Source organism: Daphnia carinata, chromosome 7 (assembly GCF_022539665.2).
Source record: "Daphnia carinata strain CSIRO-1 chromosome 7, CSIRO_AGI_Dcar_HiC_V3, whole genome shotgun sequence".
Lineage (NCBI taxonomy): Eukaryota > Metazoa > Arthropoda > Branchiopoda > Diplostraca > Daphniidae > Daphnia > Daphnia carinata.
Window position 1 is genome coordinate 9,487,023 of NC_081337.1, and position 140,259 is coordinate 9,627,281.

At 41.4% G+C, this 140,259-nt stretch overlaps 9 protein-coding genes and 2 long non-coding RNA genes across 15 annotated transcripts; 5 read left to right on the top strand and 6 right to left on the bottom strand.

The window, feature by feature from the left end:
• Positions 1 to 10,207: 10,207 nt before the first annotated feature.
• Positions 10,208 to 17,017, bottom strand: LOC130690252 (uncharacterized). Its single transcript, XM_057513258.2, has 4 exons — positions 16,900 to 17,017; positions 15,555 to 16,840; positions 15,090 to 15,483; positions 10,208 to 10,614 (listed from the first exon to the last, which is right to left on the bottom strand). The coding sequence occupies exons 2-4, from the start codon at positions 15,678 to 15,680 to the stop codon at positions 10,520 to 10,522; spliced, it is 615 nt and encodes a 204-aa protein (XP_057369241.1). The 5' UTR covers positions 15,681 to 16,840; positions 16,900 to 17,017; the 3' UTR covers positions 10,208 to 10,519.
• Positions 17,018 to 17,508: 491 nt separating this feature from the next.
• On the bottom strand, positions 17,509 to 20,581 carry LOC130689897 (mitochondrial Rho GTPase-like). The gene is made up of 11 exons (XM_057512839.2): positions 20,359 to 20,581; positions 20,082 to 20,145; positions 19,793 to 20,021; positions 19,632 to 19,733; positions 19,341 to 19,548; positions 19,154 to 19,274; positions 18,871 to 19,063; positions 18,529 to 18,795; positions 18,242 to 18,457; positions 17,970 to 18,166; positions 17,509 to 17,890 (listed from the first exon to the last, which is right to left on the bottom strand). Exons 1-11 carry the CDS (start codon positions 20,546 to 20,548, stop codon positions 17,761 to 17,763), a joined length of 1,917 nt encoding a protein of 638 aa, XP_057368822.1. The 5' UTR covers positions 20,549 to 20,581; the 3' UTR covers positions 17,509 to 17,760.
• Positions 20,582 to 20,641: 60 nt separating this feature from the next.
• Positions 20,642 to 22,987, top strand: LOC130690012 (3-phosphoinositide-dependent protein kinase 1-like). Its single transcript, XM_057512970.2, has 9 exons — positions 20,642 to 20,907; positions 20,974 to 21,016; positions 21,082 to 21,237; positions 21,315 to 21,560; positions 21,638 to 21,806; positions 21,888 to 21,984; positions 22,041 to 22,520; positions 22,579 to 22,731; positions 22,794 to 22,987. The coding sequence occupies exons 1-9, from the start codon at positions 20,812 to 20,814 to the stop codon at positions 22,884 to 22,886; spliced, it is 1,533 nt and encodes a 510-aa protein (XP_057368953.1). The 5' UTR covers positions 20,642 to 20,811; the 3' UTR covers positions 22,887 to 22,987.
• A 1-nt stretch (position 22,988) lies between these two features.
• Positions 22,989 to 25,418, bottom strand: LOC130690003 (eukaryotic translation initiation factor 3 subunit L-like). The gene is made up of 11 exons (XM_057512959.2): positions 25,285 to 25,418; positions 25,027 to 25,226; positions 24,752 to 24,963; positions 24,566 to 24,685; positions 24,398 to 24,507; positions 24,163 to 24,333; positions 23,932 to 24,102; positions 23,725 to 23,871; positions 23,498 to 23,661; positions 23,273 to 23,441; positions 22,989 to 23,211 (listed from the first exon to the last, which is right to left on the bottom strand). Exons 1-11 carry the CDS (start codon positions 25,306 to 25,308, stop codon positions 23,077 to 23,079), a joined length of 1,623 nt encoding a protein of 540 aa, XP_057368942.1. The 5' UTR covers positions 25,309 to 25,418; the 3' UTR covers positions 22,989 to 23,076.
• A 1,425-nt stretch (positions 25,419 to 26,843) lies between these two features.
• On the top strand, positions 26,844 to 29,444 carry LOC130690040 (tubulin beta chain). Its single transcript, XM_057513006.2, has 3 exons — positions 26,844 to 26,983; positions 27,705 to 28,040; positions 28,118 to 29,444. Exons 1-3 carry the CDS (start codon positions 26,927 to 26,929, stop codon positions 29,069 to 29,071), a joined length of 1,347 nt encoding a protein of 448 aa, XP_057368989.1. The 5' UTR covers positions 26,844 to 26,926; the 3' UTR covers positions 29,072 to 29,444.
• A 295-nt stretch (positions 29,445 to 29,739) lies between these two features.
• LOC130689682 (E3 ubiquitin-protein ligase lubel-like) lies at positions 29,740 to 41,156 on the bottom strand. 3 transcript variants are annotated; one of them, XM_057512622.2, is made up of 25 exons: positions 40,869 to 41,156; positions 40,532 to 40,703; positions 40,303 to 40,463; positions 40,093 to 40,239; positions 39,961 to 40,032; positions 39,773 to 39,890; positions 38,833 to 39,119; positions 38,495 to 38,767; positions 37,130 to 38,429; positions 35,855 to 36,513; positions 35,590 to 35,793; positions 34,884 to 35,525; positions 34,579 to 34,821; positions 34,248 to 34,511; positions 34,020 to 34,188; positions 32,703 to 33,958; positions 32,441 to 32,638; positions 32,103 to 32,381; positions 31,951 to 32,040; positions 31,798 to 31,880; positions 31,619 to 31,728; positions 31,393 to 31,547; positions 31,152 to 31,300; positions 30,866 to 31,040; positions 29,740 to 30,068 (listed from the first exon to the last, which is right to left on the bottom strand). In XM_057512622.2, exons 1-25 carry the CDS (start codon positions 40,872 to 40,874, stop codon positions 30,039 to 30,041), a joined length of 7,242 nt encoding a protein of 2,413 aa, XP_057368605.1. In that variant the 5' UTR covers positions 40,875 to 41,156; the 3' UTR covers positions 29,740 to 30,038. The 3 variants fall into 3 exon arrangements, with proteins under 3 accessions (XP_057368605.1, XP_057368613.2, XP_059352380.1); XM_057512630.2 differs by having other exon boundaries at positions 39,773 to 39,887; positions 40,869 to 41,155; XM_059496397.1 differs by lacking the exon at positions 30,866 to 31,040 and adding an exon at positions 30,562 to 30,730 and having other exon boundaries at positions 40,869 to 41,153.
• An 833-nt stretch (positions 41,157 to 41,989) lies between these two features.
• On the bottom strand, positions 41,990 to 56,577 carry LOC130690304 (laminin subunit alpha-like). Of its 2 annotated transcripts, XM_057513315.2 has the most exons (32): positions 56,366 to 56,577; positions 56,156 to 56,262; positions 55,863 to 56,009; positions 54,761 to 54,845; positions 54,653 to 54,695; positions 54,473 to 54,581; positions 54,100 to 54,270; positions 53,816 to 54,029; positions 53,542 to 53,751; positions 53,204 to 53,476; positions 52,999 to 53,136; positions 52,661 to 52,933; positions 52,459 to 52,593; positions 52,240 to 52,404; positions 52,019 to 52,177; positions 51,702 to 51,958; positions 51,143 to 51,631; positions 49,859 to 51,077; positions 49,691 to 49,797; positions 49,553 to 49,633; positions 48,602 to 49,487; positions 48,043 to 48,532; positions 47,628 to 47,977; positions 44,901 to 47,563; positions 44,351 to 44,836; positions 43,802 to 44,270; positions 43,638 to 43,742; positions 43,357 to 43,562; positions 43,038 to 43,283; positions 42,827 to 42,980; positions 42,534 to 42,761; positions 41,990 to 42,465 (listed from the first exon to the last, which is right to left on the bottom strand). In XM_057513315.2, the coding sequence occupies exons 1-32, from the start codon at positions 56,529 to 56,531 to the stop codon at positions 42,200 to 42,202; spliced, it is 11,097 nt and encodes a 3,698-aa protein (XP_057369298.1). In that variant the 5' UTR covers positions 56,532 to 56,577; the 3' UTR covers positions 41,990 to 42,199. The 2 variants fall into 2 exon arrangements, with proteins under 2 accessions (XP_057369298.1, XP_059352379.1); XM_059496396.1 differs by lacking the exons at positions 52,459 to 52,593; positions 52,661 to 52,933.
• A 301-nt stretch (positions 56,578 to 56,878) lies between these two features.
• On the top strand, positions 56,879 to 58,705 carry LOC130690123 (D-aspartate oxidase-like). Of its 2 annotated transcripts, none has more exons than XM_057513115.2 (7): positions 56,879 to 57,059; positions 57,126 to 57,329; positions 57,432 to 57,555; positions 57,613 to 57,758; positions 57,850 to 58,003; positions 58,083 to 58,364; positions 58,424 to 58,705. In XM_057513115.2, exons 2-7 carry the CDS (start codon positions 57,127 to 57,129, stop codon positions 58,547 to 58,549), a joined length of 1,035 nt encoding a protein of 344 aa, XP_057369098.1. In that variant the 5' UTR covers positions 56,879 to 57,059; position 57,126; the 3' UTR covers positions 58,550 to 58,705. The 2 variants fall into 2 exon arrangements, with proteins under 2 accessions (XP_057369098.1, XP_057369090.1); XM_057513107.2 differs by having other exon boundaries at positions 56,880 to 57,070.
• A 265-nt stretch (positions 58,706 to 58,970) lies between these two features.
• On the top strand, positions 58,971 to 62,822 carry LOC130690388 (zinc finger TRAF-type-containing protein 1 homolog). The gene is made up of 9 exons (XM_057513402.2): positions 58,971 to 59,258; positions 59,637 to 59,699; positions 59,768 to 59,901; positions 59,970 to 60,011; positions 60,073 to 60,136; positions 60,199 to 60,346; positions 60,976 to 61,136; positions 61,861 to 62,063; positions 62,160 to 62,822. Exons 1-9 carry the CDS (start codon positions 59,040 to 59,042, stop codon positions 62,185 to 62,187), a joined length of 1,062 nt encoding a protein of 353 aa, XP_057369385.1. The 5' UTR covers positions 58,971 to 59,039; the 3' UTR covers positions 62,188 to 62,822.
• Positions 62,823 to 68,687: 5,865 nt separating this feature from the next.
• LOC130690493 (uncharacterized) lies at positions 68,688 to 69,026 on the bottom strand. Its single transcript, XR_009001021.2, has 2 exons — positions 68,905 to 69,026; positions 68,688 to 68,813 (listed from the first exon to the last, which is right to left on the bottom strand). It is a non-coding gene; the product is annotated as an uncharacterized LOC130690493 (long non-coding RNA).
• A 12,435-nt stretch (positions 69,027 to 81,461) lies between these two features.
• On the top strand, positions 81,462 to 107,585 carry LOC132088188 (uncharacterized). The gene is made up of 2 exons (XR_009421495.1): positions 81,462 to 81,967; positions 107,497 to 107,585. It is a non-coding gene; the product is annotated as an uncharacterized LOC132088188 (long non-coding RNA).
• The last annotated feature ends 32,674 nt before the right edge of the window (positions 107,586 to 140,259 follow it).

Consider the following 140,259-nt stretch of genomic DNA (forward strand, 5'->3'; position numbering starts at 1 on the left):
CGTACTTGAAATCGGAACCGGAATAAATTGTAAAGACAAACAAATAAACAAAAAAAAAATCAAATATTTTTTGTAATGGATGAGCGATTCGAAAAAGATTTTCTTCCTTTATTTTCATGTTTTTCCTATTGTCCGTCTCCCCCCCCCCTCCTCTCCATCCTAGATTTTGGTTTTTAACGTATAATATACAGAGTGGCGTCTGTGTGTTGAAAAATTCGAGAACAGATGAGAGATTCAAAGATATTGTGAAAAACAGTGGGGCGGAATGCTCAATCGGACTACAACTAGAAAAGAACAAAACAAACAAGTCGAGAAGAATGACCTTAATTGGAAAACTGTCAAACTGCGATGAGGCTATTTCCCTTACGTGTCCCCCCACGTTTGAGGCGCTGCTGGACCTGACTGGCCGTCGGTGCCGATATTTTGTCAGTCAGAACCGTCAGCGGATCTTTTTTTTTTTTTTTTTTTTTGAATTTCTCGGTCGAATGCTGCATAACGCGGGGCCCCCTAGCGCAATCTGATGTGTCATTCGAGAGAGAAATAATTTTATTCTTTAAAAAAAAAAAAAAAAAAAAACTAAATGACGACACCCTCGGACATGTTTCCCCCCGCTTTTTTCATATTTTCTGTCAAAGAAGTTGCTGAAGAAATGGAAGAAAAAAAAAAACGTGCGCTAAGAAACGTAAGATGAGGGGGAGACTTCATCTCGCAGCATGCGATAGAAAAAAAAAAGAAGAAGAAGAGAAATAACTCTTTGAAGAAGAAGAAAAAGTCTCAAATAAAATTATATACGACATTTGAGCCGATCGGGCACTAGGCGACGTGCTGTGTGTCGCATTGAAGTGCCAATGGCCCTGAATAGAGACGGATTAGCCGGACCATTTTTGGATGCCAACAAATATTTTTTTTTTTTTTTTTTTTTCTCCTTTTCGTGTTCTTCATATTCATTTTTTTCTATTTCATTTCAACTGGAGCCCATAGACTATCTTTTCATTCGTCCCTTTTTTTTTTTTTTTTCCACTGTAAACTTATACGACGGAGACATATAGACACCGAGGTACGGGCGACAAGAGACACGCACATACGGGGTCTGGAATTTCAACTTGAATATCAAGCTGAATCCCGCCAGTAAATGGAAGAAAATACTCGTTTTGCTCCTTTTAAAACCTCCCACCCGCTTCGTTTATTTTTTTTTTCTCTGTCTCTTTAAAAGCGAACAAGAAGCTAAAGGAAATAGGATTCGTCATCAAATCAAAATGTTTCAACAACAACAAAGACACGCTCGTTTCTCTCACTGTCGCTGGACGTCATTCAAAGTCTCATAAAAACTCTTTCGTCAACTGCACGTCGTTTCGTTTTCGCCTATCAATTCTTTCAATTTTCTTTGGTTTTTACATTGTCCTTTCGAAAGAAAGAAAAAGTCAAAGTGATGAGGATAACAATGGGGGAAAAAAAAAACATTTTTTCGTAGCCATAGGCTGAGAATATGCAGGAAGAGTCATTAGGTAAAATGATGTGCACGGATTGCTAGTGGTATTTGAAAAATGTCAACGGGTCACTGGCCGCTGTCAATGGCCGGGAACGGCTGATGATGTGATCAGATATGACGAAAGCTGCCAGATGAAGCCAACCAAAGCCTCGCACATCGTTAGCACAAAAACCCTAAGAATTGTTGCATGTTGATGCTCTCTGTTCTTTCGATTGTGAATAGTTGCACGCAAGTCTGGCGAAATCATTGGGCCAAAGTAAAAAAAAGGAAAGACAGCCCATCCTTCTTTCTTCTTTTTGTTTCCCTGTTCCCCCATCTTTGAAAAACACGGCAAACTCAGCGCTGTGTAGGGAAAAAAATGTCCTTTGGTTTTCGACTTTTAATAAGAAATTTCTGAATAGAAATGAAACAAAAAAGCGAAAGAAGAGAGGACTCTATTGATGCCCAATTCGTTTCCATTGTCTACAAAACTACCAGTTGGTCACAACGACAGATAGAACAACAACAACAAGAGGACGAGAGAGAAGCTTTAGGAATAGACGGATCGAGGCGACGGGGCGGACGGACCCGAATGGATGGACTGTGATTGATTTCAATCGTGTATAGAAAACACAAGAGAAACCGGTGGGGAAAAGAAAAAAGAAGCATCCTGCAGACGCGCGCGGACATGGAGATGGAAATCTATTGCCCCCTCCGACTGACGAAGACGAAGAGGATGGCCCCTCGGTTCACAAGAAACTTTTTTTTTTTTTTCAAAGTGGAGAGCGCGCATAGATCCCCGACCTCAAGCAAGCAGTTTCGTCGTTTGAAACCATTCTTCCGATCATTTTCTCAGCGGAGAAAATAAAAAAAAAAAAAAGACAAAACGGAAAGGTAAAAACAGAGTGGGGGGAATGCAAATGAGTCAATAAAAACGTCATTACAACTCGAGTTCACCAAAACAGAGGGGGAGAAGAAAACAAATAAAAGAAACGAAACACACAAGCACACACCCAAAATTCTCTCCCTGCCCCCCCCCCCCCCCCCCCCTGAATACAACAAAACAAGCGATTGCATCCTGAGAAATCAGTTTCGGATCGACTTTTTTTTTTCTCAAGAGCAAACAGAAAATGTGTTGAACGGTCGTCGGCACTGTAAGGGCGGCGATATCAACGAGCCGCTTTTCTTGCCCCGTTTTCTTTTCGTCTTGTTATCTTTTAGTGGATATCTTTTTCCCCCCTTTATTCAACTGTAATGACCGGTGCTGGTAGTGCGGTTAGAAGAACACCACGACTAGTGGGACGAGTGACAAAACGGAGAAGAACCTCAGATTGGAAAGTGAAACCGCCGAATAATGATGCTATTATAATTCTTGATCCCCCTCCTTATTTTTTTGGGAGCGGGATTTCGGATCGCACCAAATAGGAAATGGAAAACTCGAAAAATAAGAAAGAGTGACGAACAAGCGTCATCAATCTTATCAGTGTTCTGATTTTTTGTTTCATTTTCTTCCTCCACCTTGTTTTATAATCCGAATATATCAAATGGCTTTTTCACGCGGGACGTGAAACGAGAAAGCCCGAAAAAGGGGCCGTCAAGAGCAGCCATCGTGACAAATTAACCGGATCACGACGACTTTTTCTTCTTCTTTTGCCCCTATATATATCCACTTGTAAAGTCAAACACGCATCTCTCACACTCTTTGACTCTTTTCTCTCTTTCTCTCTCTCCCCCTTGTTCCAGATAGCGTCATTTGGGGCGAGACTCGGTCACGACAAAACCATCAAGGCACTCGATGTGGAGAACCAAACAAAACAACAACACGAATTTGAAAAAATAGGGAAGAATAAAAACGAATCCCGTTCCAAAGAGGAAAAGTGATGGACGGGTATAAATTCTTATAAATATATAAAACGCAGATAAGGGTTAAAAAAAAAAAAAAAAAAAAGAACAAACCGGTGTGTTTGTTAGATAACCTTGATGTATATTCGTTTTAGGGGCCTTCTTCCATTTCCAAACAGTTCGTGTATCATGTCGTTCCACCGTCGCACCACAAATCCTTCCGCCCTATTCTTTCTTCACACCTTGTGCGGAGGAGTTAATGGTCCATTCTACTAGCCTTCCCCCTCCCCCCGACATTTCTAAGAGCAAAAATGGTGAAAGGAATAAAACGACGAATAGTCGGATGGCTGTCGTGATCTGCTCTATGCTACTCACACTCACGCTCTGTTCCGGTCCTTTGTGCGCGTACAGGCCGATATGGCCGCGTCATGTCCACACGATTAGGTGAGAGAAAAAGGAGAGAAGGGTCTAGGGGGAGGAGGGTAGATATCGAGCTTGACAGCAAGAAGATGCAATGGGAATCAAGTAATCAGTCTCCCTTGTCAATCGTTAGGTGATTGTAAATGCTTCTCTTCCTCAGACTTGTCAGTTTCTCTAAAGCTGATGGCTTTTCATCAACAGGTCTAAGAGAGGGAGTTTTAGAAAAAGCTTAAACCAGAGGCTTGAGCCTCCTTTTCTTCCCATAAGTCCATCCATCGACCCCTCGGCTCTTTCCGTTTCACGCGCAATAGTATTAACCTAACTGAAAGTTATAACTTGTCATCATAAGCAACGCATGAAAAAGCGAATGGCTGGACTATGAATGATGAATACATTTCCTGCCCCCGTCACGTAATCATTTGCAAAAAAAAAAAAAGGGAATTCAAAAGAAATAGGTGACAGATAACGTTACATAAAAAAAAAAAGCTTCATCATCAATAAGGTCCGACTTTTTATATCATCGCTGTTCAGCAAAAACTATACGACGTGAGAGCGGGCGCGCGCTGGGTTGTTAAAAACAAAAAAAAAAAAAAATTTCAATTAGTGGCAGATTTTGAAAAGCAAACTAATGGCGTTGAGATGGTCGATAAGTGCGGTAACGGTTTTTTTTTTTTGCATCGCTTTCAACCAGACGAAAATGAAAGAGATGAGAGGCCGGGCAGGCCGGCAAGCTTCTATCGCTTGTTGTTTGATGACGGAGAAGGCGGACCCCTGGCGGTGAGTGTGCGGTCTGTGTGTGTGTGTGCGCGCGCGTCGTTAAAAATAATATACAGCAGCAGAGAGTACGTGCGTGCCGTTCGTCTCGTAAAAATAAGACAAAAAAAAGCGAGAATAAATTCAAACGTAAACATAAAAAAAAAAAAAGAGAGAAGCGAAGATTGAGAGGGGGAAAAAAATGGGGCGTCGGGCGACATATGTTTGCGAGTTTTTTTAATTTCGGGAGCGGGAATTTGGGCACGTGAAAGCCCTCAAGCACTTAACAAGAATATCGCGGTGACTCTACCACCTACAATTTCACGCTTCAGAGATATCAAGAAAGGCGATGCTGTGTAGATCAAAGTTGGATGAGAATAAAAACAGAACGAGAAAAAAAGGTGACAGCCACCAGTTGAACGAGCTCAAAAAAAAAAAAAAATTCGAAAATATTATTTAAGAGGTCATTCGCTTTAAAGAAAATAACGTTTCCATGACAGCGGCAGGATTTCCCGATAAAGTAAGAAAAGACGGCGCCGACCCTTATTTTATTTTTTTTCTTCTTGGCTATAGACTCGAGGTATATTAGTTTGAAATTTCTCTCTTTCTCTATACACACTAATAAAGCAGCATATATTGCTATGTTGCGCAGTTATTACCGATGGGCTAAGCTAAAAAGGCTCGGACTCGTATTCACAAACGGCCATCGCAAAACGGGAAATCGACAAGAAATAAAAGCTGAAAAAGAAAAAAAAATTCCTCAATCGGCTCAATCTGAGTTGGCAGCAACAGGGACGGCACCGTTTCCAACCACGATGTCCTTATTGGTAGAAAAAAAAATATATATTGGGAATTTTTTTTATTTTTTTATTTTCTCGTGTTGCCTTAAGAGTGGAATCTCTTAATGATCCTACTGGAAGAAAGAAGAGATTTACACGGCCGGACATTATCGCTTAATTAAGAGGAGATTGTTAGCGCTGTCTCGGAGAGAATCGGAAAGGACAACACGAAAAGGAAAAAAAAAAAAAAAAAAAAAAAAAAAGGCGATAGAGATAGACATAACGAAAAGCACCTTAAGGCAGCTATGATTATAAGAGTCCGCCGCCCAATCAGTACACCCCATACCGTGCAAGTTTGAACAACAACATCAACAACAACAAAATATTCTCCACTTGGGTGTTGGTGGTATATACCCGAACAAGCAAAAGGAAGAAAGAAAACATTAAATTTTTTTTTTCCCCTCTAGACCCAAGAAGAAGTCAACGCCGTTTCATTAATCTTCAACTGACAGATGGGCATTTGTTTTCGTTAGCGCTTGCCCTTTCGATCTATCGACTGGGAGTCTCTCTTTTTTTGAAACCATCTTTCTTGTGCGCGTGGTGTTTATTTATTTGCTAGCCTCAAATAACGCGTCGTGCCTACATGATACGAACAAGACGAAAAAAAAAATTGGATAGCTACGTCTAGGGCGACCCGAGATGTACAATAATTTCTCCCGATTCTGGTGCCACACGACATACCCAGAGATAAATGCTGAAGGTGACTAACAGCCCTCGGGAGGTGGTGGACTGCTAGTTCACTCTCATTTCTCTACACTTCTGCCTCAACGGCGAACGAAAAAAAAAGGGGGGAATTCAAATGTTCGTTTACATATTCAGTACATAGAGAAATGTAACACGACATCGACGACGACGCGGGACATTGCGTGACTCGAAAAGACCCTACCCAAAAAATCACAGTTTTCATTTTTATTTTGTTTCCTTTTTTTCAAGAGCTTCCAAAACCATCCAAGTGGGTCGCGCCAGGGAGGGCCGGCATAGGCTTTTAAATATCGGTCATTTTGATTACCATCGAGAAAAATATGAAGAGACTATAAGCAAGAAGAGGGGAAAACAAAATAAAAAGGGAAAAAACACACCCTGCAGTCCTATAAAGGCCTAACAGCAGCTGCCCCTTGGATGTCGAGTGGAACGTGATGATTGTTCATGATAACACGTGGGTCCTTCTGCGTGTAAGTTGCTGCTGACCAGTTGCTTACACACATACCTTAAGTCTTTTTGGTGTTGTCTGAATATAGTCAGACCCAAATGGCGGAAAGGGAATAAAGAAAAACAAAAATCCCCTTTTCGGGAGAACACAAAAATAAAGTAAAAAGAAGAAACGGACATGTGTGACCGAGCCTAAATTCGAGACATTTTCAGCTCACAAAAACATGATTTCCCCTCCTTTTTTTTTTTTTTTTTTTGGTCGAATAAAAAGGAAGAAAAAAACTGGAAGGAGGGCTAACTAATACGAGGTTTCTTTTGACACGTGGTTGTCAATTTGATTCAATCTGTTACACAGAGGCCGCATTTTCAAGGGAACAGTTCAAAGGAATGCCTTTTTTTTCTCTCTCTTTCTCTCTCACTGACGTTTTCTTTCTCTTCCTGGATTATTTTTTTTTCTGTCCTGCCCACACAGACATTTTCTCTCCCAGCTCTACAAGTTTCATTTCATTTAACAGACACGAGGGGTTACATCGCGTGTGACCAGACCACCACATCACCGTCTCGACACACTGCTACAAAAAAATTCCCTACGTGTTTTGCCCAACTCGGAGACCCGAATCAATTTCACCTCAAAAATCTTCTTTAATTCGGACAAAAAAAAAAGGGGAGGGAGATTTAGGGCGTCTTCATTTGCAAGGATAATTCAACCAAATAGAGTAGTACTGAAATGTATACATCTATAAATGTACAACAACAAAAAAAAAAGAGAGAATGTGCCACGCGCGCGTTATTATTATTTTTTTTTTTTTTGCCTCCCCTTTCCATCGCCCACTCTTTTAATACCCTCAATTGATGCAATCGTAATAATAATACATCACTAGTGGCAACAAGCATCGGTGAAGGTTGTACGAGAGTCAAAGAATGTAGCAGAGAGAGAGAGAGAGAAAAAGAAAACAAAAATCTATGGAGGTCTTTCGCTCTTTCCTACCCGACGCTTAAGCCCGCGCACTCCGTTATTAGCGTTCCAGGACGACGTCTAGTAGAAATCGCCCATCCTGGAGGGCGAAGCAATACCCAAAAAAAAAAAAAAAACCTTTCAATTTTTTGTGCGTGTTGTTCTTCGTCGCTTTAAGAAAAAAAAAATTTTGTTTTCAAAGAAAAAAAAATCTGAGAGAAAGACATGGAACAAAAAAAAAAAATTCAAAATGTTTCGTATACACTTAATTCTTGATGGATTTACATTCCCCGAAAAAAAACGACCAAAAATGAGGGGGAATAATTTTGCGGCTTTTCTTCAGTTTTTGAGCATCTAAAAGCAGAAAATGTTGCCAGAAAAGGAAAAAATGCTTGACACCGACGGATGGTCAATTTGCACCGTCTGTATTTGGACAAAAAAAAAAGGAAAAAGGGAGGAAAAGATGCTTCTTCTTCTTCGGTGTCTTGTATGTGCGTGTGTGTGCATTAAATCTGTTACTGCGAATTTATATGGCCGTGCTAGAAGGTGGCGGCCAAATGAAGAGAAGCCAATCTCTCTTTTCCTATCTGTCTTGTATATTAAAAAGCCCATTCGAGAACGATATGATAATGGTTCGTAAAAAAACATAAAACTAAAGAAAAAAAAAATCAAGAAAAGAATCTGCACGCCAAGTTGACTCATCACCAACATCGCGCACATAAGACAACAAAACAAAGCACGAAAGCAAACGCCGATTTCGCTATACAACATCGTTCATATTCAAATGAGATTCTTTTTTGTTTTCAAAGAGGTGCGGATTAAGTCACTCGCGCCGCTTGCAGTGCCACATAACTAAAAAAAAAAAAAATACACACCTGACAACGAGGCAATCGAGGAGGAGTTGTGGTTTTTAACGACGGACGGGATTTCGATTGGGCGCCGCCAGACATCCTTTCGAATTTTTTCGATCTCAGATTACCGTACGCCTCAGCAAAAGAGAGGGGAAAAAAAAATGCGACGTAGGAGAATGTTTGGGTGGGGTCACGTAAACGTCGGTTGCGCGCGTGCGCAGCGGCATTGTTACATTTGGCATAGCGCAAAGGCATCTACCATTTTTCACGGCGAATATCAAAAACAGTAAACGAATTGTTGAAAAAACAAAAGATAAGAACAATAACAGATGTGAAAAAAAGGGAAATAAAATCGGGACGGCCATCAACCTGTCGATCGAGCTTGAAAAATCGACAAGAAAAAAGAAAAAAAACGAACGACGGGCCGTAAAACAACTAGCGAGTCTCTCCGCTTTGCTTTATTGGCAACGTGATACAGATACAGTCCAATGGCCTGTTTGTCTTCGTGTCCGTACCGTTTTGTTTTATTGACTCTCAATGTTTTTCTTTCGTCTCCCTTTCTTTACCTTCCTCAAACATCAACGCATTCTCTCCCTCCGGTTTGTCAGCGGTCGTGAATCTGTTTTTCACGATCGCTCCGTCGTTCCCGTCGAGTGGACGGCCGAGTACGATAGTCCCGTAAAACATGTGCACGCCCATCCACATATGGGCTGTAACAAAGATACATTTATTTCCTCGGGTTTGTTTTTTTTTCTTGAAAACTAACAAAAAGGGTCAACGTCGTGTGGCAGTTTTCAAAAGATACGAGAATGGAAGGAAAGAGACAACACGGCTATATGGCCTGCCAAAGAAGTTGTGTGTTCTAATTCAGCGCTAGGACTCTTGACAGACCTCACAAGATGCAAAAGGCAGTTGAAATGACTAGCACAAGACATAGCCCCAAAAGATGCAAATGTTCAAAATGCCTATGTTTTCCCTTTCTGTTCCAGGTGAGCTAAGCTCATAACACATTTTTGAGGGGAGGGGGTGAGAACGAAAAGGAAAAAAAAAAAAAAAGACGGGCACTAGTCGGACATGAACGGAGTAACCCTCAAGCTAAAGGCTATAGATAACATTCAACAGAGAGGGTTAAATAACAAAACAAGTCAAAAAAAGAATCATAAAACTTCTTGACAAGCCCTTCACCCCTTTTCTTCTTCTCGTTTGCCTGGCACGTTGAGACATCCCGCTCTCTTTTACCTCCTCATCTCGTCAAGGAATTAGTCTGGCAGTGAACCAACAACTCCACCAATCTCACAAACAGACAAATGGGTGACGTGTTTCCTTCTTTCTCTCTGAGAGACTTATTCAGTGGACCCGTCATTAGACCAAGTAAGGAGAGGAGACGAATAGTTGGGGGAAAAGAAACATTTTTTGTTTCTTTCAAGGAGAAACAAAAAAAAAGTTTTGGGGGGGAGTGGATGCTGAAAGCTTAACAATAATTTCACGTCACGTCTATACCGTCTTAGTCGTCATCTCTGAGATCGTACTCCATTTCTCTAAAGCAAAGGGCACGTTATAACTCACGAAGTCACAACGTCCATTGTTTGTTTTCTCTCTAGTGATTTCTACGGTAGGCCAACGAGTGTGGAGAAAAAAGCCGATGGAACGGGGTCATCTGATCAAAAAAAAAAAACGACCTCCCTGATCTGATGTTAAGATTAAGACCTTGGTGGGTAACACAGTAAGAACGTACATACAACGTTTCGTCTACACTGCATTTTTGGTCGAATGCCCAATTCTCAGTAAACTGTATGGCCAAATTGGGTGGGAAAAAAATAAGCACAGACGGTAGCAAAACGAGAGACAAAGATGTCGGCCATGCGGGTTGCCATTACATTTAGGTCTGTACGACAGAAAGAATTGAAAACCAGATTGGCCACTTACCATTTGGTGGTGTCTCGAGATCGCCAGATTTGGGATGTTCGACGGCAGTTCTTGTTTCCCTGGAATCAATCCAGTCTGCTGCACGTTGACTCACTAACGAACGACGGACATGGCATCACACCTTTCTCGGGTGATAACAGATCAACAAGTTTCTTTTCCAAAAGGAAACGAGACACAGTCGTGTAAGGTTTTTTTTAGTTTAATTAATTCATCTCAAACACCACTGCAGATTGCCAAGCACGCATCTGATGGATGACGATTCGAATGTTGCCAATACATCATTTCACGAAGCCAAATTAAGAATAACTAATCGTTTCTAAAGTATCTCGTCGCGTGTCGTCTTGCGGTATTGCCAATTCATCATATTTCGTAAGAGACACCCACCGCTGCCAGTTGCCAAATGGTCGACAGCTACTCGTCGTGAAATTTACATTCAAATTTAGATAGACGGTGGAAATGCAGTTACAGGTTATATTCACAGCTGTAAAAACGGGCTGTTGGTTTTATTAGTTCACGTCAGCGCTGCATATTACTAGACTCGTTTGTTTTTATGTGCCACATTCCAAGCGATTCCAACGAGGTTCTCGGTTCCTACTTAACGTCGCTCCCGCCTTCTGTTGGAATGTCGAATGATCGATGCCCAATACTCGGTAAATCAGTGGTTCTGGCTGCTTTGGGTGCCTATGAAGAATCACACACAAGGCAGGCAGAGAAACAGGGAAAAAGAAAAATAATTTTTCTTTTTTTCTTTCTGACTAGGAAAAAAGAAAAGAAAATAGAGTGTCCCACCCCCTGTTAAGTTGTGTTGGCCATTGGGGTTTTGCTTTGGGTGTGTAGTGTACCACCATGCAAGAAACTAAAAAAAATTTTTTGTTTTCTTTCTTTCTTTTTTTTTTTGGTCTCTCTTTCCTACGGCTCTTACCTCTTTTAAAAAATTTATTTTTTTTTTTTAGATGATTGATCAAGGATGTAATATTGGAGGAGGGATGATGATTTGCCCTGATTGTCCAGGGCGTCCCATCATCTAAAGACCTGATTACCATTGATCGAGAACAACGATGGTCCGTTTCGTCTTTGGAAAAAAAAAAAAAATAGGAAAGATTCCGGTTGTAAAACGAAAAAGATGTTTATGACACCACTACCAAAAATGAAATCGCCCATATCCCAAAACGTTCAGGTTGTAAAATGAAAGCGATTGAACGTGACTTTTTCCCCCCTCGGAGGAAATAGCTAACAAAACTATAGGAGACCTGATGCCGTAGAAGGTGTTCACATCAATTCAGTCTGAAGAAGAATAAGTAGACCAAGGTACTTTGATTCAAGGTAGCCTTGGCTTTGTCGATAGCACTCATCTTAATAGAGACCTATCGACAGCTTAATGAGACAGATGAATGAAGCGATTCAATCAGAAAGAAACGTCAGTCTGGAAAGGCATAGCAAGAAGAAGGTTTTTTTTTAAAAACACCCGTGTGTAAGAGAGAGATAAAAAAAAGGGAAAAAACTCCACCCTTTACGATGAGAAACAGGACGAAAAGAGGCTTATAGTAAAAAAAAAAAAACGGAAATTTCTTGTTGGAGCCAATGTTTTGTGACGCCATGCGTAAGCACATTGTTCTATCTCACACGTGGGAAAAAGAAAAGAACCTCAGTCCTTCATTAAATTCCCTGACACTCACTGACGAAGCCGTTTGGAATTGAAAAAAAAAAGCCCAACATCAGGGGACGAGTTCATCTTGGCCAGCGTGTTATGTACGAGCCCTTCTTCGATTGTATAGGCGGCTTTTTTTCGATAGTGAAGACGCAACCCCTCCTTGAGACTAATGAGTCCCGATGGAGCTCGTTGATTGAAAAGGAATAAAAAAAAAAAAAAAAGAAAACTTTTCGCTCTGCGTGAGAGAAATGATCTCCGATAAACAAAAAAACCTTTTTCTTTTTGAACGAACTGAGGGAAACAGCGACGGGTGGTTGAACGATTTCGTGGCCCGATATGGGTTTATTGTTTGTTGTCAGTCGAGTCGGGACTTTGTTGCTTCTACGATATTAAAAGACCCTTTTTTTCAGAATTTTTTGGGGAAAATTTCTGATAGAATTCCTAATAAAGGTGGCTGATTAGCCGAGAGTTAATTCCCTTTACTGGGATACAATGAACGATAGAATTACATGGCTGCATTGCGTTGGTAACAAAATTCTTGGTGACAGCGGTAAAACGAGATATTTGTCAAGGTATGGTTGCCGCAAAGTCTTACAAACAAGGGGCGAAACCCAAATTCGCCTCTTCTCTGTAAGCTTCAACTGAGCCATCAGTGCCAAGTCGACAGGTGATGCCTGTCATCATGGAAATCATCGTCACGGACGATCAGCTGCTTGGCAGGATATTTTGTCGGTTGGGATTGGGGAAAAAGAAGACCCATAGAAAAACAACTCCGGTTGCTGGAAAAAAATCCCAATCGAATTTGAGAGGCACAACAAGGCGAGAGAAATAAAAACAACAACACGACACGCATTTTGGGGTTGTGTGTTTTCAAAACGGCCACGTTTCGATGGTGGTAAGCGATAAAGTAGCGACCGGCGTACTCCAGTCGATCACTCGGATGAATAAGTTCAACCTCATCCGTTATAAGAAGAAAGACAATCACCAACAATAGCCGACTGGGTCTGTCGACGGTGGATTTTGATTACGATCTCTCCAGCTCAATAGCAAAATAGCACCGAAAATGAATAGAAGACCTGATTGGGATCGTCGGATATTTTTTTCAAAGGCACGATCAGCCGGCAAACCCAAGAATGCATATTTATTTGAAAATAAATTTCAAAGAAGGACGACAATTTCCCACAAACTAGTCAGCCTAGGTTATAGTAAACAAAATTGTGACACGAGGCTATTTTTATCAAGGAAATGGTGAAGCACATAAGGGAAAATGAACAGTCGCTGAGAGGTCAAATAGTCTCTTACTCGTTATTCAGTCGCCCGCAGGCTCAATTTTTAATTACTTTCAGTCGGAATAGGTGTCGGTTGCTTGGATTTATTTATTTATTCAGGTTCCCTTTTCTCCCTGTTTTATTGGCTTCTTCGAATTCTTTTTTTTTCCCTTCTCAAAAGGATTTCTCCTGATGCATGGCCTGCTAGAAAACATACGCCCGAAATATACACGCACGCTATACGTGTTGTGACCGCGTCTGTGTATTTACTGGCGTAGGACGACGGCGCGGTGCGCGGCGGTCGCCGTGATCCGCCGTGATTCCGATCATAAAAGACGATTTACGGATAGAGCACCTGGGTGGGGTGAGCGCAACAGGCAACGAGCCGTCGTTTGAATATATCGTGCGGGATAGAAAAGCAAAGAAACGCAAAGAAGAAAAAACAAAATATACACTGCGACCTTTCACGTCCGGAGCGCATTATTTTCTTCCCCGCCAGTTGCTAAGTATTTGAATTACGACGGGAGCTTACACGATGGGACAATGGCAAGCTAACCGATTCCCGTTTCAATAAACAGGAATTTTCGAGGCAAAAAGAAAAGAGCTCTATACGGATTTATTATTTTTTTTTATTAGAATACCGTTTCTCATTTTTTGTTCAAAAAAAAAAAAAACGTTTGGGAAATAGTTTTACACCTGAGAAGGTTGCAGCTGATATGTCGGAGCTGTCAAGCCTCTTTTTCTTACTCGTGTGTGTGTGCCTCTATATAGAACGTATGGGAAGTCGTAAAAATGATCGGAGACCGTAACTCTCTGCCTCGTTTTCTCGGCCAAGGCGTTCGCAAACCAACGATCCGACCTTTTCGACTTAAGTGGCGAGAGAGATATACAGACGGGTTAGGAATATTCGTCACTCGGCCAGGTACTTGCCGCGATATCCTCGCCATAAAATAGAAGAAAGGTGTCTCTGATTGTGTTCGACAACACAACAAAAGAATAATGGCCAAAGAATTGGACGCACAGCTGAATTGAGAAATCGTACTCGCAGAAATACCAACTTTGCGCCGTGGAACAATACGCATTGCGCCTCTCGTTGCAAAAGAAAGCGTCATAAAAGACGTTCAAAAAAAAAAAGGAAAGAAAGAGATCTAGAAAATAATAAAGTAGAGGGCGATCAAAGGGAGAACGACAAGAAAAGAAATAGTCGTTCCTCTTTTTTTCACTTCGTTTTTTTTTTTTACGATATTCCCGTCTACCGCTGAATGCCACTTATTCGTGCAGGGTTATTCCATTTCTCGAACTTTAAGTTCATTCCTATCCCCTTATTCGAGAACCCCGCAGTGTAAGGTGAAATATATTGAGACATTCGATATATAAATAAAACCCTCTTTTCTTCGTGTAAAAAGAAAAAAAAAAAGGGGGCCCACAAAAATTGAAATAAATTCGTTCAAACGGCGGCTGAGGAAAAAAAGAGGGACCACCCGTAACGTGTCACGAACCATTTTTTTGGCATAAAGAAAAAGAAACGACGTAAGGTAAAGAAGGAACTACAAAAAAGGAATGAACATAGAGTAAGCGGTTGAAAGAGGACGAATAAGGTCTGATGTAGCCGCCAAATGAAACGCGGTTAATTGAAGCCCTGGAACAAATCACAGGTATCTTGGCGTTGGCAACGCATGTAAATGGAATCCCGCTGCTGTTATTCGATGTCGTGGCGATAGACCCCGGTAAATGGGAGTGCCAATATAAAAATTATCCGAAAAATTTCAGTCACGGAACATAGCCATGTAGAGACAAGAATAAGGCGCAAATTTAACCCCGAATCGTGACTAGACAGGTTCTCGATTGCATAATTTGATTAGGATGCATAACTCTTGGAATGGGAGAGCCGAGCAAGAGGAGCGATTTCTAACACATATTCAATTAACAAAATAAAATTAAAAAATAGGTGGATGGGGGGCACTTACTCAGCGTTAAAATCCGAAGTTTCATCAAGATGAATTTGGTGAGCTGGATGTGAGTTTGAAGAAGGACGGAAAAACCGTAGACTCGGGCGAAAAAGACCCGCGAATCCCGTTGCCTCAATTCGGTAGGTCCGTATGCAAAGCAGCCGACTTGAGAACGTTGAGGCAGCAGCCAGCGGGTGGTATCCTTTTTCGTATCCGACAGCGGGATGAAAGACAACGATGACGATTCAAACGGCTGATTGGCCAATAAAGTGATATCGGGATTCTTCCATACGCCTTTGAATAGCGATTTGATTCGGATAACGATGAATCGTCCATCGTCGGTTACATTTCCAACCGTTCCGCTGAAAATGAAGTCGTTGTCATTCAACAACTCGTTCAAATGCCGTTCGTACTGTCGTTGAAAAAAAACAAACAGATTAATTTATGGAGAAAATAGAAAATAAATAAATTTGTATAACTGACCTGTTCACCATTAGGACAGAAGAAACCTGTTGCGTGACCGTAGCTAATTAGCAAGAAAAGAACTAACCACACTAACCCGAATATCTGTGAATAACCTGTAGCTATCTTCCTCGGCATTGCCGTCATTTTTATTTACTTATTCCCGAGCGTTCTTTTTTTTTTAATCACTAACGAACCAGTTGATTAAAAATCGTTGTCGATAATAAAGCAGACGCAATTAATCACTTTTTACTTTCGAGGACTGGCCAATCAAGTCTCCCGCCGACGTTCATGGCCGATGATCGACTGAAGCCATCGAGCAGTCTTTCAAAGTTCTCAATATCACACAACTCATTTTATATGAGAATAGAGAGAAGATAAAGTAGATAAAGGGGAAAATAAAAAAAAAATAAGGCGGAGTAGGGCGGCGGCATAGTTTTGTTTTCCCTCGTTCGTCCAGTTCAGGTATACTATGCACTCAGCAGACACTCAAGCCTTTACAGCCGTGGACAACGAACCGGGCGATTTAGTTCTCTCTTTTTTCTTTCTCCACTCAAGTCTTTTGATTTTTTTTTTCTTCTGGCATGTTAGGCTATGAGAGACGACGACGGCGGAGAGAGTTTTTGGATGGGCGCGAGAGACATGGGGCGGCATCGAAGCACTTCGGGGGGAAAACAAATGACCGACGTTGGCGCTATGTTAGGGTGGAGTCCATCCCATCATTCTCGCGCCGGCTGAAGGAATGGGATTTTAGCACCTGGTTTCTTTTTCTTACGGCCATCTACCTATTTGTTTATTCGAAGAGTTATCTGAGTCGTGCCCGCTCCCTCCGAAATTCTTCTGTAGTGACGGTCTATTGCACAAGTCGTGGAGTCGATATTGGATGGATAGTACCACTTCTCCAACAGAGAAATCCGGGTAGGTCTGTTATCGGTGAGTGTGCAGTATCGGTTTTATTCTGCAGCTCGTATTCCCATATCCTGGTCGAATGGGAAATCACGCGTCAAAGATGTGTGAAACCTGTTAAGACGCATTTCTCCATCTCTCGGGAATCAAGTGGATCTTTCGCGGTCGGAGGCACATCCGAGGTCGACCTTATACACACAAAAGCTCAATCTGATAACAGGTTTTTTGAAACTACAAAAAGTGTGGAAAATAAAAAGAAGCTGCCAGCCAAACCATTTAAAACATACAAGGCCATCGCCATAACACGGAATGGAATGGGGACCGTTCGATTTACATTCGCGAGATTGGATTTCCGATTCATCGGTCACGGACCAAATCTGCCTTTCCATGCGTTATGGCCTCTGCGAGAAACAGCCGTAAAAACACGAAATCCATTCGACGTCTTCACGATGTTTTGCACTTGTACGACGTCCCTGATCGGTTGTTGGAGATGAACACTACACGGCGTCACAGATCGGATCAAAACAAACACACTACACCATCGCATCAAGATCAAAAAGACTTATGCTTATTGGCTCCGTGGCTGCGACGGAATTTAAACGGTTAAAAAAAATAAAAGCAATAAATAAACTTACAGCGGATTTCGAATTGCGTACGTTTCTTCCCTTTCTCAAATGAACTAGAATGCTGCATCTTGCGTCGTTTTCGTGTGTTAGGTTATGGCATGACACATCCATAAGTAAAGTATGGCTGGCCTGCCAATGAGCTCATCTTCATTGGAAAAAGGTATTTTCTATACGAGTTTTCTCGAACGACATAAAATATGGAGGGATAAATAAGGCAATCTGGCAAGTTACCATTAGAAGTGATTTCCTATAGGAATTTGGGAGGGACAATTTAAACTTACAACTGTTTCGATTGCCAATAAACAATATTACCATCCGGGTTAGTTAAGCGTGCGTTTAATATTACTCCAATGGAGAGTGCATCAAAATAACCCTGTAATGGAACCGTTTCGACGGGACAAATCTGGGGCGCGTAAGAAAATAATTAGGGTTTTTAAATGTGCTCACCTTTGTCGAATTCTAATTCTTATTTAATGACTTTTCCCAATAAGATTTGCCATCTAGTGGCCAACAACACGGACTTTCTACTGCTACACAACACTGGAACGCTGCGCATCAGTCATAGAATAATGTTATTAATTTCTTATGTGAATTTCTTTTTGTAGATCTAATCTTCATCTGAAAACTTGTCACTGCAGCTTCATTATGAACGGTAAATTCTTCTTAAGGTTCATTTGAGAGAAGACACTTGTCTATCAACCAATGTTGAGACGGCGAATGGTTCGCGCCACAAGGAGACCCAGGGCCGTGGCGGCTGCTAATCCCACGACAGCTCGGATCCAAACAGCGCTGGAATTTCCACTCAACATCGAAGGTCTCCATGATCTAAAATCCCGCATGACAAACGATCCGCTGCAATTGTATCCACAACCGTTTTTCCTCATTTAAATTGAAAAAAACTTACGGAAAAGACGACATGGTAGCCAACTTGATGTAAACATCGCTTTGCAGGCGACCTGCTTTAGCACTGAAACCGTGTGGCGGCGGTAATCGATGCTTGCGGCAAAACGTCTCCGGTTGTTGGAGATATTGCTGACGTACAGGGCCGGATTCCCACTTAGAAGCCACGATAAGCACAGGGATCGAGGTTTCGGCAAAATACTGTTTTTGCAAACAAAACGAACGACATTATGCTACAGTTGCACCATCCCAAAATCCTATGCTCATCACTCTCACCTTCAGATACAATCTTGCGACATGTTCAAAGCTGTGCTCGTCTGTGGCGTCGTAAACTAGACATGCTACATCGCAAGCTACTTGTTGTGGGGAGAGTGAATCAGCTCCCAGGGCATCAACGTCGTGAAGAAGAAGAATCTTGCTCTGGCCATAGACGCTCAGTTGCCGGGCGACGTAACGAGGCAGCTCACACCACAAGTTGGAAGTGTCAATTTCCTGAAAATCAAATGTGTAAATATATTAATGAACGTTTTTCAGTAATGTTAATATAAATTTTTCTCACTTACGTCGACGGTTCGTCCAAGCAATCCTTGGCAAAAGGTGGTTTTTCCCACGCCAGGAGGCCCAATGACATGACCCATAAAAACGGTACGTGTATTGCGTTTCTTACTGCCACCAGAACGTTGCGCTTTTGTGACGGTGATGGCTGAGAGTTGATTGTCTGTGCCAGCAGTGTGATATCCAAGGTACGCAAGCAACTCGCACGTCCTCCGGACGTCCAAGTACGTCATCAAGCTCCACTGAGCCATGTAACCTTTTAAAGTTGGCCAACCCTGCAAGAGGACGATGCCAACATAAGAAATTTATTAAATAAGGTTTTTTAAGAACTGGATTGTGGTTTTTATTACTTGGCCATTGGTAGGTACTGAATACTTTAAATTTTGCCCCCATGGCATTATTGAGCAAGGAGAAAAAAGTGATGCGAGTTCGTCCGTGTTCAAAGCTCCATCCTTGTCCTTGTCGTGTTGCTCAAACAGCTGTACAAGAAATGCCCAGCCTGATGCAGAAAATTCCGTGTTGCATCCCGGAGGAACCCGCAACCTGTTTGCATCGTAAACGTAATAAAAAAAAAGGAAAAAGGCATGAAATGTTATACTATCGGATTAGACAAACATGGCGAAGCTCACTCACGGGGGATGCAAGTAATCCCGACTCAGGTTCAAATTATCATCGTATCCAAATTTCCTTAGCACCGTCCACGTGGTCTCGTGTCGTCCACGTTGAATGAATAGACGGTGTAGGAAAAGGAATCCTTTCAAAAGCCGAAATTTCCACTAGGATATGCATTTTTTACCTCACGAAAAGAACTAAAAATTACCAGAAAGCGTCAAGCCGTTGGACCCGACGCCGTCATTGGTGTGGCGACGAACAACATTCCGTACATCTTCGAGAGCTCGATTCTGTAGTGATGTTCCAAAACATCGTTGCTGAAAAGCATTAAGCTCATTGTCACTTAACGACCCATCGCCGTCGCGATCACAGATGGCAAATATTCGACGGAGAGCCCGCTTACATTTTTCAGTTAGCTAAAGCAACAAATAACAATATGTACAATATGTTGTGCAGGTTGAACTATAAAGAACCTACACACAACTAGATTAAAACTCACCTCTCGATCTTCAGCGATATAGAGCGGCGCCGTTGGATGAAGTACAGCTTTTTGGGCATAGTAGAACATCTCCGAAATGTTACGAAGGGTCCTTGCAGAGCACTAAAAAAAGGAAATAAAAAATAAGATAATAGTTTACTAGGTGTCTTTTCAAAATTTACCTCAACACAGGTTTCAATTTCTGCATAGTGGTTCATGATTGGTAACACTGCCTCCATATTTCCTTGCTCAAGCAAATCAGACTTGTTCCCAACCAAGATGATTGGAACTGCTGACACAACTTCTCCACTTTGGTTGTCATCTTCTTTGGAAGCTGGTCTCAGTGATTGTAGCAATGGAAGCCACCTTTCAGTGATTTGTTGCAAAGAATGATTGTCATCAACAGCGTATCTGCAATGAAAATCTCAAGGATTATGATTTGTTTGAAAGTAGAAAAATGACAGTACTTACACTAGACAAACTACGTCAGCACGCTGGACTTCCCGGGTAAGATCTTGTTCAGTTTGTTCACTTTCTGTTCATCAAAGTAGTGCAAAATAAAGCAACAAAAAATAAAGAAAATAAAATCACATTTCTTGCAGCTCCTCTTATTAAAAAAATAGTACAATCTTGACTGCCAATGTCGGTTACATGTGGATGGCAAAAACTGAAGTGAAAGCATGCTATGCTATATGGTTCATTCGAGGTAAAGCTGGATAAATAGTTTTAAAAGAATTCGTGAACACACCTGAGAAGTCGACGATATGTGTTGGAACTTGTTCTGGAGTCACATCGGCGGGGATTGTTATCTCTTCGGCACGTGGGGGAACGATATCTGGGAATTCTTCACTGACTAAGGACAAGATAAGTGAAGTTTTCCCAACTCCTCTTTCTCCTAATAACAAGATTCGAACATCCTGCCTGCCGACCGGGCCCATCTTTTTTCTTATGTTGGAAACCGCTTAACAAGCAGTCTGCTTGAGCTTGATTCATAATCATAATAGGCCACCTAGCGGTACAATCTACAAGTCGTCAACGTTGGTGTTATTTGACAGGAAAGATTTAAGGCTTTTTTAGGCCTAGGCTTCCGAGTTGTCTCTAATATTTATAATACCGTTTGTTTACAAAAACTGTGAGTTATGTGAATGTAATTGGACAATCCGAATACGTTGCGAATCAAATCCCTTGCTGCATCAAAAATATGGAAAGTGAAGCAAACAATCAATCTACAGTTCCTAAAAAAGGTCCAAATGATTTCATTTTTGGACGAGTTCTTGGAGATGGAAGCTTTTCAACCGTCAGTACTTTTCGCCCTAGTTTTCTCACCATAAATTTTGCATAATATACGTTTGGATTTCCTTAGGTTTATTTGGCGAAAGACATACAATCAGGCAAAGAATTTGCAAGTAAGGAATTTGTTTATGTTGAACTTTCAGAAATTTACATTTGAAATTCATTTGTGTTTTTTTAGTTAAAGTGTGTGAGAAACGTCACATTCTAAGGGAAAAGAAACAGCAATATGTTAAGAGAGAAAAGGAAGTATTAATGCTTTTGAGTAAGCATGCTAAAACTTCAGCACCTTTTTTTGTGAGGCTATTTTGTACATTTCAGGATCATAATTCACTGTGTAAGTACTTTCTATTTCTTTTTTATTCCCCTTCTCTGTCTCTTTTGTAGTTTTTCTAATTTTATTTTCAAATCTAGATTTTGTGCTTACACGTGCTACAAATGGTGACTTGTTGACTTACCTTCAAAAAGCAGAAAAATTTGAAGAAGAAGTTGCACAGTTCTATACAGCAGAACTAGTTCATGCAGTTGAGCATATGCACATGTTGGGAGTCATTCACCGAGATCTAAAACCTGAGAACATTTTGCTAACAAATGAGAGGCATATTCTCATAACAGATTTTGGTTCAGCAAAGATCATACCTCAACCACCATTTTTACCAGGTGGTTATCTTTAATCAGTAAGGAGTGCATTGTTGAGGAGAGCATTATGTAATTGATTCTTTTTTTTTTCAACATAGAAACCGAGAACTCTGACGGCACTGCTCGGCGTAGCAGTTTTGTTGGAACTGCTCAATATGTATCACCCGAAATTCTAACTGACAAGCGGTCGTCTCCAGCATCGGATTTGTGGGCGATTGGCTGCATTTTGTATCAAATGTTAGAGGGTAATCCACCGTTTCAGGCAAGGTCTGTGTGATTCCTTTTTTTTTCAGTTGAAACGGAAACAATGCTACTATAATATTTTCTCGCCCTTTTTTTTGTCATAAGGAGTGAATATGCCATCTTCCAGAAAATTCTTAAGCTCGAATTCGAATACCCTCCTCTCTTCCCGTCCGTTGCCCAAGATTTTATTTCAAAGTTGCTGGTTGGTTGGTTGTACTATTTAACTTAGTATTTAAAATAAGTTTTACTCTTCATTAGGTGATAGATTCAAAAGAAAGGCTTGGAGCGCAAGATTTTGGTGGCTACCCTTCAATCAAAAGCCATAAATTTTTCGAGTCCGTAGATTTTGACACACTTTATCTGAAAACACCTCCTTGGCCAACTAAATGCAGAGATGTAGCAGAATTGGCTTCTGAAACAAGTGATCCGTCCGAGTTCCTAGGTGCAGAACCAGGCCTCAGTGGACAACAATTGAGTAAATTGCTAGGTCTTCAGCTCAACGATGAGACTAAAGAGCAAAGCCGAAATTCCGCACCAGCGCCTTCTAAAGACGTGTTAACCTCAACCAGCAGCGTTAATGTGCTTTCTCAACCGATAAAGAAAGGCTTGATTAATTTTCCAGCAAACGAACAACAACTTCAAGCCAGACTACTTCAGCAACAAGAAACGCAACCGCAGTGGCACAATCTGGTCGACAAAAAGCTCATTCTGAAACAAGGATTGATTGACAAGCGAAAGGTAAATATGCCGGTATTGTGCCAACAAAGTAAGTTATTGTTCTAACAACTTCTTTTAGGGTCTTTTTTCTCGTCGAAGAATGTTTTTACTGACAACTGGACCAAATCTGTACTATGTCGACCCATCTAATATGGTACTAAAAGGACAAGTTCCCTTTGGTTTGACTCTGAAGGCCGAGCCTAAAAATTTCAAAAACTTCCACATTCATACGGTAAATGCATTTTACCTTTAACGATTCCAACCGTCAAACAATTTTTGATGTCTACTCCATAGCCCGGAAGGACATACTACCTTGAAGATCCTGAAGGTTTTGCATTAGAATGGTGTAAAGCACTAGAAGAAGTTCGAAAACATTACTACGATTGAAAATAAACGGAATGGTAAAAGATTAATCTTGTAAAGATAAAAAAATATATGTTGAAAATTACTAATGTTCCTGTGTGTTCGAATACAATCCAACAATCACACTTCCTCCTTTAGTTTATGTATTCCGCCTTTGAAAACCATTAGATGTAAAACGTAAATATTCAAAGGAATGGATATCCCCGATACTTGTTTAAAGTTTCTGTGTTTTTAATACGCGGTTAATTTCTTCAAATTTGTGGATCTGCCTAATAAAGTAGTCACCGTAGCGGCGAGCTACTTTTGTATCGGCAATGTGGATCATTCCTCCGTCAATATAGAAATCCACCTAACATAGATGATACGAAAACGTAAAATCTAAATCATATAAACATAGAATTTTCGTTAACCTCAGAACCCGATTGCAGTTCACCGTCCAATCCCGAAGTGCCCTTGGTCCATACGACGTTTTTCATCTTATGTTTAAAGCATAACAGATGAGTGCGGAATTCCGTCTCTGGCATTTCCAAGAAAGCCGCCATTTTGGCCACAGGCATAGTAGTGTACAAACGCAGATAACTAGATGGAAACAACCTTTTAATTTTCGCATGTACTATCAATATGAAATGACGTACCTTCGAATTGTGGGCAAGGTGAGTTGCTGTTGCACTTCATCCATGAAAACTTTGGCTAGCTGTTGAAATGGTTCACGGCGATGATCAGCAGGTGGTGCCTCCACGGGTGGAGGAACGGGAGACAAGAACTTGGGTGAAGCGAACGCGAAAGCGTTTTCGAATTCCTATCCCATGGAAAAAACTCTGTTAGTTGCTATTTTTTTTTTTATAGTTTAGTTAGCACATACTTGAAGTTCTCCCTTTTGCATTCGCACAATGCGTTCGGCATGAGGCTTCTCTCTTAGCACTGCCTGGAGGGACTCGTCAATTCGCTGGGGATGAAGAACGAGGCAAACTGATAACAAAACATACATTTTCTCGGTTTGTTTGTTAATCTATATATAGAAAATGGACATGAAACGCTGGTTTACTTCTCTTCCGGAAAATTCATTAACCTGATCGTTTTGGTACGTTTTAGCCTGGTATAGCGGCTTGGTGCGCTGGACGTAAAGCAAGATATGTGAAAACGTACGAATGGCATCGGCATACCGCCTCATCATCAGGTAAGCAAAACCAACATAGTAGTAGGTCGAGATTTGGCATGCAGGTACCCGAGAGTATAGAGTCTATAGGCAGATAATTTAACAATCATCAAATTATTGTTGCAAAATTTGCTCAGGACTTACTTTTTTGTTGAGCTCCATGTTTTCAAGAACCTTGACAGCTTGGTAGAAATCTCCTAATAATGAGTGGAGTCTCAACAAACCGACAAGACTGAAATAACCCAACATTTTGTAAAGGGGTCGGCGACCAAATTCTCCTGCTACGGTGTCGGGATCTTCACCTTTAGCGTAGGCCTGAAAATCGAACGGTTTTGTCACAACACGTGATTTCGACAACTGGTGTTTTGTTAGTTCTTACCTCTAACTGTTGGTTGATGTTAGACTTATCAACCAATGAATACAACACATTCAACACAGAATGAATGTTCCATAGTGTTGGGTTAATTCTAATAAATTCTAGTTCTTCGGCTGCAAAACAAAAAATGCTGAAAAAATAGAACACGGTAAGGAACAAGAAAGGATTTACCTGATTTCTTGTGAAGAGAGCAACGGAAAAGAGCAAAGGATTGGAATTGGTAGACAAATTCATCAATGATTTCCCATAGCCACTGATGGGGAAGTTCCAAAACCACTGGACTCTTTGCACCTGCCAAATTTCAGATAAACTTGGTATTAGTTAGCAATCAGAAAACACGAAAACATTACTGATTACTCAAGATGTGATTGAAAAGTTGGCAGTAGTTATAATATGATTCAAAACGCTGCTCAATTGTTGGTCCTCCTTGAATTCGTGCATAAATGTGACGATAATAGAGTTCCTTGTACAAGATAAGGAAAGGTAAATCATCATCCACCAGAGGAGAAACCTCATCAGCATCTGGCCATGGAGATGATTTGAAGTGTTCCTCAGTTAACTTTGGAAACCTAAATGGCATTTTAAGCAAAAACTGATATAACTTCTCATGACACGAGGAGGAATGGACTTACGTATTTTCGTAGACATTCTGGATTTCATACAACTTTCCAGAGTTGACCATTTCACGGAAGTAAATGATAAATTTCTTGATCACTTCTGGCATACTATACTGAGCATATTGTGGAGCACTTCCATATCCAGTGTATCGCTCATTTTCGGCATCAAGACGCGGATCCCCGGTGGGTTCGTAGACTTCGGCCTCATACTCGTACTATAGATCAAAAGGGTTCAGCAATGTATGTAGAATTTGGACAATGCTGTCAACTTACATCATCAAATTCTTCGGCATACATCTTGGTGAGCTTTCAATAACAGTTGACTGAAATTTAGAACGAAATATTGAGAATACTGTAAAGGAAAAGATTCTCCACGAGTATCACAACTCCTTCGATTTTAGAGTTGCTCCAATGCAGAAAAACAGTAAGTGTCGGCGCTGCATTGCCGCATTTGCCGGCTTTTTCCAGCGCGCAGCGCCCTCATGAAGTACAAACTGGCAACTGGCAAGCAAGGAGCAGGCAACCAATGAACCATAGAGAGAGACTTGCTGCCATACGTCCCCGTTGCCATTAGCAGTGCAACCTGAAGTAGGTTTGAAATTGTGAATCTGTGATAGTTTGTCACTACAGCTATTGAAGTTCTAAGGATCGATCACTTGATGTTGAATATTAGTAGAATCTTGTATATTGAAAATAGGATACAGGTTTTGAGGCAACAGAACACAACTCATACGTACTATTGCAGAATAAAGATTTTCTCGAACAAGAAATTTTTTTTCCCGGTTGAGGAAAAAATAATAATTTGCAAGTGTATTGCTAGAACGCTATGCACCCTCCATGTTCAATCTTCAATGCCATGTGTGTGAAAGCAGTTTGGAAGATTTATGTTTGGTGTTTCATAAAATAACTTACCGAATAATTCTGAAACCTTTATAGAAAGTACGATTGTATCCTTTGTAGGGGATATCATGCAGCACAGTAGATACATTTAGGATGTACTTCCGAAGACCATTAAAAAAAATGTCGAGGCGAATTGCAGGGGTTGTCTAGACACATGAGTATTGATCGCGTCTGGTAGTGGTCTGCCAGAATTGGGAGTTTGTTTTTGGATCGCCCTATGTCGCGTGATTCACCGGTATGCTGCTGTCATGGTGATTATTCGCCATGTTTGTTGTAAGTGTTTGGTGGGATCATGTAACCATGATATCTAATTCATTTAAGCAAGATGTAATCAACCACTCTGGTGGGCTAGTTAATGATTATTAAAGGCACTGTTTTGTTTCAAAAAGTTGTGGGGGAAAAAATTGCAAGTGAATTGGTATGCACTGAAATTTGGCAGCATTACAACCGCGTCCTAACCGTGGCAAGGATATAAAAAAACAAGCTCGTACTCAACCATATTTTTTTTATTAATGTTTTAAAAGAAAGTTGTATGCAACGGTATTTGAAAACGATCTTTGGCTGCTTTGCAAAGTCAATAAGATATGCAATTGTTATTCCTTGGCTTTCGAAACTCACGCAGTCAACTCCGGACAACGTTACGACGTCATGCTTTGCTACGTAATACTTATTTTTTGCGGTTTTTAATGTGCAAATTATATAACTCAGAAGCATCTAAACTTTGCGTCTAACTGAAATGGACATTAGATGCGCGGCTTTTCTTCCCTGGCATAAATTTGAAATCGCCCAATAAGGGAATGGCTTGCACAGTGAAAGCGTGGACCAATAGCAACGCTTCTAGTACGCATCAAGCCCTCCCACTGCACCCAAGGGCAAAACGATACCCCCTTCCTTCGAAAGTTATAAAGTCTTGTGCTTTTTGATGGAACATCATTCCAGAGGACTGAAGCGCCCGAGCGACTTGAACCGTTAGACTTAAGAGTTTTTCTCTTTCAATTTTACTTCGAAACAGAAAATGCGTGAAATCGTTCATATTCAAGCTGGACAGTGCGGCAACCAGATTGGAGCAAAGGTAAACATTTGAATTCTGTTTGTGTCAAGTGTTTTGAATTATCCGTTAAACGCTGGGAGAAAAAGACCGGTGAACAGGGCGATTTTCTATGGCTATTTGGCGGGGCTCCGCCATTTTTCTTTGTTGATGGGAATACCCGCCATCTAAAGATTTGCAAAAAAAAAAGAAAAACTGGAGATGCGGTAGGATATGGCGTTTTTGCGCAGTTGCTGGTGGCATGCAATTCGTAGCCAATCATCGTGAAGTGCTTTATGCATCCATCAAGGCTTTCAGGGTAAAGTAACCGGTAAGATAACAGCTACGACACGAAGGAAAACAAAAATAAATTTTTTTTTGTCTTTTCGTGTTGGCGATGGGGACTTTTTAGACCGGATAGTGAAGTCGTGATAACTGATATTAAAAACTAAATAAAAATGAGGTTAAAGCCCATAAACTTTGAAGACAGAACAACTGTGAATTCTCTCCCCTAGTCTAATGTTGTAACCCATGTGGCAGATGTGAACTCAATTTGATGGAGCAATTGTATGTGATACGACATCCCCTCCCCGAACCTTTTTCGACCCCTCATCTAACTGAGTCAGCGCCCTTGCTGATGGGTTGTCTAGCAGGTTCCTCCCTAGGTGTAGTGTACTATCCTACATGAGCCACTTAAAAACTCGTTGGTTTTTCTTTTTAACTAAAATTCTTTCTAATTATCTTTTCCGTTTCTATAAAACAATAGTTCTGGGAGATCATCTCTGACGAGCACGGCATCCAGCCTAATGGCACCTACCACGGCGAGTCCGAGCTGCAGCTGGAACGCATCAACGTCTACTACAACGAGGCCAGCGGTGGCAAATATGTGCCCCGAGCTGTTCTTGTGGATTTGGAACCTGGCACCATGGATTCTGTCCGTTCGGGTCCATTTGGCCAGCTTTTCCGCCCTGACAACTTTGTCTTTGGCCAAAGTGGAGCCGGTAACAACTGGGCCAAAGGTCACTACACCGAGGGTGCAGAACTGGTAGACTCTGTTTTGGATGTTGTGCGTAAAGAAGCGGAAAGCTGTGACTGCCTTCAGGTAAAACAACTTAATTTAAAAAGACAGGATTTTATAAGGGAAAAAAATCTAAACGAATTTGTTGACTCGTGAAACAGGGTTTCCAGCTGACTCACTCTCTTGGTGGTGGAACCGGATCGGGCATGGGTACTTTGCTCATCTCCAAGATTCGCGAAGAATACCCCGACCGCATCATGAACACCTACTCTGTGGTTCCTTCGCCCAAGGTGTCCGACACTGTCGTTGAACCTTACAACGCCACCTTGTCGGTCCATCAGTTGGTAGAAAACACCGACGAGACCTACTGTATCGACAACGAAGCTCTTTACGACATCTGCTTCCGCACACTTAAGTTGACGACACCTACCTACGGTGATTTGAATCATCTGGTGTCGCTCACGATGTCTGGCGTGACCACGTGTCTTCGCTTCCCCGGTCAACTCAACGCTGACTTGCGTAAATTGGCCGTCAACATGGTGCCCTTCCCTCGTCTTCATTTCTTCATGCCTGGCTTTGCTCCTCTCACTGCACGCGGATCCCAACAGTACCGCGCCTTGACTGTTCCCGAGCTGACACAGCAGATGTTCGATGCCAAGAACATGATGGCCGCCTGCGACCCTCGCCACGGTCGCTACCTTACTGTAGCAGCCATCTTCCGCGGTCGCATGTCAATGAAGGAAGTCGACGAGCAGATGCTTAACATCCAAAACAAGAACTCGTCGTACTTTGTTGAATGGATCCCCAACAATGTCAAGACAGCCGTCTGTGACATTCCTCCTCGCGGCTTGAAGATGTCGGCTACTTTCATTGGCAACTCGACCGCCATCCAAGAGCTCTTCAAGCGTATTTCGGAACAGTTCACTGCTATGTTCCGTCGTAAGGCTTTCCTCCATTGGTACACTGGCGAGGGCATGGACGAAATGGAGTTTACGGAAGCCGAGTCCAACATGAACGACCTCGTTTCCGAATACCAACAATACCAAGAAGCCACCGCTGACGACGAAGCCGATTTCGAAGAGGATGGTGAGCACGCCGACCAGGACGCCGCCTAAAAACGCAATTCTGCCCTTTCCGTCCTTGGAAGAACTGCCGAAACATAAGGGAGAAAAACGTTTTCCATCTTCAGCACTCTCAGACCGCCCTTTAGTCCAGCCGATGTCTGTGCACTTTCATTTTCTAAACTGAAATGTCTTTCGCTTCCGTATTCTTTTTTGGCTTTCCTGACTGTTTCGTCCATTTTTAGAGAACCGAGTAGCAACACTTTCGTGTCTTACCACATTCCTCGCTCTCTTTTTACGTTCATTTGTTTTGTTTTCTTAAGAAACCATCCAGATCTGATCTCCTTCGTCTGGGCTGTCTCCCTGTGTACATTCATCTCCGCACAACCGATCTGAACAAAATAAAAATAAAAGGTTAGCAAAGTCACTACTGAATCATTTGTCTTGGTTATTTCACCATCACTACGCCTTAAGCTCTCGCGCGGATTTGCAAAAATTAATCTCTATTTTCGGTTGTAGGTTAAGTATCCAACCACAAATGGAAAGCCTAATGACCTACGTAGTCATATTTCAGACGTGAATAAAGCGTGTAGTAGACGACTCCCTTACTGAGCAAAGTAGGGAGTTGTTGGAACACCACCCCTGACTAACTTCAAATACCCTTGACATACAAACTTGATGGATACAGTGCATACGTTATGTCATCAGTGAGCACACCACCATTAGTAAGCGGACGTCCTTGATCTAGGACTTTTATTGGATACATTATAACCAGCATAGTTTTATTGCATTTATGATGACGATGACGTCGCTCACGTATACTGTTCGGTTGAAAGGGGGCATTGTGTGACAAGATCGTAACATAGCCAAATAAAACTGGCCACTCGGCTGCTGTTGTTTCTGGGGGAAAAGAATTTATGGCAGTAAAATAAAATGTAACCAGACGTGTTGGTTCATTCGTCCAAGAAAATTCCGCGGTTAGTTTCCAAATGGTGACGACCAAGAGGCGGTTTCTATTGCTTCAATGAAGTGGCAACTTCTCTTCAATCACCTGTTGCATAAAATAGCCACCGGACAACGGAAAAAATAGGACGAAAGATATAGTGATGGCCGATCGAGCAAAAAGCTTAAATTGAATCATGCAGCGTGATCAGTGGCCTGCTAGTAAGAGTCGTTGTGAACGTTCACGCTAGGGGGATGTAGTACGTATGACTCATTCATTCTATCAAAATGGTTAGTAATAGAGAATGGAGAGAAAATCGCTCTGTTCCCCCCTGTCATCAAACGGATAGAAACTGATGGGTAGTGAAAGCAAGGGGAACGTTCTATAAGCCAGACAATTATACGACGCAACCATGCAACAAAGCAATCAACGAAAAACACCCTATCAGATGACATCAGAATGCTACGGGGGTTACCATAACAACCGTCTAGTCGTTTGGCAATACAAATGAACCAACCCAACGGCCCTTTTTCCTCAACCACTGTTACTAAATTAATTCACTTACTGTTATTCTACTGGGAGAATTAAAAATTAGTTTTACCTGGGCACAACGCCCGTAGAAATCGGCGTCAGTTTCATTCTCTAAACGTTCAGGTATGTCGATAGCTGAGCGTCGTAACTGGGCAATCAATTCGGAACCCTCGAACACGCTCAGCGGGTCGATCTTTTTGAAGTTAATCAGTTGCACCAAGTACTCTATGTAGTGCTGACTGCAGGACCGCAAGCGAAGGAAGGCGCACACAGTAAATCGGCAATAAATCGGCAGGGGCCGCGTGCATTTCCAGGCAACAACAAAAAAAGAGAGAAAAACAAAAAAAGAAAAGGATCAGTTCCTTCGGCAATACCTCAAGAAGTCTACGGCGATATGCCACGAGAGGCGCGTTTGGTGGGAGCGACCGGGGCGGGAGTCGAATGCTGGCTGTTTTGATTAGCGTCTCCAGCTCGTCAGAGCTGAAGATATCCAAGGGATCCACTTCGTTTTTCGTAATCAAAGCCGCAAGGTATTCCACATAATGGAGCCTTTTATGTCGAAACGCCCATAGAGTTTCATTGAAAAAACGTCCCGTTTCAACTCCCACCAATAAGCGTTAAAGTTTCTTAAATTTAATATTAGCTAGCTTCATATCTCACTTGCAAAGGCCGGCCTGTCCCTCTTTAACTTCATTGGAACAAACGTCATCAACCAGTCCTTCGGATGTTTCTTTTTGGAGTTGAACAGCGCATTGTTTAGGGTTTACCGTTGAATCGTGAGGCTCTGTCATGAATGGAACCCCATGTTCCTGTAAATAAAATGAAAGAGCAATAAAAAAAAAAGGTGTGATATAAACTGACATTGTTTCCGAATGCGGATATGGTTGGTTCACCCCAATACCGTTAAAAGTCGTTGGAGATCTCGCGGCTCTTTGTCCCGCAGATAAAAAAGACAATGGCGAGGGTGATGCGCGTGCAGTCCTAATTTGGCGCAGAACGGCCCAACTTCACAACGAGCCCCCATCAGGAACTGACGACCACATCCGGAACAAAATTCTGTTTGTTTGTTTTTGTAGAAAAAAGCGATAATTTCACGTTGCTGTCGACTTGATCGATGTGTTACTGACCGTATTTGCATTGCGTGCACGTAAAATGCATGCATCCTCCACGGGTTAATGAGAACTGAAAACGACATTGTGGACAACGGATTCCGTTCTCGGCCAAATGTTTGGCCAGACTGTCGAGTCGAAGTTTCATCAAATATTAGGTAATTTACTACGTCAAATCTCTTTGTTTGTTAAATTACCCTTCTGCTTGATACTCTGGATCGTTGGCTTCTTTCCATTCGGAAAATTTTTCGCATGACAAACCTTCGTGTTGTTTCTCCCACTGTACAGCGAACAAACGTAACAATCGATAACGTGTCAGTTCCATTCTATTTCTCAAGTAGTTCACTTACCGGTTTACGGCAAGTTGCGCACGTCACGGCTCGGCAATCTGGGCATATAAGTCGCTTTTGACGTGGATTTGCGATGAAACCAGAAGAACACTAAACAAATGTTTACCACATTAGTAGTCAAGGAGATACAACGTACGCGTATGATCGATTACCTTGTTGCACCATTTGAAATTTGGGTCCTTGGCTAGAGTACGATCGCGCAATTTTCGCTGAAAAAGCTCATGAATATTGGGTGGTAAAATTCCCTTCAGCAAAATATCCAGATGAGTGAAATAGTCCATTGCCAACTCATCATCCTCGGCAAGTTTAGAGGGTTCTGAACAAAATGGACACACTGCATCTACTATCGTTCGATCGCGAATTTGTGTAGAAAAGTAAGTTTCGGCACATCCTCGACAACAGCGATGTGTGCAATGAAGCATAGAAACCATCTAGATGACGTTTGAAATTCACAATGAAATTGTCTGCATCAAAAAAGATCAATCAATACCTCTTTGACGCCGTATTTATTGGCGCAGAGTTCGCAATCTTGCTGTAAGTAAGATATGGCCATGTAAAGGGAACTGCATTCGTTTGCTGCATAAATCGATTCGTCCTCGTTGAACTTGAGATCCATTAGTCTGGCAGCAAGTTCAGCTTTTTCGTAAGACACGGCCTTCCCTTCGGCCAGCAATTGGCGGACCTTGCGCTGTAGAAAAGCAATGGAAACATATATATCCATGACAAACGTATTCCTTTTTGTGTTCAATTACCTCGTACGGTGCAAGGGCAACTTCAGGTGTGCTCTTGGTTGCAGCTACTTCTCTGCTCATTACTTGATTCAGTTTGGATGAGATTATTTGAACAGCTGGTGCTTTAGCGTCCTTGGTATCGGGAAAATCTTCTTCGATAACCTTTTGTACGTGTCGCTCGAAAACATCGGCGCTAAAAGGCCGTTCGACATCCTCTGCGGATCCGTGTTCGTCACTGATGGCACCTGGAACATCTTCTTCGTATTCCTCCTCATATTCGTCTTCGTATTCGTCATCATCAATGTAATCTATGTTGTTGAATTCGTCATCTTCTTCGACTGCCATCGGTACCATAGCAGAAATGTCACTCACTGGTACGTTTGTTTTTTCGTACTCTTCATAAATTTGTTCCGATTGATCAGGTAACTCTTCTGGTTGGTTCGGTATCTCTTCTGGTTGGTTCGATATCTCTTCCGATTGATCCGGTAATTCTTCTGTCTGTGCCGGCAACTCTTCTGTCTGTTCCGGCAACTCTTCTGCCTGATCCAGCAATTCTTGGTCAATTTTGCTTTGATTTTCTGCTTCACTCTGTTCTTGTATTAAGACTTCATCAGTAGCTTCTTCTGCTACGTCGATGGCTTCTTCTATTGCGGATTCTTCTTCAATTTCTGCGACATCAACGTTAAGCGTCTCCGTTCCGTTATCTTCAGGAACATCTGCAATAGTTGGCTCATTAGCTTCGATTTCCAATTCTGCGTTGGAGAGATTCACTGCGATGTCTTCATTCATTAACTCAGTTTGATCTTCTTCATGCATTGAGGCCGGTGAATGCGACTCGCTAACAGCTATAGCCCTTTCGATTTCATCCGACATTTGTGTGATCCTGTGTAAGTCTTGATCCAATTTTTCCATGACATCTCTCATTTCTTCGTCCATAATTTCCTCTTGTGTGTCTGCCACTTCAATGCCGTCGATTTCAGTAACATCATTTTGGCTACTTTCAGCCGTTGAAAACAATTCCACTTCGTTATCATTTTCTGACACACTTTTGGCAGGAACGACTGCCATAGCATCATCATCAGGATCTGATATGTCTTGGTAGACATCGTCTTCCTCGTGGTCTTGAGCAGCCTGGAAGTATAGCAAATTTTCTACGCTTCTAGTATTGTTGGGCTGCTTGATGGCAGTAGTAATGGGACCACGTGCAGCAGGTAATTCTTCCTCCAGTTCAGAATCGGAAGAATCATCGGCAAAGGGAATTGGAGATGATGAAGAATCTATTTGCACAAAAATCGTATTAATATAGAAGCTAATGAAATGAATTTAATTTTGAAAAACCTGATCGTTCATGAAAAGGAGTCGGTGGGCTGGTGCTAGGAAGAGGTGGAGGTGGTGGCCTACACAGCTCGGCATACGCGATGTCAGTGTTTCCGGCGCTGGCCGTCAAAGCAGTGATTATATCCTGACGATCAAATTCGCCCTTACCACGGATCAGCAAATCGTTGAACTATAGTTAATAATAAATTAAATGATTATTTGCACTCGTTTTTCAGAATATCACAGTACTTTTCTTTGACGCTCTTCGACGCATTCGGTCACGGAATTCCAAATGTTGCCTTGGTTTTTCAATACTGCACGGATGGCCTCTTCACGCGTTAGAGTACCAATATTATTGTCGGGTCTTTCGTGTCCGTAATTGGTGGCCAGCGTGACAACCGTATCAATCATGTTCAGCCAATTGTCTCTGAGCCAGTTAACAGGTTGGCTGTCCCCGCAAAGTGATAAAGCAATTTGCAAATGCTCAGCCTCAAACCCTAATTCTTTTGCCTCCTAGAAAGGAAATTAAGAAATTGTTTTATTAGCTATGCCATCACTTGAATGTATTGACATGTTTTACCCTGATAAGTGCATCCAGTTTTACCACTGGAGTTTGTTCTTGAATGGGTTTTTGCAATATAGGCTTCGTTCGCCGCTTAGGCATACTGTCTTCCGGTGCACCACTTCGATAATCCAAGGGTTTTAGCTGGCCAGCTAAAGTGCGTCTGGATTCAAGCAAAGGAAGAGGTTCCGAACTTGACACGGAACCTCCACGGCTACTCGGAGCGGACTTTTCAGATGATGTTCCCCTTCCCGATCGTCCCTTTATAAGCGAAAAATTATCAATTTCAATAGACCCAATTATTAACAGATAAAGAAAATTACCTCAAATCTAGATCGATATGTATCAAACAAGCCTTCCGGGTAGTGTCTGTTGAATGAAGAATCCTGGCTGCTTTTGCTGGTGTTGCTATCTTGACGTCTCATGGATGGCTTCTTAAGTCTAAAATCTTCGGGACCAGGACTTGGTGGCTGAAATAATCTTCTATATTCCGTGACACGCTCCCTTTCTCTCTCTCTACCACGATCACGTGACGTATCATTAGAATATTGCCGTTTGAAGTCAACGTCACTGTAGGAGTCTGAATATTCCGGTTCCCATCTTCGACTGCTTTGCTGTTCACGTTCAAACATCCGACGACGACTCTCCAGTGCTGGAGTTACATGAGGTGGATGTCTTTCTCTGCCAAGAGGACGATAATCAGGCCGATAGCGGCTAGTGCTTGTATTTGAATATCGACGTTCATCATAATCCGACTCGTAGTTGCGCTTGTGGAAAGATGGCCTTTCCATCGCAAGGTCTTTCATAGATCTATTGTTTTTGTTCCGGCCACTTTTACTCATACGATATGGCTCGTCAGACTCTTCCATCATTTCCATCGATTCTTGAGATAAACTGCGATCAGAGAATGTTCCACTGGCCGATCGTGGAGGTGGACTTTCGTCACGGAGTATCTGGTGCAAGCTCTAAAAACAAAGACATTTTTGTCTGAAAAAGATAGAAAAATAATTTATTATTAAAGAATTATACCTGCGTAGAACCTGTGTAATTTCTGCGATTATCTGGATTGTTTTTATGCTGAAACCTACGGCTCATGAAATTATGTCGGCCAGGGAGAGGTTCTTGGACTTGGTCTCGAGTTCCCATGTTTAGAGACAACGTGCGCTTCAGTTTGGGAGCAGGAATTTCTTGGATTTTGGCTATTTCTCTAATGGGATCCACAGCTTCGTATGTCTAGAATAATCAACAACAATTAAACTTTAAAGTTTATACTTTAATAAAAATTGCCAAATACCTGAGTCGATATGGTTTGTGGTGGCGGAGAAGTCCCTTTGGAAGTTAAGTTTTTCTTTAGGAGCGCACCTTTTTGAAACGATTGGTATGCAGCTGTGTTTTGCATTTTTAACTTTTCTTCCAACCAATAGTCATTTTCTTGACCAACATCCTCTGCTGGTTCAGTGGCAGTTGACGTACAGGTAGAAGTCGATGTGGATACGGTTGCTTTGCTAGGCTTTAGAACAGAAGACACTACAATTTTTGAAGACGATGGCGTACTTTTAGTCTGATCACTGCTACGAATTTTCTGAGAAGATGATTCAACATTTTCGACTTTCTTTTCCATTTTCGTAGTAGTTTCATCCTGAGTTTTAGTCAATGAGCTCTTGGAACTCAACGTGCCTGCGGCCGCTTTTGCTATAAGGCTCTTTAAAGCCGCCAACCCTTGAGATGGTGTTGTACTTGCTGTAACTTTTGTTTCTCCTTTTTCTTGATTGTTTTTTCTCTTGTTAGGTTCGGCTAGATTAGGACTAACAGACTGGCTTTCGGCTTTTAGGTTTTCTTTGGAAATTGCGGTTTCATTTTTCTGATACGTTTTCGGATTTTTCTCGACTGATGGACTCTTGGAGATGGACTCCCTTCCAGACCTCTGATCACTGGATTTTGACTGGTTCTTACCTGGGGGCAAGAGAAAGCAGGCAATCATTCAGTTAGAGTTCCTTGAATGTAAAAAATCAAGCTACGTGTCGTTTTTTCCCGTTCTCAGCGAATAAAGATGCAGGTTCAGCTTTTATTGAACAACGGGCAGATTTAAGACTACACCAACTTTCATCACACCAGGATTATTATTAAAGATTGATAGAGCTCGAGTTAGGTTCTTCAGGAGGTGTTTGTGTGATAACAGCTTCATGCGATTGTACAGTATCCTGAAAGAGCAAAAAAGCATAGAAAAAGCAAAAAAACTTAAGATCTGATTCGTCTGTCTGAGATTTTGTCCAATTTTTAAGCTGTGGGATCAGAGTTTTCTTTGATCTACAGGATACTGTAGGTGGAATTAAAAGTCTAAGGGTGAAACAGTGAAGTTTGCAAGAAACAGAAAGCAACCTAAAGAAACAAGAACCGTTAATACCCCTTTTCCCGCACGAAGCATCACATTGAAACAGGTTAGCAAAGGATAGGGAATGGCGAAGAAGGGGAAGCGTAAAAGTGATGGTTCATTTCATGTTTTAGTCTCGAAATCGTGCTTTCTTGGCCTGCTCAGCCGCCCGTAGGTAGCCGTTGACGCTGAAATTACCTTGGGCTTCGTCTGGGTTGTTAGTAGAAGCAACGCTAGTTGAAGAAGCAGGAGGAAACTGGACACGTTCATAAAGAGGTTCTTTCTCCTCCATTTCGATGTAACGTTCTTCTTCTTCTTCATCGTCATCCTCTACTGCATCGATTTCATCCAGCAATGAATTTTGATGCTGTTGTGGGGGCTGTGTAGAGAACTGTTGGGGGTATTGTTGAGGAACCTGTTGATGGAACTGCTCATGGAAGTGTTGGGGGAACGGGGGAGACGGCTGTCGAGGAAATTGTTCAATGGGCTCTTGAGGAAGTTGTTGGGGAACGTTTTGTTTCGGATCCTCTTTTCGCACTTGCAATCGTTTCAACATGTCGTTGACATCTTCGTAATGTTTGTTCACATTATCATACTTCATTGAACCTCGACGGCTGTCATTGGATCTGTTGGGTGATTTATCTTTAGTAATCACCTGCTCGCTTTTTAGTTGTACCGGTACAGGTTCCCGAACACGGTCTTCTTTAATGTTGAATGTCAAGTTCGACATGACGACAGGAAGCTCCTCATCATCGCCTACCTGTTGCTCAGACTGTTGGTGATGGTCAGACGTTCTGCAACAAACTGCGCATATTCGAGTTTCGGCTTTATTCTGATACGTGCAATGAGTGCACTCCCAGTCCTGTTCAGCTTCAGTAGATGTTGGTATTGTGACTTTAGGACTTCGAGGTCGAACACCAGAGGAAAGATTGACAGACCCGTAGTCTTTGTTTTTACTACTACGGCCAGAGACAGACGATTTTCGTGGGGATGTAGGTCTATCACGCAGCGAATCATCACTGTCGCCGGAGAAATCTTCCGAATCCGACCAACGTCCAGATTTGGAGTTGGAGCCAACATGGCGACTCTGTTTCTGCGATGATCGCTGTGTTGACCGCTGTGATTTCTGAGAGCGCCGTGATCTTTGGCTGGATGCGGGCGATGGTGGCCTCTGATCGTACGGTTGTTGTCCGGAAGCCATCATCATCATAGGGCCAGGCTGACCACCCATCAGATGACTTTGGCTACCAGTTAGGTACATCATAGACGGGTGAAAGTGTGGGTACATCATTGGGTGGATCATATGTTGTTGTGGCCACATTCCGTGCGGCGCTTCGGCAGCAGCCGAAGACATACTCAAATTGCTGGGTGTTCGTTTCATCGGAGAATCTACAATCCCTACGTGCGCTAACAAGGGATTTTGAAAATCCCAACCAAATTCAGATCCTCCAGGAGGCCACATCCCCGGTCGCCAATTCAACTGAGCCATTGAATGAGCCTGCCAAGTATTATAATTTCATAGAATGATCTTTTCTGATTAAAAGGGATTATGATTAATCTTGCCTGCTGCATTGGATTCCCTCTGGTTGGAGTCATTGGTGGGAAGCCTTGTGAAGGTCCAGATGAAAGATCCCATGCGGATGAACTGTTTATAGCAGAGGATCCACCAGGCCTTCGAGAAGGAGGAGGATAGCCGGGATGTTGAACTGGGGGTTGATGATGTCCAGGTCGGGGATAACCCGGATGAGCGCCCCAGTCAGCTGAAACCCCAGCAATGCTGCTGGATCGGTGACGTGGATTCAACCTTTCTTCTTCCCAATCGGGATAGTTCATTTGCTATTAAGATAAACGTAGAAGGTTATGACATAGTAATTTCTTATATCGATGGCTTTTATTATTACCGCGGCTTCGTTCAAACTGACAAAGCTTCCGCTGTTGCTTTGTGAAGAAGGCATTGGTCGATATTGTTGATGTTGACGTGTATCAACTGACTGCGACATTTTGAGATCCGGAGAGGGGGCTGCCATTTTTCTAGGCATCGTTTGCGAAAGTCTAGGAGGCTCGAAGGGCAACGATGATGATGGGGAAGGCGGAGGACCGTAGGCTGGTTTTTTAAGAATTCCTGTCGGCGGAAATTTGTGTGGTAATTGAACGGGCGACGCCTCTTTGGGCGGCGGAATAGGAGGCACTGTAATGTAACCAAATAAAATTAACTGATAGATAGTTTCCGCAACCCTGGAAGTCAATACCTTAACGTTTTTGACTCCCAAGGTTGTAATAAATCGTTCGTCATTCATTGTAAAACATCTAAGCACAACTGTCAACTAAAATAAACCAAGTCCACAGCAGTGTCTTGTTTACAAACATTTACAACAAGAAAACTGTAGAATTAAAACATACAAGAGACGACAGCTTTGGCCAAGCTGTGATAAAATTTCAAAAATAAATAAAATAATAAAACACATCTTAATTTGTTAATTAGACAATAAAATAATTCTTTTTTGATTTTCCACATACACGTGTCTAGCTGTTCGCAAGTCATTAAACATGCACTAACAATAGCCTGCTGACCGACCGAGTAACGAGTTCACTGGCCATGTGGTAAAAGTAAACAGACAAGGAAGCCCGTATAGATTTTCACAAAGTAACGTTGATCCGAAGCTTCCGTTCTCGTTTTTTTTACGCACTTTGTTAATCATAACATGTAACAGATGAAACCTTTGCTATCTTTCTTTCGGCAGTCTATCGTATTTTTAAAAACTATGGCGGTACAGGCAGTTAATAACTTCCTCTTCAAGTTATTTACCTTTTCTTGATGGAAAAAAAATAGATAAATCATACCTGAAGGTTTACTATCAGGCGCAGAAGGAAGAGGTCTAGATCCCATAAAGCGCTTGAGTGATCCCATTTTCTCCATAAAAGATTCCTTACGAGGTAAGGACGGAGACATTGGAGACTGCTAGTTGTAACGAAACAACATTAATAATTCTATTTTATATTAAAAATCTAATTCAATATTTAAATATTACTTGATTTTGTGAATTTGATCCTCCGCTTTTTCGGCCCAGAAGAGGAGTGGTAAACACATTTAAGCGTGATGTCTATGAAAGATTTCGTTAGACTGAGCCGAACTGCTTTGATATTTATCCAACACAACATACCGAAAAATCTTTCCGGCTAAGCAACGGTGTAGAAAATGGGCCTTTCTTCCCTTTGTTACGTGGTGGGGGTAGCGGAGGAGGTACAGAATGGTCAGTACTTTTCGGCGGCAGAGGTGGCCTTACTGAAGGAACTATGCAATCCAGGGCCTGTTTAAAGTCAATAGTAAATTCTTTATATCACGTAAAAGAGACATTAAAAAAACATATTACTTTTCTAGTGTGATTCATGCGTTTTGGGTGCCGATGATACATGTCATCGCACGACAAACAAAAGATTTGGTTGAGACATTTTTCACACCGGACTTGAGGACTCGAAGATCCACAAAGTTCGCAGTGACGTCCATCGCCTTTCTTTGTCTCCATTTTCCCCCCTAAGATGTAAGTCAGATAAAGCTGATTAGATAGCGGAAATCAGATCCTAAATTCTTCATTATTATACCAAATTTTACGGAGAATGTGGCTTTATGGCCACCCGTTCCGTATTCAATTTCTTCGTATTCGTCTTCCAAGGGCGGCGGTTGAGTTGTCGGTAACGGAGGCGGTTCTGCAGCAGCAGCGGCGTCGTTGGTGGCAGATGCAGATTTATTTTCGGACCTAGCCGGCGTAATTTGCTGAATAATTCCCAAGTATAACACGAAAAAAAAAGGGGGAAACGAAACAAAAACAAAAATTAGCATAAGTTTCACTAGGAAAGGCACTTACATTAATTGCGAAGAACAGACTTTACATCAAAATATGAGTGCTGGCGACTGAAGTAAATAACCGTGTTGACGTACCCTCATTTCATTTGACACTGACAAGAGGCATGGGATATTATCGACACTAGATAGTAACAGCGGAAACGGAAGAAGCAATCCTCATTGAAAATTTGGTTGAAAAATCGTAAAATGCCGGAGAGATGGAGAAAGGCGTACCGCACGCCATGCACTTCGGAGGTGATGTCTGTTCACTCCGCTGGAATAGACACCAAAGCGCAAAGCAATGCGACAGACAGCTTCGGCCTCTGGAATTGTCGGCATTCTGCCAACGATTCACGTTCTACCCCTGCCGAAAAGCAAAATCCCAAAAATATCGTCGAGCTCGTTCTGCCCTCCTGCCGGGAAAATTCTCCCTAGTGAGACACCACGCGCATCAGTGAGAATCAATCTTTAAAAGCATGAATAGATTCGGCCTTTCCTGTAGCATTTTGCCGTTGAATTTCCATACATGTTCCTAAAAAAATTTAAATTGATTGCATTAAGTTACAGTGCGATGTGTCACATGTGTTTGCATGTCTTGAATTCAAATTACGAAACGTAAACACATTAGTGATGCTGAAAAGCATACGATCAGAATCATCACCTCGCTTATTGTGTACTGTTGTGATACAGCTGGTCTATGCCTCAAGCGTCACCGATTTAAACTTAACATATTCCTCTGGAAGAAAGTCAAAAATAGCTTCGTATTCAAGGTTTTTAACAGCAGACTAGTATTATTGCCACAGTTTGGAGGCCATCTCGTTCGTCAGAGATTCTCCTACGTAATCTTTCAGCAGTCTCTAAGGTGCTAGTTGTAAAAGCTAATCGAGTTGCGTGAACAATATTGTGTCATTCAAATCAATAGTCTTTTACACAACTGCCTCCTCTTGTTTCTTTGTATCTCCATTGTGATTATTTTACGCTATATGAACGTAAAATAAATTTACTTTTGGAGAAGTTTTTGTCAATATAAACGAAGAGAAATACAATAAGCAAGTTTTTTCAAAATGGTAGTGCAATTCATGGCAATTCAAATAAGCCTTTTTAGAATTTCACTTTGAAATTTTGCATCCACTATTTAGGAACTTTCCACACGATGTTATTTTCCGTGTTTCAAAACCTCCACCTAGCGATAACCACTGAAAAATGGAAGTCCGCTGTTTAGTTTAAAAACGGGCTTACGTTTTGAAGCACTTGTGCCCACAGAATGCATTTATTAGTTTTCTATTTACTACGTTAAAATTATTATAGAAAAGTAAGTAAGCTAAGATAACAAAGAAAATTTCCACCAACTTGCATGCAGATTTCAAAGAAATGTATTTGGATGTCTTCACTACATCCTGAAGTAATCAGTCTGGGTCATGACCCCTTTAGATTGTTGGGCACGTAGTAGCTGTTACGCTACCAATAGCCTGTGTTGATCCAAAACGCAACAGGCTACGGTTGATGTTAAGATTGCGGATGCAACCAACGAATTGCTCCTGAGTTTTTATTCCGCGCGGCTTGCTCGGGTTCGGGTGTCCACCGACGAAAAGCGGATTGTTTGTGTCAGTAGATGACACACCAGCCACTCCTATTCCTGGCTCGACGAATACATTATCTACCGAAAGCGTCACTACATTCTTCGCCTTAATGGCTGCGTTAAAGAATATGAAAGTCTAAACTCTTGATCTCCAATTAAAGTTTTGGGAAGCTACTCCATACCTTGAACGTAATGCCATTTTCCATCACACATGTGATGTTCGTGAGGAGGAATGTAGGTCGCCACAATCGGCCCTCGTCCATTGTCAACGCTAAAGATGAGAGCGCCGTTAACCATTTGCAGAAGAAGGAAATCACGCCGACCGTGTACGGACATGAGAATGCCTGATGTACTACGTGGTTTGATTTCCATGCTAATGTCGATATCCAAACCCACACGGAAATTCTCAACTGCGTAATAGATAAAATAAAATGAAATCAAGTGTTTCCGTATCGACTAGTATACACGATATTACCAGCTTTGATGTAACCCCCTTCAACAGCAAAGAATGATCCACTCTCCACTTTGGATGAACAAGGTTCAGTGCCCTCGATATAGCTTGGATCTCCAGCTGGACGGGAGCTGGCTCGGAAATTTCTCAAACATCCAATCAAGCCTCCTTCAACACCCTAAAATGTTACCCCATGTTAGCCAGGTTAATCCAAGTATCAGTAATTTAATCAAACCTTGAAGTTATGGCGAGCATTGTTAAGAACTTCAGGTGAGATTCCTCCGAGATAGTGAGGTTGATCAACGTTGATGGTCTGTGTATTGCCGGGTGAGCTTCCTTCGGCGACGACGAGGTCGTCGACAACAAGAGTGCCGTTTTGACGATCACGATTGAACATAACTGTGTGCCACTCGTCATCGTTATAAGTTTCAGGGCTGGTAAGCAGAGCAGGCCCGGTGCCGCAGTTGAAAGAAAAGTGGAGCTATTCAAACACATTAAATCAAAATGTTTTGTTATTAGCAAGCAGTAATAGTATAATTTAAAATATGCAATACTTTTCCGTCTTTAAGGTAAAGTGCTGTGTAGTCAATGTGACGGTTTTCTGCAGCGTAGAAGATGATACCATCGGGTTCAGAAGTTTTGAACTCAATCGACAATTCTGATTTTTGTCGATGGCGCCCAGGTAGTGCATTGTACTCGTGTCGGCTAAACTTGACATTGCCAAATCGAGTGCCACTGTTATCATCGACATCAGGATCATCTGTTGCGTAACAATTACAGTTAAAAAATATCAACTACTTAAAGAAAAAACACTCGCAAGGGGAGTTTCATTTACCTGCAGGTTGGATCGGAAGGCGGCACTGACCCATAGGAATAGTTGTGGTTTCTGGAAGAGCAGTTGTTGTGGTAACTGGAATGGCTTCAGTGGTTGTCGTGATTACTAAATTCCAATGCTTTTGTTAGATATCTATTTTATGGCTTCATTTCAATGTGCATTACCTTCTGCTTCTGTCGTGGCTTCAGTTACAGGTCTGCTGGGTTGGGTTACTGGCACCAAAATTTCTGGTTCTACAGGTAATTCCTCTTCGGGTACAGGTTCCAATGGTACCGATTCCGTTGGAACTGATTCAACAGAAGGTGAGGCATCTTCATCATCGATTCGTTTAGGTTTCAAAGTAGGTGGTCCATGTGCATCAGGAAGTGGACATTTGGCAACAGAGGCTCCTTGATTTCCGGTGGAAGAGGCGTAATTGATCAACTTGCCGTTAATGGTAGTATCACCGATGCAGCCAGAGAATGACGAATCGGTAGCCGAGGCACCAGGGGCCAAAGCAAATCTGTCGGGTACTCCACCAAAGTAGATGGGCGTAGCCGGGATTACTAAGGGACTGTTGGGTGTATCAAGCGTGTAAACATCGAAATCATCCACGACGAGGCTAATCTGTGAGCCATCAGCAGTTGCAGTAACCTAACGGGAAAATACATTTTGATTGAGTTGGATAAACACAAAAAAAGAGAAGAAATATTAGCTACGAAAAAATTACTTACCACATGCCATTGGCCATCGTTGAGTTTAGTGGGTCCTTCAGAAGAGACATCGCCACCTGGAGACGCTCGCATAACCAATGCGCCATCCAACATAGACAGAGAAAGTCTGTTGGTCTGATCTTCGTTGGCCATGTAAAAGACCAAACCATTATCTTGTTTGGTCTTGAACTTGAGGCTAACTTGAGCAAAGTTTTCGATGTTGACGCCGGGTAGAGAGACGTATCCGGTACCAGCTTCATTGAACGAGACGACATTAGCCACCTTGACTGGGCATGCAGAAATAACTCCAAAGGCTTCGACATTCTGACTCAGATCAACCGGTGTTCCAGAAATCTGGACTTCGTCAATGCAGCCGTCAAAATCGACATTTGTAACATCTTCGAATCGATGTTCACCAGGGTAGCCACCGAAATACATATAATTGGTAATTGACAAGTCAGAGTCACCAATCGTACTGGATCTTTGGGCCACATCCGCCCCATCAACCTATTTATAGAATAAAAATTAATTATGCTGAATAAATACATTGTACGAAAGAGTGGTGACAAACCTTGAGAATTCCATCGCGTAATCGTCGAACAGCCTCGATTGTATGCCACTTGTCATCATTGTATCTCTCAGGTGACTTCAATGTTACAGTGTCGTCGCCAAGATTATACCGGAATACCACTTTACCCTTGTTGAGTTCAATTGACATAAATTCTTTGCCCTTTCCAGCCAAGAAGAGTAAACCGTTGTCAGCCATAGACTTGAATTTCAATTGAACATCAACTCGGTCACGGAAACGATAAGATTTTCGATCTAGAGTGGCATAACCTTCGCCGTCAAAACGATAACCAGTGCTCTCTTGCAAATTTTTCAGTTTGTCTCGTTCGATGGCCCCATAAACGTTGTTGGCATCTACGAAGTTCCACAGTCCAACTACCGTGTCACCGACCATAACCTCTTCGACTTCTCCGCGGAAAGAAGCGTAGAGGACCGTAGGCTGGATTTTAGCTGCAGTGGGGTATCCACCGATGAAGAATTTGGACAAGTCTTGGTCTAAATTGAATACGGAAAAGGTTCCCGGCAAAACAGCGTCTTTGGTGGTAATCTCTTCTTCTCCGGCTTCTTTTTCTGCCCGTACTGTCAGTCGGACCGATTTTCCTGTCCGCTGGACAATAGCCTGGTACCAAACGTTATCGGACACGTAACGATCATTCAAAATAGTCTGAGGACCAGATCCGAGATCTGTTGTCAGGGTCAAGTATCCGTTACGGACTTCAAGAGTCATGAAATCGTCAGAACGAGTTCGTCGAAGTTTCTTGCTAGTCCCGACCTCGTTACCAAGGTAGGCCAGGAAGACATTCGATTCAGATGTTCGGAAGTATAGCGAAAATTGATTGGCCGTGGCTGCGCGGGAAAGACCTTCTGGATTGCGTAACTGTAGGGTTGAATTGTGGTAGAAAGTGACTCCTACTGTAATGCGATTTGCTTGATCGCGGGCTAATGCCGTTTTCTGTCGGAGTTCGGCCAGTTTAGCTGACAAATCCTTGCCCATTTCGCTCAAAACAGCTTGCTTCTCTTTTGTGCGAGTCAGTAGATTGCGAAGATCAGGCAACACCGAGTTGAGCCGTTCCAGATTCGACAATGAAAATGTCGTACTCTTGCCAACAGCATCAATATCGCGAGCAAGCTGATTGGTTCGATCTCTTTGCATCGGGATTTTATTGGTGATCTCTTGGATTTTCATTGAAGCTTCAGAGCCACCTTGTTGAGCAGCAGTGCTTGTCTCAGCAGCTTTCCTACCATTTTCCTTTGCATTGCCGCTGGGAACGATTTTATCCAATGCGTCGTTAACAGATTTCAGACCTTCAGCAGTGCGTTGATTATTCTCTTCCACCAAATTGGCTAGTGTTTCTGCAGCCATTAAACGTGGTTTCAGCATAGTCTGGGTACGTTGAAGTGCGTCTCGAGCTTGTGCCAATAATTCTTCCGATCGTTGATGTGACAATTGCGCTCGTTCACCAACTCCCGCTGAAAGTTGTGTAGCGTTCAGACCTGCATTTGTTGCCTGTTCAGCTGCTTTAATGGCTTCGTCAATTGCATCAACAATGTTCTTGTAGGAATTGGCAGCAGCAACGGCATTCTCTGAAGTTTGGCGAGTGTCGGTCAACATTTCGTCCAATCCAGCTGCTTGGTCTCCGAGCTTGGTTGCGTGGATCTGTGCATCGTAAAGGATTTTTCGTGATTCGGCTAAATCAGTTTCTTTCTGCTCGACATTTTCATGGAGTTTATCTTTTGAAGTCATAACACGATCGATATCCAATTTTAGTTGATCAAGCTTCATTTTGGCCGTTTCCATCAAAGCTGTAGCATTCGCTAAAAGTTGAGCGCAATTCTTCAAATGTGCGCTTGCAGTTGAATTGCGCTGCTGGATATCGGCCACTGCACCTAAAGAAGACGAGGCACGATTTGCGCTGGTCAGCTTGTCAGCCATTTTGACGTTTTCCTTTGAGTTGTCAATGTTATTGTTCAAATCTATTACTCGGCTGATTAGATCATTCAGCCGAGCAGTAAGATTAACAAGCAACAAGTTGTTGTCGCGAATAGGTAGCGCTTCTTCTTTCATTTTGCCCAGTAAGCTGATAGCTTCTTGTAGTTCATGATCGGATCCACTTTGTCTTTGTTGGAAGTTTCTTGAGCGAATTTCTTGTAGCATATTTTGAGCTTCACCCAATGCTTTGTCAATCTGAGGTCCTGCTCCACCTTCCAAACTTTCAGCTAGAAGAGCAACCTCACCAATAATGGAACGAGATTTCTGCACAGCCTCTTGAATAAGCTTCTCCACTTCGATGGACTCGATAAGCGCCTTATTGGCATCACCGGCTTTTTCCATAGACTCCTCCTCGATGTAGCCGGATTTTATTTTCAGACCACGAGATGTTGCCTCTAATTCAACTGTGACCGCTTCTAGTGGCCCAAACTGTATCTGAGAAACATCCAAGTTTCCAACTTCAGCTCTTAAATCCAACGCAGACTGGTTTATGGAAGCAAGTTTCTGATGAGTAAAGAAAGTCAATGCGACTGTTTGGAATTCGCCGGCGATAGGGTCGATCATAACCCTCAGTTCGTCAGTCACATCCAAGAGATTATGCGTGCATGAATCGCACTCAAAGCAACCTTGATCGGGAACTAAAACCCAGCGATATGGGCACGCTTCACATTTATCGCCTATAATTAACAAATTGCAGATTGCATTATCTACACTGCAATTATGTTTTAAAATATTTCGTACCTATAACACCAGGCAAACAAGCACACTGGCCTGTGGCAGGGTTACACCCAACTCCGATGGCAAAATCTTCGTTACAGTTGCAAGATTGGCAACCACCCGGACCATAATTCCAGAATCCTGATGCGCAGCGCTCGCAATGACGACCAGCAGCTCCTGGACGGCATCTACATTGTCCAGTATTATCGTCGCATTGGCTTCCTTCAGATGCGTCAGCACAGCTGCAGGATCGACATCCACGACAAGAATTGTATCCGTAGTGATCGGGTGCGCAGCGGTCACACTTTTCACCAATAACATTGGGTTGGCATTCACAAACGCCAGTGAAACTGCTGCATTGGCTCGTTCCACACCTTCAAAGGGAAAGTATAGTTATTTGAAGTCGCAATGTTTGTCGTAAAAAGCGAAAAATGTTTACTCGTCACAGTGGCAGCCCTGGCAATCCTTAAGTTCAACTGCATCACCATAGAAGCCTGGAGCACACAGACCGCAAGCGGGTCCGTAGGCATTATTCAAACATTTTAAGCATTCACCGGTGACAGAATCACATGCTTGAGGATCATTGACATCAATGTTGTTAGAGCAATTGCAAGGTTTGCAGAAATCGCCAACAGTTTCAGGGCGTCCATAGAATCCTGGAGCGCAGGATTCGCACAGCGGGCCAGTATATCCAGGTTTGCATTGGCAAGCGATTTCGTCCCCAGCCGGTGAAAAATCACACGTTAAGGCGAAATTGTTTGACTCGATTGGAAGTGGACAGGCGCAGATCAAACAGTCTGAAGGCGTTGCTTGGGTTGCATCACCTTGGTAACCAATATCACATTTTTCGCAGTGATCTCCAACGGTATTGTGTTTGCAGTTGAAACATTTTCCAGTTATTGGATCACATGTGTCGCTGTGTCCGTGACCTTAAGATCAAACGTTAGAAGCAACTGTAAGCAATTAATACTCAGAATTTGTAGAAAATTTTACGTTACATTGGCATGGAACACAGAAGCCACCATATGGTCCGGTATGAGCCCTGAAATGACCGGGAGCACAATCTTCGCACGAAGTTCCTTGATAATTCACTGGGCAATTGCACTGTTCCACAGCAACTGCAACATCAGCGTCGTCAATGAGCTCCTTGACCGCAATTTCCATAATTACCGACGACAATCGAGCTTCGCGAGTTGGGTCCGAATAAGATCCACGGATGTAAAGACCACGGACATCCTTAAGGGCCACTAAAAGGTTCTCTCTAGATGCTGGAAGTCCAGACGGTAAGACAAAGTTTCTTTCGTTAATTTCAACACTGACGGCCAATGGGACAGATGACGATGGTGTTTCATGTCCGAAATGGTACAGGGTGAAATCGCCTCCAATCAGGATAATGTCGGGGGCGGTTACAGTGTATCCAGCCGTTCCAGCGACGTAAACTATAGTGTAATTAAGATTTCCTCCGTAAGAAGTCAGCTTATTGCCCAAATAGGTTAATGGAGCCGAAAAGTAAAAAGAGCCATCCTCGGGTAGGAAGTCGGTGAGGACTGCCCGAATCATTTGATCGTAGGATTGAACTTGATCGACACTACGGCGTGAACCGACAAGACCAAGAACGATAGCAGCAGCCGTCCAGTCTTTCATGTCTGTGACGTGCGAGCGGAAGAGTTGCAAAGTTGTGCAAGTAGCAGTCTTGCCGAAACAGAAACATTTGCTACAACCACGCGGATTAGACTCTTGCAGATTGAATGTGCCGGAAGAGCAAGTGTCGCAAGACGGCCCAATTACATTCTCTTTACAAAAGCAACTAGACGTGTCTTGGTCACATATTTCTTCAGCCGAACCTCGAACATCGCAGTTGCACAATTGGCAGTACGGGAAAGCCTTTAATGATAGTCACATAATCGTTTAGAGAATAATAAATAATAATACGATGAAATTTTAAATACCCAATATCCGAAAGCGCAGCGATCGCATTTGCGGCTGACAACGTTGTGCTTACACTGGCATTGGCCAGTAGAAGATTCGCACTAAAATTAAACATACCGATAAGAAATGTTTATTAATCGGACCATTTGAATGTTTACCTGGAGATTGCCTTGGTGGACACCTTGAGCATTGCAGCTACATTCTTCACAACCAATAATTGGATCGTAACCGTACGTGTTGGCCACACATTGATCGCACCGAGCGCCTTTAAATCAGATCAGATCATTAATTTTGTTCGCTAAACAAGGAAAAAATTAATTTCATACCTGTTACACGTGGAGGACAAATGCAAGAGCCAGAGGCTGGATCACAAAGGGCTGTGGAAGGACAGTCGCATGGTTTGCAATCGGGGAAACCGAAATAGCCAGTTTGACAACGGCTGCACTGACGGCCGATAACACCAGACTTGCACGGGCACTGGCCACCGAACGGGTCGCATTCAAAGCTGAGCGATCCTTGGAAATCGCACTGACAAGGAAGAGCCCCACTGTTGAATTCGGTTGTCAAGGTGAAAATGGCTTGTCGGCAGAAATCGGGAGAACTGCGGTCCACTTGGAAGTTGTTCCGACCACAACGGGCGATGAATTCGGCAGTTAAATCGATAGGCGATTCCTCCAGAAGTGCTGGAGTGTACTCGTCAGCTGGGACAACATAGACGTAGTCGACCCAGGCGGTCTTGTTGGCTGGTGATTTGAGAGTCAAGATGAAATTTTCTTGAATCTGGAACGCCTGATTACCATTAGCTTGTTTGATGACCGAGCGACATCCGGAATTAGACGGGCAAAGAGTGGTTGGTAATTTTGCTTCATAGAACTGTCCGTTTTGCAGCAAAACATCAAGTTCGAATTGGGGATGAGTTGGCTGATAGTAATGAACGATGAAAACATAGTAACCAGCATGAGGGACTTTACCAGTTACGTCCACCATTGGCTCCTTCATATCAAGATAAATTAAACCAACATTTTCATCATAGATTTCTTCAGGAAGATTGTTTGTGGCTTGATGAATATTGCCACTTTCAAACTCCACGCGGGTAGAATCGGAGGCAGCAGGGAAATTTCCAGGAACACATTTTCCGTCACGTTGTATGCACACCGCTTTAGGCTGGACATAATCGAGGGACCATTCCGCAGAAGGGATAGCAATGATGGAATCAATGGCTGCATCGGCTTCTTCATTAATAGACGCACTGCGGATTATTACATTGTTGTTGACATCTGTTCCCAAATGGAAATCAGCAATTTTACCGTCGCTGTCAGTTACCACTTGGCGACAACTGGTTCGCAGAGTGCAATCGTACAAGATGGCGACGCCTTGTTGACGACGTTCCTTGCCTGTGTGAACGTCTACCTCGATGTAAGTACGCCTGCCTTGACCAGATGTTACATAAGCTAAGACAAGGACGTAGTTCCCTGCTCGGGAAACTCCAAGATCCATGTGAATTTCCTGTTGACTGTCGCTCAGAGCAACAGCATCAGTAATCAACTAGTAATGAAAAAAAAGAAAGTAATAAATATACTTGTTTTCAATATAGACAACGCTTATTATACCCGTGAATCTGTAATGACCGTGGCAGGGGCGGCGTTATCGTCAACAAGTGTGTAGGCTGCATCGCCTCGAACACTAGGAAAAGATTCTAGGCTCGCATAAGTAAATTGACGGCATGATCCTTGTTGTTGATCGAGATGAAGACAGGGTTTAAGAACCCGTTCTTGAAGAATTGTTCCTTCATAATATGCAGCAGGTAAAAGTGCGAAGTAGTCAAGGTGAAGACTCTTGTTCGTAGCGATCGAAGCTGTCCATATTCCCGGATTCAAGATGAATGGAGTAGGAAGGTTGCCAGAAGGTCCAGCGACAGTTACGAACTGAGGTTCTCGCGTTGGTTCTAAGCGAACCAGATACGTTTGTTCGGCATCGTTCGAGTTCTCTGGCGATAACTTGACCTTTGCCATTACTGTCTCTTCGTTTGGATTGACATAACGTAGAATCATACGATAAAGTGAAGGCTTCTCAATCATAAACTCTTGGAGAATTTCGTTCTATGAAGAAAATAGGTTATGGCTGTAAGTCTGATGTTGCACACAAAATGTTCCTTCCAAAATAAAGTACCTGGATTTGCGAAAAGACAGCATAACCACGCCAAGAGTAGCCAGGGAATTGACCCTGATCGTAACCGAATCGGACAGGTGAACGGGTAGGTGTGTATCCATCTTCAGCCTCATATTGATATTGATATAGGGTAGGGAAGTAATGCAATTGAAGTGGTTCATCGCAAGATCTTCCCTGAATTCGTTGGCGACAAACACATTGACCAGTTGTCTTATCGCACAAAGAGCTTACCGAACCACCGATATTGCAGCCGCAATCTGCAAATGGAATTGCAATCAAAACAACTTGTTTCTGTATAAATAATTCCGAATACATACCCATGCAGCCAAACGGATTATCTTCTTGTAAGTTAAAGAAGCCGTCGGTACAATCACTGCAGCGTCGACTGGTCACTCGTGATTTGCAAGAACATTGTCCGTTATCGGATCCGCACACACGTAGAGAACCAATCGTTCCAGCAACAATGCAGTCACAATCTGTAAGCCGAATTGAATGTATTAACCTACACTAGTATACCAAAATGTCTTAAGCGTGATACCTTGACATCCTAATGGATTATTGGTTTGCATGTTCCAATAGAGTGGCTTGCATTGGTTGCAAATGCGTCCCTGAACACGCTCTTTACATTTGCACAATTCACCCTTGGGTACAGAACCACATCCAGCAAACGCCTCGACAACACCAGCCGGATCACAATTGCAATCTAAAACCAAATTATTTTTCAATCCATTTGGATCGTTTACGTTAAACCACGTACCCTCGCACGCGGGATAGTTGTAAAAACCCTCACGACAACGATCGCATCGGGGTCCATCAAAGTTACTGCGGCACTGACAACGTCCTTCATCATCGCAAGAAACACCCAATGATCCCGATGTATCGCAGTTGCAACCTACACACAAAAATATGGTAACGTGCCGTCTAAGCCAATCAGCTACGCAAAAATTAATAAAAATTACTGAGGCACTCTGGGTATTTGTAATAGCCGGGACTGCACTGGTCGCAAGCACGGCCGGAGAAATTTGGCAAACAGGGACACTTGCCGTTTGGTGTACAAATGCTGGAAGCACTACCAGAATCACTACAACTGCACGTCTTACATTCTGGATGGCCCCAGTAACTTGGCTGACATTGGTCGCATCGAGGTCCTCCATATCCTGGTTTGCAGATACATTGGCCGTTTTCTTTATCACAAACTTCCTTGACAGTTCCTCGAGGATCGCAGTTACAGTCTGTCACACATAAACAAAGATTAAATACAGGCTTTTACTTTTTCAAACGCGAAATATTATGTTACATGTGCAAGTCGGGTAATTGAAGAAGCCGTGTTCACAACGTTCGCAGGCCCGCCCTCCGAAGTTATGATCACACTGGCATTGACCATTCTCAAGATCACAAGCATCAGAGATTGATCCTGGAGCTTCACACTGACACGCTAATGGGAAGAAAAGTAAGCAACTAAACCATCATGTAAGGTATAACCTTTGACGGAAATTAGTTACGTGTGCATTCGGGGAAGTTGAAGTAGCCTTCAGCGCACTGGTCGCAATTATTTCCGGCATAGTTATATTTGCAGGGACATTGGCCTCCGCCAACTTCGCAGACATTATCGCGAGTTCCGTTAGTATGACAATCGCAGGGTCGGCATTGTGGGTATCCGTAATAGCCGAAACTACATTGATCACAAAGTGGGGAGAGAAACTCGGGTCGACATTCGCATTGACCGCTACCTTCCGCACAATTTCCAGTCGAGAAAAAGTCGTCGCACTGGCATGCTAAGGAAAACGAAAAAAATCAGATTCAACAATAAAAAGTTTACACATTTCGTTTTCCCACTTACGTTGGCATACGTCGGTAGCATTAAGAGGTTTATCATAAGGACGGTAAAACGTTGGCTTGCATTCGTTACAGTTGATGCCTTGTGTGTTGTGGCGACAATTTTGGCACACACCTCCACCTTCGTATTGACCGTTGATATCCAATGAAGTGCCCAAACGATCGACATCCGGATTGTACAAACACTCGTCAGTATGTCCAAAGCAATTGCACGCTGTAATCATGAAAAAAAAGCATTAAGTAATTGATACAAAACTTGATATAGCAGATATTCCTACGTTCGCAAGAGAACGGATCGTACGCCTTAGACTGCTTCCAGGCTTTTTGAACGAATCCTGGACAGCATCGTTCACATTGCGCTCCACACGTGTTGTGCTGGCAACGGCATAGTAATTTGTAAGCGTCTTCGGGATCAGTAATGTCACAAGATTCAGCATGTCCGTTACAAACACATCGTCCACCAATCGAAATATCACGGATTGAATAGAAAAACTATACAAAAGACAAATAGTATAAATATAATTTAAACTTAATAGCCATTTAAAATAATTGCAAAACGTACCCGACGAGTTAGAGTAAAATCGTTGCGAGAAAAGTTGATCCATTGACCAAGCAACGTTTTCGGACGCAAAAGTCTCATCCGGATATTTGTTGCTTTTGTCCATTCTTGTAGAACCGTCGAATTGTAGAAATTTGTAGAGGATGGGCGGTTATTTAGCAGTGATACAACAATCTGTTTGGGAAGAAATGAAGAGAACGTAACTGCAGGACGCTTCACTCCAGACTCATAAAATTTTTAGAATAATGGGTGCAGGAAACGAAAAAAGCTACCCCCGCCCCTCGCTTTTGCTAAATGCCCCCAAACTATTGAGAAACTAGTTGCCACGTGTTTGTTATATCGCAACCTTGAACAATATTGATAATGACGCAATTACCTCTCCGTCTTCCAGTGGTACTACTTTCGAAAACTGTGTTTCACAAATGACAGAGTCGTCTCTCGAAATAGGATCGATCGTCTCGGGCCCAAACAGATCAACGCAGTCACTAAAAAAGGGCAGATATTAATTGCAAAATGATATAATTTCAAACACATTGGAATTTAGCTCATGGTTTACCTTACTGTGTCAGCAAAATACTGCCACGGCGCATACGTAATTCCTGTTAATAATCCGACAGTTAATCATACGCGTTTATGGAATACCGTATTAATGAATAATATTTGCCATTATCAGTGGAACGTTCTAATATCCAGACTCCAGGTCGAGGCGAATTTCCCATTTTGATGAAAACATAGGCGACGTGAAATTCCTAGGATAATATTCAAGATTAGTTCTTAATATCGCGTGAAAAAAAAGGGGGGCCCTTATCGACTCGATAGAAAAAATAGTGCAGTCGGCCAATAGTTTGACAGATGTCCGTCATTTGTATACATGGATTTCTCATGTTTACGCAAACTTCAAACCCTAGCCGTAGGAAACGAACCGCTGGAAATAACATCAATTAAAGCTCCCCTCCACCCACTCCCTGGCGCCCTTCAAGTATTTCAAGAGGATGCGATGGACTATTGACTTGAAAACAAATGTTGTTTACTTTAAGTTGAAAGAAAATATAATCAGGCCAAATAACACAGAATCCCATTCTACATTTGGTGTAACTATAAACCGTAGTCAAAACTAAATGATAAGACGGTATGTGATATTTACAAATCTATAGAAATTTATGGGTGACAAGTATATGGTGACTGGAACCATCTGATACGAGCTTAACGGGAAGTGGGTGTTCACCGACAGTGATGGCCCTTCGCAGATTAGAAGCAGCAGACTATCGGGTCCGGAAAGTCCAAGTTCTAAATTTTACGAATGAGTATCGAGGAGAGCGTTAAAATGCGTCCCATTCCAAATTTTCGCAGCTTCACAATCATTGTGATGAGTAGGGACATTCTAATGAACTGACTGTTGAGAATGCAGACAACCAGTCAAGAGCGCAAATGGAAACCACATGTGCGCGTCTTGTCGGTGTATTTTTCTAGCTCCCCCAGCTTCCCTTCTTCCCCTCGGATTTTATTTCTGTTAGACCTCGACTGACTACTATCTCATCGCTCCCTCTCTCTAGCTTTTGAAGTTCAAAAGGCCTTCTCCGATTTCTGAAATTGACCGCTGCTAACCCGATGCTTTTTTCTCTCGGTCCCCTACGGAGCCGACGTAGAAGCTGTAGTTCCTTCTTCTTCTCATCGAGACGAAGTTGACGACAAAACCACATTTTTTTTCTTCTTCCCATTCATTTTTAAAACCTATTTTGTTTTATGTAATGCTTTTAACAACATACCTGTCCCAAGTCGATAGTTAAGTTAACCGCGGCGTATTTCAATCCACGAGACATGGGCGGGCTCTGCCACCAGTTGGAGGTACCATCAATGGCATTGGAAGCCGGATGGCTTCGTTTAGGATCTGATGGGTCACATGTGTCGCAAATCTAGTATTCAGAGAAAAAAATGCATTTTAAAATGATAATCGTAAAAAAATTGTAAGAATTCTTTAGCGGTGCGATTCTCTCGGCGCGTTTTTTTCTTCTACTTAATGCATTCCGAAATAACGGTTAAGAAAATACGTGATACATACCTGTCCTTTGATAATGTTGATATCTTCACCAGGATCCAAATTACTTGTGCTGCTGCCAACCAGTTTACAATATAATTCGGGTCCAGTGACATCTTCTCCGCACGTGGCTAAATGAAAAATTTTGTAGGTTAACGCTACATGTTTTCTAGCTATTTCTACTTTATTGGGTCTTTAAAAATTACGTATATTCTGTATAAAAGTATGTTATACCTGAGGCGTAAATTCGTCGATTGTCTGCAAGATTGAAATAAGGCGGAGACAATCCTCCATCGACAACTTGAATTTTTGGAATGGGATCACGCTGAGCACTCACAAAATAAATGTAAAAAATCACTATCACCGCAGTGAAAAGTGACGGGCCTTCTCTGACACCCATCTTGACTCGGCGTCCTCTGCCTACAGTTTGACGATATTCTCAAGCTTTTAGCTTTAAAACTACCCATAAAGCTATCGGCACAGTCGCCTCTCTTCTTCGTTGCTGTACATGCCAACTGTTTTGTTTGGGCCCTCCCCATTTTCGTCTCTCTTTCTTTCAATGAAAGATTTCACAACGAAAAGGTTAGTGGATGGATATGTATACTGGAAAATATAAATGCACAAGCGATAATTCAAATTTCTTTGTTTTTCAGTCTTACATTTGAAATTTCTTGTTGCAGCGCCACTGGGATCCGTAGTGACATGAATCAGACGGTAGAGGCTGGGGGCGTGTCCTTAGCCTGTTGAAAAAAATTTTTTATAAAAAACAATAACAAATCGCACTTTGAACCTGAGGCTCAGAGAGAGAGTTTAATTTTATGCCATTGATGGTGCATAAAATTGATAACAGAGAAGCAAATACTCCCATATTTGCCGTAACTTTTTTCTCGTAAAGCAAATTTTACGATATTCCTGTATCAATCTCTCGGTAACAAACTTGTAAGAATTAGATTTTTTTTAAATTATGTACTAACCGTTATTTTTCTCTTCAAAGCATGATGACGGAGCTAAAACGTGTATGTGTACTGGGAGCTGGTATTGTGGGAATGACAACCGCTTTGATGCTGAAAGAGAAACATGCTGAAGTGGATGTCACAGTCATCGCAGACAAATTCGAACAAGATACATTGAGTGATGTTGCTGCAGGCATATTCAGGCCATCAACAAGTTTCAAAGGACCTACTCCAGAAATTACAAAGTAAAATTAATAAATCAAATAGCCACCTTTGTGCACTAATAGTATATCTTGCTGATGCAATTTTTCACATTATTTAAATGATAAGTTTGTTATTTTTGGTAGGCAATGGCTTGTAGATGCCTACCATCATTATAAGGCAATCCAAGACTCCAAAGAAGCTGCTGAAGCTGGGGTGCAGGAAGTGTCTGGCTACGTGCTATCTTCAAAGCATCCTGAAGTAACCAAGGTAAACCATAAGTTATGTGGAAAAGTAACATTTCAAATCAAAATATTATTTTTTCAGAATCAATTTTTGGAAGGTCTTTTACCAGTGTATCGTCCTGCAGATGAGCTTGAACTTAAAATTTGTCCGGGCAACTGGAAATATGGAGCCTTCTTTACCACACTTGTAATCGAAAGTCGCTACCATCTTCCTTGGCTTCGAAAAAAGTACGATGGACCACTGTCTGGAAGTTTATTTCACTTGACGTGCTGCGTCATCTAAAAATTAAAAAAAAATTCATTTCCACATCAATTTCAGATTTGAGATGCTTGGTGGGAAAATCATGAAGAAAACAATTGACAGTTTCAACGACGTAAACGATTACGACTTAGTAATGAACTGTACGGGATTCGGAGCTAAAAAACTGTGTTTGGACCATGACCTTGTACCCATACGTGGGCAAGTTTTCAAAGTAAGTATAGCTTTAATTAACGTCTAAAATTACCTGGTAGGATTAATGTACGAAACATAACACTCTTAAGTTAAAATAGGTGAAAGCTCCTTGGGTAAAGATGTTTTTTTACGGAGATTACGACACATACATCATTCCCGGAATCGACTACGTTACTTTGGGTGGTTGCCGTCAATATGACAGCTTTAAGCAAGAAGTTGACAAGTATGATTCTGCCTCTATATGGGAACGTTGCGTAGAGCTTTTGCCAAACTTAGAGAGCGCTGAAATTGTAAAAGAAGTGGCGGGACTTAGACCGCATAGGACACCCGTGCGAGTTGAACGAGAAGCCATTGTTACATCTGGTGGAAAACATCTCCAGGTATCCAAATTTCAAAATTTTTGTTTTTTTCTTATTCTTGTATGATTTAATTTGTTCAGATTGTTCATCAATATGGCCATGGTGGATATGGAGTAACAACTGCACCAGGTACGGCGAAGTACGCTGTTAAGTTGGCGGAAGATGTATTAGGTGGCCAAAGATCAAAAGTGCACGCCAAACTTTAATATGTTACGGCAGCGTACGGAGCTATAAGGATAGCTCTGAACGTGCAATTTTTTTCCATGGAACTTAGAGTTATAAAGTACAACTTAAAGAATACCCGTCTTTCTTTTTGTGTATCTTCGAAATCTATAATAAATGTTATGTTGTTAAAACTTAAACTGTTCGGTTGAGTCTGCAAATTTTATAACGATAAAAAAGCGGGAATTTCAAAAATAATTTCGTATAGATATGGAAACGGAATCTATTCTCGAATACAACACCGAATATCCATTCCATTTGATCTCCAGCGTTCAAATGCACTCTTATCAAATTCGTTCGGATACCATTTCATAGAAAAGCAAATGGGGTCGGGATATTCTTCCATTTCTCCAGTTGCCTTTCAAAATGTGACTGTTAGATGGCGCTATTTAGCTCTCTTTACAACCTCAGTCGACTCAACTACGTATCTCAGAACACACTGGAAACAACAAAGAAACAAACACAAATAGGGCGATGTCCGACATAATTTTAGCTAGCTCGAGTGATGTCATCGATTCAAGAGATTCTATCGAAACAGGAAGCGAGTCTTTTGAGCCAGTGTCGAAAAAGCAGCGTAAAGATGAAAGTAACATCGAAAAAACCAAAAATGTAGACGAAAGACTAGAAACTCGACTAGGGGGTATTTTGTGCTGTTCGGTTTGCCTGGATCTGCCTTCGAGCGCAGTGTATCAGGTAATTTTTTTTTCTCCATTTAGTCGTATTTAAATATTTTTATATAATGCTCATATGTTGAAAAATAGCTTATGGTCCATCACATTGTTTGAATATTGCAAATCATTTAATCTATAGCTATTTAAAGTTTACTTCAATTCAATTTCTTTGTTCTGGGTAATACTCTTCCAGGGTCACCTTTTATATTTTGCCTTGAGCTCGAGTATGTGGTTATATCCACAAGGGCTCGCCTTGTTGCTGGGTGTAAATGGGGCCCCCCATTTTACCCTTATACCCTATTAAAATATACTCACATCTGTAAAACATGCAGCATTACCTAATACAAATTATTTGGCATAAAACTTAAAATAATCAAACCCAATTTTGCTTTACTTTCAGTGCTCTAATGGACACTTATCATGTGTGGGCTGCTTTAACCATTTGCTAGCAGATGCTCGTATGGTATGTTGAATTAAATCAGACTATAAACAGCTGATTGACTTAAATGAAAACTTAAATGGCAACCCTAGAGAGATGAGACTGCAACATGTCCCAACTGCCGTACAGAAATCAGTAAAACATTGTCCTCTCGAAATTTAGCTGTGGAAAAAGCTGTTAGTGAGTTGCCAGCTCAGTGTCGTTATTGTTCAAATGAATACTCCAGGTATGCTATGCCTTACCATGATAAAGGTTGATACATGCATACAATACTGTTAACATTTTTATCAACAGAAACACAGTAGAGAAACATGAAAAGGAGCTTTGTGAGGAGAGGTACTTTCTGGCTACAGTTCATACTTAACCCCAAAGGTTAACTAAAAAACTTTAAATGCAGGACCACTATGTGTAAATTCAGCCGTATCGGTTGTCAATGGCGAGGCCCTTTCCATGAAGTCTCGGCAAGTCAAGAACATATAACATACATTGTTTAATTTTTAATTGTCTTCTGTTTCATAATTAGGTTCACGAATCTGTGTGCGTTCATCCACACCGGAGTGGCGGTGAATTAATGGAGTATCTTCTCAATATGGATGGAAACCATCAAGAAGAGAAAAAGCTCTATGCCACTTTGTTTGATTTGCTCTCCTTTGAAAAAATTGCATTCAGTGGTAAATTCCAAATATTCTTGTTTCAACATTCTGGTGCCTACTCTAGCACATTCCTTTGAGGTCAGATGTTCACTTTCCTTAGCTTAGTATCTGACTACTGCCTCTTTGTTTCCCTTTGCAGGTATACTTGTAAAAGATACCTATATGCCTTTGGCACAAATTCGTTTGACTCATGATCACCGTACAGTTCAATTCCAATTTCACAAGATTGCATATGAAAATCAGGGGGGGGGGGAGATCCTAAGTAATAGAATATTGTAATTTCGTACACTTACCCTAGACTCGTAAAGTTTTGGCGAACGAAGCGTAGTTGCTGGAACTGATTATGCCAAAAGCAAAGGTGTTGGCGAGGCCATAGAAAGTACACTGTTGCTTACACTGCAACATGTAGAAGAAAGTTTCGTGGTGTCGCAAAACTCGTTTCTGTTTTAGATCTTCAATTGTTCTTAAATCGCGAACACAAAAAGGCGCGTCAGTTAGTTGGGGAGTGAACACGTGAACACATTTTCAGGCCAGTTCGCGATTTGCAAAAAAATCGTCTGCTTCATAGTTCTTAGTGCTGCCACATTTTCGCACCTTTTCGCATCATTTTCATAAATGTAATGATTGCTATTTTCTTTTTCTTGTAGATGTTCAGCTGAAACCATACCGGACTGACGAGTTCATTCATAAATTGTATTATGAAACCAGCCGTTTTTACGCCTTCAGTCATCAGTGGGTGATCAAAGCCCGAATCAACGCCGACCAGAAGGATCCTACCCAATCTTCGGAACGTGGAATAAGTTATCAGGTACCGGTTTAGCGTATATTTAGCATAATTAATCGTAAACTGTTCAGACTAAAGCGAAGCTCAGGAGGCAATTGATTGGTACAATCCCATCATTTGGAACGCGTATTGAATGTGCAAAACAGCGACATACTTGCAAGCTTTGGATGAAACATTTTCAGTTTGAATGACACAAGGCTCTACTTTTCGAGGTAAAACAAAATGATGGGAAATTTTAGAAGCGTGATCAACAGTCGTTGAAACCACAAGTTAAAACCTGTGCGCTTGACACGAGAAAGCAAATGTGAGAGTGCATTTTGACCTGGTTTGGGTACATGAACCCACATCCTATTTCCACCTGTGACGTGGATAAAGCAGTTTCTTACCGTGACGCGATCGTTTCATTTTTAAAACTTTCTGAACACAATTTAGAGTGAGACCAATCGAGAGTTTCGTACTAAGTGTGACGAAAAATAAAAATGGGGAAAACGCGAGAGTAAAAGTAGGACATTACAAGGACTGTGTCGCCATCAAGCTTTGGGGAGTTCTTCGGTTGCAACGTGGACAATCGTTCCGTGGCGTGATAGCGCCTGTTTTTAAATAGGCCAAATGTGGACAGTTATGGCACTCACGCCGTTTGATTGTTCCTTTCTTCCCTGGAGCTGACGGGATGGAGGCATCGTTCCATCGAAATATTCCGTGACATTTAGATTTTCATTATAACGCTTCTGTTTGTTGTACTTTACAGTTAATATTGAAATCGAAAGCCACCAGTCCCATCACGCTTTACTTTCTCATGCTACGTGGACCTTTTGGGGAAATGCAAGTCCAGCCCAAGATCTATCATTTCGAGTTTTCAGAATCGAATTGTGAAAGCCCTTTGGTGGCCTTCCCGCTTACTGATTCAGCTGAATGCAACAAGGTTCTTTCGGGCAAAGCGATCAACTGCCGGTTCGTATAAAATGCGATAAGAAGCCGCTCTGATGATGAGGCTCGCGTCGTTTTCGGTTACGAGGAGTCAAAAATCTTTCATTTTTTCTCTCACAGGTTGATCATGTTTATGTGTCCCAAGTGAAACAGGGGTTGGCCCTTATGTTTTCTGATGATCATATTTTGGCAGAAATTGAAAATCGAAGAAGTACGCATCTGTTCGTCGTAGCATAGCATAACGGTAGACGGAGAAAATGGGAGTGGAACCGAAAACAAAATCTGTTGCGCTCAGGAGTTCTTGATCTCGACACAACCATTTATTATCCTTTTTGTAGTATCTAGCGTCTTCTGCCGGATTTTAAATTCTCCGGGATCCACTCTTTCAACTCTTTACCTCAAACGAGCAAGACCAACGTATCTTGGGCGTTCCTCGATTATCATTTTTTCTTAAATTTTTTTTTCTTTTTTCGTGTTTTGGTTTAATTTTTCATTGCGATTTTTTTTTTCATTTATATTTCTATGTTGCAATCGTATATACGTATACGGGAAGAAGAAAAAAGCAAACTTTATTCGGAGGAAGAAAGCAGATCGAGATAAAATATAGAAAGATGTAGTGTTTAATAGACTCTGTACTTTGGTTTAATGAACAATTTCTTACCGTGCAGTATATAACCCACCTCTTGTCACGGTGGGTTTGACTTTCTCAACCACTGCCACCACCCCAAAAAAAAGGAAACAAAGACGAAGAATCAATACATTTTTTTTCCTTTTTTTTTTTAAGTGATGATTATAGCGCATTGTTTTTCTTTTTAAGGGAAAGAGGGCAGAGATGGATGTGACACGTTCTCCTCCTTCGGGAAGGAATACGTAAGTTGGACAAACTGACGCCCGTCTCAACGCATAAAAATCACGCGTAACATTTCGGACGCCAGTGGTTCGCGTCCACAACCAAAAGTTCCATTTCTCTTTGTTAACATTATGGGGGGGGGTGTCACGCGTGAATAGGTGTCGAGCACGAATGAAAAAAAGAAAAACGACCCTGTTGTTGCATAGCTGATGAAATATTGATACGGATATTTTTCCCGAGGCTGTTAGTGTTCTAGGAAAATATTCGTCATTTGTTTACCAGCACCACTTTGGCTGAAAAGTTTTTACAAGTTGGGGAAAGAAGACGGCCAAAGTGTAACACCGTCAAGTGGAACTTTTTTTTAAACATTCCCTATTCCTATTCGCATTTCTTTCCTGTGAAACTATCTAATGTCAATGTTTCTGTAGTTTTTTAATTCATTCAAAAACAAACAAGACACCATAAGGGTCTATATTATAGTTGCAAATTGAAGTACTCCACATTTGTGGCCGTAGGCGTCTGCACAGGCAAAAAAACAACAGCTAACGTCGCACATGTTAATTTGAATAATGGAAACCCACATCGTGTATAATATGCGTGTACATCATTGTCCTTTAAGGTACGTGAAAGAGAAAAAAAAAGCGTGCGTCGACGTGTGCGAGCGTGAGGGGCGTAGCCGGAGCAATGATACGAGGCACAGTGAGATGGAATAATCTATTTGCTAGGCGACTACATTTTCAGTTTTTATGTAAAAATGGGGCTACGTGTACGACTATTGCGCCAGCAGGATCGATTTGGTTCCTCCTTGAATGACGTATTTTCATTTCCGTGGCATTTCATGTTTCAAAAGTTATTCAGGCAAGAACTGGTTGAGGAAATTTATTCAAACTTTTTGTGTTTACTTTTAGATCGCATTTACGTCTGTATATTCATTGTGCCTGTTGGTTTTCCCGTTTCTTTTTTGTTACAATTTTTTAGGCATATTGAAAGAGCATTAAGTAAATCCAAAACAAGTTTAGATTGAAATAAAAAAAATGGAACTCTGTGGGTGGTCGAATGAAACGTCGTTATGTTTGAAATGTGTCTTAAACGAAGACATCATCCTATAGTGAAAAAATTGGGAAGAAAACGTTTGCTTTTTGGCTCACCTAAATGTATCGTAATAGACGTAAGAAGTCGATGGGCGACATTTTCCAATCGCATGTCGCAGAAGCGTGCCACTCTGGGCGGATGGGGGCGTTAAAGCTTTCGCGAAACCCCGGAATCAGTCTAACGTTACTCGCTTTTGATTTCTTATCGCAAGTTAATGTGAATCGAAGTAAAAACGTTTACCCTTTCGCTTAATATGTTTATACCCTAAATGATTTCCCTATTTGCAACGTGGCAAGGGGTCGTGCGTGCGGGGGTCGCTTTATTTCACGGGGCGGAGGAGACGCAGTAAAAGTACGGGGGGGGGGACGCGAAACAGGCACAGGAAGGAAAGTGTCGAACATAAAAATGTAAGCCCAGATGGCTCCAATTTACGAGCAACACTAGAAGAGGACGGTGAAAAACAGTGCGCTCTGCATGCATCTGTGCACGTCAATGTTTTTCGGTGGGAGGAAACCCCCAGTACCATCATTCTATCCCCTGTTTCTTGACTATATGCTCGAGCTAAAAAGCTCGTGGACGTTTCTCGCTTCAAAAAGTTATATACAGAAAAAAAACATAGCTACTTGGGTCGTAAAAAAAAAAAGAAAGGCTAGAAACATAATGAGGCAGCAGCAGCAGCTATAAGGTGTGCGTGTGTGTGGCCCAATATGAAATACTGCGGCGGACAATTGGGACTTAGATCCTCTTCATGGCTCTTGTTACGACTTAAGCTCTAAACGCTTTCTCTTTAACCTTGTTGGCTGTCGTCATTTTGGCTCCGATAGAAGCTGTATACACTGGATATGCACGCGGCTATTAAGGTCGAGGCTCCTCTCGAAACAGAGGGAGGAAGAAGCTTAATGAAAGCAGTCTTTGAGTATTATAATGGCTGCCATCTCGCTGTTGCAATGGGGGTAGCCTCTTCTTTTATTTTTATCCCATCAAATTTGTTTTTGAAGTCGGAACATAATGATAAGCCCATCTTCTCTATAATCAGTCCGTTCTGGCCGAAGCTGAGCCAATCCATAAACTCGTCTTTTTATGTATCTCTTTATGTGTGTGTGTGACGTTACACAAAAAAAAAGCGATTCGTGTGTGATCGTTGTGCGCGCGTTCTGAGAATCATTCGATTTTGACGGCTTTCGATGATTACCTTTTTCATTTCTCGGATATCGGCAATTGTTTCCCCAACGTTAAGAGAAAAACAGACCTTAGTTGAGGAGATAAATATACCTGATTTTTGTGTTTTTTACGATGAGTTTCTTGAGTGGGAAGTTGCGCTCCATGGCGTCTGTGAGGGGGGAAGAATCCGAGCGGACGGGCGGCGTGTATTGAACTGGGCGATCTCGTGCCACTATCCAGAAAAAGCTGCCGGATTCCCACGTCTTTGGCTTTAGATACCTGCATGATTTTGAAAAATAACCAAAGAAAAATTAAAAAATCAAAGTTCTCTTTCAAATTCTCTGTGGCGGTACAGAGGGGAAAGGGGTGGCAAGATAATTGTAAACAGGAAACCCTCCCCAGTCCCGCCCGATTTAATTTATTTAACATTTACTCTTTTTTTTCCGAGAATAAGAAAACGAAGGTGCCGTAAAATAAATGATAACTCTTCTCCATGGAAAAATAGAAATAATCCCGCCTTGTAGTTCTGACGTAATTGCCATCTTGCATTCACGAACGGACGGCTTAAAAAAGAAAAGGCAAGTTACCTTCAATCACATTTCTTTTTCTTTTTTTAAGTTCCCAGAGGCGTTTCGAGATATATTTTATCTCGGCCAAGTCGCTGCTCTGTCCGTTTCTGTACGCATATAATATACGACATGACTGGTCATTAAGTGCATCGAATAACTCGGGGCTTTCACGCTCACGAGACTGCGCCCTTCCGTTTACATACACATAGGGGGCAGTTTTGGCTTCTAATAACTGGCAGTCGTTTCAGTACAAAGCCAGCATTAAGGAAAAAAAAAAAAAGGGAAGAAGAATACAAAACAAAAGCAAATGACGGGAGGGAACTTTGTCTGACCATATTGACTACAAAAGGCAAAAGAGAAAACAAAAAGAGAGGCATAATAATTTATTAAATTTCCAGCTGGCCACAAAAACCTGTCATTAGCGCTACATCACACACAAAAACGTTCGTCATCATTTCTCTTTTTCGGCTCTTTTCGCTTGTTTTTTTTCTTTTTCTAGAGATGTCGTTGTGACCGCAGAAATTGGATTGGCCACCAGAACACATCAATCCTTTCCTCTGCCCAGCATAAAAGCAGGCATTTTTTTTTTGTAGACCGACAACAAGCTTCGTTATTCATTTCCTTTTCCCCCCTAGTGCCTGTCTGACGAAATGTAATGATCCGCGCAACTCTTTTCTTTACTCACTTCAAAGAGAACTCGGGGTAATTTTCCCAAATCGTTGAAGAGAGTAGAACTCCTTCTGTATGCAACCGTCTGCCCTTCTCCGTGCGGATATAAAAGAAATATTACGAATTGCTTCTGCTTGTTGCGAGGACGTTGGGTTCTTGAATCCTATTAGTTCCAGATGGAATCCGGTTTACCATCGAAGCGTGGATCAAATCGGCTACAAATAAACGCGAAGTAAATAATAAAGCGTGATCGCGCGGTCCCTGTGGATGGCTCCATTCATTAAGTTCGTACAGAAACTAGGAAACAATTTGGCAGATATGGGTGGTAGTAAGTAATGAGCTTTCCTCCCATCACATGGACTAAGAAAAAACAACGAGTGTGAAAGAGCAATGGTCGTCGAGAGTGAAAGTTGACGTTGTGACCAGTTTCTATGACATCGCCAAGTGGAGCGACACTATACATCAGCGCGCGATGGATTTCGCTCCGGTGAACTCCACTCTCTCTCTCCACCCCATAGCTCTTTTGCTGATTCAGCGCCCGTCTCTCAGGGTTGCTCTCCAATGCGTCATGTCACGGAGACGAGGGGGTTGTAGGGTAGGAAAAAGAAAATTCTAAGGGAAAAGCTGATGATGACAGACCTCACCCGTCTCCCTTTTTCCTGAAAACTATTGTGTGCCACGTACAAACAGAGCACCGGAAACATGGTAATTGCGCTAGACTCCTCCTACCATCAAATCCCTTTATGAGCAAGTCGCCGTGACAGTAGCTGCGTACAATCTACGTTAGTTACTGTCATGTAATTGGTCCTCGAAAAAAACAAAAATGAAAAAAAAAGGAAAAATTATTTACAACTATTATCGTAGAGCTCGACATTCAACCGAAATCAATTCACGCTATTTCAACTTTGGGCCTCGGTCATTTTTGTTTATTGTTGGAAATCAATAGTATTAAAAGTTTGCTCGTGGGCGATGCAACTAGATGTTACGCTTGACTCGACGCATTATTACTCGATTTTAAATTTTTATTAAAGAAAAAAAATTGGGAAATTTTCAGAGTGACGATGGGTTTCCAAGAGACGAACCGCAGTCACGCCAATTGCATATTTCTTTAGTATTAGGAAAAAAAAAGCCTCGTTCCCTGTTAGCCCGTCGGCATCGTGATGACGTGATGATTTTTTTTTTCTTCATATTGTTGTTTTCTAACTTTCTTTTACGTTCTCTTTCGTTAATCCCGCTGGCCTCACGACATCGCACCAGCACTTCCGTCAGACGGAATTCCATTCGTTTGCTTGTAAACATTGTAGATTTTAAGATGATTTCCTCTCTTACTCATTCTTGCCCCTTCCTTATACGATTTCCCTAATGAAAGGTTCTCACACCGCCAACGTACACTCCAACTTGCGAGCATTAACCGGCATTAGCTGTAGGACGAACGTGATTTGCTCCTCACTCCGACGGCGTTCTTCCCAACTCCGTTCGCCTCCGGCTTACGGCTGTCTAGACGATCGATCGACCCCGTTTTCTTTTTCGCTTTAAACTAAGTCGAATGTTTGACGAATAAAAGCCAAATAGAAACATAAACACACACACACACACACACACACACACAGAGGTACACATACGAAATTCCTGTTATTACTGTACCCATTTTGCCCTCAGTTCTGCAAAGTCTGCTCTTTATTAACGGTGGGTGGATTGGTCCTCAGGATTTTGGGTTCTTTGAGTTCAATATCATCTAGTACCGCGACGATTGATAACATTCGAAGCGAAAGATGTGAAGAGAAGTAAAACGAAACTTGTCGAATAGCTCTTGAAATAAAGAAACGAACTTCTAAGGGATATTTTTAAAAGAGAAGATCGTACCGACAGATTCTTCAAAAGAAGTCAATATTTCTTTAGTACGATTGAAAGACGAGATATCAAACCCCCGTGTCATGTAAGAGAAGATGACGAAAGTGAAAGGGAGTGATGAGAAATCAGAAGCTATGTGTACTTACATCTTTTTATTTCTCCGTTCGATGATGTATGTAGATGTTGTTGTGCTGTCTAAACAGAAAACATCCCGCTGGACGTGTTTTAAATGGCCCACTGATATCTGCTACGTTGTGCAGATAGAAATTGACTGACGTTTATTACTTTAGCCTCTCGCTGCAATTCTTTTTCGCTCCTGGCATTTGTCGATCCTGGTGTACAGCACCATTTTTCCCGGGAGCTGTTTGTCGATCTAGAGAACGGGGAACCAAAAAAAAAAGAATGGGGGTGAAGAGATGATAATATGAGAAAAAAAAGAAAAAAAAGGGGGCGGAAAAGATACATACAAGTTTATTGAATTCGTCCTTATATTTAAAGCAAAGGAGAGAGCGCAGTTGGTATATACCGGCGATAACTTCATTGGCGTTTAAGTTGGCTGGACCGAATCATTCATCCGTCTCCCTATGGAAAAAGGAATTGGTTATACTGTACGACACTGGAGACGACCGACACAAAAATTGGGAAGAAATTCAATCTCCGCGTGTAATTGTACCGTTTTCAATTGCAGTCTAGTGGAGGCAGGGACGGGGTGTTGACCCAAGTTTCTTTTTTCTTCCACCTTTTGAGTAACACATTCAATTTAACATGTTCGTACCCACCAGGGTCGTTGTTCTGTTAAACGAAAAAAAAAAAATATCCAATTTCAGCTCTTCAATCCAATGGGAGATTGACACGAAGTTTCAGGATTCTGAATGTCAATCTATGATTTAGTTAAACCCAATCCTTCCCACTTTCACGGACACGTTTTTATTTTTGAAATCAAATCGGAGAAATCGTTGGCATACATCCTCTTGTACAAATTCTAATGGCATGATCTTGCAACAAGGAAATGAGCAAAGCATAATTATTCGTGAATGATGATATTTGCTCACGACCGAGTAATCACGATGGAGCTGAATTCAGCATTTGCCATGTTGTGTTTTTTTTTAACTTTGAATGAGACTGACTAGCAGTTAGCCCGCCATTGTGCCTAAAATTTCCTTTCGAATTGCTTATTTCAACATGAAAAAAAAAAATCTTTCACGGTCGTTTCTCAAGGGCTTAGCAAAGAGATGCTCAGAATTAATCAAACCGTAACGTTTCGAAACGCAAAAAAAAAAGAAGTGGGGCCGAGGCGGATATGAACGGATTGAATAGGAAAAGGTAACCAAGTACAGTGGCTCATTTCAAATGAAGGTCCTTGTAGATGACAATGAAGAGGTTGTTGCTTCCTAAAGAAATATATCTATAGGGAACACGAAAAGTGTAAAGGAGAAAATAAAAAAAAGTCAAAGAGTTGTACGAGCATGTCTCTATACATCGATGGGGATGGGCAGACTGCTGATGTCATGTTGATGACTTTGCTGGCCTGGGATAACTGGAAAATGCCCCCACACAAAATATACACGGCTCTTTGCTAATTGTTGTCAAACCAGCTGTTGTTCGCAAAGCGGATTGTCAACCGAGCAAAAGATTGATATATGCAAATGAATAATTGGGATATTGGATGGACAAAGGCTTTTCGTTTCTGACGGACATGAAAACTGGTCGCGTGCAATGCGGAACAAGTTCACAATGGGTGCAGCTAGTGCTGTGTGTCATTTACGGCAGATGACCGATAGTCACGAAAGCTCGCTATATAACCACTGATGATGTATTCGTCAATTATACGTGCACGATGCACGATGCCCATGGCGACCTATTGAGCAATACCCCATGATTCCCAAAACAAACAACTGCTGCTACTTGGACACGTATGTAACATCCGTCTTTTCGTATACGAAATCCATTGCGTAAGCGCGCCGGGGAGAAAGATGTGCAGCGTAACAATGCAACCCATTTCTGTTCGTGTGAAAACGGTTTTGGTTAAAGGTGCGCAATATGGTCGCAATGCACGCCAAGCGAGTAATACCAGTGTCCAGCGAATACAATGCGCGCTGATGGATCGGTCAGCGATTATTCGAATAGGTCGGCTAAAAAAAAAAAAAAAACAAGCAATGAAAACATGCTGGGTCTTTTTATTTTTGTGAACATAGTACACGACAGAGAAGGCTATGTACGATCAACGCGGTTGACGCAATTAACCTCCTGTGGTTGCTTGGAAAGACGAGCCATTATAGAGTTGTGGCACGGAACATTTGATTTTGCGTGGCCGCTCAATCGCTGGATAGTATAGAAATAAAGGCGTGTCGTTGGTGATTTTTGATTCTGTCGTGTGTATTGAAAAAAAAAAGAAAATGCAAATTTGAAATGTGTTTACATCCAATATGGAGATGAATAGACCTAACTGGTGTTTTGGATATGTTGTAGTTGACTGTTGAGGTTCTGTTTTTCTTGGAAGAGGCTTGTTCGATTGCTTCTGTAATTACTGGACGAGGCCAGTAGCTACGTAAGGGAAAAAAAAATCCTCTCTCGTAAAATTACATATCGTTATAGATAACAAAAAAAAAGAGGTAGTAGTAGTAGTAGATAAATAATAACATGTAGCTCTCTCTGTTCTGATTGGTTCGTACGAGAAACTGAGGGTGCAAAGAAAAAAAATATATATGTATTTTTTAAATAATTAATAGCCTTGAACTCGACCCTTTTTTTTCCCCGTCCCTATATATCTCAGTCCGGATGCAAGGAGGAGATGGCCGCGGGACTAGGGAGTATAGACGTAAGCGCACAGACATAGAGAGAGAGAGAGAGTGTGTATGTTAACTACTTGGCCTTCCTCCTGCTGCTGTGTGTCCTCCACGTCTGAAATGTATAATTATGGGCAAAAAAAAAAAAGGAAGAATTTTTATTACTATTTACCTGGGCACGATTGTTATCAACAGCACCAAATGAGACGGAAGACGAAATGTTCTTTTTTCAGATGATTGCTCCATCGCATCGTCATTTTGTTTTCGTGTTTAGGTGTTATGTTTCTTCCTCACTACGGAGGTTTTGTCTTGATTCTAATAGCGTCGTATTTTTGTACGGCGGTGAATTTTATTTTTTGATTTTTTCATAGCTGGTTTTGCTTCTAATAAACCAGCTCCGTCTTAACTAGAGAAACAAAAAATAGCGTGTGTCTGTCTAATCTATCTGGATTTTAAATGGCGATTCTCGTTGGGCCTCATCGATATTTAAAATCCTCTTTTCTTAATTTTTTTTTGTGTGTGTGTGATGGGGCAAATTACATCTCATTTGACCCGTCAAACCCGGATGCCGGGTCTCTGCTTGTCCAGCGGCATGTGACGTGATGGATGACACGACACCGCGGTGTAGTCACCCAGACCCAATGCTGGACCACCTTTCAAGTTTTTGTTCCTTTTTCTTTTTTCATATCTCTTCTTTTATTCGTTTTCTTTTTCCTTTAAAGCTCTTCTTATTATTTTCTTTATGTATCTTTTTAAGCTCGTTATTATTTTTTTTATTCCATCCCTCGGATTCTTTTTGTAGCCTATTATTATTACTTGAATGGATTTCGGACTCATTCATTTTCTTTTTTTTCTTTTTTTTTAATATCCCCGTGAATTCTTTTCGCTTTCTTTTTAAGGGGAATTGATAAATCGGTTCCAACTGACATAAAAGGTTTGATCAATGAGAAACTGACTCGTTTTTTTTTCCCCTTAGAATATAGAAAAAGACGTCCCCCCCCCCCCAAAAAAAAAGCGAAGGTTGAGAAGGAAAAGATAAGGAGGGGTTAGCATAGATATTGATTCGATTGTGATGATTTCTGACTGACGACCGGCGGGATCAGCCGAGCGAGAACGGCAGTAAATCTTTGTCGACGATACTAAGCAACCCCCCGTCCTTTTGCTTGATCTTTTGTCGACATTATGCGTGTTTGTACGTTCATGCGTGTCCGCTAGACTGTGGCTGCCTACCCTCCTCTGCCAGATATTCACAGTGTAGCGAGGACGGCAGGCCAACAACGAAAGACAACGTGAGGCAGCAGCAAACCGACCGTCTCTTGGATGCATTTATCACTCGATTTGTCGGGAGCCAAATGTTTTGTCGGGAGCAAACACCACGGATCGCCTTGTCTGCCATTCTATTGTCGGCGTTAGAGGCAATGGAACTAATAGTTTGGATCAAAAGAAAAGGGGGGAGGTGACGTGAAAGGGAAATGTGCGGTGTAGAGACAGAGGCGAGAAAAGGATCGTCTGGAAACATTGATTCATTTTTTTTTTTTTTTTTTGTGTCTGTGTCATGAAATTGAAAAGAGGAGGGTGGCCCGATCGACGTCCAGGACACTGACGGAAGAGCCGGAAGGGAACGAAAAGAGATGGGAGAACGTGGGCTAGTACGAGCTAGCGTGAAAAATGATATCAAAATAGCGCAGGAAAGCATAGTTTTGCTGGGCGTCGAAAGAGACGGGCAAGCGATGATGCCGAGCAAAAGAACATTGCGCACATCGCTGCCGACTGCGTTGCGTCAAAGGCAGCAGGGAATGCGAAGAAAGAGACACATCCATTGTCGTCGATGTGGCAAAAATGAGATTAAATCCGGACGATGACGGATAGTTTTCCTTTTTTTGATCGTTTCGAATGGTCGAGTTGAACGAGTCCGTGTGTCGACGGAAGCGTTCTCATCCACCGCTTTTCTTCCCGTGTGTGTCTTTCGAGACCTCCCCCCTCTCGCTCTCCGTCCCATCGAATGGACCTTTAACGATCAAAGCGTCGCACTGTGTGTGTGTGTGTGTGTGTGCGGAAGAAAAACTAGCGACATCAGCAGTCGTGCAGAACTTGAGACTCGATAGACACACAGACACACTCAGCTCGAGAATAAAGTTCAGAGTGATTCAGCTAGATGAGAGATGAAGAGCTTCTGAAATGTTCAGGTCCTTCTTGATTTTGTTCGCCTTCTTCCTCCCCTCCAACTCCACTAATCCCTTGAAGCTATCATTTCGGGATTGCTAGATGAACCGACAAGTATACAAGAGATAGTCAAGAGCCCCCAACGAATGATAATGATGATGATGATGAAAAAGACTAGTTACACTTGAATGGAGCCTCAAAGGGAAAAAAGAATATTTGGCAGAAGAAGCTTGTGCATCTCATCATTTCAGCTAGATTTCTCTCATCAACGAGTCTAAATCGTCTCATTACCAATCCATTCAGATTCCGTTGCTAGTCCAATAAAGAGAATAGATAAAAAAAAAAAAGACAAGGGCCAACTTTTGTTTGTGTCTTTCTTGCCCTTTTCGTTATAAAAAAATGTGACACACACACGCAGACATCAATTGATTTTACAGTTTTCGTGTGTGTGTGTGTGTTCGCCCTCCTTTTTTAAAATATATATTTTCTTGTTTCAAAAACTATTCTTTTATGTTTCAAGAGACAAGCTGTCAGAAAAAAATAGATGAGAAACTCTCGTCGCTGAGAGATCAAAAAGAAGATTGGCACAGGAAACTATTATTACATTCCCTCGACATTTTCTTTTTTCTTTTGTTGTTGTTGTTGCCTTTCGACATCCAGCGCCGCGCTATTCCCCGATTGTTATTATCTACCTTCTTCTTTTAGCGCTTATAATTTTTATATGATCGTCTACCCTGCGTTTCTATCTCGCGCGCAGGTATACACGGTGTACCACGTTCAGAGGGGTTTCCTTTTTTTTTTTTTAATGCGATCGTCAAGTGTTATATCCTCATTCTCTATACATGTATTTCTTTTTTTCCCCCTCTGCGCCGAGATGGCCGGCGGTCTTTTCCCATAACCTTTTGGCCACGAAAATTCTCAACTTAAATAAAGAAAAACAAAAAAGAAGAAGAAGAATAATGATTTCCGACAGACGGAGGCCCGTGTTCTATGTGCCAGTGGTTCATTACGTTTTTACACACCTACGTACAGAGTAAGAAAAATACTGTATGCCCTTGTAGAGCCTTAATTGGATGTCGCCAGTGTTACTGGATAGCTAGCGGTCATGTCACCTACTGTCTACCTGGGCGGTAATGTTCACAATCGAGCCGTAGTCTAAAGAAAAAGAAATCTTTTCGATGAATCAGGGCCAAAAGAAATGATCGTCAGAGAAGACTCTGCATTGTTTTGGGTTTGTCTTCTTGTGTAACACACACGTACATTCTAGACGTGTTGTTGTTTTTGTAACTATTTGGGTGGCAGCGCATGCGGTCCAAGTTGCCTACTTCGTATCAGAAGGTCATTTGGGCTACAAGAAGAAGTTCTTGTTCCTCTTGTTTGGCCTCGTTGGCTGCAACTTGTGAGACAAGGAAATGATGCAAGTGATAGTACAAAAAAACCCACAACAGTAACCCACGTCCCTTTCTAGTCTCCCCCTCATTTTTTGTGTGACCACTAAACTTCTACGTCCCTGACTCCACGAAGGAGAAACAGTGATTGAAAGAAGGACACAGTAGTTTTAGACCGATCATTATTACAATATAAGTGTATCTTAGCTACTACTGCTACACCGTTAGGTTCTCTTACGTCTGTTTTTATCTTTGGTCGCTAATCAGTTGCGGAGGATCGTTGCTCAAAGCTTGAAAAATGTTGAGTTGATTTTCGGGTGGAACATTTCCATGCTTTTCAATGGAATTTGAATAACGGATTGATATGTATGCCCTCCTCCGTTCTTCTCCTTTATTCTTTTTCACTTCTCTTTCGTTCCTCCTTTCTCTCGTGTTCTATTCCACCCCCGACGACAGCACGATGGATGGCATGTTTGAAAAAAAAAAAAAAAAAAAACTTGTAGGCCCCAAAGAAAATCGTGACTGATTTGCGGGGCTGAATGAGATGCTAAGTCGATCGTTTATAAAGCCCCCTCCCCTCTTTTTTTTGTGTGCTTCGACTCTTGTGTAAAGAAAAGGGAGACCTGGAGGGGGGTTGGGATGATGGAACCCATTCACGTGGCTATTGATATGCAATGTATTTCTCTCTCTCTTTTTTTTTATTCATTTCTAGTTGCAAAAGAAACAGAATTCAACTTCGGTTGCCTTAGTATATATACACACATACATATCCAGTAGGGAGGAACGAAAATTAAATGCCGGCTGTCGGCCAGCGTGAACACGCCGCTTCGGGAAATCGTGCTGCTGTTTCTTTTCTTTTTTTTTTTTTTGCTGCTCAGCAAACGGCACACATGCATAAGATATGTAAGAAAGAAAAAATAGGGACAAATGAACTTTTATTCTATTTTTCTATTCCTTTTTTCTGAATTTCTTGATGCTTTTTTTCAAATGTATAATCATAGATAGAAAAAAAAAAGAGGAGGGAAAAAGACACACACAGGATGGAGTGTGTAGGCCAAAGAGCTCGGCTAAAGGGGGGAGGACAAAAAGGAAGGGCCGGAGATGACGCAAAAGAATGGTCCGAAAAGATTGAAACGATATCAGGCAGACATGAACAGCCGAGCGTTGAACAAATGGCGTTTTTCCCAGAAAGGAGGGGGCGAAGTTATGTAAAAAGAAAAAGAAAAGAGGAGCAGGGACAAATAAAAAGTGTGGGGGCATTAGAAACGAAAGCTTCCTATCTCTCTCTCTCTTTTCGTATTCAGAAAAATTGTAAAAAACAAACGACAATCGAAACGTTTCTTTCCCTTTCCTCGAACGCACATGTCGTCAAGAGTTCCGGCCAAAGAAAGAGAAAAAAAACCAAACGGCAATGAACGAAAAGAAATAAATAAAACGAAGGGGGGGGGGGAGGAGGAAGGGACCGATAATGTGTAATAACATCCCACAAAATGCGTTGCGTCATAAGCGATTGCGGCCGTCTATTACGGGGAGAAACGATGAGAAAAATAAGAAACGCAGTCAGGTGGACGCGACCGGAGAACAAGGGAGAACCTTGTTACGGGAATGTACGTTGCCCTTAAGCGTATCGCTTATTACCTCATACTTATTTTATCATCGACAGACATACTGAGGAAGAAAAAAAAGAAAAAAGAAATGCTATGATGGCACATACCTTTCCATGATATACAGTTATTGGTCCGGTAATGAGCAGCCACCGCAAAAGCCACTGCACGAAGAGCTGCTCAGTTTAGGGAACGGTACGAAAGAAACCAAACTCCAAATGAACGACGAAAAAAAAAAACATCAAGGGCAGGCGACGAACAGACGGCATATTTTTCCATGTTTGGAACCTAATCCCGATGCCCCCACGTTTTGTCGGGATGAACGAATACACATATCTGTATACCATCAGGTCTTTTGGGGGGGTCATTTCATGTTTCCCTCATGTAAAGGCAGACAAGCACCAGGATGAGGAGAGCAAGACCACCCTAATATCAGATTATATTCAAATTTCTGTCTTGTTTTTTTTTTTTGTTTGTTTGTTAGTTCAAAGGGAACGGGGATTTCCGAAAGCGGAGCTCTTGTGATCTATACGATGGTAGGAGGAGCGTTTGTTCTCGATTTCTTTCACGAAGGCACTGAGCGTACACTGCTATCACACACTTGTAGGGCTTGACTGACTCGACTGGCTCTCTGATTGCTGCTGCCATCTAGATTCAAGTTATTTTTTTTTTTAGCTTATGGCAATCTTTTTTTTTATTTCGTTTAATTTCGTGGAAACATTTTAATGGTTCGTTTGCCACGTACGGAATCAACGAAGGGAATTAGTCTTATATTTTGAATATTTCTGAATAGATGAAGTGATTAAATGAGCAACTATGAATTCTAATTTTAATAGATTCTATTTGATATACAGTATTTGCTTTTACGTCATAGTATTTTTCTTTTTCATCATCGTTGACTGCAAAGGACAATGAACGCGTTACGGTGAAATGTGTCAGCAATTGTCCTCATTTCCCATCAGTTCATTCTTACATGTTCCTCTCTAATGGTTTTTGATTGGGATAATGGCCCTGACTTGTTTCTCTACACACACACACACACATACACACAAAAACGAAACTCAGTTACATTCGTAATGTCTGATGCGTGTTTATCGCTCATAGGGTGATTATCTGAACGACGTAAAGAACCGGTCGGGTTTTTAAGGAAATGTCTCGAAAACGCTATCAACAATCCCTAATAATATTCCAATGCACAAAGGGTGATTAGAGTGGATTGACATCGATTTTGTTGACAATCACTGAAATGATGTTTGATTATTGTGATTATAACGATATTGCCGTTAAAGAGAGAGGAACCTATCAAGCAACGTTTGGTGCGTGTTCATCGCTCATTGACTAATCAGCGAAACGGGAGCATCGGAAATGGCACCCTAAAGTCAAACAATGTCGGTCTTTTTATAATGTCTTCTCTATTAACGCGTGCAAGTGCCTGACGTGACGCAAAGTCGTTCGATTTATGCGGGAGCACACAACAAAAACAATAGATCAACTAACGGCTATAATTGCTGCCTCAACAAGTCTAATGTAGTTGTACACACACACACACACACACATACATTGTACATGTCGGACTCGAAGGCAAAAATGACTAGGTGACGATCGTTTGGATAGTTTTTTTCTTTTCTTTTTTCCTCAATAAAAGCGACCGACTATAGAAACGTACGTGGTCATAAAGTGAACATGCGGTTATGGTTTTGATGTTTTTCTTTCGTCGCATTTTCTTAACGTTACCGACGTCGTGTGTTACGCGTGACCAGCAATAATTGAAGGCCACTAATCTTTTATCACGTGATGTGAAAGGTGGTCAAATTGTAATCGCGCCATTATTTGTGAACAATTGCTCTGAGACATGCTCGGCAGTCTTCAACCGTCCGAGATATATGGCAATTCCGGTAGCCTGAACAACATTTTTTTTTATTACTCTGTTTGCGTTTTAATTCTTTTTTTTTTTCATAAAGAAGAAAATGCCGTAAAAGTTCCGATTTTTGTATTTCTCGACGTCTACGATGAGAGGATGAGGACAAACTCAAAATGGGATGCGTGTTCCTATCGCGTTGATCAAACAATGCCCGTCCACGGCCACACATAGTTGTTTCTCTCCGACGAATAAATTCGGCTGAAATGGAATGGCTCCGGTAACATTGTCAGCCGTTGAATTTGATTCGTGTTTGATTAAGAAAAAGTGCCGCTTGGGCTTTTTGTTCTTAAAAAAAAAAAAAAAATGAGATTTTAAAGAATCGATTTTTGTTTTTAGCGTTGTGGAGCTCGGTCATCTGGAATGAATTGCCACGAGCAGAGACGAGTCAATTTTTACGTACTGGCGGGGGTTGAATTTCTGATGTTGTATCCTCTTCCTTTTTCCTTCGGCGCTTTCTGGCTTGTTCCCAACATAAACACCGAAGGCGAAAAATAGAAGCCAAAATTTTAAAGAGAGAAGGGAAAAAAGAAACGCAATGTGGCGCACATGTTTTTGGCTATCGTGACGGATACAAATGCGCATCTATTGCTCCGCTTCGTCTTCAATTCCGCCCTCCCCCCCTTTCCCTGCGTATCTTTACACACGGCCCTGACTTTCAATCAGTTCTTTTTGCATTTTGTTCCCTGCTGACCATCAAATAAGAAAAAAAAAAAAAGCTATTTTTTTTTCTCTATTCATCGGTTGGCAACTCTCAATGACGAGAGTTTTTGATGTGGATGGCGCAAGGAGATAAGGAAACCAGACATCAAGTGCCTTCATAATAAACAATGTGCCCCCACTCCGCTTTTCAAATGCGGAAGGTTACGTCTCAAGGTGTAATTGCGTGTATTGAGAACTTTTTTTTAGTTGTTCGATAGGACAGAGATATTAAAATCATGGCGATGGCATCGGTAGACGTATACCACTCAAGAAGATATTGTGTGTTCGTTGTGATCAAGGGCATAAAAGAAAAGCCAACAGAAGCAAAATAAAAATTATTAATGCATAGTACTGGATCTAATTTAGTTATTTATTTTCGACGTTTGTGTGTAGCAGAGTAAAGCCATCTGCCGCGTTCGTAAGCGTTTGATGATGAGAGAAGGACGAGTGAAAAGAGGAGGGCGTGTTAGTATGCCGCCACCAGTATAGTAACTATTGCCTTTAGGGAATGTTCTTTATTTCATAATGATGGTTTCCTAATATTTTTATTAGATCGCCCTTTTTTTTTCATTCTCTCTCTCGAACTATCCAAAGCAGCAGTTCCATGAATTAAACGCATTGAATAAAAAGAGGGTGACTCTTTAAAAAAAAAAAATGCGGGGCCTTCCCAGAAAAAAAAAAAGGGGAGAAAAAAAATGAATAAGGGGAATCGTAAAGACCGGAAGCTTTTGTAGGCAGTCGGTTGGATGTCTGTTATTTTTTTTTTGTTTGTTAAGGGAGTAAGGCGATGACGAGTGAACGCAACACCAGCAGCTAGGCAAAAAGCCCCCTGCTTGGAACTCTTGAGCATTAAAAAAGTTAATGGGCAGAGAAACGGTGCGCCGCATATCGGTGTTGTGTACAGAAGAAAAAGAAGAAAAAATAAAAACGGACGATGCATATGAAGATAGTCGTCCCGATTTCCGTCCAACATCAAAAAGCAATAAAGGTCCTTATAGACCCGTCATCCCGCTTCTGAATTCGTATACAAAATTCTATTTAATTCAAAAGAATCGAGAAGCTAGAGAAGTTCGATCAATAGTGCTTTCGCTTCGCACAACTGATTTAATAAGGCAGATACCTAGAAATAGAAAAACTAAAATTGATTATTAATTCTGAAAAATTGTTTTCCTGTTGCCCAATTTATTCCGCTTTTATCAGAGTATTAATCTTGAAACGCTAACGATTCAAAAGCGGGCGATAAAAACTTGTAGCCAAATTGCTAGCCGACAAGGCCAGATTTGTTCGTGGAAGAAGGGCGCGCCTTAGTTAAGAAAAACAAAATACGAAATCGCATCGTACGATGAGGACTTCTTGATTTGTCGCCAAAGACGCCATCAAACTGGAAAGAAATAAAAAAAAAAAAAAAAAAAAAAATACAGGAAAAACCCTGTCGATTTTTTGTTGTCCTCTTCGTGTAATTTCGCCAATTCGTGCTGAAACAAACCTGACAGATGCATAACTTACACCACATGCCATCGGGTTTTCTTTATACTCGATCGTTGCGATAACGAAATGAATGCGCCAAGCTTCGGCTTGAAGGTTAGCCCTTACTAGGCATCAATCAAGCATATGAAAATTCATAGAAAAGAAACGAAAAAAAAAAAAACTGCGTCAATTGGTTAGTTCTTCATTCTTTTCGTTTGCCGCTTCGTGCGCATAACTTTTTCTGCATCAAGTGAAAACAATCTGTTGCTATTTTTGATTATTTTTTGGCCGAGATGCTGATTCATTTTCGAAGCGCATATTGCCGGTCGGCAGGCCGCTTTGTTTTTTTTCTCTCCTTCAAACGAACAACACAAACCGCTGTGTTTTGATTTCCAACGAAAAAAATTGAAGGACGAGAATGGCGCCATTCTACCGTGACCAATAACCCGTCAAGGCAAAAAAAAAAAAAATAATAATAATAAAAAGAACCGTCAATTAAACAGGAAAATGCCTCGTTGTTGTTGTTTTTGTGGGAGTTTTTCTTTTCTTTTTTAGCTGTTATTATTTCTCTATTCATTGTTTTTTTTTTCTCTCTTTTGTGCGTGTGTATTGCATTTTTTTTTTCTCTATTTTTAGTGGCTTGTTTTGTGATGCTCATTTCGTGGCGAAACGTTTCCTCGTTGTTGCTTGACTCCTCTAGAAAATGATCAAGAATTTTGAAAAAGAATAAAAAACAGTCTGTGGAAAATAGGAGAGAACGATCGCTATAATCTTCATGCCGAAATGCCGGGATTGTCCCGTTTTCAATACGTACATTCTTACAAGCCGAGTCAAAAATCACGATCGACGAAGAATACGAAGAAGCAGGTCAAAAGAAATCACGACCGTACATTTTGGGACTATATTCAGTTTTAAATTTATCTCTTCAATTTTGCATTTTTTTTCTATTGTATAAAAAAAAATTGAGGAGGGAATTTGCCATTTGCGCAATGATGGGCTTCTTTAATATGATAGAACAACGTTGCCCTTTTTGGCCAGCACCGCCTTTGCGTGGCTACATCAGAAATGTGACATTATCGTATCAACAAAGGGATAGCCAGTTTTGAATGCAAACTGCAAAATGGGAGAATTCGTTTTGACGGGCCATTTTAGCGATAGTTTTGATTGCTGTTCAGCGCAATTAGCGGGTGCAACAGGTTGGCTTTTCTGCTTCAACACACCTTTGTTTTTGTTATGTGCATAATTTTTTGGCTCATGTTGGGAATAACCCCAAATTAGTTATTTATTATTCAAGGTTGATGGCAACGTGTTTTTTTATTTATCAAGGCCCTATATCCTTCCATTAAACAGACACTCCGAGGCTGGCAACAGAGCTGCCTGTACTGGGCAAACTCGTTTGCCAAGCGCCTCTTCGTGTTCCTCTACTCCCCTTCCATCCATTTCATCTGCACAATTCTCACAATGTTTTTTGCTTCCCCGTTCTTTTTTTTCTTTTTTTTTTTTTTATTAAGATTGCCTAATTTACCCTCGTCTCGTTATTCCCTCCTTTCATTGTGCTGTACAAAACTCTTTTCCCATAGTCGCACAATTTATGTGTACACTATGCGCTTTATGGTAACTCCCTGCTGGATCTCTGATTCTCCTCCGCCTTACGACCCCATAAAAATCAAAAGCCCTCGAAAAGAAAAATGAGAAAAAGAACTGCCATGTTTTCAGTTGTGTGTTCTTCCAGTTCTCCATTTTTTACCTTTAGCTCCTTTAAAGGCAGAATTCGTGTTACCGTGTCAAAAACGGAAATTTTTAAAGAAACCAAGAAAAATGAGATGACGTTAGGATGCGAAACAAGACCCTTATCGAGCCACACTTCTTTGTGGTTATTGCCTCTCTTTTTTTTTTTTTTTTTTGCTTTTTGAGACAGGACTAACTCGCATACGTCTTTCTCCATTATGCATTTTTCTGCTTGTGATTGCGGATTTTCACACTAACAACGAGACGTAAATTGATGGGTTGGTTCCATGCAGTTTTACGCCAAAGGGATGGAAGCTATCGATCTAGCATTTGCAAAAGATGGTGTAAAAACCTGAAAGAAAATTGGACGACAAGGTGAAATGGTTTCTATGCTAGAAAAAGTCCTGCAGGTTAGAAAAATAAAAATAAAAAATGAAATCCTACATTTCAAAAACAAAATAAAGGAAAAAGTTTCGAAATGCATACATCAAAGAGCGCTGTGCGTAGAAATGTAAAGAGAGAGAGAGACTCGTGTGTCCGTCCCATGCTGCGTGGGGATGGATATTTTTTTTTTTTATGGTCGAGTCCAAAGACTTGTCACTTAGGCAAAGAGTAATTCTTCTTCTTCTATCCGCCGTTGGCCCGCGTCTCTACCTTTTTTTTTTCTATTGGCTGTTTTGAAATGTGTATTTCGGTTTCTTTTCCCTTTCGGTCCCTATCCATCTCTGTTTTTTTTTTTTTTCTTTCCTTTTTAGCTGGCCCGTGTTACGTTTGTTTGACACCTCCCAACTTCTTTTTTGCAAAACGATTGTGTCTACCAGCCGCGCTTGGGGAGGAAGACAATAAAAAGAAAATTTCCCGTCACATTCTTTTTTTTTTTTGACCCTCTTGAAAAAAAAAAATCAACACACGTGGCCAACCTGAAACACAAATTGCTTTTGGGGAAAAGTTTCTTTTTTCAAATTTATTATATTCTGGAAGAAATGTTTCTTGTAGATAGAAACGTCGTGTTCGTGGCTATAGCATTTTGTGGGTAGCTACCAGTTGAATGGTGATGGCCTCCTTTTTCACCTGCGTTGGGTTGCCCTTCTCGCACGTCATCCTCCCCCCTCCCTCTCTTCAACAAAAATTAAATTCAACTCAAATGAAGTAACATATCAACGAGTTAAAATTTCATATACATACAGAAAGAACACAACACATTCTTTGCATACTTGGTGTGCGTTGGCCCGTATAGCCCCAAGTGAAGCCGAGCCAGTTTCGTCACGCATAAACACACACACACACACACACAACGAGAAGGCAAACAAAATTCAGGTTCAACGGCGTAACAGTTTCGTGTGTCTTCTCCAACTGCACCCTCTGAACGTGTTTCGTTTAATTTTTCAACCTTACCCGTTTCATATCTTTTATGAGTTTAAATCAACCCTTTCCACTCAAGATAAGATGCTTGTAAAAGAAAAGGTGCTGTTTGAATATTGTTTTGTTTCATTATTTCTACTTTTACACTGTCACCGGGTCATCTTCTATGCCTACATTCGGCTTTCTTCATTTCGTGAGCGGCTTGATGGATATTACTGTCCCTACACGTTTTTTACAACCTACCCTCATGTAGTCTGAAATGGCTGTCGGCATAGTATTATATAATACCCCTTCTATTTATAACTCTTTTGCCATGCATTCGTATGCATCCAATATGTTCTATACATCCATTGCCTTGTTCTCTTCCATGCAAGTAAGACGAGTTTCGAATTTCCTGTTTTATTTATTTTCCTCCTTCGTCCTTTTACACAGACAAATGTACAACCATGCTGGTCTTGCAAACACCACTATATCGCATTACTAATGAATCGGATTAACCAGCTGCTTGCTTGCTTTTAAAGGCACAGTTATATAAAAAGAACCACTTGTTATTCTTTCGCTTTGCCTCAATATGTGAGAACGAGCAATGCCATTCGTCAGCATAGCGATCAAACGTTTTCGTGCAACGCGCTATTTGCGTTCTAAAAGCCTTGATCGTCTGATTTATTGTATAAATGCAGCCGAGTTGTTTTTCTCTTTTTCTTCCTCTCTGTCCCAACACTCGGATGATTCCCTGTCAGCAAACGGAGAAAAAAAAAAAAGAAAAATGTGTGAGGAGGCCGCCGAGAACATGTACATTATTTTGCATACGTAATGACTGTTAGTCACCCGTGAAAATGAGAGAAATAAGTGTGCAACGTGAATAAGTATGACTACATAATCAATATATGCATACACACATTGGCTGTGTAAAAATTCGTGTCTGCGCGTGGGTTGCCAAAACTGCGATGTGTCTATAATGGATGGTGTATATTCATTATGATGATTATTTGCTTTTGTCTCTCACTTGACACGGAAACATGAATGCATTGCTTCGTTCTCCAATTCGAAAAGTTTGCTTTTACGTGAGTGACTCTGCAAGTCGACGCGCTGAGCAGTTATTTAACTCCGAGTGTCAAACTATATCATAACGACATAGAAGTTATACTAGAGTTTGTTTTGATCGAAGTTATCGTTTGACTAAGTCTGTTCCCACTTACGTTCGAAGAGCACAATGCGGGATTTTTATTGGCATTCGTGTGCCGTATTTATAGGGGGGAACGCACGTCGTGCGGGACCGTAGACAATTCGAGTACCACCGTACACAATAATTGCCACTGTTGCTTATAATGTATATTTTATGAGTGACATCCTCACAGTCACTTTAAGTTCCTCCTTTTCCTCTCCAATTTTGTTTTTAGGTTTGCTTCCCCGCCCACCCATACTTTTCCCCCATTTTTTTCCCCCTTCTTTATGCATAGGATCACGGCATCTCGCTTTTCTTCCAAAAAAAAAAATGTTACCGTAATCATAACCATCAAGTCCCTTCGCGTTACGATCAGTAGGTCTGTGTCTTTGAGGTGGTGGCCTCTGCTACGGGCTATAATAAACAACAGGGTCGGGAAAAAAGAAAAAAAAGAACAGAAAAATGAAACAAACATTTTAAATGGAGAAGAGGATAAATAAGAATTCATTCGAATTACATAACAACATATTTCTCCCCTTTTTTGCTCCACAACCCCCCGTACATTCACCCCCCCCTCTCACGTGAGAGTGCCTACGTAATCGGACATCCATTAACGTGGTCGTCTGTAATGTTCATTCGACCCTCCTTCCTGTGTTGGCCATTCAGCTACTAGCATTTAATTTTATTCCTCACCTATTTTTTTACCTGTTATTTTTTGTTTCTGTGCTTTAACACACATAGCTGTATCGAATCATAAGATTTCCAATGGAGGATGATCGCTCCTTAAATAAAAATCCTTTTTCCGAAAAAAGGTTGTTTAAAACGAAAAGGCCTGAAGATGGGGGGTAAATCTATAGTAATAATATTCGAAACCATGACGATACGGAGGTTAAAATATAAAATTAAGTAAGACTAGTAAAATAAGACTCCTTTTTTCTTTCTTTTTTAATGATGATAGTACACTATGCGCATCAAACCGAAGCAATCAGCCACACCTGAGGCTGTTAAGACCTCAGCTACCGACCTATCATGATTGCCAAGTTGGTAGACGAGCTGTGTATAGTAGAAACTAGCGGAGAGAGAGAGGCGAGTTCTTTTCTGCACGCACGCCCCACAATACGTGGCGGGCCGGCAACGCAACTCGCAGCAATTCAAAGAGTCAAACATTCGGGGTCAGCCGTGTGGTTCGTGGGAAAAGGAAAAAAACAAAAACAAAAACAAAAAAACTGAACGCCGCTGCTTCTGCTCCGCCATCACCTCGAGCGAAAAGGTGGCCAGCAACGCAGCTCAGGTTGAGGGAAGGAACATCTCCTTGTTGATGAGAAAGAAAACGCTTGTTTTTACTCGGAGAAGAAAAAAAAAACAACACGAAAAGCCTCCGGAAAATGTGGAATTTCTTCAAGAGGTCAATTGTATTGACTGTGTTGTACGCGATTATACGGTGCGTCCCTGTGTATATTTATGTAAGGAAGGGAAAGAGTTAGCAAAAAAATAAAAATAGACAGCGGTAACACTTTGATTGTTAGCTTTTGTATACGTCGTTTGGTCACGTGTCCTTCTTTTCATTTCATTTTTTTTTTTTCAGGTGACTTTCTTTACGCTGAGATACTGAGAATTTGTTTTCTGTTGGCTTTTTTGTTTCCAAGAAAAAATGTAAATCCATTTTCTTTGATTGTCACGAACAATTTGATTGAACGTGACGAAACAAAATTTCTGTTGTTTTAGCCGGAGGAAAACGATATCAGTGCAGTAGCTCGAAATCTATTGGCAAACAATAAGAAAAAGAAAAAGAATTGCGAAATGGAAAAGAGACGTAACAGGAAATGGCTTGCCTTCCAAGAAAAAAAAAAAAAAAAAAAGAGAACAGAGCAAACAACCAAGTTGTTTGCAAAGGTTGGGTGCACTTTTTTTCTTCTTCAAAAGTGATTACGTTGGACGAAAAGGAAGCTTACTCTTCCCCGGTACTTTTACGGCCCTTTAGCAATATTTTTCGTTTTGATCTCGTCCTTCCCCATTTTTCCGATTTCATTTTGCCAGTTTTTGATTACATACGCTTGATGAAAGAAAAACATGGACGTTCTCAATCGACCCCCCCTCAGTTTTTATTCGTATTTTTCTTGTGCGAATTTCTTTTACATTTACGTAGTGGCTATCCGTTATCGCAGCCGAGACGGCCATAAAAAAGGGCTAACTGCAAATATGATAGGCACGTTGTTGTTTGTTTTCGGCCTTACGTTGGGTACTGAAAAAAAAAAGAGAGAAATGGGAAGGATTGCACACGCAAAAGCGGCTGCGAGTCAGCGCTCATTATTTTCTCTTTAACATGCGTGCACCGGAAGAGACCGAGACGTGAGAAAGAGTCGGCATGTCACTCGTGTAGGTGTACACAACGCGAGCCATGTCCAGTTGAATGGCATCGCTGCCTAATTCTAATGAGCTCACGCTCACGTGTGTACGTTCGTTAGGCCGCTAATTCATTGAAAACGAAGCGGGATTATACCCTTAAGGGTGAAGGATTACCGAAACCGAAAGAAGGAAAACAAATGAAAGATACATATGTTTTCTAAAAATGAAGTTATGTGTAACATAAGGCTCACGTCTCGTGCAGGGACGTACACATTTGAACTTTTAGTTTGGTGGTGTTAACCCCCCCCCCGTACTATTTATTATCGTCCTCGAAAACCAATCCTTTCACATCACGCAACACCATCAAAACGAATTTTTTCATGCAAAGGAGGAGTTCAAAAAAAAAAAAAGAAAAAAGAACAACCGCAAAATCCCTTTTGTATGTGTGTGTGTGTGTGTATGTTAAAAGCCCAATGAAAAAACAAAAGGACGGGAGACATTCAAACCGTAACGTACACACATAGCTAGAGTTAAGTACCTTATATTCTTTTACATACTCCGCACCCTCTCGCACACAATGCACCGGTGCCTATTTTATCTTATACTTGTACACACGCAGCGTTTTAAAAGGGACCACCAGGGCCAATAATGGTGGTCCACATTTTGAAGAGTCCCAAAAAAAAAAAGATCTTTTTTTTTTTGTAACTTTATATCGGTAACGTGCAGAACAAACGTACGACAGCGTGAAGCTTTTTTAGATTATAGAGAGAGAGGAAACCCTAGCTATAATCCTTAACCAACGCCCATCTCTTCCTTGGTTATTTTCCTTTTGTTTTTTGTTTTTTTTTCAGTCTCGACAAGCACAGCCCTTTAATCCCCCACCATCACCGCAATCACGAAAACGAGAAGAGCAAAATGTCCCTATTTTTTTTTTTTTTTTTTTACCTAATTTATGTAAGGCTTGTTGTTTGCCCTCCCTCTCCTCTATGGCTGTATAGGTAGTAAGTAGAAAGCAAAAAAAAAAAAAATTAGATGGGGGAATGTTGTTACTTTTATTCTGGCGGCCGTTAGGTGTACGAGTTTAAAAACAAAAAGAATAAAAAAAAAAACGAGAAGAATAAAGGTCTGAGGCGTGCCTAATGAATTTGATAATGTAATAATGGTCGCTATTGTTATTACGTGCCGAGCTAATGAGAAAGAAGGTAAGAAATGGAAAATATTGTCCTGTATACTACACACCGCCCCGGTGCTGGATTATATGATCGTTTGTTGTGCTGGTACCGTAATAGCGCACAGACTCTCTCTCTGTCTCTCGCTCTCTTTCTTGGCTTCGGTAAAAACGTATAGCACAAACGCGAGCATTCGTTTGATGTTGGTCTTTCTTACCATATTACGAACAGATGTGCATTGAATTTAGGATGGGAAGATTGAACATTCTTTAAGCCATTTTTGGGTTGCTGGAACAAAAGGAGACGGTGGCTTAAGATGTCGTGTAATTTGCGCTCGACTCGAGAGCTCTGCCGAGAGCAAAGAGTACGTCTAGCAGCTCCCACTTGAATGTTGAAATAAAATAACATTTTACAGAGAGAGAGAGAGAGAGAGAGAGAGAGAGAGAGAGAGACGAAGCTGTTTTTTCAAATGAATTCAAGAGAAGCAAAGTCGTTGGATTTGGCATTGGCTGTTGTTGGGGGCAGGAAATGCGCTTGTCGATTAAAGTTTCTCGCACTTCTTTTTACAGGCTTATTATTCAGTTGAATGATTTCAAATAGAAAAGAAGGATGTTTGTGGCAATGACTTCATTATAGACACTCCTTTCTCTATTACCAAACGAAGAGGAAACTTGAAAAAAGTATTAGGGGGTTCTCTCCTCTTCTGATTCACTTCCTGCACATTTTACGTGTCTTCTTCTCTTCCTTTTATTTCGAAAACAATGGGAATGAAATGACCTTTTTTTTTTTTTCTCTTTCAACTTGCAATAAACGCTTGATAAAGTGTAATGGTTTCTGAAGAATATGTTTTGACGTTGATCGCCAACAAATGACACTAGCGACTGAAAAAAAGAAAAATCCAATGGTCGTGTTACCCTACATGGAACTGTGTGGGGATGACGATAATGAGCCGTGCAAAATTCAACAGAGTTATGTGGCTAGGGTAATGACCAGGGCTGTTTTATTTTTTTTTTTACGTCTTTTCCCATATAATTTGTGTTGAATTTTCTCTAGTTTTATGGAGACAATTTTTTATTTTCACGTTCATTTGTTTTGTTTCTGACTCTTTATTTTTTGTTGTTGTTGTTGCTGTCGTCTTCTCGTTTGTGTTTGAAATCCTTTTGGTGCATCCCCCCAGCGTAAACAACTGCCGGGGTTGTCGTTTATTGTATCGTGAATTCGTGATGCCCTCTGATGCTCGCTCATTCACAGTGCGCACTCACCTTTTCATCTCCTACAGTTCCCTCTTCATACTGCCCGCCAAACGGAAATTGCTTTTTCGTTTATTTGTCTTTCATTTTTTTTTTCCCCTCTTCTTCTCTTCCTTCTTTTTAAATTTCATTCTTTTTTGGAAATGATATTAAACTTTGTGTTTTACATGCCACCCATCTCGAAGGGAAAAAGAAAAGACGAACGAGTTCTTCGGCATCGCCGAATACTGTCTTCCTATCCACGAAGAGCTTATTACTTTTTGTTTAGTTTAACACACACGAGAAAAGGAAGAACCTTTCATTCGGAAGTCGAAATCTATTGTTTTCCTTTCTCTTGCGAGCGAAACGTTAAACGAAATGTTTCCTCCGCGGCATTCCTTAGAAAATGGTGCACCATGTTCATCATTACGAGGCCGTTTCTGCGGGTTGTTTTCTGCTGGCGAACTTTGTTTCATTCTTTCTTAGAATTGATTATCATAATAATAAAACAATGTAAAAAAAAAAAAGAAAGAAAAACGACTCAAAGGAGAACAAGACAAGCCGATGGGGTTCATACTGGTCGTGGATTAGACACATACCGCCGGGCGGTCGCATTCCGTGGCAACTTCAAACAATTCGATGGAAGACGGAAGAGACGGTTGTGAGATTTATGTGCCTCTTTTTCTATACAAAGTCTCGAAGATAAAAAAAAAAAAAAAAAGGGGGAAAAGAAACATTTCAAACAAAAGCTAACTAAGAAAACTTAAAAATGGAATTATAAATGTAAGGAAAAGTATTTGTGGTCGGCTGGGCAAACACAACTTTCCTTTTCGTTTGTCCTCGTTTTTTTTTTTTTTTTTTTTTATTTTTTCTTCTTGATCCCTGGACCTGAACGGCCCGAAAGCTTTAAACTTTCGCCCTTGTAGTATTTGTGTAATCGTTTCTGATGATCTATTTAGAGAGAATTGCAGAGAAGGGGGAATAAGAAGAGACAGCAGATAAAAATGTGTATATATTTTTTGAAAGATGGAAGAAGCGGACAAGAGGCCAAGGCAAAAAAGGAAAAGGAAAACATCCAAGTCGTGGAGAGATCGCTACAATGGTGGTTAATTGCTTGCATTATATATTATAAAATGTGTACGTGTGTGTGTGTGTGTGTGTGTGTAGAGATATATAGGCGTCGTGACGGGCGCGTTGGGCCTTCGCTACGGAAAGTTGGAGACATTTCTCTCTCCTCTTTCACACCATTTTCCGTGTCAAGTGTTTGACACGTACCCGCTAGCACGGCCATTCTACACGAACCCCCCCCCCCCCTTATTTTTTTTCGTTTTAAATTTATTTATTTTACGGGACCGCTCCTCTGTGGATCTATCGCTGCTCCGGGCTACTGCCGCCTAATTAGCTAAATCCACCCCACCCCTCTCACTCTTACATACATATACATAAATTTAAAAACAAAAAGAAAGAAGGAAAAAAAAAATAAAATCTAATAAAATAAGAGAATGTGATGCGTGTTGGCTAGCCGTTGCTACGTACAGCCATCCGACTGATGTGTGTAAGGACCGATTTATTTCAATACATATGTATATATGAGGAGAGCCATTCCTCTTTTGCTCCGATCAGCTGTTTCTTTTTCTTTTTCTTTTTTTTTCTTTTTTTTTTTTGATTTCTAAAAGAGAAATGTTGGGACGTTTTGGATGGGTCGGAGCGATGCCCTAGCAAGAGGTAAACACTGAACAGCGGTAACTCACGCAGCGGAGAAAAAGAGCGTGACTTCCTACCTCTTGTATAAACACTCTAGCCATCCGCAACGGGAGATAGAGAAAAAAAAAAACGAGATAGATCATATGATATAGACTGCTTTATAATAATTTCCTTTTTCTTTTTTTCTTTTTTTTTTGCCATCGTACCATCTTCTTCCAATGTCTTCCTACATTCTTAACTCACGTGACCTGCGATCGTTTTTGTTTTGTTTGTTTGTTCGTTCCCTTTTAGTTGGTTCTCTTTTCTTCTTGGGAGGAAGAAGTGAAGGATGAGGTCCTGGACATGGGTCGTTGCCCTGATTTGATCCGGTGAAACGGTGTCAATGGATGTTTGGTTGTCCATCAACTTAGCAACGTTGAGATGAAGGATTTGATTTGCAATCGTTTGCAAAACAAAGGTGTGCGACAACTCGTGCAATAAATCCTTTTCTATCGTCCATCGTTTAATGATAAATGTGAAATTTTATTTCCAGTCATTGGGTCTCGTCGTCACTCGGTTGTTTGGCCATCGGCTTGTGTACATCCAACACCAACTGTTTGTAATCACGTTGATTTCCTTTCATCCATCAGACAATTTCTATATAAGGCTTGTATAAGACATCAAAGGAAATGTAGCAATAACGAACGCATCCATTAGTACGTCAATCTGAGAATGAAAAAATAATTCAAACGGAGCGCGCCTTCTATGATGATGTATTAGAGATGTGATGTGAAATGTGCTGGTCGTGCAAGGTTGTGTATAGCCAATGGTTAAGCAACTTGCACAACCTTTTTTTCTTTCTTTTTTTCTTTTGACGTGGCTCATCACGGTCTGACCAATTTTGGGAAGCCCAGGCTAAAAATTGCGTCGTTAACTATTATTTATTTTTATTTTTTTCAAACAAGATGAACGTTAGCCGCTCGATTGCTTTCGTTGTTGGTGCCCTGTTGCACGAACTGGGAGACTTTGAACTTGTCAGATGATGCGGGTCTCTCGCACATGTTGTTCCCATCTAGTTGGATTGTTAGTGGAGATAGAGAGAGCAATTTTTTTGTTGTTGAATATCTTATCTATCGATGATAAATCCGCTGCGGGTCAATATGAGTGACCGCGTTCAACCGCAGCTGTTTATTCCTTACTCACGCACGTTTTTTTTTCTTTTTTGCTCGTCTTTTATGGCATCCCAGGTGCATGGGCTGGCCCAAAGTCTTTTTCAAAAATGTTCATGTTTTTTTTTTGTGTGTGTGTGTGTGTGTCTCTTTTGAGGAAATTGACGGTTAAATTGGCGATTCGATTTCATTGCCCAACAACAAGAACAGCAACGGGGGTTGATTAACATTATTTTCGGATGCTACTGCCACTCCACAACTACTTTGCTAGTGGCGCCAGCTGTTCCTCTGCTCACACATGCGTACGGTATTATAGAAAGCTTCACGGTCTATGAATTATGCAAACACCCCAACTCCCCTTTCCCGACCCACACACGGATACACGAAAAAGAAAATCGGACAGGAGCAACAGCAGCAGCACCATGTTTCTCTAAAGGGTTTCTATATAGCGCGGGCCGGTGTGTGTATGTGTGTGTGTGTGTGTGTACATATAAGGCTCGTTTCACCGTTCGGTCCAAGCGTGTCTGTGTGTTAAAAGAGAGAGAGAGAGAGAGAGAGAGAGAGAGGAAGAGAGAGATACAGATCAATCACCATCCTTCTGACGTCCCGCACAAGGTGGCCGTGTCCTGTATTTTCGTTACATATCGTTATACATCTTCCTCGCCTCCACCCATTCCCCTTATAAGTTGATGCTAATGAAGGACACGGCGACCGTTCCAAGCGCAGACGTCCTAGATAGCCTTCGCTACTGCTATTTGACTACTATTAGGAGTTATATTCATGTGATAGAGCGTATGTATGTATGGCGATAAAGCGCTGTTTTGGAACAAAACTCGTCTATTCCACTATCTCCCTCCTCTCTCGCACATTTTGATTTATAGATGTTGTTATCTTGATTGCATCGCCAGCTGATGTACAGTGTAACAGAACTAGCAGATGAAAAAACTTGGATTCGGGATAGTAGCCAACAAAACGACGAAATTTGTTCTTGATTTATTGAATGTTTTTTTGTTTTGTTTTTTATTCTTTTGCTTCTCATTGGCAATGATTGCCTATCACTTTTATTTTGGCCAGTTAAACGCGAATTATATAACTGGATTTCGTTTAAGTAATAGATTTGAATATTCATGGTTTTAGGTCGACTTGAAAAAGAAAAAAACAAACAAATGACAGTCTCCAGCTTGCGTTTTTTTTTTTTTTGGTGGCACTGACCATTTCCACAGCCTTTTTCGCCTTGGAATTTGCGTACCCCTACCTCTTCCCGTAAATTACCATAAAAATCGTTGCCCTCGAATCGTTATTTTGCATTAGATCCACCTGAATCCCCAAGGAAAAATATTCAAAAATGTTCTTTCTACCTTTTTCTCCCTCCTCTCCCTATAATTTCGACGACCAAAATTTCTTACCCTGCCTCTTCGTGAACGCTTACCCAACCGAAGAGCTAAAATAATAAAAACCTTTTTTTTTTTTTTTTCCTTTTTCTTTCCTAATGCGCAAGCCAAGGACAGGCCGGAATCATTTCGAATGTCTCGATAATGTCACATGCAGATCATACACAAAATGTAACCCGTTAAGAATTATGTTTTTAGAGTTACGAAAGTTTGCTGCTAACATCGATATGTACACAAAATGTGCTGTGCCTTTCTATTGAATAATCGAATATATAGTTAGGACGTGTTGTTTTTCTCTTGTTATCCGCTCGCTGCGATGTTGGGACGCTAAAGTTATTTCTCTGTCTCGCAGCTCGCCATTCTTCTTTTCGAGCTGAAGACAATTACGATCCAACTTTGTCGGTGGATACCATAGCTCATGCTCGATTATGCATGCATAACGCAAACGAGAAATACTGAGCCAACTCCTCAGCGTTTTTTTTTTTTTTTTTTTTTTTTGGCTTACGAAAACTCGGCATTGCACTCGCTACACATCCCGATATATTTCCCCTTCTTTTTTAGCGCACGCTTGAAATGATTAGCGTTTTGAATTATACTTCACGATTTCAATAGCCGGGTCAGTCCGCAAACTCTCTGCCGTGGCCCCGTTCTTTTAGAATAGTGCGTGTGCCAGGCTCTTTTTTTTTTTTTCTTTCCTTTAGCAGTATTCCATCTTTCCTTGTCACGTCTTTTTTTTTTTGTCTGTTCTCTCTGGGTCGATTCCTTTTTTTTTTTTTGCTATGGCGACCGTCCTATTTCTCTCCTCCCATTTTTTTTTTTTCTTTGGTTAAATGAGTATCATCAAAAGAGAGGAAAATAAGGAGAATAAAGTAGTAGGCCAAAAAAGATGTGGGCCTGGTTTTTCACTGAACTTGAATACAAAGTCAGCCATTTATTAGAATGTCTGAAAGTTTTCTAGTGTGTGTGTGTGTGTGTGTGTGTGTGTGTGTGTGTGTGTGTGTGTGTGTGTGTCTTGGTAAGGCTTTATAGCAATAGCAGCGTCTATATCCTATGGAAGACCCGACCGAGTCGACCCCCATTCACCAGCCGCCATTCCATCAGCGGGAACCGACCGTGATTTATACGGAGTAAGCAATCGTGACCAGAGAGAATGAAAGAGCCGATGTTGTCGGCATGGTATAATACTTAACGTACTCGGGGGCCTTCCAATTTTTTTTTTTTTCTTTTCCTTCTTAATATTAGACATTTTTTTTTTCTCTTTTACTCTCTTATTATAAAAAGTGTAAAGGTCTCTGGATACTGTACGTCTATTGTTGAGGTATACACGGCTTTTTTGATTCGGCGGGATGTTGGCTTCTTGTTGTCGGGGTCTCCGCCTCATGTTTTTCGAATGTCTTGGAGCAATAGCGTGGTTCCACGTTTTCGTCCTCATTTATTTTTGAACAACGTTGTTTTGATTAGAAAAATATCAATTTCATGGGGTTTCATTGCCGTTTTTATTTTTCATAAGAATCTTATCTATTTCCCTTTCGGAAGGACCGGAACGATGCGTTCACAAAGATATTGGTCTTGATTAGTCCTCCTCTGCTCTCTTTGGCCCTTTCTATTCGAATCCGTTGTGAACATACCGCAGCTGAAATAACTTAAGCTATTTACACACACAAAAATCTGTTGATGTGCGTACAGTTGTGGCAGCACTAGCGCGTAACGGTGTCATCAACAACCAAAAATGTCGAAAGAGTAGCCAAGTGTGATGGATGGACGCTTGGTTTTCGGTTACACACACACACACACACGCATAAACAAAAGGTGGAAGCTTTTGCATAGGTGTGTTAACGCAACTTTCAATGCTGTGACCGCAGTGAAAATTGCTCTCTTTTTTTTTGTACTATTTTTTGCGGTCGTGATGTTTTTAACTATTAGCGGGAACAACAACAACAACAACAAAAAAGAAAAAGAAAAAGTCAATGGTATGTATAAATAAAGAGAGCCAAAAGCCATTACAAGCATTGCGGGAGGACGGCGATGAATGCGTTTGTTTCTTGTGTGGGACCCCATTGCAGTAAGCTCACTTACTATAATATAGTGGGCTGAGCGCTAGTGTTCATATATCTGTGTCATCAGCTCCTTCTTTCTTTATACTATATGGGGCTGTTGGAATGCCCCTCCTTCTTCATCCTCCCACTTCCCGCAGAAGAAAAAATAAGGAGGCCGTTAGAGAGAAAAAAAAAAAATGAAACAATAATAGATAAATATAGAAGTTTGAAAATGCGGCCAGCCAAAAAGAAAGAAAAAAAAAAAATGAAGAGTTTTATTTTATTTTATTTTATTTTATTTTGGTGGAGTTGTTGTTGTTACAACAAGTCCAACTCATCATCACTATCATCATCATCATCGTTATCGTCGTCGTCGATGAGTTTTTCGTGTGTGTGAGTTCGAGCGCGTACATATAACTGCCGTATATAGAAATAACCGTGGACAAGGGAGAAAAAAAAAAAATAAAAGAAACGACTTCTTGAACAAAAAATAATAATAGTAAGAAAAATGGAGCTGTTATTATTTAGCGGAGGAGGAGCGAAAGGAGGAGGTCTCGGTCGTTTTACAGAATGACGTCCGATTCCGCGCACCCGGTAATGCGTTTGGCCGCACTTTGAATGGGAAACCGCCTTTCTCTTATCCTCGAATCCATCTAAATTGACATGGACTTGTACTATTTATCTCTACATTTTTTTTTTTTTTTTTGAAGGCAGGGCCCGACTGAATGTGGGCAGCGTGTGGGGTTGAATATCTCACAGCCGTTCTATTCCTGAGAAAACGCTTGGTTAACCAAGGGCGAAATGACACAGTGGTTTCCTTTCGATAGCACCGCACGGCCCGGTGTGTGTCTATAAACGTTCCAGCTGGACGGAAAAGACACGTAAAAGAAAATTTGTAAGTTTGAGAAAAAAAAAAAAAAAAAAAGATTTTGAAATGCGCAAATTTCTTTTCCTTTTGAAACTGACAAAAAAGAAAAGGATATTGAATTGAATGGAAAAGAATTAACTTTGCAGCGTGAAGAACACAAAAAAAAGATGCGTTAATTTTTTTTGTCTTCTTGTTTTGGCAAGTATAGAAACAGACGGTATTCGTCCGTAACGGGTTTGTGTCGTCGCATTGTCAAGCGATTTCTGGTTCAGTGATTCTGTTGGCACTTGTCCGCAGTGTTTGCGCGTGTTTGCATTCGACAACCGCAACAAATGTCCTAACTCCCTTCGCAACAAACACAGTAGCTCTAAAACTATATGGTGTATTCCAGCTATTTTGACAATCCAAACATAAAATGCTAAAAACAAAAAACAAAAAAAGAAGAGCGAAAATCATGGCCAAGGGACCGGAGCAATACAGTTTTGCTACTCTACCAATTGCACGTGTCCTCGTCTGGCAACGTCGTCCCGCTGTTCTGCGTTTCAGAAATCTCATTCCCGCTCGCTTGCCACACGCAGTCAGTAAAAGAAATTTGAAAAAAAAAAAGGAGAAGGAAGTAAATAAAGAAAAGAATTGAAACGCTGGGCTTTGGGATTGATGACTGAGTGATTCAGCCCGCGCGTTCACGCTCCGTAACGGACGAACGGCATTCCATATACCGCCGTGTTATTTATATCTATATATATTTTTATTTTTGAAAAGGATCAGCGAGAGAGAGAGCGATGAGCTCGAGCGATCTGTCGTGCAAATGTCACAGACGCTAGAGAGAATCGCGTGAGCTAGTTGTATTGTATACGAATTTACAACGACGTTAGGAATTTTTTTTATCGATTACAACAACTGAAACTAGAATATAAAATAAAAAAAGAGCAGTGGTCAATTTTCTTTCGTTTTTTTTTTTTCACCCATTCCTATCTGTGTTTGCGTCTATCATTAAAAAAAAAACCAGTCGTGCGTGAAGCTCTGGATCGTTTGAAATGATTTTAATCCCGTTGTGTCAATGCCAGCAAAGGAAAAAAAACAACAACACGCAATTCAAGTTTCTCTTCGTTTATTTTCATTCTAACAAACGATTTCTATTATTACGTTTAATGATGACTCTCTCTCTGTTTTGCAAACACGAGCTGTTTTTAGCCGTGTCTATTAGCTGCATCCAGTTTAGGCTGTCAGGGCTGAGAGCACGGTGATGAAATTATCTAATTGCTTTTAATTGACTTTTATTCTCTTTTGTCGTGCACCACCTTTTCTGTGTTTTTTTGGGGCCGGGTCGGCTCTGACGCTCATCGTAAAACCAACAAACGAAAATGAGGGCCGATGTGTGTGTATATATACGCAATCCACAGCTTATATAGACATAGACGTTAGCCGCCGTCCAAGAGGAAAATTACTTTTCTTTTATTTGGCTTTGGCCGTGTTTTTTTATGATTTTGTTTGACGTTTACGAGACGAGACGATTATCAATCAGCTTTGATTGATATTCACGAGTTAATCTGCAGTTTGGATTTCAACCACGAAAAGGCCGTTACGATTAGTGTACGTTATTGTCCATTGAGTTTTATGAGACTCGAAAAGGAACAAACTCGTTGAGAAATTGGCCTTCTTAAAAAAAAAAGGAGAAACAATAAAAACGGGGCAGACATTTCGTATTCGAACAGGCGGAAACATGGGCGGTGTTGAGTCTTTTTTTTTCCCGACCCTTCGTTTTTTTTCCTTTTGAAATGTTAATGGAGAAGGAAAACCAACACAAGAAATTGTCTCAGCTCTTTGCCTTTTATCAAATAGGCTATTGATTATGGCCAGATGTAATTGTAGCCAAATATTTTGACTGACTACCGTCATCTTACCGAAATAGTTAAGATGCATTTCACAATAAAGATGTCATGGCTCGCGCCAAGCGAAAGCAACTCGTGTTTCATTTCGTTCTCTTCATTCACTCCTCTCTCTCTCTCTCTCTCTCCGTCAACCGTTGATCCATCTCGCTTTTCGTGAAAAAAAGAATCCCACTAGAAAAAAAAAAATAATCACGATGACAATAAAAAAAAACAACCGCATGCAATTCTTTGATTTTCATTTCACATTTATCCGCATCTGTTGGCTCCTTCACCCGTCTTCTATTACTACAACGGAGATTGAAACACGCCTCCGTGCGCACGGGCATAAATAATATATGGACACACGCGGGATATCTACACAATTTTGATTTTTCCAAGATTATTTTTTTTTCCCTCTTCTTATGTTTGGTATTTATTTGTATAGAGTTCGTTCTCCCTTCTTTATTTTTCTTGGCTTCTTGTTGTGACTGTCGTGTTTTGAAGTGGTCGTGATGTGCGTGAAGGTGCGTGACTGAGATGCGTGCGACAGCCAGCAGATCGCGCGCGCGAAGGCCGCCCCGAAAAGTCGTTCTAAAAATCGTCGGGAATTGTATCTATCCATCTTTTGAAATAGACGATAAACAAATAAAGTGAGTCCACCGAAAAAATAAAGGGGGAAAGATGATGGTATATCCACTATGACATTGCAATTCGATGGCGGCCTTCAACTGCAAATCGGAATGAAAAGAACACAACAAAATAGTGAACCTTTATTCTTTCGTTCTTTCTTATAGGCCAACTATTTTTAAGTTTTATTTTTTTTTTTTTCCTCCCGGTTAGTTATTTGACAATATTTTTCGGCGATACGGTCGACTTGTTTTTTTGATGCCAAAAACTTCCAATGTCGTTCATTGTTGTTTTTTTTTTCTCGCTTATTTCGTCTCGGTCCTTCCCTTCGTTTTTAGTCCCGTGTTCCTTTTCTCCTTCATCTGTCGTTGACTCGTCAAAGTCTCGCAGACTTTGACTTCCAAAGAAGCAACGACCGCAAAGCCACAAGTCACTGCGTTTGTTTGTTTTTTTTCATCGCTTGTTATAGCGAAGCGCGTTCAAAAGTGTCGGCAAACTCGACTATGTCTTTTTTTTTAAAGTCTTATCTCGCTAAGATTCTTTTACATCTTTATCTGTTCATCTGTGATGCATTACGAACAAGCCTACGCTTGTCTTTCAATTCCCCGAAAAATAGATACATTCACCTTTTCTTTTTTGTGTTGTTTCCTCCACATTGTGGTATCGTGTATGTGGCCTGCATAAGGCCCCCCGTATCAATCGTCTTAGGGGATCTGGCAATCCAGAGGTATTAAGCTTGCCCAATGAATAGAAGCTTTCAGTTGTTGTGTGTACGTGTGTCTATGCCACTCTGGCTCGTCTTTTGACATTTTCTAAACGTCAAGAACGCGCTCAACTGCATCTTCTTTTTTTTTTGCTCGTGCCGTGTGTCTCTATAATCTTTTCGAAATTTCGTTCGTGTCAACTTTGCCTCTCCCCAACTGCGTTTCTGATGGGAAATAGCAGATGGGTAGGAGAGCGAAACAAACAAGACGCAAAACTTTGTTGTATATATATATATACATACATGTATAATGGTAGTATTATATATGGGTCGGTATCGTGAGTGCGTAACGGAACGGAACAACTTGCATCATTTAAAAACCTTGTTTTGCTTCCTCTCCGATTGTGTGGATGCAAAATCGAAATGCAATTCAATCACGTTGTTTAGAATTCGCCTTAATGTTATGTAGTACTTAGTTGTTGTTATTACGTAGTTCGTGTGGCCGTGATCACGCGCCGTTGCTTCCTCTGTCTACTCGATCGAAAAGGAAAGTTTCGTCGCTTACATTATAATGCCACGTATCAATATTGATTGTTGCTCCGCTTCTCTTTTTCTTATATACATCTATATTTTTCTTTTTCCATTTTGCTTTCATCCCGTCTTATACGACACGAACGAGGGCAACAAAAATGAAAGAGGATGCGGGAAAAAATCCATTGTGTCGTCCGGGCGCAAGGATTTGTTGTCGCCGTTCTAACGTTAATGCCGGACAAGCAATCAGCCCGCACAAAAAAAAGGGAGAAAGAAGAGGAAAAGAGGAGGAAAAAAAAAACGTTATTAATAGCACAAACATTGTGAACGAGTTGCTCAATAGAGAGGAAACTTCTGCGTGTGTGTGTCCCAATCGGCGCGGTATATATATCAAACGTGCATACGCGTTTATGTGACGAGTATTTCTATCCAGGGATGATGATGCATGGCGCACCCAAAAAACTTTTGAATGATCCGGTGACATGAAAGGGTCCGTCCATGGCGGCTTCAGCGTATAGCGGCTCTGTGTGCAATGGTAGATGGAATTACATGTATATAGCCTTTAAAAAGAGAGAAAGAGAAAAATATTTGTAAGCCTTGCTTGTCGTTCGTAAATGCGACGGACGAGGACGTGCCGCTTGCCTGTGGTAGCAGCTGACAAACATTGAAGCTGGCCACCAGAATGAGCAGGGAAAAAAAGGGGAAACGAAAACGAGACATGATCTTCCACTCTATTCCATTTTCGTTTTCTTGAAACGAATCCTGTTGGACTGCTGATGGTCGCTTCTTTTTGTCAATATTTATACACGTGACGTGTGGCCATGGATCCGATCCCAGCCAATCTTGCATTCCGTTGTAGAAAAAGTTTCTGTTATTTTTGTGAGTTTTTTTTTTCTTTAATCTCATAGCTCTTCTCAGCTGCGTGTGTGTCCTGAGATTGATTTGATTCCAAACTCTTCCTAATCGATACAGTCAATAACAACGACCGGTCCGGGGAGTGGCCGATGCGTTCCCTCTAGTTTTATTCACTTTGCATTAATGACGATTCGTTCGGAAACGGGAACATCTGCTATGCTTGATACAATGCAGTATCGGTATCTGTCTAGAGCAGATGTTAAACTCTCGCCCCGTAGGAGAGCAGTGTCTCGTTTGGAACCTGTTATTCTCCTATGTTTTAATGAGGCTCTACCTGGTATTGGTCGTGTGTTGTAATCCGCTGGCAAACGAGAAACTGTTGAAAAAGAAATGAAACGGAGTTTAAAAATGAATAAACAAGTTGCGAAACTACCTTCCCCTGTGGGTATGATATGTCGTGTACGTGTTGCGTAAACGCGCTGGCCATCAATGAATAATGACGGATTACCACCGTGCGCTTTATGCGGCCGCATTCGTGTTTGTTTATTTAACGAAATGGTGCCACGATTTACGGAAGAGGCGATTCAACGAATAGGGAGATTGATGGTAATGGGTAGTCTGGAAAAGAAAAGTTTATGTAACACGGTAGAAATAAGCGGACCGGCTAATGTACCGATTCAAATAAAGTATAGTAACATAAAAATAGATGATGGAGAAAAAAGAAATGAAAAAAAGATTTGAAAGATAAAAAGAAAATGAATCTGAAGAAGAAAACAAGGTAAAAAAAAATGGAAAAAAATTTAAAAAAAAGGTGAAAAAGAAAAAAAAAAAGGTAATTTTTCAAATTGCTGTAACTTGCCGTATCTCCGGCTATGAGCTCAGAACAATCTCTTTTGTTTTGTTTTTTTCGTTATTATAATGATTTTCTTTTTTTCTGTTTTCTTATTTTCTCTCTCTCTCTCTCTCTCTTATTTTGATTTCCCTTTCCAAAACTTACAAACACAAATATTTTCTCCCCCCCCCCCCACCATTTTTTTTTTCCTACCAACATAGTTTCTTGGCCCAGTCCCATATGAACAGGTGATTATAACTGAAATGAGAAGTGGGAAGCACATCCACGGGGCGTATTGTTCTTTTTCATTTTCAAAACTTTTTTTTTTCTCTCTCTTGTATATTTGTATATGTGTTGGAACGTCCGCCCGGGTTCTGTGTGTGTCTGTCTAAGCGTTAATTCATTGTAATTTATGAGTGGAAAAGAGAGAGAGAGAGAGAGAGAGAGAGAGAGAGAGAGAGGCCATGATGAGCAGAAGGTTATACTACCCACACACACACAGAGAACGTGATTGGTGTCGGGAGTCGTAATCAGAAACATATAGAACCTGTAGCTGTCTGCCTTTTTCACTCTGTTCCTCCCTCTTAACGGCGTCGAAACCCGATGATGTTTGTGATTTTCACTCTCCAAAATTATAGAGTTCCGTAGAAATCCTTCATGAGACTAGTGCAGCTGATCCCTCTCGTCAGCTCCCGACATAATCCAGCGCGTTGCACAGTCGTGCCTATGCTGAGTTTTTACTCTAAAAAAAAAAAGATGAAACGTTATTTAAAAATGCAGTTAAATAGACACGCAACTGCGATCTGCTTCGGTCGGTATGTCGATGGACGGAAGAGGGGAAAAAAAACAACAACAACAACAACACGACTCAGAGTTTGTGCAGGAAGCGGAAAGGGTGTGTTCTTAATGCGTGTGTGCATATATGCACAACCCACCAAACATTTTTTTTTTTCGAAATGGTTTGAGGGTAACATAAAAAAAATAAACATGTCGGATTTTCTCCATCGTATAGGTATAATGTATGTCTACATCATCAAAGCTCTACGTAAAATAATAGTCTGGCTTTATCTCGTCACTTGTGCGTGATATTTTTCTGCAGCGTTTCATAGCATGATACCGGTACGCCTACTCTCGTTACACAGAGAACAACAGTAACACACGTACACACAAATAAATAATAATACTCTTTTCTTTGATGAAGCATATAACACTATCTGAACATTTTTTGCTACGTGCCACTTTTACATGTGAAAAAAGGACGTGAATCTCTTTGTGGACATCGACAAAATTAAGATGGGCAAGGGTATAAGGAAAATATGCATAGAGTCATATTGGTGACTAGCATCAGCTACTGGTTTTTTATATTAGTGGTAAAAGTTTATAGGTTTTTTTTGGTTTTTTTTTAAGTTTTGTGTGATTTTCACACTCGGCCGATGTGACGTTTAAAACCAAACTTTTCACCCAGCTCTTAATGTATGGATATTAGACGTTGTATTGTTTTTTTTTTATTCCCTTCCCGATATGGAAATATAACATAATGATGGCTACTTCGTACCGGCCATTTTCTTTTAAATTTTAATCGTTTTTCTTTTGTTTGTTTCCATTGTATTCTAAGCCGTCCAGTTTTCGTTCCTTTTCTTCAGCCATATCAACGAATAAAGTCGTTAGGGTTGCGAACGATTGTTTTCCCAAGTCTTTTTCGTCCGCTTCCTTGGCCATGCTATTATTATTAAGTAATAAATATAATAATAGATTTAAAAAATATATATGTTATATAGTGGTGACCGTAAAAAGAGATAGGGTTGATGTAGTGTGAATAACAATCGAGCGGTATGCTTGTTTTAAAAAAAAAAGTTCGGAAAATATGGGCTGATTCTTCGTTGACAACACACACGAGAACAATAATTTATAAGATAATAGTATAGTAAAAAAAATGATTCTCTGTCATGGCTGTTTTGTTTTCTTTTTTTTTTTATCATTCTCGTGCAGAGAAGCGTAACAACACCAAAGCGTGTCTTTATTGTACTGTTATAATATCACAGTGGCATTCTCGCTTGTATTAGCATATCGAATGTAGATATATTTTAGCCCGGTGGTGTGGTCAGATGTTTTTCTTTTATTTATTTTTTCTTTCCATCCCTTTCATTTATCGTCGTGTTGTCTCCGTGAGGTGGACATCCGCTTGCCGTGTGCTGCAACTCATTCACACTATTATACACAACAGCAACGTCACAAGGCTCAATCGTGTGTTTCTTTTTCTTTTTTTGAAAAAAATATACAACAATAACCACCGTTGGTTATCGTCTTTCTCATTCTCCATCCGCCCGCGTCTCCGGTATTCATTGTTGGCGACCTCCGTTCGTGAATCTTTGTCCCGAAAAACGTTTCAATATTTTATCATTCAGTTTGACTTTTTTTTTTTCTGTTTTCCCATTTTTTATTTTTTAAACACTACGGTAGATTTATCATTCTATTATTTTGCCTGCTTCCACCAAAAATGCCACATAGAGACCGTTTCCCATTTACAGGTTTCAAAAGGTAGAGATGTGATAGATATGAAAAGAGACATTGTGTTTTATTGTTGATTGTAATCGCATTGAATGTGTTACAAGGCTAATAGTGCCACACAACTCTTATTGTCGGTTCCCATTTTTTATGCGAATGAAACGGTTGACCCCAACCGAGCGTTTACACATGTGGATACATAGAATTTATTTTCCGTTCAATTTTTAGCATATCCATTTGGCCTGTTGTCGTGATTGCGAAACAGTTCATCGGACTATGTTATTACGATCGTTTTCGCATTTTCTCTTTCAACTCCAAATTGGGAAGAAGTAAGTGTCTGTTCGTGTTTGTTTTCAGAATGGGAGGAGTTTGAATTCGTGTCTAAGAAAAACGGTTCTTAATATTTCAGGGTTAAACGTACCGCAGAGGTGAACCCATTTCGCATTTGACAATCTCCCCTGTTTGAAGTATTCATTTTCATCGCAGATGTTTCCTTATTATTCGATTCATTACGGCCAATCACCTTCGGCTTTGGGTTGCTCGATTTTAATGTGGTGAACAAAACATCTCTTTCTTGTCCATCACGAGGATTGAAGAAAAGAAAGAAAAGGAGGAGTTGAATAGGGGGAAAGAGATTGACAGCCGGCACATACAACTTGATAATAATAATGATAGAGAAAGTACAGAGAGGAAAAGGTGAGTGGTTATAAGGTGGTTAGAGGCGCACCCCTCTGGAAAAGCTGTTTTGTATACATCCGCATGCCATCAGTCTCGTACAATATCGATGCTATACCGCCTCCTTTGGGCTCCCAGCTTTTATCCATTGAATGTACGCGTATTCCAAGCTGCTTGATGTTTTGCTTCCCCTTTCTTCTCAACCATTTTTCTAACACTCATTTTTATGTGTGTCCATCACATGCTAATACCCCACAGGCTCTGGACGACGTGTCCTCATGTGGGGGCATTTCTAGAAGATGAAGAGGCCATAGTTCGTCTTTCACTTCAAAACTCGAGTTAAGACAGACAGTCACAAATGTCAGGCAGATGTTTTAATCCTCTATTCCGATACAACCAAGTTATTTAGTCCCGCCGAACACACGTCACGGACGTTGTTTAGACTTGCCGGAAACAGTCGGGAGTCGGGACTTCGATAGGAAGTAAAGAGAAACGCAACTTTAATTTTAATGGTCGTGCATGTGGGGCGGAATTACATGAAAGAGAAAACGACTTTAGACAATACAGTTGTAGAAGAGAGAGGGTGACCTGAGTTCACCTGCTTGGTACAGCCCTATCATTATCGCATTGAAGCAGAACAGGAATGAACGATGGATGGTCTGCTGTGTATATAGAAGGGCATGCCCGACACAACCGACGAAAAAAATAAATAAATAAATAAGCGTAGGTAGGGAAGGTTATTGGATATTTATTTATGTAATTTTATTAATATTTTGTTGAAGGAGGGAAAAATTCAAGAGGGGAACGGTGTATGGAAGAAAAATCGTGGAAATCTGATTACAATGTTTGACGCCCAACTGTGTGCATTCCCTGATGATTCATCCATCTCTTTTATTTATTATATTCTTACTCTTTTTTTTTCTCCTTTCGCTTCGCTCTTTTTTTTTAGTAGGGCTGAACGATCCTCTTGACTCGGCCACTTTAGGTATTAACTTTATTTGAGTTGTACAATAAGAGGCAAAAAGGCGCTTCTGCCGAGAAATGATAAATAATGTACAGTAAGGCATTTCATATTGAAGGAGGATGTAGAAGCATAGATTAGATTCTTGGAATAGTTCTTCCACCTCATTTCTTATTATCTCAATCCATCTTGCGGAACAGCCGATGAAAAATTACGAAACTGGGCAAACCAGAAATGCGGAGGGAGGAAGAAAAACCCCGACTATAAAATCAAATCAGAGAATTGCCTCGGGAAAAAAAAAGATGATGACGCGTCGCCAAGGTTTTTGGTGAAATCAAATAATAACGAAATAAAAAGAAAAAGAAATAAAAAGAAAATTCGGACAGCAGTTGAGAGCGGATATCCGACAAATGGCCTCGCTGTCACCATGGATCCATAGCGGTTCGCTCGTCGTGAAGTGTTTCAGCTGGAAAGTTTTGACTTCCTTTTATTATGTTGTGCATGTACAACATTCAGACAGTCTATACGTTTCTTCTTTTCTTTTTTTTTTTTCCACGAATAGTAGGTTGTCTGGTTGCATTTTAATTTATTTGATCGCGCTCCTTCCCCCCCCCCCCCCCACCCTCCACTTTTTTATGATTAGATTTCTGCGTTTGTGTCGTATTGTTGTTGATGGATTCCACGGTCGTCAATTTGGAGACGAAAGACGACCATGTCGTTGGCCTTCTTTTTTTCCCGCACAGGATTGACGTCTGACTTTCTTGTGTCTCGTTACCAGACGACACACAGTTATGCACGACTACACGTCATGGTTGTATTGCTGGAACTCTTTTTTTTTTCTCTCTCTTTCTCTCTCTCTCTACAAGAACGGTGAAATAAAGTAAGAAAGGACGTTCACGTTCACGCTAATTTGAAGGGGAAAAAAAATGTTTTTCCTCGAGGCGAAGTGCAATGTTAGACACACAAACAATACAGGCTCTGATTTCAGTGACCCACACACAAGAATGTCTGATGTAACGGCAGTCCAATCAGACTGTCGCGCTTTTCAGTTTAATTGCGATTCAGTTTGATGTTATTCAACTGTACAGGTGTTGGGATTCAACCGAACTTTGTTAGCTGTTGCATAAATAAACACGTTTAAGTTATTCTGCTTTTTTTTCCCAAATGTTTTTTTTTTCTTTTGGGGGACTATTCAAGTCGCCGGCGAGAAAAAAAAAATATGTCGTCCCTATCGAGACTTAAATCAGCCTCGTTGAGTATAAATATATTTATACAAACACATACGAATACAGCGTGTGTTGTTATATAGGTGTGTGTGTGTGTGTGTGTTGGTGGTGCGCAGGCCGTTCCATCGTATTTCACGTTGTCTTAGTCCCCTCTGCGGTTTTCACGATTTGAGCGTGCTTTTCAGGCTTTAATATACGAGACATGTAAACACCCGCCTCTCTCCTTTTTTTTTTTTTTTTTTTTTTGCTTTTTCCAACCCCCCCGGATAATGTCCCTGTTTTCGATGTACTCCGTGCGGGAGGAGAGAAGAAAAAAAAAAAACTGGCCAACCATTGCGGATAATGTCTACGCATGCAGGCCAGTTTCATATATTTTATCAAGTCTTCCACACACACACACACACACACACACACACACACAGGAAAAAAAAAAGCTGGAATATGTGTATTCATAGACGACGACCAACGACGGGGGGTGTGTATGTGTATAGAGAGAAGGAAAAAGATGGCGTTAGTTATATACACAGAGGACAGGAAAGAGTTCTTTTTTTTTTTCTCTCTCTTTCGGGGTTATGGAACAAGCCAAAATGGATGGAAATATCAGGAGAGAAGGAGGGTGCAAGTGGACATAAATAGTGTCCACGTCTGCGGTCCCTTCATACATACATTAACTTTTTTTTTGGACGACGCGCCCACATTGCGTCGTGCGCGCTGCACGCCGGCTTTTATGATGCTAATGTCGCTTGATTGTTATCCCGTCGACTTATTGTGCCCTACTCGGCCGTTACGTCGTCGTATGTATATTTTGTTTCTTTTTTTTTCCACCTTTTTCCTCCACGCGTCACTCGGCATAGCGCAAACGAAAAAGCCTTGAATATTCACGAAGAGAAATCGAATCATTTCACATCCTTCTCTGATATAACATAGGCGGTTACGTCAAAGCCAACGAAGAGCTGCATAACCAATGCCATGTGAAAGGTAAAGAGTTTCTTTTTAGAAATAAACAGGAAATAAATTATTTTAAAAAAACCAGTTGGATGATGTTTATCTTACGATACATTTTTTTTTTGTTTATTCTCATCTGTTTCTAATAAACGTATAGTGGCAAGCAAGCGCGTAGCATGTAGCGAAAATGATGTTTTTATCATTTTACCTTTAAAAAAATCGATTCCATTTTTTTTTTCTTTTTCGTGGGACGTGTCCCTTCGTGAACGCGAATGCTCTAAAACTGGGGGTTAGTGACGATGACGTCTATTAATCAGTAATAAACGACGTGAATAAACGGCCGGTGCGCTATTCCATTTTTCAAACTATTTGATGGAGAGAAAAAAGAAAAGTGGGGAATTGAGGTCAAATCTCTTTTCAAACTGTCAACGCGATTCTTTGTATTTTCTCGGTGTCGGCCAACTCCTTTAGTTTTTCTTTTTCGTTTACAAGAGGGGGGGGGGGAGGAATAAAAGGATCTCGCAGGTTTCTTTTTTCTTTCTTTCTTTAAAGCTAAGGCCTTCAAGAGATCCGGTTGAGACTTTTGGCGGAGCTCTTGCAAAAAATGCGAAACGAGTTGCTATGCGATCAGCAGATGTTCGTTCATCGTGTAAACGCGGTGCTGCCGCGTGAACTGCCTCGTCCCAGTAACAATCTTGGTTCCAATCGTTTGTCACGGCCTCTTAAAAAGATACGATGTGTTTGTATAAGAAAAAGAGAAGTTGAATGAATTTGGGAAAAAATTTAATCATGCAATTAAAAATGAATGATTGAAAAATGATTGGTTTCTCAACGGGCGGAAAGCCACTGATGTGCATTTACACGTTTTTTTTCTTTATTCTAGTTCTTTTCCATCGTATTTTTTTTTTTTTTTTAGTTTCTACTCGTTTGGTCATTTTGGTCTCTCTGTCGTTGAGACCCCCGTTGGCGGTTGTTCCACCTCCGTTGTGTTTTTATCTCGATGGTCTTGTTATTGTTCTCTGCTCTGCGAGGGGTTTTTAATTGTGATCCATTTCTGTCTCTTTCTTCATGTTCGTTATGGCTCCTGCTGGCCCTAGTCGTTCTTCTTTTCTCTCCGGGCTCTCTTCTATTACACACCGAGGAGGGTGGACGAGTCCAATATAAGAGAGGGGCCATAGAGAAATACTAAAAAAAGAAGGGAAGCGAAAAAAAAACAAACTATATAGCGGGCTCTGACCAACCGTTGGATTGAGGTGTGCTTACCCACATCGCAGTGAATGATAAGAGGAACGCAATGAAGGGCAAAAAAAAAGAAAGAGAGACAGTCCGGCGAAGCTGATTAGAGAGCCCAGGAGACGGACAACGGGAGCAATTTAGTGGCTCATTTCCTTTGCCTCTTCTTTTATATATTTTTTTTTTGTGTTTCTTATCCTTCATTTCTCTTATCGCTTTTTCCTGTACTGGCCAAACTGGTGAGGGCCGTTGTCATGGACTCGGCAGGGCCGCATTAAGGTGAATTTTTATCCGCAATGGCCTGTCACCGTGCGCCATATCTTTGTCTTTACTGACGAAACATGTCGATGCTGGCATACCCCTACCGTGACAGGATCCATGCTGAAAACGGGGAAAGCCCACCACCGCAAAAACAGAAAAAAGAAAAAAAAAAATAGAACTTGGGTTGCGCCGTCCATTGAGCCGGACGTGACAAGTTCGAGTTCCCGGAAATCGTCCATTAGAGACGGGGAAAAAAGAAAAAGGTTCTTGCATATAGATATTTTTTTTAAGTGTCTTGTCTGCTGTTTTGTGTGAATATACGGTGTGTGTCTGTGTGCATTTGTTGTCTACCTGGGCAGACAACGACAGACGACTTCTTTCTCATTTGGTGCTGTTCCTCCCCACTGTTGTTGTTGTTGGGTGGTATGCGCCTTCGTGTCACTCATTGACGATGAGTGGTTGCACAGAATGTTCGAGTCTTCTTGTTCCCTCCACCCAACGCAATGGAATGAAAATGGGAAGCGCATGAATGGAACGAATGAATGGAATTATTTACTATACACAAGTGGAGGCAGAGCCCGTCTTCCAACAACAATTTGTTTCCTATTGCCACAGCTCTCATCATCCGCCCATTCTTGTCGCTTTTTTTTTTTCTTAATTCATTCTCCCCCCACTTTTTCTCTGTGCAAAGCAAGCGGTTCGAAAAACTGAACGCAGCTGTTTGGACTGGCTTTAACGAGGTAAAAAAAAAAATAGAAAGCCTATTGCTACATGTTTAAATGGTTGTTTTTGCTAGGGGTGAAATATGATTGAGAAAATTCCCTGTTCTTGTTGGCCGTTTTTTTGTAACGAGCCAACGATGTGGAGAGGGGATGGTCCGTTCTATTTCATCACGGGGGGTTTATATACATATACACACCGTGTGTTAGAACGATACTGATATGTGTTATACTTATTACTATGCAGCACCCGGACGCGCAACGCTACACAACAGGGGTACTGACATACCACACAAACCGAATGGAAGAACTGGATGAAACAGCTCACCCCCCTTTTTTTTCCGTGTGTACGTGAATGTTGGGGGTGCTGCTATTTGAAGAGGGGGGAAGGAAAGAGGGGGTCCTGTTCCGGAAACGGGTTTTTTATTTTTCTGGGGTCTTGCCACGCCATCCACACGCTGCAAAGAATATATTTTTATATGCGTCTAACACTGCGTGTGTGTGTGTGGTACATAGACACTCTGACAGGATATTCGCTGCCATGAACAGATCCAATTTGGGAGACAATCACCCAAGTTATTTTTTTTTAAGGTTCCCCCTCTCGTTTTTCTCATCACGTCGTGTCGAGACTCTTGTTGCCGTAATACTTTAGTGTTCGGTTTTTTTTTGGCTGTGCGGTTGCTCGCGCTGTGCACCTCGAAATGCCGTTCAAGAGCAACAACAACATTGAACTCTACACACAATTAGAGAGTGTTACAATATAAATGATGATCGAATCACCCCTTTTTTTTTTTTTTCCGATTGTATTTTTTTTTTCTCTTAGTCACTCACTTTGCTCAAGGTATTTCATTCTCACGCCGTTCATTTTCTATGATTTTTTTTTTCTCTTGTTGTGTGTGTTTTCTTTTACCCACGCAGGAAATCGACTATAGTCGAGCTCATTACCGGAGCACTGGGCAACCACCACACACTGTACACATGACAGCTAACAAAAAAAAGACACTCTTTTTTTTTTTCTTCCTATCTTTAAAATGTGAGGTCGTAAACATCCCGAGTCCGCACGCTCTGCCACCACAGCCATGTCTGCCCCCCTGCCTTCCTAAAAAGCCATAACTGTCCACCTCCTTCTTTTTTTGTCCGGGTATCCCAATGCTTGCGCACACAAATTACGAAACACATATACAAAGGACGACGTGAGTTAAGTAGACAAACTGAAAGCGCAGGCCAGCAAATCCCTTAACGAATATTTCCGATTGCGCCTCTTCTTTTTTTTTCTTCTGACGTTCTGTGTACGATGTATTTTTTTTTTGTGAAGCGTATGGGGGGTCTCTTTTCTATACAAACAACATAGACGATATATCCACTCAATGGAAAAAAGGATGGCACAACGGATGAAAAAAAAAACACAACAAACAAACGGAAAATAAATTTTAAAGGGAGAAACGGCTGATACGCAATGAGATTTCGAATAGAAACAAATGGTAAACGGCTAAAAAGAAAACCTGTTTGATTTTTTTAAAATTTTACGTGTAGGACATGTTGCGTGTCTACAAGCGTCGAGTAATCTCAGTTACGGCGTCTTACTGTCTGTCTAATTACGGATGCAAACGCAGGTCGACTTGTCGCAGTAGTGTGTGGCCTTTTTTCTTTTGGAGTCGAAGAAGCTCGAATATGCGTATAGAGTCTCTTGTACCGTTATGCATTGCGTATCTATTATTCAATATACGGCACCCACAATGCATGGTAGATGCTGTTGTTCAGTACGTGTATACTGCATTGGGCAATTTAAATGTATTATTATCCAGCAGACATGTATATACATGTAGTTATTCTTTTTCGCGATAGTTGCGCTGCGCACTGACTCGCATTGTTTTGAATTGCGAATGGGGTATCTTTTCTTTTGGGACGATTTTCTAACGAATAAACCGACGAAAAACATTGAGCTTTTCTCGGGAGGGTCTTCGTCAGGAAGACGAGGATCCCGTTCGTGAATATATGGACGCAAACTTGGCAGGCATGTTGATAAATCTGTTTCCTTTTTATTCTCCCTTTTATCTTGTTTTATTTTCGTGTGGTTTTTGCCAGTTAAAAGAGTTTAAAAGCTAAACACAAAGTAGTCCTTTCCGAAAGAAAAAAAAAAACAAAAAAAAAAAAAAGGGGGAAACATCAACCAATCTTCTTCGCTTGTCTGGTTTGTGTTTGAACTCATCGTCCCTTGAAGTCCAAGTCAGCGTGATCTATTATACAGGCCCTTTTTTGCATATATAGCGATAACGGTGGAAGAAAGAAAAAAAAATCTTCCGCCTTCTATTTCACAGAAGGCGAGGCACACCGTATAGACTGCGCGCTTACTTCTGCGGCCTTTTTTATTTTTACATGGTTCAAAATGAATTGAAACAAGTTAATAAGCAAAAAAGAAACCTCCTACGAATACTGAGAACCTTTGATAGGCTCGAGAGGCCTTTTTTTTTTCTTTCTGTCGGCGTGATCTGATAAATAATCAAAGCTTCTTGTAAACTCCATAGTTCTTCCCACTTTCTCGGAAAGAATAGGATACATAATCATCCAAAGTAACGTACAAGGAATTAAGTATTCAAATAGCCAAAGAGCGGAAACGGAATCATCGATTGTTTTGATGGATGCATGTATTGAATTAAAAAACGAGCTCTATACCGACACAAGAGAATATCGGGCAAAATAAAAACAAAAACGTGATTCAGTCACGAATTTTCTTCGCTTCCCTATGCTTTTTTTTTTCTTTTCATCAACGCTGCCGTTTGAAACGTCGTTCGACCGGTTCGATCCGCCTCACCATACATTTGCGGTGTGTTACGTGTGTGTGTGTGTGTACATTGTGTACCATCGCTCTGCGTGTCTGCGGTATCGACGCCCACATTTATTTATAATCTTATAAAAGAAAAAAAAAACCGAGGTGGAAACAAGTGGGTGGTGGTGGGCATCTATAGAAAAAAAAAGCCGATGGGAAAAACTAAATAAAACAAACTTGCCGTGTCCAGCAACACAACGAGCTCACGAAAAAAAAAAAGGAAGAAAACAAAATACAACAAAACGAAATAAGAGTAAATACATCGATCAGGGGGGGGGGGGAGATAGTGGGGTGTCTTCATCACGCAATACACTTCTTCTTTCTCCTTAACAGTTTTTGTTGCTCCGGTACGGTACAGACAAGGGCGTAATGTGCGTACGTGTTCAAGGACTTCAACCACTAGCAGCAATTTATGGCAGCAGAAACTTGGACAAACAATTGAGGAAAATTTAAGCGCTATAGCTGTCATGAGGTTTCTACTTGTGTTAAAGAGGAATTGTGTTTATCGGCATAACTCTAAAGCGATGGAAAAATAACAAAATTAACGTGGCTTCTTTTTTTTTCAAACAAGAATGCTACGAGAAAAAAGAAAATGGCAGGTCTCAAACAAAACAAATAAAAGAGAAAAAATATGTTGAAGGTGTCAAATAATTTTTTGAGTGTAGTGAAGAAAAGGCATCGGCCTTTTCTTGAACGATGACGTGAACGAAGGTGACAAGAAAGCGTGAGTCATCTTTGTACAGATCGCTCACGCTATGCGCACGTATAAATGCGTACGGGACGCTGATCTGCCGTTAGCTATTGGCAATGTTATTTTACGGGATAGGGTGACATTACAAACGAAGCGGGATGGCAAGGAATACCGTAATCGCTGTACACTGAGGACGGGATTATTGTTAGCGACCCATGTCATTGAATGACGCTTAGAATCCCTTTTTTTTTTGTAAGAGTTTCAGTTCAAAGAGAATTTTGCACACCGAACGGACATGCAAGACAGGCACGTACTATGATGATATTTGTCGAGGCGGATCGTAGAAAAAAATTAAAATGATGGGACGCATCAATATAAACTCAAGGAAAGGGAGAGAAAGGGAATATGATCACTTTGCATATATGTAGAGAAAGCAGTGATGACATGCGAAGAAGAGATGATGTTTTTTTTTCTTTTCAAAACCTATGATTGTTGCAAGATGGAGGATGCGGAAGGAATGATCGTTTAGCCCCCAATGTGTCAGCATATCTCTGTTACGTATATCTAATGACAGGCCAATTGTGATGTTTCGCGGCGTGCAGTGTGAAACTTGGGAGTTGAAAGACTTTTTTTATTACATCTTCGCATTTATTTATGACTATTTTCTCTTTCTCTTTGTTTTGTTTTTTTCTTATGCCTCAGCTCACGGTGGAGATGATGGTTCTCAAGAGAACGTTATATACTAGAGGATAATGATAAAAGAATATCAAAAGGGATAGGCGGAAGCCCGTGTGAGTGTAAGTACGTTGAAAAGCCCTGGTGCAACAAGAATCTAATCCGATGCAAAGAGCAAGAAGATGAAAAGAGGGGGAAAAAGGGGGTAACGCCCTATCGTGCGTCCTATCTCAATTGCTCGAATCTTCTCGCCCCGAACATCCAATCCAACAGGCATTTTCCACTTTTATCTTCGCACTCTTAGCTGCTGGCGGATGGCGAGGCCAGCGCGGAAAAAAAAAACAGAATAAATAAAAGTTCGTTTCTTTCGCACGTAATTTCCTTTCCTTTGGCTGATTTTCGATTAAGGGTGGGGCCCTTATCTCAACGGGTAACCCCACCACAGAACTTAAGGCACTACAGATGTGTGTGTGTTTTTTTTTTTTTCACGAGCTGCTGGCAATGTTTCGTTTCACTGCGGGGGCTACAACGCATAAAAATCTAATACGTGAATCATAATAATCGTAAAAACTCTCGGTAACAATGAGCAACAGTAGCTGCCCTTATGTTTAAGATGGCTGTTGACTATAGTGTTGGGGTGGAAATGAGGGAACTTAAAGATTGCAACAAAAAACACCTGGCCGTTTGAGAAGCATCTGCCAATTCTTCTGGCACGTAAGCAACAAACAACTGTTTGTGCGGATAATAGTTATGTTACATCATCTCCGTATGACGTAACATGATTGAACGCAAGCTCAATTATGCTTGACTGAAAAAAAAAAGGAATAGTTATAATAATAATGCAAAACTTATGAGAACTCTGGTGAATTTCATCATTGCATTCCTCCCCCATTTTTTTTCTCCAATATCTTTACAGTTGTTATGTAATAGGCCAAGGTTTCCCTTTCATATTTCTTTCTTTTTATCCTCCACAGCATAAATATATTACACATTTTTTTTTTTGCTATCCTCCCTCTTTTTATAGTCTCTGGGACTTGTCAGCTATATCTCGCATCGGCAAGAATTGGTGGCCACATAAAGAGATCGAAGATGGGCATGGCTAGCGTGATTTCGCTCCCGTCTCCTTGGCACACAGTATCTCCTCATAGTCTGCTACGTAAGAAACAGTATAACGTATGAAGGATATTGCTATATATGCCCAATATTATATGCCGAAAAGAGATATAGCTAGCGCTTGGTAAAAAGAGATACATCTATACACTGAAGAGGCTATTCTGTTTATGTCGAACGTATATATATATATATATATATATATATACGCAGCAATCTTTGTATTTATGTAAGGGAAAGCATCAATGTAGTGGAATACATGGACACTATACACACTCCGTGCCATCTCAAGTGTGTATGGATGAGAACAAATGGACGATTGAAATAAAGCGGACGGAGAATCAAAATGGTCGATACTGGAGAGCCTATCGAGTTTTTACGGGCAGTCCGTCTTTCATTTTGATAGTCCAAAAATAGAAAAAAAGAGGCATACAGTTCATGAAAGTTGCTGTTATTTATCCTCCACCAATGTAGTTGGATGGTTATTCCGTACATCCATTGAAGGGTTTTCGTTCCATATCTCTTTCATCTCGTCCGAATGAGGAGGGGGGGGGGGGGCAACTAGTATTTTGTGCTTTACCTACGACGTAGAAACTCGTGTATTAGACAGCTCCATCTTACCAGGTCTAAATAAAGTTGAATGACAAATTTCAAAGTTCAGGACAAAGTGTGGGGAAAAGCAAAAACATTCGAGAGAAAACAAACAAAAATGGAGTCTAGGTAGTGTTAGTATTTTCAATAGGTTTTGTTTCTGCTTCATTCGGGCACGTGTTCCAACTAGCCCTGGATACCGTACCCACACACACTAGTGCAGCGTACGTCTTTTCTGATAGATACGGGAGGGGTTGTCCGACATTGCGCTGTGTAGATTTGAAATACAATGGAGGAAACAGTCGACTCAATAATGATCTCTGTGCCATCTATACAATATGAAAAATAGTAACGCGGGGGGAGATCTCAGTCATACTGTCGTTTTTGTAGGGATGCGCTTCACAAGGCTCACATGTGAAACGATGGTCCCTCTCTTCACCGGCATCAACCGCGCCCTTCAATTCCCCCTCTCGCTGTGTATCGTTGGTGGATAAGCAGCAGAGGGACAGTCCGGGATCAAAAGGGACGTCCATAACGAGGGAATACACAAACAGAAGAGAACTTTAACCACGACTACCGCCGTCATTGCAGTTACCCTGACGGTCGTTATACTTTACGCCCCTTTGCTCCTCTTCTTCTATTTCTCCCCTCATCCGACAATGTCCACCACGAAACGACAGGGACGACTTATTGTCCATCGTTCGATTCCCCAATCCTCGGCTATTATACCTATAGAGATACGATGCAGTTTCTTTTTTTTTTGTCCTTTTTTTTTATTGGCTAGTTGCGATGAGAGTATAGAAAGATTCCGGATCTAACTAGAGATACGATGGAAATATACAGAACTGCCGCTTTTTGAGGGGGGATTTTTTTGTTGTTCATTGATTGAGCCACCCTCCGATTTTTTCGTTCATCTCTTTAGCTTCGTCATCAACTATATTGCCAGCACCATGTGCACAGCAGCTGACCCTCCTTGCTACCCTCTGTAAACGCCCTATAACGTTCGGGGTATACCCACGAAACGAGTTTGAGGAATGCTATACGGAAAGCCGGAAGGACTCGGCCAACATCAATCGAATTTTTTGGGGGTTAAAAAGCAGCTCAACATCACCTCGTTTCGTTTCGCCTCTCACCCTACTGACTGGACTTCGTCTATTTGTAGTGTGTTATGTACCTCTGGATGAAAGTGTGATGAGATATGATTTGTAATGGATGGATTGTTTAGTTTTCCAGCAAAAGCAGGGACAATCTGATTGATTGGTCAGTTGGATCAATAGATCTATACAACTCAAAAGGGACGATATGAAATTTTAGGGGATTTTTTTTCTCCGGCCAGCTGGCCCTCTCTATTCCTTCCGCTTTTTGATCGCTTGATGGAAGTGCGTGTAGATATATACCAAGTGTGTTGACGTGACGGACTCTGTAATCTCCCACCCTAGGTTTGCCCCTCTTTTCAGTTTCGAAAACGTTTTAGCACAGACGTTGGTTGAAGATCTTATTTCCGCTCGATTATTACGCCGGATGAAATCGATTTGACGTGATGCCTCAACAATTCCCTTGGATCGATCCGTTCATCAAGGATTAAACATCAAACATGTAGATGGGGAAACGTAGTAATTCAACACTATGGAATGCTACGGATGGAAATTGAAAACGTTAGGGAAGTTGAAACGTTTGCGTTGGAAAACTATCAAACGAAAACCGATAAATGACCGTAAGTCTTTCTTGTTCCGGCTCTCCTGTTGCCAGTTGGCAGTTAAACGACTTTTGCTTTTTCGCTGACATTGAAAGACATCGCATGCGAGAGGACGAAAATTCCAGACGTTTGTAGCTCCAAAGTATTTGTGGTAACACGAACTCACTGACAGAGATTAGTCTAACCCTCTGGACAATACTGGGCAACACGCAACTATTCAAAAGCTTGATGACAGTCCCAAACCAACGGGTTCGACCCTTCATGTACACGACGATTAAAAATAATAACTATGAAGAAAAGAAGGACAACACGTGGGGCTTATCGAACGAGAGGGGTGGCTAACATGACATTCATCGAAAAGATAATTGGATTGTTATCGAACAAAATCAATCGGCTAGTGAGGCAGTAGTTTCGTTGGCCCTGCCTCGAAAGGTATTGAACGGCATCCTCAACAATTACGTTACCCTTGTAACCCCCCCGACCACACCAAGAACAATTCAAAAAACCGTTTCTTTTTATTACGCATAAGCCTAAAGTCCACCAACCCCCTCAATGATTATGGTATGTTCTTCTAATCTTGTCTAATTTTCGAATTACACTGGCAGCGGGAAATCCCGCACGTGCAATCCCAATGCCTTCCCTTCATGGACGCCAGGTGGGTGTTGTTACGTTGCACGATTGTATTGAAGGCGTAATACCGACCGTACCACCGTAACCCCTATACTGCATGAATATTTATTGTATTACTCACAGAGACACACATACGTTGATTCTTCAAGCCAATCAACGATATACTTAACGGCCTCGGCTCAGCGCCCTTTCAATATACCTCACACGCAATTCAAGATCGAAAATTGGATTAGAAATGATGGCAGTTGGGGAATAGAAACGTGTTCAAACGAATGGGAGTTACTGATTTACGTTACACAGAACCGTACCTAGACACCGGTGACACAAGGTTCAATACAACCAAAAGGTTGGGAGAAACAAACGAAAAAAATGGTTCGGGTCAAAGTGGGCCGAATGTTAGCGTACATTAGTACAAGAATATCTATAACAATTGAATAAACAAATATGACATTTAGTATAAGAGTTTGTACGTACAAATGCCCAATGACCTAACGAACATGGAAGCCATATTGGCTAATCAGTATAACAAATATCATAGGGCCATGTTAACTTATTAATTAAAACTCGGCGTGATGGTTCGACTACATCTATTACACCCGTTGCGATCTAGCTGTATACAGCTATCCCCTTCGTTCTTGCACGTCTCTTAATTGAATTTGCGTGGGGTTTTCATTTTTGTTGCTTCGATCAAATTGCGTTTTGTTATTACATTATCTTTTGACATGAGGTGATGGCTCCTGCCCGTTGTGACAATGCGGGATACCAAAAAGAGGAAACACTCGTCTCTAGGAGGGAGTAGTCAGCCAGGAGGGGCTTCTGAAAATATCTAAAAACAACCCCCCCCCCCCCCCCCCCCACCTCTATGTTTTCATCTTGTCGTCTCCCTTTGTAGGGTTACATCTCGCTTCTAAATATTTTATTTGTTAGCTCTTGTATATGCATGTGTCGACACAGGAAAAAGTAAAAAGAGTAGGTCGCCGTCGTAAAGCTATATACCATCACGAGAAGAAGCCGAGTGACTCGAGAGTTCACCACTGGCCCTGGAGGGTTGTTAACATAGTTTTCCCCTCGATTTTTTTTCTTTTTTTGCCTCTGTGTGTGTGTGTTATCTTTTTTGTTAGGAGCCAAATGTTGAAGAAGAGAAAAGACAACACAAGAGGAAACCTTCAGTTTGGAAGAAGAAAAAAAGAAGGGCAACGTAACAATAACAGACACAAACAAAAAAGGATAGAGAGGAAAAAGGACCCCCAAATTCCCCCTTCATCCATTGTTAAGTTTTTTTTCTTTCTTTTTTCTTAAATGCAACATGAAAAAAAAAAAAAAAATATGTGTTCTAGTCCGGTAATTCCACGTGGATGACTCCGTCCGTTCGTGGCCGTGAGCCCGACACACGGAAGAGGTCATCCTCCCTGCCAGTTTTCTCTCTCTTAGCCTATCACGCGGCTCACATTCCCCCACCCCCCTCATGCAGCTCCTGTTTTTTTTTCCTTTCTTTTTTTCTGTAGGCAAATAGGGAAGGAAAACCCCTATTGTTAGCTAAGGCCGGCTTCTCGATTACACGGTTGGATGCAATGGCTATTTTGCGTAGAACACTTTTTATGTGACTATATACGAACCTCCAGAAACGCCAATGAATCCAACTTCTCTTACAATTTGGCATACCAATGCGAGTAAAAAAAAAAATGAATTGAATAATACCTGAATGCACGTAAAAAGAAATTTGAATCGATAGAATAGAAAGTGGATCTATTAATATGACAATGATCTGAGGTATCCTTATTTCGCTCGTGAAAGTACGATAGGACTCTTATTGGACCCTCGTAAAGAAACATTGCCTTATTTTTCCAGTGTAATTCGTCGTAGAGATAAAATCAACATAGTTCATGCTTCATTAACACTTTATGCATAATAAATAACTACGTATACGAGTACAATATGCAAACGTACACCTTATTTGTTTTTTTTTTTGTTTTGGTCGTTTCTGCTCCCTCCTTTGTCATGGATACGGTTTGTTTTCCTTTTTTTTATTTTTTGATGATCTGTGTCGTTATACGTACTACGTAGTTTATTTACGCTACTTATGTGACAGGCTTCTTTTTCGTCGAGATTCTTTCCTTCCCCGTTTGAGCTTATTCCTCGTCCTAGGAAGACCAAGCGGAGAAACAAAAGAGAAAGACTCAAGGATCACGGAAAAGCTTTTGATCCATTCAGATTGATGCCCATTTCATATGGACATCTCTTCTGTTTTCTTTCGTTCTCTCTACTTCTCTGCTCTGTTTTCACCTGCATTTATTTCGCCCCTTCTATCACGTCCAGCGCTACCCCTTCACTCATCCTGTCTTTACGTTTACTTTCTAATGCCCTGTTTCAATTAGTAGGTTTCCTTTTAGTGTTAGATTGACGCTCGATAATACGTTTTCTTTTCAATTTTTTCTTGCTAATTCGTTTCGTTTACAGTTTCTGGTGAGCCATTAAGCAGCTCTATAAATACTGTAGGAACCACGGGACAAAAAATGTTTTAAAATAAAATAGGAGAAAGCAACGATGGGGAAAGAAGAGGATTTCCTTGACTGGACGCGACAGCCCCATCTTGGTGATTTTTTACGAGGCCCAGCGCTGAAGGGCAAAAAAAAAGCAAATTATGCAGACACAGCAGAAGGGGAGAAGTTTGAAAAAGCTGTCTAAACCTATCGGTGCTTTTGTATACTCATTTGAAAATTATTTGGCCTGCCTCGTGACATGAGCCACCAGCAGCAGACATATCCTCTGTCTCTTTCCCTTTTTCGAGAGGGGGTCATATTCGGTTAAAAGGAAGCGATCAACATACGCACGCACATCATGAGAACGAGTCACTGTAGATTCCCAACAGATCTTTTTTTTTTCTTTCTCCAAAAACAAAACCCCCTCAAAAAAGTGAAAAATGAAAAAAAGATCAGTAAAGAAAAACGAGCAAAATGAGGGCAGAGTAGAAGGAAGAAAAACGAGAAGAATAGGAAAGAAGAAATTAATGACATGTCAAAGTCAGGCCCGCTGGTGCGGTCGTTCCCGGAATTATCTTCAGCTGATTTGGCTCGTGTTGTGGAGAGCACAATATAAATGAGCTATCAAAGTGCGCATACATCGAATGGTCCCTCTTTTGTACAGTCGAACTTGGATAAATGAGCACCGACGTCGACGTCCGTTTTTTATCGATCCTCCGCTCCTCACGTGCGCCGCGTTTAACCAACCCTCGCCTTACACATCTTGTCCTTGTTTCTTTTCATCGTCTGGCTCTTCCTCTTTTTTATTTTCCTTTTAACACACAATGCAGTAACGCAAGGACCCCAGTCTATGTTACAGGGCCAGCTGCATGTATGTGTGCGTGTCGTACAAAATGTATGATGTGAATGCGGGCTGCTGCATCTATAAGAGAACATCTTTTCAGGGCCAAGATTCAGTGACGACTGACGTGATGGTCACCGACCTCTCATTTCTTTTTCTCTGCAGCCAATTGTGGTGGATTCTTCTTTTAATGCCATCAGTGACGATGGTCGGGAATAACACAGACAGGGACAGAGTGACTGGTGGGCTGTACACAAAAGGCAACCGCTATCCATGGATGAGATATGAGATCACATCCATCCGGAGTCGGAAGAAAACAAGAGTTTCGTAACTTGTAGACAAGAATTGCGGTTGGGCTAGTACAACGTCGGACACATTATCGCCACATTCATGAGAAAGTTTCGTATTCGTTTGTGCATCGATATTGAATGATACACTATTCACTGAGAATGGCATCTAAGAATAGTTTTAAAAAAAGGACGAATCGAAATAACAACGAAAGGCTGACCGTGGGCTCGTTTCTCAAGTCAGTTGTACATTTTCAGTTATAAATGATGTCGATGTCAAGAGAAAAAAAAAAGAAGCAAGGAAATAAAAAAAAAGTTTGTTGACCCACAAGAAATGCCAGCCGGCACCAGAGGAATACATACAAGCTTCTATAATATTCAGACAACTGATTGCTTGAAGCACTCCTGTTGGCCCCCATGTAAGATTTTTTTTTTCTTGGCTTTTCTCCGGCTGCTACTCGGATTGCTGCCGCCAGACTGATGACGGCCCCCTCCTTTTTACCAGCAGCTTATGCCTTTCGGTTTCTTCTTTCATGGTATATCCGTTTGCGCAGAAGATGGTGGAAATAAAACACACACACAAAAAATTGAGACCCGAAAAAAAAAAAAAAGATGAAATATAAGAAAGAGTCACGGACTATGTTCTATACATACTGTACATCTTGAATTGAGGGAGGGTTCGGCTGATGTTTGACTATGGGCTGTGTTTGACGCGGTGTGTTACATTTGATATCCGTTTTGGTCGTTTCGACACAAGTCTCATAATATATGACGTCCCTACGAGTTATGATTACACTCCATATGTATAGTGCCTGCATGTATCATTTGGGAAAAGAGCCAGGGCCCGTTGTGTCAGAATCAAGTCTCTCTTCCTTTTTCATGTACTTTTTGATATTTTATGCCATCATCTCCATCATCCAGTTCCTCGGATACAGCCAAACTCTATATACTATAGCGGATACGACTTGCAGCAGCGTCAAGAGTATTCTATATGCTTCTGGTTGTTTATTATATTTTAGAACTGTCGCGAGCGTAACACATTGTACTCGGCGTCATCGTCGGCTGTCGCTGCGACGTCTCTTTGGGTATCATAATAATAATACAACCCAAATCGAAATCAAATATGAAAACAACAGTAAGGCGACATGGCGCCCATGCAATAAGACAAGTGTGTCTGTGAGTGCGCGAGATGCCACAGAGTGGCAAGGAAAAACAAAAAGAAAAAAGAAATGCAAATACGAAGAAATTGAGACAAAGAGTCAACAAGACGAGAGACAAGGGATTTGTTCTTTGAGGGCGGTGGATATATGTAGAGTACAAAATAAAAAGACGCTGTGTGCACTTTGCGAAATGTGCTTTGCATCCCAGATGAAGGTTTCCCGTCTTTCGCTCGTTTGACTTTGCTTCTTGTTTCTTTTTCTTCTTTGAGCTTCCTCGGCCTATAAAATCCCCATCGTTGGGATCCAGAATAAAAAAAAAAAAGGGGGGAAAGAATGAATGTGTCTACGATAAACTGTGCGCAGCCGGAAAGGATAAGGAAACGGACAGATATATGGGTTCTCTTCCATATACATTTTGTGTGTGTGTGTGAGTGTGTTCCGGCTGGATATTGCTCATACTAATGTCGAGCTTAACATACATTGAGAGCTTATTGTGTTGGTGATACTCTAGGAGAGCAAGAGAACGGGTCCGCGATAAGAGAAGGGCCGCGCCAGCGTCGACGAAATCGTTGCTCGTTTAATGTTTCTCTTACTGCTCTCACTTTTTTCTCTTTTTTTTCTTCATACATATTTCCGTTTCGTCCTGCCCGAGACGACAACACAACGACAGCGCGTAAAAAGACGAAGAAGGATTCCTGCTTTTGGAGCTATTACGAAGAAAATCCTTCAAGCCCGTCAGTGCCGTGACTCTGCGAAACGAGATGGATTTTCAGGCGAATAGCAAGTCCCTCTCCGGAATTCCACGGGCTGGATGTCGATGTGCTAAACAACGACCTCTGCGTGTTATATATGTACATGTATTATTGCAACAACACGGCTATTTGGCCTTTTGATGTTTCTTTCCTATCTGCGTGTGGACGCCTTTTGTGCCGCTCTTTTTTTTTTGGCGCAATGAAATGACATCAAAGATGTTTTCATGTGATATTCAATAAAAATGTTTACATGTTTGTATGCCCCACATTCTCGTCTATTCCGTGTCAAAACTTTCATCTCCGCCTTTTTTTTTTCCCTCTATTATATTCTCGCGTATTACACATGTTATACAATCAAAAATGACTTGCTCTCACTGAGGGGAGGAAACGCGGAGGGGGGACAAGAGGTGGGTCTTTTTTTTTCAGTGTTAGGGGAGATTCCATCATTTAGCAGGACAGACGAGGAGGAAACAAACTCGACAATCCACTCTCTTCCATTTACTAAAAAAAGAAAATATTCCGGACATCATCGTTTCGTTTGCTGGTGGGCCAAACTGCTGTTGCTGCCGCCGCCCGGCTTCACATTATATACACTAACCAAAGCCATGGTTATATACAATGCTACTAGGGGGGGGAGAGCCGGCGGAGGGAATGGCTGGATTGCTCTTGGGAACCAACACAGACACACAAAAAAAAATAAGAAGAAGGGAGAAAAAAAAAAAAAAAAAGAAAAATAGAGAGAAAAATAGCAATCCAGCCGAGCTGACTTCCTGTGTGTGTGTTGATCCAGCGCGGCCTCGCCCAGCACTCCAGGGCTCCCTCCGGCCTTCTTCAGTGTTTTTGCCCGGTCCAACAACCTTCGAAAAGGTTTCGTATCGCTTCCGACATTGGCCCGTTCAATTTTTTGGGTGACGTTATGACGACGCTATAGACTCGGTTGAGCCATTTTGATGAGGATGGACGACGATGAAGAAAAGAAGCGGAAGCAAATGAAATAATTCCTCCCTCTTCTTTTGAAAAAAAAAGAGGGGAGAAAAAAGAAAAGGACGTCGAAGTGATTGAGCTCGATTAGGTAAGGCTATCAAATGTCTTATGGGTCATTCAAACTAAAAAAAAAAAACGATGAAGGAAATGAGCAGGAAGAAGAACAAAAATGCGAGTCGTTTTTTTTTCATGTCTTTTTTTGGTGGAGTTAACGTATACCACCTGATGCCTGGGCGGAAATCCCTAGATTGCTTAATGCTACTCCTCCCCACCCTTCTGTTCCTTCTATCGCATTATAGCCGTGCACAGAATGTAGATAGTTCTTTTCCTTTTCAAATCGTCCTGCTTCGCGCTTTTTGAAAACGATTTTCGGCTATTCAAAATGAGTAGAATTCAGCGCGGTGGCAGAAAACACATCGCGGATGTTGTGTGTCCATCTTGCGGACGATAAAAAGGAGGGAAGACGAATAGGCGAGATGGGGACGAAAGCCAAAAATCAATAGACTAATGAAACAAGTCTCTTCATTTCCTTTTGACATGAATCTCTCGCACAACTATAGCGGTTCCTGCTTCTCTTTTTTTTTTATAGACACGCACTTCCCGAATGCCCAACTTCCTGCAGGTTTATCCTCGCTGCGAAGTGAAACTAACTCGTTTGCAACAAACGGAAAACCACCTTTTCAGTCGCTAGATCTTGTAAAAGGACAGAGTGAAATGAAAAGATAAACGGGTGGTGGAAAGAGACGTCGAAAACTTTAGTACTAACACGTAATCTTGGTCATGTAAATAATGCCGTGTGTTACACTGCTCGTTTCGACGTACTTCTTGGCCAAGGGTGTGGGTGTGTCGCACTAAATAAATAATTCACGGAAAGAAGGAAAAAGTGTGCATTCTTAATGGGCTTTACCGCATGCCAAATGCAGTACACACACAATATGTCGTACGCAAATTTTTGTTACAGACTTTGCGGCAAGAAGAAATGGGAAAAGAGCTGGAGGAAACAAGGACCTTTTCCGTTCGATTTTGTATGTAGACTTTCATTCAACCACCGACAGGCAAGAAGCCATTCATCAATTTCTGCTTTCATCCAAATGACAACAAGAAAACAAAAAACAAAACAAGGTACCGCCAGTCAAAATGCGGGAGGAAAAAAAGAAAAACACAACTGAATGTGTGCCGCAATATATGGCTATGCATACATTCTCGACAACCACGGAATGGTGAGAGACTCCCGGGACATCGGCACTCCCCCCCTCCCCCATCTATCCCGTCCGTGTGTGCCAGTTACTTCAAACACGGGCAGCGCGCGCGATCCGCCCGCTATTTGCGTGAGTCCTACAAAGCGGAACTAACCGCAACGCTTCATGCTCCACTGTCATTAAAGGCTCTCCGCTGTTGGGTCTAAAAAAGAAAATAAGAAAAATATACGAAAAAAAGGAAAAACAGACAGAAAAAGAATACTAGGCTCTGTATGTTGTGTATGTTGTTTTTTTTTTCCCTCTTCCTTACATACACGGCCAATTCGTGACGGTATATTTCGACTGGTACGTTGTTGCTGCTGCGCCCGCCGGCCATCCGTTCGTGCAAGACTACAGTGCTTCGGAATAACGTCTACCCTTTTCTTTTTTGTTATTTTTCTTCTCTTCAAAAGTTTCCATTTGACTTGCAAAGTCTAAACTCTTGGCCAATAACTCGATGTCGTGGAGCGCAACCCCTTGGCTTTACTGGTCGTCGATTCTCGTTGTAGCGTTACGTCAACACCAAAACGCCTCTTATTTGGTATACGAGGGCATCACGCAGGGCAACGTTTTCTTTTGCTTTGCTCCGGTCCCGAGTCTTTTTAAACTCACGGTCCGATGCCCTCCCCGCGATTGCCTTGTCCTTTGGACTTGCGATATTTGATGCGACCAACGACAACACGAGGCAATAGCCTTTTTTGTTCCCCAATTGTCCTCTTGGTGGTGATCCACTCCTCGATTCAGCATTACTTGATTCTCCGGCATTTCTTGAAGGTGCAATAAAATGCACTCACGCAAATTAGCAACCGTATATCTTTGACGACATGTGAGGCTTCCCCAAGTCCACAACTGGCGAAGATGGGCGCTATAGAAGTCCATTTAATTCTAGAGACATACGATATTAGATAATTGAGGTATAAGGATCAAGTTCGTGAATTGATCGGTCATAATTGAGGTGTATACTTAAAGGATAACCTACTTAAAGAGCAGGAGCGTGTTCATAGGGTATTACTTAACCTACGAGACGACCAAAAGAAGGATGATGAGTATGTGTCGAAAAGACGGCAGACGTCAAGTATTAGGTTCGCCTTGGCTGGCAAGTGGCGTGTCGCGTGAGCGTGTTGCACCAGAGCACCCACACACGCTGCCACTAGAAGCGGATGGCAGGCAAGTGAAGCCAAAAGTTTTCTTTATATGCGCTACACTCTATATGCTGTATTCTTGACAAGCAGACCGTGTTGGGCTAGCCTCTTATTGCCCCCTTTTTATTTTCTACTGTTTCAGTTCGAGTATACAAATGTTGGCAACTGTGACGTTTCGTGCCTTCCAACCTTCCCCCCTTTACCATACCACTAAAAGAAAACATCGAGAAAAGGAGTCTATTGGAACTTGTGTGTTTATATATACATACCGGAAGGATATCCGTTGGCGGACGTACGGGAGTCCGTCATATCCTTTTTTTTTTATCCTTATTTCTCTTTTTCTAACACTGTCGAGACCCTCTTCTTTTTTTTTAAATCTGCTTTTGGTTTTATTTTAACATGTACTTTATATAACTTAACCGTACGCACATGGACATAGAGTCATGGCGAGGTGTACGTGTTGGAAAATATGCTGCAATTTTCCCTATTTCCGAGCCAGTAATTCCGGAGCGCGACGACGTGGAGTGGCAGTAGCAACAGAAGCGAAAATATAAGGGCTTGGCTGACGGCTGACAGGCGTTCGGGGCGGACAGTTAGGGGTGGACGGCTAACGCAGCCGATGAACGGATGAATGCTGACATCAAAAGAAGGAAGGAAAAAAAATAGAGAGGGGGAAAAAAAAGAGAGAAAAAGACATAGAGAAGGTTGTGTTCGTGATGAGGCCCCCGGAAGTTAGGCGGCTGCTGTTGCTGTTGAGAGCGGAACAGAAAAGCAACAGAGTGCGGACCTCCGGTTCCATCGACACATCGATGGATACACCCCAGCGATCACAGTGAATAATGTACGCACGTATATTTAACTGGCAGGGCCTTATGTATGCATTATGCACACAATACATAGTCCGTTGTGGAAGAGGCATTAGTTTGGCTTTAAAAAAGAAAAGGAGGGGACGTTGTGTACGGTAAAACAAAATCGAAACAAGAGGGGGGAGTAGAAAACAGGACAATGTAACATACAAAGAGCGATGATCTCCGGTGGACGTAAAGTCTTTCGTTTATGCACTGAGCAATGCAAGAGAAACTTTGGACGTCCTTAACAAGATGGGAAATGTTTCATCTTTTTTGTGGACCGCTGTATCGTTCACAAAATTGATTTGTGGGCACTGAGCAACGGCCAGTCATCTGTCGTTTAACAATCTTCTGCGACAGCCAACAATGTTACAATGTGATACGATGCAACGACGAAACAAATTGTTGCTTGACTTCAAGTTTCGCCCCGAACAAGGAGGTTTATCCAAACAGATTGCTGCGGACAAGGAAAGGCAGAAAAATGACGTGCGCACATAGTTTGAAATGCTTTTCTGAAGAATGTCGTGTCTTCTGGCAGTCTGAGCCGAAATCTCCATCAGAGATAAAGATATGGCCGAAAAGACGACAAAAGACACAAATCGTTTCGTATATTTCTGATTGTTCTTAGCTTTTGTGGATGATGTACTCGGTCTTATCTTCAATCCGAAGCCATTTTCTCCCAGACACGCCTTTTTAGAATTTATAACAGGGAAAAAGGGACAAGCGGTGGACGTCTTCGATGCTATGTACGCTCTCCTTCCTTTTAGTTATTCCACCAGCCATGAACGATTGCCATTTTCTGGTGGTGACAGCATGTTGATAACTGCTTCGGCAACATTTCACCCTCTTCTCAGAAACGATGTCATGCTTCACTGAACGCGGATTACACACACAACGCGTTTATATGCATGTGTAAATGGAAAAGCCAAAGTCTGTCGCACTTTTCTCTTTATGGCCCACCCTTACGCCTTGTAACACGCACACGAGCGACATGCAGTTTTCAGATGATGTACTAAACGGTTATGATTGTTAAGCGTTTGGTGGTAGAGGGGACATGGGGCGTCGGATTTTTTCCGTATTATTACATCAAGCCAATAACTTGGCGCTACCATGTACGTTGCATGCAAGACCGTACGATATCAGTGATGCGTTCCGCTTATCTCCGTTTCAGTCATTACTTTAAACCACCCTCCATCGCCCTTTTTTTTTTCATGTGAATAAAATTTTCTCTTTAATTTTTGCTTCACTTTTGAATGGCTTGCGAATGCGTTATATTAAACATAATGGGTTTCTAATATGGATCAGGACAAAGTAAAGTCGGAAGCTTAACGGTCTATTCTTGATTTTTTTTTCGGATTTTTTCCCCCTTACCAATAAAAGGAGTGACATGTCAAATGCAAAAGTAGAGAACGGCCTTTTTTCTGTTTCAAAAAAGGGAAGTAAATCCGACACGGTGCAAGCGAACAATTTATAATACTCTTTAAAAAGAAAAAAGGGGAAACAAAAACAACTTCAAAGCCATAAGGTCCTGACCTGGGCCATCCCTTGATTTGTTGCTTCTGTTGCAACGAGAATCCGTCCTCGGCCATCCCTCCCACCACTAGAAAACAAAAATATAAGAAACATAAAAGAATACAAAAGTTTAAAGATCAACCATAAAAATAAGTGAAATTGAAATGAATTGTAATAATTGAGCAGAAATGTGGAGCTCGCAACGTAGCATGAAAAAAAAAAAGCCTTAGAAAATCATCAAAGTTAGAGAGAGTAAAAAAAAAAAATTATATGTGTCGCTCTAGTGCTTTCTTTCTAAACACTGTCACTATAGGGGGAGGAAAAGGCAAAAAAGGGGGTGGAGGGAGGTAAGGTATTGAAAAGCGTAACCATTTCCCACGGAACGTCACTCGGCGTCCACGGTCGTCTATTTTCATTTGGTAAAACGTCGTTTTTATACGCGCCGCTGTTTTTACTTTGATTTCCTTTTTCTTTTTTTCTTTTTTTGCGCCCTCTTTTATTTTTACTTCATTTTTTTTTCACTCTTTTGCATCCTTTTTTGTTGTTGGCTGGGTAACACCTCCTCGCGATCCATTTTCCTATTTTGCCTATTCTTTTTATGTCTCCTCTAGGAAATCATGTGAAATGTTTGACTGCACAGGTTCAACGTCATCTGCTTGCCGAACAACATGTGTGACTCCCGCCTTTCCCCCTTTTTTTTATGTAAAACGTTTTGAATGTCAATCTTGCTATTTCAATACCAGTTTTGTAATGTGACACCCAACGGTACCGTCATTGGCCGGGACAACTGTCCTCCGGAGCCGTGAAAGAAGCAGAGGGAATCCCGGAGAGCGTAGAATGATTAGAAAAGAAAGGAAATGGGAGAAACAACCAACAAAAAAAAAAAAAAAAATCAAAGTCGACAATATACATAAGGAAAGAGTCAAAAGACATGGAGCGTACGGTACAGATTGTGTGGGAGTAGCCAGAGAAAGCCTGTCAACGTTGGCTTTTCACGAGGCGAAATTCTTTGCGCGCATTATGTCGGGTTCGTACCCTAATAGGAGGGTAACGACGCGTTCGTACGCTTACAGAGAGGACAGTTGAGGGTTCGTTCCTTCCTTTTATTTCGCTTTTCTATTGATGGGCTATTTCGGTGTGGCACGCATGTTATGCAACCGACGACAAACCGTGTTAAAAGAAAAATGATTTAAAGTCAAAACGGCTCTCGTGAATAAGTGAAGACCATCAACAGTCATTTTTCTTTTCTCGTGCGAAGTCAAATCCATTGGCTGGAGACGACGTAATTAATGCACCACCGAAGAGTGCTTAATTAGACGACAGTTTGAAACGACGCTCCTCGATTTAACATGCACACACACACTGGAACTCGATCGTTCATTTGACACTCAATAGTTTGCCGTTCCCTTCGTTTGTAGTTTCTGCATTGTTAATCATGACTAAATCAGATCCGTTTACTACTACCATGCTTTTCTACGCGTCGACGTATGCGGCACTAATCTCTTTCATTGTAATTTTTTTTTCCTTGTGACTGATGTAAGCCAGACTACGTGAACGAGAAATCGTACAACAGCAAAGGCCAGCAATCCATCAACCTTTTGTATATTACAGTGGCTATTCCTTATTTATGCAGGGACGACTTATTAGCTATTTCGTGAGCAAAAATAAGAAAAAAAAAAGAAAAATGTGGAAAGAGAGAAGAGAAAATGGAACGAGGTCAATGGGCTCAGCCAGTTGTCTCATCCCTTGGCTTCACAGTCCCGATATCTGTCACGGTTGGACGTGCAAAGCGAATTCATAATAGCGTAGACTTGGCCGTGTCTGCACGCGTTCGTAAAATGTTACTTTGATAAGGAAACTGCTGCCGTATCGTCGTTCAGTAGCCAAGTCATCGGCAGACAAAAGTCGTGAAAGGATCGCGGGATGTTTCTCTGCTGTTGTCTGTCTGCTGCCATCCTATTTGAGACCTCTGTTCTTTTTATTCTATATCCGATGGCAAAACGGCGACGCGCTGTCGCTTCATTTTCCCTTCAGCCCTGCACGCAAACGTCCCAGCCTTTTGTCTTTTTTTTATATCGTTCGTTCGGCGAGAACGTGTACTTTGCGTGAGCGTCGAGCGAACGAGACATAACGAAGAATCTGAGAAAGAGGAAAGCTCATGGCTCACCCGGTTCCGACGAAAAATGAGAGAGGCAAGCGTCGCGATGAACGACAGAAACAGAGACAGGGGCTTTAAACGGAAGATCGACTTGATGTCGTTCAACATCAAGCCCGACCGTAAAACTTTGTGAGGCTTATTTTCTTCTCTCTCTATCTCTCTTTCTTGCGTCGCTTTTTTCTCTCTTTGGCAAGTCTCGGCGTGGCGTTCAATCTCGTGACAAAATCCAACGACAGAAAGGCGCTCTTTAGACGGAGACAAGTGAAGGAAACGAGAAGAAACAAAACACGAAAAAGAAGCCAATAACTTTAAAGAAACAAAAGAAGAATTAGGAGATAAATCAACCAGGAAACAAGTGTTCCAAGTGTGTTCAATTTTGAACGTTTAATTTGCATGCTGTCACGAAATTTCGATTGGTTCTTTCGAATGAAAACATAATACACCGCCAAAGTAATAAGGTTTATGACTTATTTTTCTTTTGCAACCTTGGCGATGGTTGCGTAAGCCGATGAAGGCATCTGCGATCTTCTTTTGTTTTTTGCTGGGATGCTGTTTACCCATTTGTTATTAGTTTACGTAATGTGTTGTTTGTGTGTTTCGTGTCTATACATTTCGAGACAGCCACCTGACAAGTGCTTAGAGGTCTCCGTGTCCACAGTTACATTTCACCTGTCAAAGGACAAGTGAGTATTAAGAGTGGATAACTTTTCGTTAGTGATTTAAATTCTATTGTTGTGTAATGTCTTATAATGTGCCTAGTCGGCAACTTGTTTAAATCCATCAACATCCCATTAAGCCCTCTTCCTCGAATAGAAGTCAACCGTCAGATTTCAAGCTAAAAGTCGATAGTGCCGTCACTCTTCTCGTAACAGCTATCAGGGGTGTTGGCAATCATTCCATTAGCTCTGCATTCAATCAAAGAGCTCGATACAGACTTTTAGACACAGAAATATAGCGTACAGCGTGTATGTACTTTATATGGCTTTTGCGATGAATAGCTGCTGATTGAAACGGTTTCGACTCGTTTCGATGACTCGTTTTTTTTGTTACTTATCTCATTTAATTTATTGCCATTTTGCTTCCCGTTTCTGTTCACAGGGAAAGAAGGAACAAGGAAGGGCAACGTTTTTTTTTTCGCCAGCGTTTTTACACAGCAACCCATATATTCCCGTCTGTAGGGTGGGTGGTGGCGTCGTGTCAGAGTTTTTGGAACGATGCCCAGTATATTCAGAGTCTTGTCGTTCGGCCTTATAGAGGAGGAGTTCTAAAGCACACAGCCCTATAGTCTATAGAAACATTCAACATTCGAACAGGGAATGAATGGAGTCGACGAGGATATATAGACGTACAATCACTGGCTGACTGCTCGTTTCATTCTGCGCTATCATTCCTCGCTCCCTGTAATCGGCCCAGCTCATCCAAAAGCATCCACTCGCACAACTCCTTTTCCCGTTTGCATCTGAACGTTTTTTTTTTCTCTATTATTAACATCATTCTTTTGTATGTAGAGCGCGTGTTTTTTTTTTACCCATGTATGTGTCTTTCTCGATGCGTTTGTGTATGTGATTCTGTTTGTCGTTTTGCACGATCGCTCAGGGACCTGACCGGGCCATGCAATAGCGCAAGAGTGCGCCAAGTATAGAGCCGATGGATGTTTTATGGCAAACTATAAATCTATTTGATCTATCGTCTATGATCTGGTGTACTTGATATAGATGTGGCTCAAGAATAGAAGAGAAACGGCCTTCAAGTCGATGCGTTCACCTAATGGAGCTTCACTATTCTGTAGACGATATAAAGAAAAAGGACGAACTAAATAAGAACAGGGAAAAGAAAAGAAATTGAATCGAGAAGAGACACTATACATAAGATAGTACAGAGCTTATACACATACATACAAGTCTCACCATTTGAAAGATGGTTGGGTCATAGACTAGCCCATAAGACGAAATAGCCAATATATATAGCCTTATGCCGCACCATTTCCAATTTCTCTTTCAGTCCATAAATGCGTCCACTCTATATAGAGTTGGCTATTTCGTCTAAAGAAAAATAGAGATTCAATAGAATCGGAACGAAACGTACAACGCCATCAAACACAACGGAACGTAGAAAGAGGCCCCGATGTCATCGAGAATGGATCGATAACACTTATGTTTATCACTTTTCTGTGGTTGTTTTGCGCTCCCTTGTACGAAGATGATGAACGTGAAAGGCTCGCAAAGACTCGGGGGCTGATTGTGGATTGTTGGTAGCCATGGGTAGGCTCTATAATAGATTTATCAATTGGTTGGGCGAGGAGAAGTGCTGCCAATCGAGCCGTGGTTGACGTGACGAATTGGCCTGAATCTCCACACGGAGCGGCCCAAAGTGACTGATGAGCTTCTGCGAGCGATGGAGCGGAGTGTTTGTGCAGTCTGTAAGACCGCAGGCTCTTTTGCTAGCTCTAAATTCTCTCTGTAATATGCCTGCAGTTCTCTACCGTTACTTGTCTTTCCTGTTTCGTGGGTAGCGGTTTGATTGACGTGACGGATACAGCAAATGACTTCACACCGGCGCTTGACTTAACATTCAACACATTTTGGCACGCTTGTAACCGCACATATTGGTGAAGCCCGGCGTGATAATGTAGTTTTGTTTTCTTTCTTTTTTCTACCATGATTGCCACAAGGTAATACTTGCAAGTGGCACCGCTAATCAAAACCGTTGTGTATATGTAGAACAAAATGTAAGTACACACACATCACAGCGGGTATGCTACAACCCTGGCTATTCGCAACATAATAGCGATGACGTTGTACGCTTGAAACGGGTTCATTTCTTATTTCGTGATATTTTTTTTTTTCCTAGTGTTTTTTTTTTAAGACAAAGACGTTTGACCCATTTATTTTTTGCAGCGCAAAAGTTTGAGACATTCCGCACAATTTGTCTTCATTCCGTTGCTCCATGGTATAATGAATCATTTCCAGGTTCTCATTTCTTTGCGTGCCGCAGTTGTTTCTTCATCACATCATTATCGTGACGTCACGAAATGGTTGTCAGGCTCGGCGGATGGTTGGACGGGCCATCATTTTGCCGAAGAGAATGAGTTAGTCGACTTTACTCTGTGTCTTGTATATATTGTGTATTGTATAACGACCGTCGACAATGATGGAGAAATCTAACGACTCGGTTTGTTCATTCTCGCCGTCACCGCTAACGCGTCGTCAGCTTAACTGCCAGGCGCCGTTCCCAGGCTCGTCGTTCCCGCTTGTTCCCGAGCCAACATGGAATTTATCCACCGACGGAACCCCCTTCCTTTTTTTTCATCTTTTAATATTTATTTTCCCTCGCCGAAAAGCCATCAAAACACACGCTCAGTGCATCCCAGACACGCAGAGCACCAAAACAACAACTCAAGTCTACGCGTATACACACATCACATATACAAACACACACAGAGTGATTCTTCTTTTGTTTTTGAGGGTTTTCCTTTTTTTTTTTCGTTCGTTGGAGTGGTTAACTAAACACGAGGACCTCACAATGTTTAACTCAATTCCCTCTTCGTCTTTCTCACTCGTTGCTCTCTCACCGAAAATGAGGTTGCGCGTTGCAGTTCCTGTTGATGCGTCAAAAGATTGAGTCTGCCCGTCTTCTTATTCGGCGAGCGCTCGCGTTATGACATTTGCATAAGTTGTTCCATCTACTCAGCTACTGGAAGAGATAAGTGGCGAAGAGATAAGTTAGAAAAAAAAAGGAAGAAAAACGCAAATTCACCAATTATTCTTCATCTTTTTGCATTCCATTTAAGATCCTGTCGCATTTTCCTTTTTTCTTGGTTCCCTTTTCCCAGCATCCTTCAAAAATCCTTTCATCTATCATAATAATAATTTTTTAAACAAAATTTAAGCATAACGAAACCTTTTGATGAACTGCTGAGGCGCTGCTGTACTCATTTTCTCACTTTTGCCGTGTCAGTCGATCGTCCCTCCATCAGTGATTAATCGTCATGAAAAGCTTGAACTGGCGGAGGTTGTGACTTCCGGCAAAAGAAGAGCGACGCAATGCGAGCGAGCGCTAGAGAGAGTCCATCATCATCATCCATCCACACGTGTCGTTCCGTCATTCGGGTCGTTTCTCTCACCCGGTCAAAAACCCAAAGCTCTTTCGAGGAGGATGTGACATGGCGGACGTGAGCAAAAGAGACATTTGAATTCCTTTTAGCTCCCAGAATTGATCCCCTTGCGAGAGCGGCAGGGCCAGAGAGGACAGCAGCACTGGGAGTTGCACTGCTCTTAAAAAGACAAAATTAATGCAAAAATAAAAGAAAATCTAGTTAAATTGAACGAATAAGCAACGGGAAAATGTGGTTTGAGGCTCTGAAAACAAACCTGTATTACTTGACTAAAAAACAGAAGTAAAAGAGATAAATGATGAAGCCTCAAATATGGAGCCCAGTGCTGTGTGTATTGAATGTCGCTCGCTGGTGTCTGGTAACGTTCAGACGAGCAGCAGCAAAGATGCGAAAAAAAAGACCCGTCAAAAAAGAAAACGACTTGGTGAGGTTGTATTGCGATGTGCATCAACTTGGGTGGGTGTGGAGCGAGTACGACGGCAAGGAAACGGTGCGGAAATCGATGGTATCCACCCTCTTGCTTTTATTAAACGACGTCGCAAGAGCCTACAAGAGCTGAGTTCCATTATGGGCCGACCAAAATATCTTCCTCGTTCAAGATAAAGTGCAACGAAGGAGAGAACTGTGTTTAGCTTTTATGGGTGGACATCATAGTAGTAACAATGTGGCACATGGAAATCATTGGACTTGGGCTTATACACTCGGGATCGGTTGCTGGAACGGCAAATGCATCTCCTCTTTTTTTAACATTCGTGGAGATGGACTGATTGGAGACTCAGGAGAGGAGTCTTTAAAAGCATTAATAATTCTAATTAAAGAATATAGAGGAATCTTGAAGTTGACAATCCATTCCAGTTTAAGGAGCTGCAACGTGTAATCTTCTTTTTGTCTTTATCTCTCCGCTTCTGATGGAAGCACAAAAAAAATAATAATAACAAAAAAGGAACGAGGGATATAAAGACTTTTATTTTCGATTTAGTGCTATTCCCTCCAGTGAATTGAATCACACAACGTCACTGACTTTACCCGTTTTTTTTGTGTGTCCCTTGCATACGTGGGAGTGTCCCCTCTGCATCCCTTTTCTTCCTATCTGACTTAATTTTTATCCCGCGAATAGAAACACGATAGAGTAGTGCAAGTTCGAGTGTGTCGTATTCGCCTCATTTCACTCCCCGAATCCCTTGAATATTACGCGAAAGACTCTTGGGTATCTCTTAGAACTGATCAAATTCTTCTTTTTCTCTTTCAGGAAAACTCGTTGACGCTGTGCTCTGGTTTTCTTGTAAAAAAAAAAAAAAAAGAAAAACCACTTTCGAAATGCTTATCCCCAAACTGGCCTCTAACCGTTTTTCTCCTTGGACGCCATTTTCAGTGAGCACAGCAAAATGCAATTTTATAAAATGAAGTTGAGTGGAACGAACAGCTCTTGTTATTTGCTATACTCAGCTTGGCTTTCGTTATATTCCACCAACGACAAAATGCTTGGAATCACATCCGTACAACCCCGACTGCAGCCGTTCTCTTAGGGTAGGCGGCATCATTTTTACTTTGCCACATTCTCTTGGGTAGTTGGTTGTTGCCGGGGTAGGCACGCCATCAGCGTCGCAAAGATGTTTTTCTCCAACCCGCCAACTTGATACTGAAGAGTGACTCTGAGAGAGTGCTTATCCCTGTAGTATAGTCTTGAATAGAACGTTAGTCACTAGATCGTGATGCAAGAGTCCCATTCTTCCCCGTCTTATGTCCTTCTCTCTCTCTCTCTTTCTCTCTCTCTCTCTGTGTCTGACAATGAAAAACGTAGCAGCAGCGGTAGAAGTTCCTTCTTTTTTTTTTCCAGCTCGTTACGTCAACGGCCATACGGTGCGCACTGGGAGGCTGCTATAGCAACTTTTACCATTTTGCTTTTCACCTCGCTCTTCGTTTTGTGTGGTTAAATGTACTTGTACGTCTGCCCTCTCATTTTCCACTAACAATGGCACTCTATTTTTCTTTATCAGCAGCTCGATATCCACTATACTCGGTGACTTCTTTTTTTGCGCCAATACCTTCATATCATGAAAAGGCTGAACGTGAACGATCGTTTAGTTGCATTTTACCCACCGACTCCGTTTCCTCGAAAGCTTCGTACAATGTTGGATGTTGGAGTTTGTCCTGTCAAAGCTACTGTCGAGCCCTTCTTCTTCTTCACCGCCCAGACGTAATCATATCCCATCAAGGAAAGTCTTAGAAGAAGTGAGACGGCTGAAGGAAACGACTGAAAAGACGCCAGCAGGAGAGTGGGTGTCTGATATAAAAGATCCATAACAGTACAGTGGGTAACCGTCTCATCCAACTATTGACTTAGCTCCTCTTTCTAATTCATTGTCCTTGTCGTTCTAGCCTTCTTCCAGGCCCTCCCTCTTGACTCTCTCGCTTTGACTCTACAATGCCCTAGTTTCCGCTAGTGTTGTTGTTTGATGAAGACTCTGATCCCCCCCCCCTTTCTCGGCCGTTAGCTTATGCCAATAAGCACATAACGAAACAGAACAGCAGAGTCGTCAACCGTAGCCTACACCCGATCCTCCCCCCTCTTCTGCCAAAGTCTGCGTCAACTGCCTGCCTCTATTGCTATATAGCACGTCTTACAGGAGCTTGTGCGGATGGTGTTACTGCCTCCGTGCTACCCCTCCCCTGTCTGTGCCACTCGAGTAGGTCAATCTCTTGATTGTATATATTGGAGCCGTGTGTGATTGTATAAGTATCTATCGCTCTCACTCTCTCTCTCTCTCTCTCTCTCTCTCTCTCTCTCTCTCCCCCTCTCTCTCTCTCTCTCTCTCTCTCTCTGTCTGTCTTATCCATCGCCTTCGGTGTGATTATATAAGGGGAAAAAAGGGAGGGGAATGGGGAATCAGCCGACCGTGAGCGAAAGTCTTGTGTGTCAGCACACGGGCAGCTGGAGCGTAAATAGCTCTCAAATAGTCTTTTGATGTCGCCTGCCAAAGTCGTCGAAGAAAACGGAGAGAGCCGCTTGTGGGGCATCGCGGTGGCGAATGCCACGAAGAGAGAAAGTTCGAAGGTTTTAAACGAACTTTATCAAACCAGTTTTGTGTTAGCATTATGAATTGGATATTGAATCAGCTTTGATGCCTTTTCGTTCAGGCATTTGGTCCTCTTGGCTGTGAATGTGTTTCTCCTTCTCTGGAAGCCTGTCTCGGCCGTATACTTATATTACCTATCGTTCATTCAAGCCAATCACTTGTGGCCGTGGCCATCACTTTTATGTTTTCTGATGGACGATCGTCTCTCAAGCCAAAGTGCTTGGGGTTTCCGAAAGAGAACAATTGCGACGCTCGCAGAAAATAATAAATGGAACAGAAAAAAGGGAGAATAAGAGCATCCATCATCGCCTTTGATGGTCGAGCTTGTCAGGAGGTTTTTTTTTTCTTTTTTGTGGCTTCGTTTTCTTTTTCTTATTTCCTCTTTGCAGTTAAATATATATATTCTTCGGTCACGCGGACTGGATAACCGTATGTTGCAAAAGATTGCGGTACAACGCTTGAAGATTTATCTGTTGATTGAAAACAAATTTACCTTTTGATCTCCAAAACATTATAGACACCTCGAGAATAGATGAAAGAAAACACTATTGGCAGAACAAAAGATGGATTTTATTCTACGTTTAAAATGAATAATTTATTAAAGAGATGTTTCCATGGTGATACATGTACAACATTTAAAGAAAAACAATGTGGCTCACGATATTATTGCCTTGTGGACTTGGAAGGAACCAATCAATGAACTGGACCCACTGACCGAGCAAGTTGATAAAAAGAAGCAAGTAACCGGAAGGAAAAGTAAGTTTTGATCTGTATGCGAGGTTTTTCTTTTATTTTACTTGTGTTTATCTTGTAGAGGTTCGCCTCGTTTCCCCTTTTTTCTTTTTGCTGCCACAGGAGACAAACCACAACAAAACGAATGAAGCTTACGATCGTAATTTTTCGTTCGTCTTTCTTTTTACCTTGTTCTCGTCTATTTTTAAAATATCCTTTTAGTTGAAAGAGTCGCTTAGCTCAATAACAAAGGGCTTTATTGATGCCTTCTTCTCGAATGGGATTCGTCGACAGAGTCCACAGAGATAAGGAGGAATTACCTTCCGACTCCTAGTTTATGCCATATTTTGTTTTCTTGTTTTCGT

Bases quoted from the DNA above. Each gene is read 5' to 3' on its own strand.
- LOC130690252 (XM_057513258.2), bottom strand. From the start codon at position 15,680: ATGACGGCAATGCCGAGGAAGATAGCTACAGGTTATTCACAGATATTC. The intron at 15,484-15,554 runs GTCAGTTATACA...TTTCAACGACAG, and splicing joins TCTGTCCTAATGGTGAACAG to TACGAACGGCATTTGAACGA. The intron at 10,615-15,089 runs GTAAGTGCCCCC...CACGACGAGTAG, and splicing joins ACTTCGGATTTTAACGCTGA to CTGTCGACCATTTGGCAACT.
- LOC130689897 (XM_057512839.2), bottom strand. From the start codon at position 20,548: ATGGGCCCGGTCGGCAGGCAGGATGTTCGAATCTTGTTATTAGGAGAA. The intron at 18,458-18,528 runs GTAAGTGAGAAA...TTTGATTTTCAG, and splicing joins TGCTTGGACGAACCGTCGAC to GAAATTGACACTTCCAACTT. The intron at 18,167-18,241 runs GTGAGAGTGATG...TTGCAAAAACAG, and splicing joins TCGCAAGATTGTATCTGAAG to TATTTTGCCGAAACCTCGAT.
- LOC130690012 (XM_057512970.2), top strand. From the start codon at position 20,812: ATGGAAAGTGAAGCAAACAATCAATCTACAGTTCCTAAAAAAGGTCCA. The intron at 21,561-21,637 runs GTGGTTATCTTT...TTTTCAACATAG, and splicing joins TCAACCACCATTTTTACCAG to AAACCGAGAACTCTGACGGC. The intron at 21,807-21,887 runs GTCTGTGTGATT...TTTTGTCATAAG, and splicing joins AATCCACCGTTTCAGGCAAG to GAGTGAATATGCCATCTTCC.
- LOC130690003 (XM_057512959.2), bottom strand. From the start codon at position 25,308: ATGTATGCCGAAGAATTTGATGAT. The intron at 24,334-24,397 runs GTAAGAACTAAC...TTCGATTTTCAG, and splicing joins ACATCAACCAACAGTTAGAG to GCCTACGCTAAAGGTGAAGA. The intron at 23,212-23,272 runs GTTAACGAAAAT...CATCTATGTTAG, and splicing joins AACTGCAATCGGGTTCTGAG to GTGGATTTCTATATTGACGG.
- LOC130690040 (XM_057513006.2), top strand. From the start codon at position 26,927: ATGCGTGAAATCGTTCATATTCAAGCTGGACAGTGCGGCAACCAGATT. The intron at 26,984-27,704 runs GTAAACATTTGA...ATAAAACAATAG, and splicing joins GCAACCAGATTGGAGCAAAG to TTCTGGGAGATCATCTCTGA. The intron at 28,041-28,117 runs GTAAAACAACTT...CTCGTGAAACAG, and splicing joins AAAGCTGTGACTGCCTTCAG to GGTTTCCAGCTGACTCACTC.
- LOC130689682 (XM_057512622.2), bottom strand. The intron at 31,881-31,950 runs GTAAGTGAACTA...TTCGCTGTACAG, and splicing joins GCGCAACTTGCCGTAAACCG to TGGGAGAAACAACACGAAGG. The intron at 30,069-30,865 runs GTATTGCCGAAG...TTTATGCAACAG, and splicing joins ATCGCCGTAGACTTCTTGAG to GTGATTGAAGAGAAGTTGCC.
- LOC130690304 (XM_057513315.2), bottom strand. From the start codon at position 56,531: ATGGGTGTCAGAGAAGGCCCGTCACTTTTCACTGCGGTGATAGTGATT. The intron at 47,564-47,627 runs GTACGAAATATT...TGTTAATTATAG, and splicing joins TTGTTTGCCTGGTGTTATAG to GCGATAAATGTGAAGCGTGC. The intron at 44,271-44,350 runs GTAAGTAATTTT...TTTTCCCGTTAG, and splicing joins ACGATGGCCAATGGCATGTG to GTTACTGCAACTGCTGATGG.
- LOC130690123 (XM_057513115.2), top strand. From the start codon at position 57,127: ATGATGACGGAGCTAAAACGTGTATGTGTACTGGGAGCTGGTATTGTG. The intron at 57,330-57,431 runs GTAAAATTAATA...TATTTTTGGTAG, and splicing joins CCTACTCCAGAAATTACAAA to GCAATGGCTTGTAGATGCCT. The intron at 58,365-58,423 runs GTATCCAAATTT...TAATTTGTTCAG, and splicing joins CTGGTGGAAAACATCTCCAG to ATTGTTCATCAATATGGCCA.
- LOC130690388 (XM_057513402.2), top strand. From the start codon at position 59,040: ATGTCCGACATAATTTTAGCTAGCTCGAGTGATGTCATCGATTCAAGA. The intron at 60,012-60,072 runs GTACTTTCTGGC...CTTTAAATGCAG, and splicing joins AAGGAGCTTTGTGAGGAGAG to GACCACTATGTGTAAATTCA. The intron at 60,347-60,975 runs GTAAATTCCAAA...TTTTTCTTGTAG, and splicing joins TGAAAAAATTGCATTCAGTG to ATGTTCAGCTGAAACCATAC.